Below are 105,994 nucleotides of genomic sequence, written 5' to 3' on the forward strand. Positions count from 1 at the left end.
CGTCTGCTGTTATTTCAACAGGATAATCCAATAATGTTTTATCTCTTTCATTATACTGAAGCCGTATAATTTTCTTGAGTTATAATCTATCTTCTTTTAAGATTCCCTCGAGACAGGGAAGAGCAGTTCTGTCTTTGCTTGATGGGAGGCTCCCATGAAGCTGACACTAGCACGCTGAAGCGAGCGCTGCCAAATTAAATTCTGAATCTCAATCACAGCCACTGTTTCTAATGGGAAATTTGAGTTGATTATGGAGATGACAGCCCAGGTTCACATTTATTGCATTTAGCAGAAATTGTTTATCCTATTAAATACGGTCTTGAAGGAGCGACAATTGAATTTTGGAGCACGAGTGAATACCCGGGTGACGCCCAGGCATTGCTAAACTGCGTAATAATTATATTCTTATTTGTGGGCTGAACTTCCCCACGTGGCTCTTTCTGCAAACAAATGCATTTTGGAGGAGGCTGAAACATAATGCAAGAATTAAACAAAATAAATGCAAACTGTGCTTTTGGAAAATCTTGGCAACTGTGGCTTTCACTAGTGTACCGGTGAAGGAGCTGCAGCATTCAAGGGGCAGAGTCCAGGCAGGACAGTTTGGCTGTGGTCCTGGAAGCTTGAACACAGCACAAGATGCCTGGATGTGGGAGATTTTTGCATCCCAGAACATAAATCTTTGAAATGCTTTTAGCTCCATGTGCTTAATGTCCAAGTGGGAGGCTTTTCGTGTGACCTTGGACTAATAACATAACTTCTGTGGGAATAATAATTATTATAATTAGTTTAACAATAGTAATAATAATAATAATAGCTGCCAATTATAGAGTGCTTCCCAGTTTATGAAGTCTTTTAACCTATATTATGTTATTTAATCTTCATCTGAATTTCATAAGGTAGATATTAATATGATCATTGGATGACAGGTAGAGAAAGCTTCAAATGGAAACTCGATCCTTATGACTAATGAGTCAACTATAGAAGTCAGGATGGGATACAGAGGTCAGGAGAAAGAGCACTTGCTGGCAGAAAATCCAGATAGAAGGAAAAGTCATCTCTGTCTTAAAGAAGAGGACTGTGGCCTGCTCCCAAGTACTTATAAAAAAAAAGTCCTCAGGAGAAAGTGGGCCTGGCACAGAAAGCCCTTGAGGACATCAGCCTGGTGACCTTCACGATCTGCACCTTGGTGGAAAAACATACTGGTCATAGGATCTTGCACACAGCAGCCCCACCACTCGCCCTTCTGTTGAGGCCAATTCCTCACTCATCCTCCAGGTCTCAGCTATCTCTTCTTTCCTACAGCTGTCCTTGCTTCCATTAGGTTAAGAGAGAGATGTCTACTCTCTCTGTTTTCATTTCACTCTGTACTTCCGCCATCATAATAGAAGTAAGTCTGAAAGTCTGAAAATAGAGATGATATTTCGTTTTATAGATTGAAGATGTCCTTAATGACATCATGTCTACTCACCAATGTTTCTAGACTTTGCAGACATTGTATAATTTACTTGCTGCTTATTCTTTCTCAAATATGGCATCCATGAAGTCAGGGACAGTATCTACTGTGCTAATATATCCCAACTTCTAAGTTTAGTGACTGGCATAAGTAGACCATCAATAAATAATTGTGTAACTAACGAATTAATGAAAGGAATAAGTAGGGCCTAGGGAAGAACTTTCTCATGCTGGTGAGAACCTTTAGTGAATTTGTGGTACATGATAGTGGTATCATGAGAGTAGGGGCAAAGCAACCCCGTGATAGGGGCAACCCATATAGTAGTGAAGGATAGGCACTTTCAACTGGCTTTGTGGGCAGCAGTGCAAGAGCAAAGTGAAATAAAAGGGAAGAAAAAACAGCTGATGTCATGAAGGGACTGATAATACCTGTTTGGAGGTGGTATTGTTGACACCTCCTGGGGACAGCCAGGAATCCCCAAGGAAGCTTTGCCAAGGAAGGGAACAAAATCTCCGCAATTCTTGGTGGAGTAAACCTGAGAAGCACATTGACAGGTTGATGAGAAAACCAAGGCTCAAGAGATTTTAAAAGGCCTGCCTACTATGTGGCAGAGGTAGGAAAGAGGAACTGAAAAAAATCATCTTGCAGCATTCTGCTTCACCCTCAGTGTTCTCATCTCAACATTAGTTTTAAACCTAGAATGGCCACAAAAAACCTAATGGCAACACATTAGCATAGTGCATATTAGGTCTTTGAGATTCCCTATTTATTGAATGTTGGCACAAATCAGATTTTTCTATGTTGTATTTTCTTCTTTGAGTTATCATTCTTAAATGTTAGGCCAGATTCCAATAATGAGGTATTCAGAAACTCAGGGATCTGTTTATGGAGATACTGGGGGTGTTGTCACAACCTCTTAGGCAAAACTGGAAGGACAGCATAGAGAGAGACCAAACAGCATAGTGCTTGGAAGCCAGACTGCTGATGTTTGAAATCTGGCTCTGTGACTTAATACCTTGTGGCCTTATACAAGTTATGTACCTGTCTGTGTCTCCATCTCCTCATTTGTAAGATGGGGATGGTGGCAGTGTCAGCCTCCTAGGGTGTTGTGAACATTATGTGAATTACTGCATTTAGAAGAGCACCCTGAACCTAGTAAGCATTCCATAATTAGCTATATCATTACTATCATCATTTCCAGGGATTTTCAAAACATCAACAAGAACCACAGGTTGGTTATTTTTTAAGTCATTTAAAACTGCTTTACAGACATTTCAGTGTAAAACCCACTATATCATACAAGAACAAAAAGACATAAAATAGCTTAGCTCCTAGGGAATGTCTTAATAAAGGACATGGATGATTTTTATATCCCAAGCTCTGGGTTATTAAGAAAAAATGTATCAGCATAACAACTAATATTTGCAGAGGGCATTACCAGTTACAAAGAACTTTCACATACCTAATCCAGCTTAATCCTCTCAATGCCTGCAACAGGAAGGATTTATTATCTGCCTTTGACAGGTGATGAGACAGAGCCTTGGAGAACCTGAGTGATTTGCCCAAGACCACACAGCTTGAAAGCAGCAGAGCTCAGTCCAAGAGCTGCAGCCTCTGTCCTCATGTCTCCCACAACAGCAGAGGTAGATCCAGCTTCATCCGTAAGGCAAATGCCCACCTGCCTGTTTACGTAGCGGGGGTAGAGAAAGGCCCTTCATCTGACATCCCTGCAGCAGAGAAACTGAGCAGGTTTGGAAGGTTTTGCAATAGACAGGTGTAACACCCAACGCCATTACTTCCTAGCTGTGTGGTTTGAATCAAGTCACTTTTCCTTTCTTGGCCTCAGTGTCCTCATCAGAAAATGAGACTGTCAATCTTCAGGGCACAAGTATGAGGATTAATATTCTTGGGTGCTGAACAAAACAGTCCTGCCTAACTTCTGCCTCTTTTTACCCTGCCTAGCATCTGTCTCTTTGGGCAGGTGGATGCATTTCACCAAAAGAAGAACGAAAAGAAATAGTGATTGCATTTGCAGTGAGGAATTCTCGGAGGATTGTCAAAGGGAGTCAAGTGGCTAGTCTGACATTCACCTCTGTGTAGGAGGCCATGCCGGAGCCTGGGTACTTCCATTATCCCTACTGGCTGCATCCACCAGTTATCTCGAGTCTACACCTTGCAACCCCAGGTGTCCCTTCATCCATCATTGGCCATTGTTTATATTCACTCCTCCTTCCCTCACCACCTCCTGCCAGATGACTCCTTGTTAATAAGCCAGTTTGCTCACATCCTGAAAACTATCTGATTCTGGCCCCTTTTATCCCAAACACCGTCCATCCATCAAATGCTTGCTCCACATGCTTGGTTAGGAAAATGGGAACTGGGGAGGGAGACAAATCATAGATAAAACTTTTTAGCTGCTATCTCTAAAGAAATAGAATGGATAAATAGATCTGTCAGACATGTATCATGCCACTGGTCAGCAGAGTTCATTTGTTATAAACAGGTTAGGATGGGAAGATTTATCTCACATTTTAAGCTGTTAATATAGAAGGGAAACATATTTTCCTTTATCTCTCCCAGGGGAAATCCTAAGACCGTGAACGAGAAATTTTTTAACTCAATTTGATGGACTTCCCTTCACTAAGGTGAAAAAGGTGGGCTCTGTCTTGATTTTGTGCAGCCTTCAGGAACGGTGTGGGCTCGGCTGTCCTCTGACATACCAAGAAGGTTGCAGGACTCAGGAGTCCTGTGAAAGTGTCTTTCATTAGGTTTCCTCTCACAAGTTTCTGCAGGCTAGACACTAAAACCGTTCTAGAGTCTTTGCCTCCAGCACAGAGAAACCAGAGACAACAGCAGCCAACAAACTTTCCCTGGAAAATTCCTATGTACAAAGTATGATGCTAGGTGCTAGGGCTTCAACGGTAAATAGGATTCCCCACTTGCCCTGCAAGAAGTCACTGGGTGGGGTAGACACACAACTAGGCTACAGGAATGGAGCATGGAAAGTGCTGGAATACAGAGCTGTGTGAGGGAGGAGGACCTGATAAAGTGTGGGGTAATGGAAGCGGTCATGGTTGGTTTTCTGGATGAATGGACGCCTAACCTACACCCAGGAAAGTGCTGGTGAGGGGCTAGGAGAAGATGAGAGCTGAGAAGTGGGAGTGGGGTAGTTCTTCCAGGAGTAGTATGTGCAAAAGCTGGAGGCAACAGAAGGCCTGACCTATTTGGGGAACTAAATTGGAAATAGTTCTTGAATTCAATAAATGTTTACTGAATCCCTACTAAGGCTAAATACTTTTTGATACTGGGGATCTAACCATGAAAAGGCTTGCTTAATAATGGGAGGAGTCACACTGTCTTAGTCGTGTCAGACTGCTATAGAAGAAGACAATCAACTGGATGGCTTAAACAACAGACATTTATTTCTCACAGTTCTGGAGACTGGCAATTCCAAGAGCAAGGTGCCAGCCCATTCAGTGTCTGATGACTCACTCTTTCTGATTTGCAGACCACTATCTTCTTGTTGTATCCCTCACATGGCAGATTGCAGAGAGAAGCAAGCTCTCTGGTGTCTCTCCTTATAAGGGCACTAATCACATCATGAGGACTCCATCTTCATGACCTAAGCACTCCCAAAAGCCCCACCTCCCAATACCATCCTATTAGGGATTAGGATTTCCACATAGGCATTTGGGGTTACACAAACATGCAGTCCATAACATATGAGAAGAAAAAAAGAACAAATAAACAAATCTATAATGTCAGGTAATGGTAATTCTGTATGAGAAAAATAAATGAAAAGGGTGAGCCTCTTTATACAGGGTGGACAGATAATGTCTTTGCAGAGGTGACACTTGAGCAAAGACTTGAATGAAATGAGGAAGTGAGCTGTGGATGAGCTCATTTAGATGGTGAGCATCTCAGGCAGAGAGGACAGCAGGTGCAAAGGTCCTGAGGAGGGGAGGGCCTGGTGTGCATGAGGAATGGCAAAAGGGCCTGCATGACTGGAGCAGCATCATTGAGAAAAGAACTGAAGGGAAGGAAATGAGAGGGAGCCAAGGGCTAGTTACACAGAGCTTTGTTCCTCACGTCAGGTGCAATAGATTTCTAGCACAATTGGCTCATAGAGTCTGAACGGAGAAGTAAAGGTGGAGGGGTACAACAGCCTCAGAGATGTGCTTTATGAATCCAGTTTGAAATTCGTGGCCTTTGTAACAACAGCTGTGGGCTTGCTGAAAGCCCGAGAGTAGCCCAGGGTAATCAGGAAAGGGGCTGTCTTTAGGAATCTCCCTGGGACCGAGCACTGGCTGCCCTCAGGAAAGGCCCGGTGACCAAACTGGAATTCCAAACTCAGTCATCTCCAGCCTGACAAACTCCAGCACCATTACCCAAAGAGCTGAGCAAAAATTGCCCCACACTCTATCTCCTGGTTTTCCAGCTCTGTCACTTGGCACCATTCCCCTGCACAATCGGGTCCCTCCTTCTGCTTTCTTTGATGCTCCAACTGTCATTGTGTCTGAGATTCTGCTGACCATGTCCTGGCTGCCTGCCCTGCTCCCACAGCTGGTCATCCCCGACAGGTCCCTGGACTTCCTGCTGCCTGGGACCTATTGCCATTGTTCACAGTTCTCCTTTACCAGACTGCATTCTTCCAGGGATGGGACCATGTCTGATCCTTTTCTGAACCTCCAGCACCCAGCATGGGGCCTGCACAAGAGATCTCCAGAGAGTATTTTGCCCATTTCTGAAGTGAAGGAGTAGCACCATAAATTTTCTTCATGCCATTGCTCTAATCCATATCACACCCCCTTCCTCTCACGGCACTCAATGGCTTCACTTTGCCATCTCTCATTTCTGCAATGTGGCTTTTGAAGCCTACGCTTTCTCTCTGTCCATTTTCTTCACCCTAAAGGCATATAGTTCAGAAGAGATTCATTGAGTGCTGAACTCTTTAGATCTTCCTTGCTCACAAAGAAGAAAAAAAAGAAAAAAGCCTCTCCTTATTGCTTTTTATTCTGTCATTAATTTACTTTTCAAAAGACACCTTGTCAAGCTGAAGATTATATCTTTAAACCATGTATTTACACCCACTACCTATAAAACCTTAGATTATAGATCTTCTTAAAAGACCTAAGGGAAAATGCATTGGATGAGCTTTATGCTTTTTGCTTTGTGAGAGCCATTCTTGAAGAGGGAAAGCTGCTGATGTAGTAAAGGGTTGCTATGCTTGAAACTGCCACTGTATTTTAATTTTTAAAGCTCCTGGGGATGTAGCATCCTCAGAGGAGTGGGACAGGTGCTGGCTTGGCTTCTCTGGCTCAGAAGATAGGAAGATGGCATTGCTCAGCTGGTGGTTTTGGCTCACAGATGATTCAGGCAATTACTTAATCTCAAAGTTCTCATCTTTTGCCCAGATTACTACATTTACCTCCTGATGAGCCTCCCTGCCTCCGGTTTCTCTCCCTCCCCTGTGCCCCACACACTATTCTCCAAATCCCCCCACCGACAGACAAGAGGGAAGGGTGGGTGGAGGAAATGGAAGCATGTGTTTGACGCATTCAAACCCTGGCCTGCTCTGTGGCCCATGAGGCTCAACCTTGCTGAGATTCAGTTTATTGGCTGCACAATAGGACACAGAAAACAAACCTTAAGAGATCTGGCGTAGGACTAGTTAAAATAGCACAAATAACTTTGCTGTCTCTGCCTTTTTGTTTTGTCACAGACCCCGTTCCCCATGCACATATAATGATTTCTCCACTCTCAGGAGCCTCAACCTTGGCTGCACTTGGAATCACCTGGGGAACTTTTAAAACTAAGGATGTCAGGCCAGGCACAGTGGCTTACGTCTGTAATCCCAGCACTCTGGGAGGCCGAGGCGGGTGGATCACCTGAGGTCAGGAGTTCGAGACCAGCCTGACCAAGATGGCGAAACCTCATCTCTACTAAAAATACAAAAATTAGCTGGGCATCATGGTGGCGTGCACCTGCAGTCCCAGCTACTGAGGAGGCTGAGTCAAGAGAATTGGTTGAACCCCGAAGGCAGAGGTTGCAGTGAGCCAAGATTACACCATTATACTCCAGCTTGGAGACTCTGTCTCAAAACAAACAACACCAACAAAAGAAAACCCAAAAAACTACGAATGTCTGGTCCCTAACCCCAGTGATTAAAATTTAATTGGTTTGGGATGCAGCCTGTAGACATCAGGGTTTTAAAAACTCCTCAGGTGATTGTAACATACAACCAAATTTAAGAACCACTGTTTTTAGGTCATGATCAAATGCTCTCTTTAAAGTGCTCACGTGGCCTGGTCAATTTGGCCCTTGGTCACTTTCTAGCATGAAACTGCCACTACTCAGAAAATAAAGAATGTAAGTTAATTATTAATATAAGTTAAAAAGTAAAAAGCAAATTAATGACAGGATGGAAGGCAATAACAGTCTTTTTTCTTTTTTCAGACAGAAGATCTAAAGAGTTCAGCAATCAACTTCTAAATCACATTCTTTAATTAATAATAGTCTTAATAATGATGATGATAAGGGTGAGGCTAATAATGTCCTGTATGACAGGCATGGTGTCAAGTGTTTTATACGCCTTATTTTATTTACATGCATTATTTTCCCCACTCCCCATTCCTGACACATATGCACCTGCACACACCCCCAATTGTCTTTCTCACTTTCAGACTTTGTCTCATGCTGAATTTCTGTCTGAGAGATCTCCTCCCTGTTTGCCTACTTGAAAAGTCCTTCAGGGCCTGGGGCAAGCCCCATGCCATCCACAATATACACACTCATGGAAAGGTAAATCTCTCTCCCACCTGGCCTCCTTCAGCACTTATTTTGTGTGCTACATATTTTAGCATTAACTCAACAATTAATTTCCCTAAAGCCTCCTCTAGTTGTTTCGTATACATAATTCTTATTCTTACTTCAACAAGATTGAGGACTCTGGAATGACTTGAAGCATCAATATATATGTTAGTCATCAGACATTTCTTGAGTACCTACTATGCACTAGGATTGCAGATTTGGCCTTCAAGGAGCTCACAATCTAATACAGGAAACTGACGGATAAACAGAAAATTCAGTGCTACCTAAAATGTTCTCTATTTGAGGCATGACTGGAGTGCTGTGGGATTCTGAGGCTGGCTGGTGTGATTGGCCTCCCCTAGAGATGGGTCAGAGAAGGTGAATTGATAGTCACTAGTTGGCCTCTTCAAATCCACTCTCCACTCTGGGAGGCTGACCAATGTGCTCCTCATCTATGAATTGACTCTTCAATTCATTCACTTATTTAATCACAGCTACTTACTAAGTCTCTGCTACATTTAAGGCAAAGCCTGACCTCAGGGGCTACAGTGCTAAACAAAACAAACTTGACTTCTGACCTCAAGATTATTATCTCTTAGGAAGAGATAGATCTTAAATAGTCACAGGAGATGTGGGGTTAAATATATATGTTATGATCTGAACATGGTCCCTTCAAAATTCAAATGATGAAATCCTAACCCCAAAGTGATGGCATGAGGAGGTGGGAAATTCAGAAAGTGATTAGGTCATGAGAATGGAGCCCTCATGAATGGGATTAGTGACCTTAAAGAAGGGACCTAAGAGACTGCCTAGCCTCTTCTACCATGTAAGGACACAGCAGTAAGACAGTCCTGTAAAAACTAAGAAGTGGGCCCTCACCAGACACTGAATCTGCCTTGATCTTGGACTTCCCAGCCTCCAGAACTGTGAGAAATAAATTTCTGTTGTTTATAAGCCACCTAGTTTAAGGCTTTTTGTTAGAGCAGCCCAAAGAGACTAAGATAATATAATTACTAGTTATGAAAATTGCAATGAAGGAAAAGAAGTGTTCCATGAGAAAATAATTAGAAGAAATGTCACATTTGTGGTAAGAACTTAAGGGAACTAGAGAGATTAATTGAATTAATAAATGAGTTCAAATGAAGGAAAATTGAAATAACTCAAGTCAATTTTTAATATTTTTCTCATTATTTCAGAGTGTCTGCTTACCCTACCAATTAATAATGTTTCCATGAAAGAACAAATATTGTTATCAGAGAACTAAGAGAATTCTCATCCTACTTTGTTTAATTGGGCGTTGATTGTTTGAGGTGTCTGCTTGCTTTGTCTCTAACATCCTGTAAGTTCTCTCTGGTCATGGATTGAGTTTTCTCAGTTTTCTATTTTACTTTATTTTTTTGATGATCCAAGGTGCTGTGAGCAGGACAGAGCTTTTAGTTAACAGTCAACCTCCAGTTGCTGAATAAAATGATTGAGTTTCGTAAGTAATAGAATAGTTGGCTGTAGAGAGCAAAACCTAGTCTTAGGCCTGGAAGCTGGCAGAACAAAGAAAAAAGTGTGCTGATTTGCATTGTCTCTCAGTTGAAAGAAGTCTTTATCCAATAGTCAGTGCAGGGGCGATCCACAGCATCTGGTCCAGCCTGTGCTCAGAGGCCCTCAGCAAGCCTGCGTTTGTACTTTCCGCCCTGGACACGAGGCCCCTCCATTCTGAGGCGCAGGATTGTCACACTCTCTTCTCCTTTCCTGGGTGCCTGTTCTGCACACAGACCAGGAGCTCCAGCAACTCCAGCTCCCATCTGCTTTGGCTCCTGCGGAGGAAGTTTCCCAGGGAGGAGGAGGTTAGCATATGGTTAGGAAGGAAGTGCCTGTCTGGTGACGAACAGGGAGGGGTGGGTGGGACCCTTGGGAGACGGACTGGCCTCCCCTCCTTTGGTTGACTGCAGCTTGTTGGAGGTACCTACGGATAAGACACATAGGGTCTTTGCTTCTTTGCTAGCCCGAATGTAGCAAGGGCAGTTTCACTGTGGAGACCATGGCAGACAGGCTTTGAATTGTCCCTGGGGGCAATGTCAAGGGGGTTGCAGAGCTGCTACTGAGGAGGGAGGGCCATCCTGTTACCTGAAAGTTGTCTGCAATCCCTCCTTGGGGAAATGCCTTCAGGTAGCAAACCAAGACCTCTGTGCTCACTGCCGTGCACTTAATTTGAAACTCTGGATGGAGTGAGAAGAGGCCACTGGGAGCCCATCTCATGAAATTGGAATCCGCCGTTCCATGGAAGATGGATAGCGGAGGGAGGCAGAAGGTGTGCTCCGTTGGAAGAATGACACAGAGTCACTGGAGGGTGTGGAGAACGGGGAGCACCGCCCCACTGGGGAGTCAGAGAAAAGGTTTGGCCGGGCACCTCCCTGGAGAGGATTGCTAAGCTTTTGTATGAGGATCTGCAAATCAAACCCCCTCAGACTCTGGCAACAGAGGCACAGAGGGCGACTGGCTCTCTGCACAGAGCATCTGAACACATGCGCTGACCATGGACTATCTGGAAATCTAGCTCAGAGAATTGCCTAGCCTGGGGCTCGGCCTGAGTTTTGGACGCTATCATATGAGAAGGATGGACTAATCCAATGGGTATTTTTCAATCATTATTTTTTTCATCACAATTTCATTTTTCCTAAATGAAATCTTACGTGGACCCCAACCTCGAAGTCAGATGAAAGTGGAGCTGCTCTATTTGAAGCTGGATGTCTGTCAGGCTCGCCCTCCTCCACTGGGGCAGCTCTGAGACCCCAAGGCTCCTCAGATCACAGTGTGAATATCATTGGATTGGATTATCTCCAAGTTCCTTCCAGCTCTGTAATTATACTCCCTGATGGGGCAGCCACAGCAAGGTTCTCTGTCTCTTTCTCCCACCTCTGTGCCTTGGTCCCCATAGGCAAAGGTTTGCTGGGAAAATTCCCAGAGACTGTAATGGGCCTCCATGGAATTTGACTGCCCTGCCTCCGACTTCCTTGCCAGCCCAGTCTCCATCAGGCTGAAAGTTCAGTATGATAGCCCCAAGGCCACCTGATGTCCACACCTTGCTTGGAACCAGGTTGATGGAGTGCCTGCAATGAACTAAGTGCACTGCCTGCAACTGAATGCAGGAGGAATGGGACCTTGGGAGCAGCCCTCTGTCTCATCCCTTCCTGCAGATCATTACATAATGCCCACACCTTCTCTGATGCCCACCATGTGTGCAGGTGTCTCAGCCTGCCTGCCACTGAGCCTGACACTGGACCATGGAGAGGCACGTCTGGGTAGCCCACACTCCCTCTTCTCCTTGTCTCTATGCTGTGTGGACAGGGATCCTAGCAAGTCACTGGTTCTGAGGGCCCTTGAAGTGCTATAATTAAATTACTCTGGCAAGGCTCACATCTGTTCCTTTAAGCCAGGCCAGGTTGATAACCATGAACTGGTATATACCCCACTTTCCACTCCCCAAGATGATACTTACTGAAGTTGTCTCAGATCCTCTACTCTCATTCCCCCAAATTTCCTCACTCTTAGGATGTGACTCAGTAGGGTGTAATGGTTAAGAGATTGGGTCCCGGGTCCAAATCCTGGCTCTTTCATTCCCCAGCTAGGTGACCTTGAGCAAATTATCCAACCTTCTTTCTGCCCTGGTTTCCTCATCTGTAAATTGGGACTCATAATAGCATTTATGTCATAAGGTTGTTGGGAAAATAAATGAGTTCATATACATGCTGCTATAATGGCTGTTACTAATAAGGCTTAGTTATTTTTTCTGTTTATTGATCTTTGGTCCCCTTGGGAATGCTGCCTGGCCAATGGGAAAATGGCGGCTGCAACCCAGTCCTTACCCTGCTTGGGAAGTCAGGAAAGCCCTGGACCCTTGAGCTGTGCTGTATCAATCCAGAGTGGTCATCTTTTTCTCTCCCAATTCACCCACATACCAGGCAGTGCCTTTTTTCCAGTTCTCACAAGGAAACTGGAATCTGCAGTTCCATGGAAGATGGAACTGGCCCTGGGAGTTGGTCTCCTTGGTTTGTATTCTCTGCAGGCTCCTTCTTAAGGTCTTTGGCTTTCACTCACTCTCTTGGCTTATCTCCCATAGGACACAGGCAGCTCAGATTCTATTCCCTTTTGCCACCAAAGGAGGAATTTGAAGAAGTAACAACTCAGAACAATCCTCTACCAATGAAACATCCCACATGAAGCTGTCTCATCTTTTTCTTATTATAATAGAGCCTACCACGAGTGTTAACTAGTTTAATCCTCAACACAATCTTTGAGAAGGTTCCAGTATAATCTCATTTTAGAGGGTATGCCCAGATGGAAATTGGCAGCTTAGCAATTAAAGATCTGGGCTGAATGTGGTGGCTCACGCCTATAATCCCAGCACCTTGGGAGGCCGAGGCGGGCAGATCACTTGAGGCCAGGAGTTCGAGACCAGCCTGGCCACCATGGCAAAACTCCATCTCTAGTAAAAATACAAAAATTAGCCAGGCATGGTGGCGCATGCCTGTAGTCCCAGCTACTCAGGGTGGGGGTGGGGGAGTGCGGGCTGACGTGGGAGAATTGCTTGAACCTGGGGGGTGGAGGTTGCAGTGAGCCGTGATCACGCCATTGCACTCCAGCCTGGGTGACAGAGTGAGACTCCATCTCAAAACAAAAACAAAAACAAAAAACGAAAGATCGGTTTGATACCTGAGCTATGCTATCCTGCCTCCTACTTAGAACTACTCTCCCAAAGAGGAAATAATAAATCACCATCATCTCATTTTAAAACCAGGTCTACTGCATAAAGATCCCCTTGTATCCTAAAGAAATTGGTATTTGTGGTTTGAAGCTTAAAATATTTAAATTCAATTTTGCATTTAAAGATTTTAAGCTTCAAACTACTGACTGCTCACCATGTTGCTATCCCTTGTTTGGGTCAGAGACTCAGAGATTCTGGGGGTAGGAAGGACCTTGAGGCTGTCTTGCCCAATCATCCCTTGGAAGAATAAATCTCTTTCATTGCAATTCCCTGAAAAGTGGTCATCTATCCCCTTCCCTCACTCCTGCCACAGTACATGCAGAAGAAAGTCCTCCCTCATTAAGCCCTAATCCCTTTGCTATAGCTTCTCTCCTTTAGTCCTACAACCTAATCTCAGTGGCCATAGAAAACATGTCCTCCCATATGGTGGTTTATATGAGACTTGTCCTTCCTGAGTCTTTCTTCTTCATGCCAAAAGTTCCCAATCTTTCCAGATCTTCTTAGTACATAGGTTTGAGCCTTCCCACTTCCCTGGGTTGCCTGCTTTGCTTTGCCACTATCTGGTGAAATGTGACACCAAGAACAAAGATCTTGGTATGCCAGAGAAGAATCTTATCCTGGACTCCTGACTTCTGTTAACCCATCTTTCACTATTGGGCCATCTGTATCAGGCTCCCACTAACTGAACTGGGACTAATGGTTGGCCTGTTTCTTTCACATGGCCGTTGGGCCACATGGCTTCAGCTCCCTCCACCCTGTGCTTCAACTGTTTGTTTTCTGGAGTCAATTGTAATACCTTGGGTTTGCCCATCCAGACTTCTTTGTTTTTCCCTTTGTGTTTTCTTCATTGCAATAGCCAATTTAGGTTAATGTATACATTGATTAGGTAGCTGATACATTTTGCCATCATTTTCATATAAACAGTTTCATATGCCTGAAAAATTGGGAGCTTAGGAACTGGAACATGCATAGAGACTCTTGGGGCTAAAAGGGAACATAGATGAGAAAGCTAAGCCCCAGAAAGACGTGAATAATCAGTGTCTCAAAGTGACTTAGTAAAGTGTCTGGGGTGCACATCCACGTCCTCAGACTTCTTTATTTTGAAGTGATGGACTTTTAATGCTTGTTTGATGACTTTCTTCCCTGGTACAAGTTGGTTCATATCGCAGCTATCTGCGTTTAAACTTTCCTTGCCCAAATCTTGTTTTTAGTCATAACTCCTTACACTGAAATGACAACTACCTATCTCTTTCAGTGAGTTGAATTGTGCTTCCCCAAAAGATATGTTGAAGGCAAACCCTTGTTACCTGTGAACATGATATTATTTGGAAATAGGATCTTTGCAGATGAAATCACATTAAAATGAGGTCATGCTGGATTAGGGTGGGCTCCAACCCAATGACTGGTGGTTCTTATAAGAAGAGAAACAGAGTTATAGAGGGAAGAATGCCACATGAAGACAGAGGCAGAGACTGGAGTGATGCATCTACAAGCCAAGAAATGCCAAGGATTGCTGACAACCACCAAAAGGTAGGAGAGGGGCATGGACCACACACTCCCTCAGTCTCTGGCAGGAACCAACCTAGCCAACACACCTGACTTTGGACTGCTAGCTTCCAGAAGTCTGAAACAATATACTTCTGTTGTTGTAAGCCACCTAATTTGTGATGAATAAACTAGGAAACTAGTTTATTCCTCCATAAATGAATCCTGGTGTCCATAAACAACTTGGTGAAAAACAGTTCTCATCTGAGAAAAGGTCTTGATGGCAAGGACAAAGCACAAGAACTATTAAGTGTGATGGATGATTAACAGAACTCTCAAGGGTGGCTCCTGGGTAGTGGCTAGGAGGGCTCAGAAAGGAGGGCCTGGGAACCCCAAAAGTCCTTTCTGCACTGGCCCCTTTGAGCTGGGCCAGGCTGGAACTGGGTGGGGATGCACAGACCTTACCTTCTGTCTGTATTTGCTCACAGGCAGGGCCCAGGCGACCCAGGCGGCACTGGCACCTGCAGCTGGTGCCCTCGAGGATGGGCACCCCATTGTTGAAGCAGGGCCCACATCGGCAGGTGTTGAATTCCATCAGATACTGGTCCAAGGCTTGGCGCAGGTTCTGGGACTTGGCCTCCAGAGGCCCCAGGCTTGTGTGCCGCAGCACCTCGTGAATAGGCTGCATCTGTGGGCACAGAAAGAACACAGCGCCCCTCCCTGGGCTCTGTCTACTTTCCCAGAGCCCAAGAACCAAACATCAAGCTTCTGGAAGGCCTGATACATGCCAGGCACAGACACAGACACAGACACTCAACTTATCCCACCACCTTGGATCCTCACAGCCACTCTGTGACATAGGCACTAAACAAACTCCTCAGCTCCCAGCAGAAGAAAGGAAGACTCAGAGTGTTTAAGTGACCGGCTCAGAAACACACAATTATTAAGAAATAATAATGAAGATCAGGTTTAGAGAGGGGCAGTTAAAAGTCCAAGGTCACACAGCTAGGACGTGAGACACATTTACTTAGCTTTTACCATGTGACAGGCCTTTCCCCTATATCATCTCCCTTAATGCTCACAATAATTCTGGAGCAATGTGTACATTCCTCACGAGAATCACCTACTTAACTCTGAAACCTGTGCACTCCCAATCCCAAGTGAGTTTAGAAGTTATTTGTGCCAACTCATCTGCCCTATCTACAATGTTTAGGAAGCAGGAAAAGTATGTTTTGATTGTCAGCCTTCAATGAAGGAATTAATAAAATCCTTGACAGGTAGTGTTGTTGTCATTGCTGAGCAATTCCCCTAATGGTGTAACTGTGGCAGCTACATGTGGCTGGGTAGGGGTTATTTACAACTGATGCAACCCATTCCAGGCATGACCATAGTTCAGGGTTTCTCAACCTTGGCACTATTGCGTATCAAGTTGGATAATTCTTTATTGGCAGGAGTGGGCTGTCCTATGCATTGTAGGCTGTTTAGCAGAGTCCCTGTTCTCTACCCCCTACCTGCCAGCAGCCCCCTTCCAGTTGTGAAAACCAAAACTGCCTCCTGACTTGCCAAATATTCCTTGGGGAAAACAATTGCCTCAACTGAGAAGCAGAAGATGAAGCACAAGGAGCAATGAATCTGGAGCCAGAAAGCCTGACTTCAAACCCCAACTACCCTGCTTCCAATTGTGTGATCTTTGGCACATGACATACAGAGCCTCCTTCATCATCTGTAAAGGGAGAACAGTCATCGCACCTTCCAGGATTATTGTGAGGATTAAGGGAGATGATATAGGGGAAAGGCCTGTCACATGGTAAAAGCTAAGTAAATGTGGCTCACTTTTCAGTTATGTGGCCTAACTGTCCCTGTCTAAGTCTAAGCTTCATTATCTAGAAAATGGGAATAACAATTTCCAGATTTCTTATGAGGATCTAAAGAAGTACTGAATGTGAGATACTACTGTACAAGGGACGAATGACAAAAAAATAAAGCACCATTTTTGTTAGTTGAATGTGATAATAGTAAACAAACAAACAAACAAGCAAAAAAAAACCCAAACTCTGTGTTTTTCAAATTGCATGTACATATGGTTATCTGCAGCATGCTTATAATGTTACACATTTTAATACACTCATAAAAGGAAGGAACTTCTCTAGATCTCTCATTTTAAGGAGAGGAACCTGAGGCCCCCCAAGGGGAAGTGATTTGCCAAGGTCACAGAGCAAGTCAGCAGTAGGACTGAGCCACACTATGGTAGTCTCACTTCCCTGGAAACAGAAATCAACTAAGGGCACTGGCAATCACTTTGACTGAGTTCCTGGAAGTGTGTACAGAAAGACCTGTGGCAAACAGACTTTGGCCTGTGGTCAAGGGCTGAGGTTGAGGTCAGCAGGCAGGTAATATCAGGACTGGTAGGGCCCCCAGCCAAGCGGAGAAAACCCTTTACTGGAAGTTCAGGGAATTCGGTCCCATTGTTAGGAAGTCAGCGTAGAATAGGCTGCCCTTTTGGCCTGGTCAAAGATGACTCTTAGTTCCAGGGAAGGCCAGGACCATTAAGCACGCGGAGGTCTCTTTGACTTTCCAGTGGGGCTCAGCACCCAGTTCCCTACCTCAGATCTCTCCCTCCCAGGAACCACAGGAAGAGAGAAACTACTCCATAGGGTGGACTGGTGGAGTTAAAGGAGGGGAGAGAGTTGGAGAAAAGGGGTCTTAGGATGTTAGAGCTTGAAAATGTATTGGCAATGATCTTGTTCCCGTTTTGCAGATGAGAAAAAAGAGATGGGCGGATCACAAGGTCAGGAGATCGAGACCATCCTGGCTAACACGGTGAAACCCCGTCTCTACTAAAAAATACAAAAATCTAGGCGGGCGAGGTGGCGGGCGCCTGTAGTCCCAGCTACTCCGGAGGCTGAGGCAGGAGAATGGCAGGAACCCGGGAGGCGGAGCTTGCAGTGAGCTGAGATCCGGCCACTGCACTCCAGCCTGGGCAACAGAGCAAGACTCCGTCTCAAAAAAAAAAAAAAAAAAGAAAAAGAAAAGGAAAAAGACTCAGGGGTCAAATGATACAATATAGCAACATAAAATAACACATAGTAATATATCACACAACACAACATAGCAAAATAACATAACACAAACGTAACATAACAGGACTCCTACATTCAAGATCTTTAAGTACTGTGCTATAAATAAGCACTGCTGAACTCTGGAGGATATGCAAGTGAATAAGATGCTGTTTCCACTCTGAACATCAGGCTCCAAATAACACTTACCTGGTCCACTTGTCTGTAATCTCTCTCTTCTTCAAATCATCCTTTATTTCCCTGTGAGCATTCTCTTTTTAAAGCACAGTGCTGGCTGTGTTACTTCCCTGCTGTAAAGCCTGCCCGAGGCTTAATGCATGGAGTCCGAACTTCTCGGGGGCAACATGAGTTGTGAAGAGACTGAGGATGTTAGTGTCAGTCAAACATGACTCGAGTTGGACTCTATCATTTGCCAACTTTGAGATATTGTGCTGAACCTGTTTCTTCAACTGACATTTACTAAGTAACTTCCGATCTCCTGAGTCTTGTGACATATCTCTATGTGATAGAGCAGGAAACTGAGGCTCACTGAGGGAAGTAACTTGTCAAAGGTCACACGTTGAAAAAGCAGCTGAGCTCCGACCTAAATTATGTCTTTCCCCTCCCTCCTACCCAACCCTGCCAAAGTCTGGGCTCTTTTTTCCAAAAGACTGTAGTGGTCTTCTCCAAATGATGACCCTCAGTCTTCCCAGGGAAGTTTTTCTCAAGGCAAACACCAAGTTCCCCTCTTGCTTGTGAAAGTTTATATATTACTCCTGATATCAATTTTACAGTTTTTGCTCAAATCACTAATAGCTTGATGATATCAATTTTCAAACTCTATGTGAATTACAGTTGCGTGAAAATGGTCTCTTACTTATTGAAGAAGAAATGAAATTGAGGTTAATCCATCTGACCTCTTTCTTCACAGAAACCAGGGTATTAGACTAGACTTCTAGGTTTAACTATAGGTAACTACAGGTATATGTTTTAAGAGGAGGACTATATCCATATCTGGGATTTTAAGTATATGTAGAAAAATAGAAAAGGGTAGGGAGATAATGGATGAGAAAATGATGATCTTTTGCTTCAAAGTCTAAAATGCAGTCTTATTTTGAATGGACTACACTGCGTATTGACAGAAGTAGTTTGGCAACTGCTAGAACAATTACTTCCTTTGTGGTTAGAATAGAGTTTTCCATACTTTGTGAAGTTAAGCATTTAAGGCAAAGTTTCTCAACTTTGGCATTATTGACACTTGAGGCCAGATATTTCTTTGCTGTGGGGTCTGTTCTGTGCATGGAAGGACGTTTAGCAGCATCCCAGGCCTCTGCCTCCTGGATGCCAGTAACACCTGCTTTGCCCCACTGTGGGTGGTGACAAAAATATCAAAAACATCTCCAGACATTGCTAAATTTCCTCTGTGGAGCAAAACTGCCCCTAGTAGTTGAGGGACACTTCTTTAAGGGAGGTGCTAGGACAGAGAGAAGTGAGAATTGGGTATGAAATCTAAAGATCTGAAATCCAAGCATTGCCACCTCTGAGCTCTATGACCTCAAACATTTTCACTTGATTTTTCAGAGCCTGTTTCCTAAACTTTTTAATGGGAGGGAATAGTATCTATGCCAGAGGTTCCTGCAATGGGGAGATGAGATAACTTTGGAGCATGGTAGCAAATTGCTGCCTGGGTCCAAGTCTAACCCACAGCTTATTTTTGTATGGCCTTTGAACTAAGAATGACCTTTATCTTTTTAAAGAGATTTGATGAAGAAGAGAAAGAAGAAGAACTACTACTACTAATTTGTGTATCATAGATTGCATGTGTCCCACAAAGCCTAAAATATTTACTCTCTGACATTTTACAGAAAGGTTTGCCACCCCCTAATGTAACCCATGTGATTTTTAAAGTCTTTTATGTATAAATAAAAATCACAATTTGCCTAATGTGAACTCATGCTGAGGAACTTCTGGGATAAGCAGTGTAAAACTGGTCACTGACCACATCGTCAGTTTCTGATCCTTGCTCTCCCGTGGCCCGGGTCTGAAGTCATGCACTCCCTGGAGTCAGGCACAAGCAAGGCCACTAGTTCAGTGTGCCGTTACATTTAATCTTGTTCTTTGATGGGCTCATAATAAGAAATATGAAATGATCTGGTCTGCTTCACTTTCATTCCTCATGGACGTAGAGTTTCTTCAGCTGCGAAAAGACTTACCTCAAAATCGATAACAACAGGATTATACTTTAATGACCTCCCCCAGGAACGGTATGTAATGGTGCTCCTGTTCTGTGCCAAGCCACCACTCCAGCCAGAACTGCCACCTCGTACCCGAGAAATGATGTCTTCCACAGCCATGGCCTTCCTGGCCCTTTCTGCCATCAAGAGGATAAACTGCATTAGCTCATTTCCCAAAAAGCCCAAGGACTGGTTGACAAATCCCACTAATGAGATTTGGAAGAAAGGTTACATGTTTTCTTTAGATGTTTACCATTCTTCTACTCTTCTTGGTTAGCTAGCAGGACAAGGCAGAAGAGAAGGACCAAGACTCAAGAAATAGTCCCATCCTCTGGAGTGGAGAAACACTATGAGGACAGCCTGACCCACATGGAGGATAAGGGGGACAGGAAATGGGTGGTCATTCATTTTTTCATTCATTCGCTAATTCATTCATATGTCAAATATTTACTCAGTACCTGCTATATGCGAAATAGGTTCAATCAAATATTATAGGTGCTATAGATGTTACTATAGGACTCAATGGGGGCACAACGAAAGAAACTAGTCAGCTATACAGTAGGAGGTGTGGGAGGCAGTCAGGAAGAAAGGTGAGTTGTCTACAAAGGTAAGTGAGTATTTGCCAAGTAAATGAAGAGAGGATAGAAAGAGAGAGGAAACAATTTGACTTAAGGCCTGGAGTTACAGGTAACCTAACACAATGGGAATAGCTTGAATCTGTTTAATATCTATTCCACCCACTACATTATAAACTTCTTCATCATCCCTGTATCCTCTGTGTCTCCCACTTGGGGAAGAAAATCTCAATACCTGTTTGATAAATGGATGAGTAAATGAATACATGAACACCAAAACTGACTTGTTCAGGAAATGCCATAAAATATTCCTGTACAATCACTCTCTAATAATTATTCTTTGTGCTTGGACTCGATAACCATATTCTCTCTCAACAGCCGTATTTCCTTCCTCTGAACTGTAATATGATGGGCCTTCATTTAAACAGCCCATTTTCCAGATGCCTTTCATTCTAGTTCTTACTTGGATCTTTGTCTAACACTTGAAATCTAGGAGCGTGCCCCATATAAAAGTAAGTACTTCAAAGGTTATTTTAAACCCATGGTAGATTCAAAATAGAGCCACTGCGGGTCATTGGTTTGGGGTATTTGGCACCTATGCAGTCTGATCTTTGAATAAAATGAAATCAACTGGGAAAAAAACATAGCTTCCAAGTCCCAGTGTGTGTCCAAAGGAAAGCCTGGCTTCTCTTTTTGGGAGATCTATTGCTAAACACTTGCCAGTTTTGCCATCTCCAAATTTTTTACAATGGTCTCCTGATAAACCTCCATCAACATTTATTCCACCTTCATATTGAATGCCCAAGGAGCCTCCAAAACATGTCATGATATCTCTGCTGGTAATACCTGCAACAGGGACACAGAGAAACACAAAATGCTGAGTTATTAAAAGACACTTGACACGGTACAACTATGTCACAGTAGTAAAAGCTAGCTTCATGTTTGGAGTCCAAAAGGCCTGGGTTGAAAGCCTGGTTCTTTAATCCAGTTTCAGTTTTCTCTTCTGCATGGTTCCAACCAAAATAATTCTTGAAATGAGAAGAGATATGTGTTGCACATACTAGTTGGTAAAAAATGCTAGCACTCTTTCTTTTGACCATTCTTTATTGAGCCACCTTGAGGCAACAATTCTATCTCATCCATCTGCATTTGCCCCCATGCCTACCTCGGCACCCGGGCCATGATGGACACCATTACTCTGAACTTTTGAACATATTTGCCCCTACTATAAATGCCTCTCCTCCTCTCTTTCCATCATCTTTCCAAAGACTACTCTTCCACCCATCATCTCTCCAAAAGCTTCCATTCAAATGTCATTTACTCCATGAACCATTTTTAGATCTGAATAATTCCCTCTTCTTTCAGAGCTACCAATGTCCTCTGTGCCTGAGTGATCGTCTTCATCACAATTCTTTTTGTCCAGGTCCTCTTTGCACCGCAGAGAGGCCAAAGTCTTGCTAGAAGATGAATGGATCACCATGGAAAGTTTACCTGCCCTTCAGACCCCATAAAGACTGTCAGGCCCACATTAGCCATATCTGTATTTGTCTACATCTGAGGACCCACTGAGGAACTGACTTTTGCAGATGAGGAAAATAATTCTTAAAGCAGTAAAGCCACATTGCTATGTAAATAGATAGAGCCGGGTTTCCAATCCTAGGTCTGCCTGGCAAGATAAAACTAGATAAATAGACTGGAGGGAAATTGACCATGCTACAGAGTACAACCTTTTCGGTAGCTAAAGGAGTTTGTATTTTGAGACATCACTCCCTTAAACTACAACTATACAAAGTAATTATTTCCAGTCATACTGTTATTCTGTCAATCATAAAAGAAAAATAATTTAGACCTATCATTCAATTGAGCTAAAGATTAGATTCACTATTTTCAAGGGAGTATTGAGCATCAAAGTTTATGTGCCTGTGTCCCCATTAAACAGCAAACTCTATGAGGTCAAGGACTTGCATCTAATTCACCATTGTCTTGCTAGCATAGCAATGTGGTGTGTGCCGTGTTCAGTAAGTACTTTCAGAATAAATGATTGATGAATTTTTAAAAAATGAGTAAATAAATGAATGCCCTGAGTCCTTTGGTAAGGGTTTCTGATGGAAGGAAACTTAGAAGTCATAAGTCCTAAATTCAAATTCCAGTCACTAACACCCTGTATGATCCTAGGAAAGGCCCATGATCCCAGTGGGCCTCCGTTTCCCATTTATGGAAAGAAGAGGTTGTCATCTCCAAGACCCCTTTCAGCTGCAGCCCTTTGTGACTCTTTGGATATCAGTTTCTGAGTCACTCCTGAGCTGAAAGTGCTTGTTGAAAGTGATGCTCTGAGCACTGGCACTCAACACTGAGCAAAGGGCTTCTTCTGCCATTTCCATTCAAACACTTTTAATTTTTAATGCATTATTAATTGGGGGAAGATTTAGCATATTTAATTGTTTTGATTAAAAAATGCTTCAACGGTGATAAACAAAAGTGGATGAAAAGAATTCACGGGTAGAAGCCAGAGTGATTATTTTGGTGGATGGTGGAGTGCTGCTGAATTAAAGCGACAGGACGGGCTGATTAATGGGGGCTGGAGGATGCCTGTGGTGTGATTATGCCCATAAAAGGTCTGGCGACAGCCTGCCACGTGCTTCTGGGAGAAGAAAAATTCCAGCCTGACTTGAAAAGCACGACTTGACTGCAGAGATTTGCCATCTAAGGACCCCAAAGTGGGTCCCAGCCAGCAAGGGGAGTCTGTGACTTACAAAGAATCATAGAACCTGAGAGCCCAAGCACTCTGAGACACTTAGCTCATACTTTTCATTTATAGTTGAGATGCCTGAGGTTCATGAAGGTTAATTATATTGCCTAAGGCCATACAGTTAAGAAACGGTGAAGCCGAGATTCACGCTCAAGTCTGTCACGTTTAGAAGCCTGTGGTATTTTCACTAATCTCAGTTATTGCCTCAGACAAAAGAATTCTGCCATCTGAGAGGAAAATGTAGTAAGCACCTACTGTGTACCATCTCCAGCATATCGCATATTGGGCAATGTAGACACCTTGAGAATATAACTAATGTGAATATGATGTAAATCTGCAAAGCTAAGGTCCTGCCCTTGAGAAGTCAGCAGGTTAGGGGCCATGTCTTAAATGAAGACCAATCTATATCCCGAGAGTTTTTTGTTTCAATATGCCAGGGCTAGAAAGGAGTCTCTCAGAGGCTGTAAGAGATGCCAAAATCAGAGCTGTCTACAGAGACCCTGTGGGAAAATGACACTAACAAGTTGGGGTCGGGGCAGAGGAAGTCAAACCTGGTACCAAAATCCAGGAGTTGAAACTGGCGTTGGAAGCCAGGACTCAGAACCAGAGAGACAAACAGAAAGAGTTGGGGGTGGGGGTCTGAGGTGAAAGGAACAGAGACAGGTCTGGAGCCATTGTAGAGAACTTGCCCAGATAGGTGTGTAGTATGGATAGACTGACTATATTCATGGAACCAGGCAATCCTCTGCCATTGCTCCATCCCATCCCATCAGGCTGCACTACTTAGGCTTAATTTTGGACCAGATCAAACTGCAGTTTGTTTGGGGCTTTTGAACTCAGTGAGCTCTGGAGTTGATCAGTCCCAACCCAGGCTATACACTGAGATCATCTGGAGTGCTTTTGAAAAATATAGGTAACTAGGCCCAACCTCTATCAATTCTAATTGCATATTTCTATGAAATCAGGAATGTGTTTTTTGGACAAGTATCCCAGATGTTTCCTCTTCACTGGATCTTGGATCAGATGTTGAGTACGGTGGTCCTACAGAGTATCTCGGGTAGCCACAGGACTCTGGCATCCCATCTCAGTTGATCCCTTTGTCAATGCCTTGGATATGGACTTAGTAGCCAGTTCCGTCATATCTACTTAGAATAAGAACTACAAGAAGCCAAGGATAATTCAGTTAAAGAAACAGGATCCAAAAAGCCCTCAAAAGGCTGGGTGGATACACTGACCAAGTGTATTAGTCTGTTCTCATGCTGCTAATAAAGACATACCCAAGACTGGGTGATTTTATAAAAGAAAGAAGTTTAATTGACTCACAGTGCAGCATGACTCGGGAAGCCTCAGGAAACTCACAATCATAGCAGAAGGGGAAGCAAACACGTCCTTCTTCACATGGCACCAAGAAGAGTGCCAAGAAAAGGGGAAAAACCCCTTATAAAAACACCAGAACTCATGAGAACCCATCCATTATCATGAGAACCACAAGAGGGTAACCACCCCCATGATTAAATTATCTCCTGCCAGGTTCCTCCCATGACACGTGGGGATTATGGGAACTGCAATACAAGATGAGATTTGGATGGGGACACAGTCAAACCATATCACCAAGCATAGCAAAATGAAACTGAATTGGGAAAACTTTAACATCCTACCCTACAGACAAAACACCAAATGAATAAGCACAGTAGCAAATAGACACAGCTTAGCAGGAGAACAAAAGAAAAGGCCTTAGAGTTTTAGATTACTCCCTGCTCAGTAGGGTAATGAAACCAGGGTACAAATTATAATTAGTAAAACGAAGGAGAAAATAATCTCACTCTCCTCTCCATAGGTTAGAGAAACTCAGAGCTGTGTGCAAAAACACTTTAAAAAAATGAAATAAGAAAATATGATTTTCTTCATTGAACATTATCCAGCCTTTAAAAAGAAGGAAACCCTGCCATATGTGACTATACGACCGAACCTTGAGGACATACTGCTATGTGAAATAAGCCAGTCACAGAAGGATAAAGACTGCCTGATTCCACTTATATTAGATATACCAGTAGTCAGATACATAGAATCAAAGGGTATCATGGTGGTTTCCAGAGGCTGAGGGCAAGAGGAAAGGTAGAATTATTAATACAACTATCTTGTATAATCTCAATTATACAAGATAAGATATGAGAGCGACATGTCCCTATAGTTAACAACACTGTATTGTACTGTTAAAATTGGCTAAGAGGGCATATGTCATGATAAGTATTTTTACCATAATAAAATTTAAAAATAGGGAATTATCAGAGAAGAATAAGCATGAGGGTGAAGATGTTCAGAGTCACATCCTTTTGAAAATATTAGAGGTGACTAAGGATGTTTACCTGAAGAAAGGAAAAAAGATTTCTCTTTAAGAGAGACCAGTAGAACTGGATTAAACTCTCCAGAGAGTTGTCTTGAGGAAGAAGAATTAGGTTTATTTGTGTGGTTGCAAGGGCAAGAACTAGGACCCAAAGGCCAAAAGCTACAGGAAGGCAAGTTTAGGCTTAGCATAAGGTCGATCATTATCACAGTCAGAAGTCAAGCAGAGATGAGGTGTTCCAGCAGGCAGTGAGCTCTCACCATTGTAGGAGACAAAGCTGAGGCTGGCTGTTTGCCTGTGAGGGTACAGTAGGGTTTGAAGGGTAGAAAGGACCAGTGATCTTTTAAGGTGACCTCTAATGTCATGATCCTGAGACTTTAAGAACACAGCGGAACACTTTAAGAACATTTGAGACAACTTTGATAAGTACCTAATGATGTTTTACTGTGTTAGAGCTAGCTGAGAAATAAGGAGGACTCAGGAGAGTGCTTGACCTCTGTGAGTTGAGAGTCAAGTGTGGGGAAATGGACAAGGAAACACACAATTATTGTAGTGTTGGGGGAGGACTCTGATACAGGGCAGCAGGGTCAGGGAAGGTGTCTGTGGGGGTCAGAAGAAGGAGCGAGAGACCAGTAGAACAAGTAAGGATTAGCCAGACAAAGCTAGGAGTACAATGGGAGATGAGGGAGACCCTGCAGAGGGCTTGTTTCCTCAGCAGCAAGATTCTACTCAGAAAAGCCAATGTGACTTGAACTCCAGAGTGGGAAAGAGAGAGATGCAAATCAGGTGAGATCCCTAAGGAAGTACAGACGTAGTGGGAGGCTGGGTTGCTTCGCAGTCTAGTCTGGTCTCAAGGTGAGCTGTTTCTGTGGCTACTTGCCAGGCTAGGAGCCAAAAGGATATGTGTCTGGCCACCATGTCTTCTACTTGTTTCCCACATGGTCTTGGCTGTGGTGCAGGTGGGAGAGCTGCCCTCACACCTCCATGGAGCTGCTGCATGTCTACAGCTCTCAGGCAGAACCAGGCAGCTTGATTTCCAAGGTGCCAGAACACGGCAAGTCTGTCATTCCTCAGATTAAAAGCATTAGGTGGAAAACAGCAGGTGTAGTGCATTATTTATCTCTTCACAAAAAACAAATACCATTCATGTTGCTATGATTTATCTGCTACATTGCTTTGCTATATCGGTTGCCCCCAAAGACAGCCTCAGAAGGGGAAAGAGAATCTAATAGTCTATTTTCTATCATCACATTGGAAAGATGATTGGAGTCTGTAGCTGGGCTAGTTGGGAGGTGTCAGCTAACTTACCTGTCCCCTTTGTGTTTCTGTTTATTCATTAAAACTCACACTTCTTCCCAAACACCTGAGAATAAAATGAGTACCTCGGTGCCTTTGCAGGTGCTAGAAAATCCCTTTATCTCTTTCACTGAGCTTCTCCCACTCAGCTCCAGACAGCCTTTTCTTAATCCCCAAGGGCCCTATATCTAAGCCCTCAGTGTATCCCTGTGCTTCTCTCCAGCATAGTATTTATCTCACTCTAGTAATTGTCAATTTCTTGGTCTGTTCTTCCTATAAGACTATAAGCTTCTAAGTCATCTCTTAGGTTTGCAAATCTCTGCACAGAGCCTGGCATGTGCCAACCCCCCAGGAGTGCTTGGGGATTGGCTGACTTTAGCCTACATAGACAATGCCTCTAAAACGTTTTATGAGTCACAGATCTTTCTTTAACTGAAGATGCAAATCACAGCTTTGTAATATCTCATGCTAGATTAATATCTCATGCTATATTTTATAAAGCATGCTCAGCTGCATTATCTCACTGGAAACTCTCAACAGTATTCTGGGACAAGGGGGATTTACCCATCTTACAGGCTCACTAGGATTGGAAAAAGCAGGATTTGTGGTGGTTAAGAGTGTAACCTCTGGGGTCAGAGTTCTACCATTCACTTTCTCTGTTAGTGACTTGAGTAACTCATTTATTGACTTTCTGCCTCATACTCCCAATCTTTAAAATGGGAATGATAATAGTTTCTCTAAGTGAATTCCTAAAAAGTGTCTGGCACAATTAGGTGTTCAATAAATACTAACTTTTATTGTTAGGTAACTTGCCAAAGTCACTCAAGACTAACAGGCCCAAGAATCAGGTCTTGAAGCAAGATATGCCATACTCAAACACAATGGATGCTTCATTTCATCATGCTACTGTTACTCTGCAGAGGAACATTCATCATGCATGGTGAGTAGCCAATGGTAGTCCTGAAAGGAGCCTTCCAAACCCCTCATTCCCTGACTACCTCATTCTGCAAAGAAGCTCAGAGAAAGGAAGCTAGGCAGAAGAAGGAGGCAATGTTGAGACTGCAGTCCCATGTCTTTGTCCTACTTGATAAGGGCTCTTCAGAGGCTCTGATTCTTCTACATGATTTCAGCCATCACAAGAGACAGCATAGCTGAAGGCCAGATTCTGAAACAGAGACTGCCTGAGCTGGAATTCCATCGCTGCCCAATGACCATGTGGGCAAATTGTTTAACCTCTCTTGCCTCAGTTTTCCCATCTGTAAGATGGGGATTTTAATACTGTCTACCTCCTAGGGTTGTTGTGAGTGTTGAATGAGTTAATCCATGCCATGTAATGTGCTCAGGACAGTGCCTGGTTCAGAGCTAGCAATCGCAGTTAAGTGTTGCCATTAGTACTGTTGCCAGAAATGCTGCAGCCTACACTGAGGCTTTTGGCTCCTGATTTGGAATCTGCAAAGTTAGAATAAGAGGGAGGCTGAGGAGTTTGTAAAATGAGGTTTTCTTAATGGGCATTTCTGCAGTATAAGTGGTTAGGCCAGGAGCAAGTGGGGAGGACAAGGGCACCCGGTGACTTCATAAGCACTATTATGTGCTGGGTGGAGATATTTCATGGGTTAGCTCACTCAGTGTTCACACATCATGCCACAATAGGATAATCAGTCCCATTTTAGAAAGGAGTAAGTTGAAATAGTTTAAACTTAACTTAGATAGTTTGTCACTTGCTCAGGTTATACACTAAGTAAATAACAGAATTGGGATTGAACCAAGGCCTGTGTCTAAAGCCCTGTTCTGTATGCCATATTATACTGCCTATGGGAAAGAGAGCTAAGGATGGCTCTGGGAAGAAGGTTGACACCATCTCAGCTTTTCTCCTTTAAGTAAGAAGCTGTTTTCAGTGATATTAGAGGTGGAAATTCAAAATCAAGAAACAATCAGAAAGATGGTGCTGAGAGTCTCAGTTCTATGTGTGTGCAGATGACTTAAGGGGGGTAGGGACAGAGCCAAGAAACTAGGAGTCTGTCAGTCAATCAATACCATCCATCACCATGAAGCCTGGTTGTCATGGTAACTAGGGATAAAGCCTGGAGCTTGTTAGAATCCAGTGACTGTCTGTTCGGGTGACTGATTAGTTAGCAGGCACAAAAATTAATTAATTAATTAATTAATTAAAAGACCTGCTGGGCTGTCCCAGAGTCCTTAGCCACAAACATAAGACCTTTCACAATAAGGTTCCTGCCCACCTCACCCTCCTCACTGTCCAATTCAGCTCAGAACTTTTAGGACACCACCCCCAACTCTGCAGAGTGTTAGGAAAGCTCTGGAGGCATACATGGGCTTGGATTTGGAACCACCCCAGCTAGAAAGATGCTGAGTCTCTGCTGTGGGCCAGGCTCAGTCAATGGGCAAGACTCTGGGATGCAACATTAACAGGATGCACGCTGGACACAAGCAGCTGCAATAGTGTGACACTCAGAGCTAAGTCCTGAGTACACTGAAGCACCTAAAACAGTCTCTCAACCCAGACCTGGGGAGACAGAAAGGCTGCCTGGAAGAGTCCTATTTGAGCTAAGCAGAGAACTGAGGACGAATAAGCATAAACGAAGTGAATAAGGGAGGGCAGAGGGAGAGGTGCAAAATTCCAGCTAGAAGAAACAGCATATGCAAATCAAGGAGAAACAGTATGGTAAGTCCAGGGACCAGTACATTGCTCAGTATAGTGCACTCCAATGGTGAACAATGAGCTGGAGGTCTGCACCTGCTCATTGAAATGCTGGCCTTCTTTTCCAAATGCAGAGACCCTCTTGCTTTCAGTGTTCACCTTGTATGATTCCTGCAGCTTGCCATCCTCTCTGTGGTTTCTGAGAGGCCAACACTGACTCTGGCCACTGATATCATCACTATTCCTGGCACAATTCAGCCAAGATTGTTCTCATTTATGCCCTGGCCTCAGTAGCAAGCCCTTCAAAAACTGAGTCCAGCCTTTGGGTGAATCTGGACATTCATCTCCTTTTACTCATCCTTACCTACTTGCTGCCCCAGTCATTCCCATGCAACTCCCTTCTCTTCCAGGCAAACTTCTACTCCTAGTAATTTTGGAAGACGAGGTTTGAATATCTTTAAGGTCTAGGGTCTAGCAAGTGGGAGGGGCAGAAAAGGTTGTTCCCTCCTTTGTACTTCTACTGTATTTGTTTCTATTTAAACATTTATCATATTACGTTCTTCTTGGCCCCCAACTGACTGCACATTTCTCCAGGGAAGGGATCTGTGTGTTTCACCCCTGTGTTCCCAGAAATCATGGGTGCTCAGTGAGCATTTACTGAATGAGTGGATGAATGGATGAATGGAGATTAGGTTATGAGTATGGTTTTCCACTAAGATTGTTTCCTGTTTCCAACTTTGTGCAACAAGGGTAAATGCTCTACTCAGAATCGTCCTGAAAGGGAGTTATAATCAAACAATCAGCCATGATACATAAATGTGATGGTAATTTAAGGGAGTTTGATTAAATGTCTATCCCACCCCAATCACTCTCCGCACGTGGCTTAAACATCTGGGCTGCCTTTGTCTTATTTTAATAACTGTATAGTAAATACACAGCCTAAGAGCCCTGTTGCCCTCAGTTCCCAGCCTCTGGCAGACATCACTAATTGATCATAGCACTTTCTGGCTGAGCCCATATCTTGTGTTTCAATCTTCAACTCAGCAGTCTAGGTAGCATTTGCTGTTAAGACCACTTGACATCCCTGGCTTAGACACTTCTTCTGACCTGCAAGTCTCTGAGGTTCACCTCTTTGGGTGTCACCAGCCAGCACACTGCTTGTTCCTGGCTCTGAGTCTGTACTTAAGTTTCAGAACAATCACGTGCTTGTCAGTTTAAACATTAACAATTCTCCCAGTTACAATTCCCCATCAATGGATCAAACTGACCCAACATTACATTTAGAAATGGATATAGAAAATAATATTCCCTTAATTATTTTTAAAACCCAATTGACTCACTTTCAAAGCTATCACAACAGTTTGATGCTCTTAGAAAGGAAAATAAATGAAAGAAAATACCTAGGTTTACTGCAAGAAACATTGCACTTGGAATTAGAAACCTGGTTTCAAACCTCATCCTGTCTCTGACCAGCTGCGTCACCTTGGACATGTCATCTTGCCTTTCAGTGCCTGGTGGTCCTCATCTGTAAAATGAGGACAGCCATAAAATAGAGCTCAAAGAGTTGCCACAAGGCTTGGATGAGATGATGTGCATCAGAGGGCTCAGCGTGCCACCTGCCACAGAATTAGAACCCAATGATGCTTATTCCTCTATTTCCAATGAGATACACTCTTGGAACCATTTGATTCCATGAGACTTTCCAGACCTAGCTCCACAGTTGTTATTGACATCTGCTTCCAGCTTTCCCACCTGTCTATCTTCCTGTGATGGTTAATTTCCTGCGTCAAGTTGACTGGGCTATGGAATGCCCAGGTATTTGATCAAACATTGTTCTTGGTGTTTCTGGGTGAGATTAACATTTAAAGTGCTAGACTTAATAAAGTAAACTGCCCTTTCTAATGCGCATGGGCCTCATGCAATCAATTGAAGGCCTGAATAGAACAAAAAGACTGACCCTCCTCTGAATAAGAGAAGATTCTTCCTTTCTTTAACCTGGAACATTGGCTTTTATTTCCTGCCCTTGGACTTGAATGGAAATGTCAGCTCTTCCAGGGTCTCAAGCCTGCTGGCCTTCAGGCTGAAAATACATCACTGGCTGTCCAGGTTCTCGGGCCTTCAGACTTGGACTGAAATGAAACCAGTAGCCCTCCTGGGTGTCCAGCTTGCCGACTACAGATCTTGGGACTTGTCGGACTCCATATCACATGAACCAATTCATTGTAATCAATCTCTTTATATTATATATACATGTTACATAAAAATTAATAATAGAGAGAGATACAGGTATTCTAGTAGTTCTGTTTGTCTGGAGAACCTGATTAATACACGTTCCAATGCCTCCCTTAGGGCTATTGATGATTTTTCCTTTATTTAAAGTAATTAAATATGCTTTTATAGTTAGTGGAGCACACTGAGTTAAGACTGTGTTTTTAACACTTTCTTGACCACTCTCAACATAAGAAATACATTTCACATCATGATCCAGTCTACACACAGTCATTTACAAGAAGTATCTTTTCTTTTCTTTCTGAGACAGGGCCCCTCTCTGTCATCCAGGCTGGAGTGCGGTGGTGTGATCTTGGCTCACTGCAACCTTGACCTCCCAGGCTCAAGTGATCCTCCCACCTCAGCCTCCTAAGTAGCTAGGACTACAGGTGCATGTACCATGCCTGACTAGTTTTTTGTTTGTTTGTTAAATTTTTATAGAGATGTGGTCTTCCTATACTGCCCAGGCTGGTCTCAAACTCTTGGGTTCAAAGGATCCTCCAGCCTTGGCCTCCAAAAATGCTAGGATTACAAGAAGTAGCCACTGTGCTTGGCTTAAAAGAAGTTTCAATGCTTAACTACACTTTGTGTGATATACTCTGATATTTTGCATTCTATTATATTTTATTTTTTAAATGCTGATCATGATCCACTAAATTTCTTTTACAATCTACTAATAATGGGTTATGGTCTGCAGTTTGAAAAATCCTAAGTTAAGACCTCCTTGAGACATAATAGCACGTTGCTTAACATTACAGTTTCTTGAGTTTGACTTCACCAATTAATAGCTATGTGGCCTTGGGCAAGCTATTTAACAGAGAATAACTGAGTCTCAATTCTTCTTTTGTGAATTGGAGATTATACAATAGTGTCCTCTCCACAGGTCTCTCCTGAGAATTAAATGAGATGGTGCATTTAAAGTGTTTACCCCAGTGTCTACCACACAGTAAATACTCAGTAAATCTTGGCTGTCTTACCACCACTGCTAGAGCCTAAGCCTCTCGCATATAGTATCAGAATGAATGACAGAATGTATGGAAAAAGGGATGAGTACTTGGAAGACATACAGAATCTAAATCAGAAGACCTAGGTTCAATACTAAGTGAGTCACACTGAACCATTTACTTAAGCTCTTTGGATTTCAACTTTCTTTCTATAAAACTGGGGAAAATGATAATATAATTCCTCATAAAGTTATTATGAGGATGAATTTGAATGCCAGATGTAAATGTGTTATGTTCTACAAGTAGTAGATATTATATGTAAATACATTTTATTAAAACCAAATAGTGAATAAGAAAATAAATTGCTTGTTCACTTTGGGTGGTAACCAATTTGGCTGTCCACAGAGTAAATTATCCCTGATCATAATCAGATGATTATGACGACGAGAAACCCCCTTACTTTCTATGAGACCCCTGATGAGAGGGACCATGTATTAAGCATCTTGGTATCTAGACAGTGTTTCCCATGTTATGTGTACTTTATAAATGTTTGCCACAGGAATGGCTAAATGAATAAATGAAATACAGGAAGGCAGGGAGGGAGGAGGAAGAGGATATAGAGCTATAATTGGCATTAATTTTAGTGAGGTTTTAAATTCTGTCCCTGTAGCTATTTAGACGTTGTGTGTTAGGTGGTAGACTGGCTGGTCCACAAGCCCTGACTGGAAGAAGATGATCAATAATGGGTTGGATGTACTGCACTCTTGCTGGAAGGGTCTTTCCCAGGGTCACTCTTATCTGGCATCAATCAGGGTCAGGGATGATGGAAAGCAGGCACTGATTTGAGCAGAGTTGTTAACACTTTGAAAGATAGTGATGAGAATTCAAAGTGACCTTGATAAATGGGAAGAGTGGTCCCTCCAACACTGGATGAAGCTTTGGAGACAGAAATGAATGACCTTGATCAAAGAAATGGGCAGGTGGAGGAGGAGGCATGATTGCTGAGGCTCCAAGTCCACAGCAAATGTACCAGCCACTGCACGCTGGACATCATGATAATGATTTCCCTCCCGGTTGAGCAATGCTTCAGAGCTGAGTGATTGCAGAACCCTGGAAGACAGATCTTCCTCTTATCCCCACTTTACAGATGAGAGAACAGTTAACATTCCAGAGTTGATAACTGTAAATCTGGGAATAATAAAAATGTGGTAATAATAACACCAACATCATACAGCAATAATAGGTAACATTTTTGAATTCTTACTCTGTGTCGGGCACTAAGCCACATGCTCACATAGATTGTTTCACCTCAAGTTTACAACAACCGTATGAAGTATGTACTGTCATTGACTCATTTAGAAGAAGAAACTGAGGCACAGCGAGGTTAACTACTTTGTGGGTCACATGACTGATAAAGGCAGAGATAGGACTTGAATCAGGCAATCTGACTCAGAACCTACTTCAGCAATTGAAATTTATTGAGTGCTTACTGGAATGTGGGTACAAAATAAGTTCACTTATTCCTCACAACCAACCACTCTATGAGGTAGATGACAGTATTTCTAGCTTGCAGGTGAGGAAATTGAAACTTCAGATGATTAAATTATCTGCCCATGACTACATAATAAGTGGCAGAGTCCATGTTTCCAACCACTGTGATATATTCATATCCTTCATTAAAGGGAATAAATATCTATTAAACACTTATCATGCAACATGTACATAGAATTATTCTCAACCAAACAAACCTTGTTATCATTCTTATTTGGATCTTGAAGAAGCTGAGTCTCAGAGAAATTAAGTGTTGTTCCTCAATCAAAATCATACAGCTACTAAATGATAGAACCAAGTTCCCCACCCAGATGTATCTGACTTCAAAGAGTGGACTCCTTGCTACCATGTCACTGGCATGTTTCTTAATTTCACAGAGCTTGATCAAAATGGCTTTAGTACTTACTGACTCTACCTGAAATTATAATCCATAATAGTAAGTGCTGCTTGGACAGTATTTAAGGTATCACAGTGCTTTTCATGACTATCTTGGTTAATTCTCACAATAGACTTTTAAAGTAGTTATGACAATCTCTACCTTAGTGATGGAAAAACTGAGACTCAGAAATGTGATGTAACAGCTTCTGAATGGTAGAGCCTAGATTAAAAAAAAAAAAAGATATCTCAGGGAAAATAATTTTTTCCACTAGGACACTGCCTGCCATCTTTGATGGGGCCTGCTGTCTTTGATAGGGTGGCAGAATGGCTACTTCTGTTTTTGTGAGCAAATCATCAACATAAGTCATTTTCTGTGAGGTCTTTGCAAAGCCCTTTCAATAAGGCCAAGAATCATGGCAGTTTAACCTTCTATTCTATGCAGGATTTCTATTACAGCATCCCTGATAGAGGTGTCCGATCAGACTCCCTGAGATTCTTTAACTGGTAGGAAACATTCTACTTCATGTTGCATTTTGAGGGACCCAGGGCACACAAGCTGAAACAAATGTGTCACGTCCTATCTACCTGAGCCACCGAAGGGGTCTGGAGCAGACCACCACCAACTTTGTTCCAAAGGCATTTATGAAATACCCATTTAACCTCTGATACATTTCTCATTCTGCATGTCTGCTTAGCTGGAGGGAACCTGCAGAAAAAAAATGGCATAGCATGGTCATCAGTGGTATCGGGAATGGAGAGAAAGGGACGGATTGTGGATACAGAGGAGGTGACTAATGAGTTATGTAGGGGGAGAGAAGAGAGGGACAGAATTTTTCCCAGGTTGTGAGTCCCAATAAAGGCAACTGAGATGAAAAAGAAAGAACCCTGGATTTTAACTCACTTTGTATATTTTTCACTTATTAGTGATATGACTTTTTTGCCTTGTTTCCTCCATCTGTAAAAATGAGAAAACCATGCCTCCCTCACAGGATCATTGTCAATCTTAGGTGAGGAGACTTGGTATGGAGCTTAGCACGCAATAAATAGTCAATTATTTTTCCACCTCTCTATGTCAAGTAAACTGGGAGGATGGTGGTGTCTCTATAGAGAAATAATTCGGGAAGAAATGCTTGAAGGGTTTGGGGTGAGAAGGAAATGAATGTTATTGCGTGGAGGTGCCAGCTTCCTAGTGGAGATACTCACAGGCATACGAAAATATGGGTAGGGATTCTGGAGAAGAAAGAGGATTCTAGATGGAAATGTGGAGGTCATTCACATGATGGTAAGAGTTGGAGGAGTAGAAGCAGCAAGGGGAATGCAGCTCAATGAGTATTCATGGTGCACTACTGTGGTCTCAGGCTTGTGCTAGATTCAAAAAGTACCCCAAGGATAACAGGCCTAGGACTCGTACGTCAAAGTTCATAGTCTGTAGAAGAGACAAATATATAATTGCAATTATTATAATATGCGTTTAAATATGTATGTATATTTAGAGTCCTTTCTTTGCCCCCAGAATGCCTACCATATTTCCAAATGCCTGCGGGCTGTCTTTACCACGAAGATGGCACCTTCAGGTAAGCACATCCTGTCCTTCTCACCTCAATGTGTGTATGTGTGCATGCACACACACTCGTGTGTCTATGATAAAAATTCAATTTAGAGAAAGGAGTAATTGATACCTCACAATCCACACCCAGTCTATCTATAAATTCCTTAAATTCTACTTTAAAATCTATCATATTCTTTCACATCCATTCTTTATTCCTTGCCTGGACATCAGCAATGCCCCTAACTGTTCTTCCTGAGTCCACTCCTGCTCCTCTAATCTGTGTTCTACATGGCAGTAGAATGATCTGCTACCCATTGAGTAGACCAAGCACTGCCCTGTTGATGACCCTGCAGTAGTTTCTCTGCCACTGCAAATGTAGTCCATACTTCTTACTATGGCCAGAAAGACTCTCTGATGCCTCTTGGCTTCTTCCAACCTCAGTTTCTGCTATCATTCCCCTATTCCAAGGTTTCTGTCACACATGCCTTCTTTCCCTTCACAAACACGCCATGCTCTTTCCTCAGGTAGGGCCTTTGTACAAGCTGTCCACTCACCCTGAACGCCTTCACCCTTGTCTTTCGCATTTCTTTATCCTTTGGATCTCATCTCAGTTTGGATTTCACTTCCTCAAAGAGATTTTCCCAGATCATCCCAAACTAAGTGAATATCCTCCCTCACACCCTGAAGTTAGTCTCTATTTTTACAACCTATTCATTTTCTACATGTTTTTTATCACAATTTGCAATTACATATTGATCAATTAATTTACAAGTTAAGTCCCTACTATAGTCTAGGAAATGAATATGCAGCAATAAGCAAAAATGATTGGAATGAACATTCTAGAAAGAGGAGATTGACAATAAACAAATAAGTCTATGAGCATGGGGGCTACTGATTTGATGATAATTAAAATAGGGTGATATAACAAAGAAACTTAACTACATGGTCAGGAAAGGTCTCTCTGAAAAGGTGACACTTAAGGAGATCCAACTGGTAGGAATACTGCTATACAAACATCAGAGGAAAAGGTGGTTCCGGCAAAGAAGACAGCTAATACAAAGACTCTAGACTGAAGTAAGCCTGGAGTGCCAGAGAGTTACAGGAACAACAATTACGACAACACCTGCAACAACAACAACAACAAAGAAAGAGAATAAGAGACCACCATACTCTTGCAGTATCCAGGTGAGGGACAACAGTGGCTTGTACAAGTGAGACAGTAATACAGGGAGAACAGGTGATGTATATACTTTAGAAGTAAAGTCAACATATGTTGCTGATGGGGCCAGGAAGTAAAAGAGGACCAACAATGATATTTGGACTTTGGCTGTTTATTTTGTTTCCTCCACTGGATCGTAAGCTTTGCAAGAACAGGGACCATACTGATTTTGTTCTTTTCACACATGATACAAACTCAATGGACATGGCTGAATGAATGAATGTATAAACAAATGAAACTATGGGAGAAGGGGTGGAGCAATATCAGAGCATGTTTCACAGAGGTAGGGATGCCCCTACAAGGTTCAGAAGGATGAGCTGAAGTTTATCAGGTTGGCAAGACAGGCAAGAGAGCATTGGGGGATGAGAGAACAGCATGTGCAAAGGAGGCCGGGAACATCCAACTGAACAGAACAATGGCATTGAAGTACTTGACCTGTCCAACATATATTGGCAGCTCTGTAACCAGAGAAGTCAGAATGCGGAATACACTATTTCTCTTCTATATACCTTGATACAAAGACAAATAATGAGAGCTCCAAAGAAGGAATGAAGGAGGGAAACAAAATCTAAATCCAGAAATTTAAGCCCCAAACTGTACTGATACCTGCAGAAGGTACAAAGCTGTCAGTCACAGCCCTTGAGGAAATGTTAGGATCTCATTGAAGTCTAACATCACCTCCCTAACATCCAAGACTTCCCTTGATTTTTGAGGCATGGTTTCATGCTGTCTTTGGGGGAGAAGCATTTGATCTAAAGGGCACATTAGAAGAAAACAGCCTCGTGCATCCTCTGGGATGAACCCAGAGAGGATCTGAGCAAACCCAAGGACAAAAGATTCCCCCAGAGCAAACCAGTGAGGATGTTCACTTAAATCATTCCATGCCAAGCTCAGGCCTTTACAGACATGAATGTTCACCACACAGGATGTCTCTTAGAAACAACCACTTAATAGAATATACATTAACAGCATGTAGATCAAATATACATAGAGAGAGAAAAAGACAGTGACAAAGAGGAAAGAGAAAAGGGAGAGAGAAAAGTACCTAGAAAGAAAGGGAATGAGACAGAGGGGAAAGAGAATAAGACAGAGAGAAAGCTATTAGACTGAGGCAAAAGTTGCAGTTTCTAATGGCAAAAACTTCAATTACTTTTGCACCAACCCAATATAGCAAACATCAAAATGGAGAAAGGGTGTGTGTGATTCTGTTTGTCAAAGGGAAAGAAGGTAGATATTTTTGTTCTTTGTAAGTTAATATGTAAATGACATTCTGATTTATTAGCGGTCTCCAGCAGACGAGGTGATGATTAGCACATTTCCATATTTATAGAAAAGCAACACTAACTTTCCGGATTTATAGAAAATCAGCTCTTCACAAATAGCAAATTGTGCTATTATCGACATATGGTTTTCTATAAACAGAGCTGAGGTAATTATCCCTGGGACAATTTGTCGGTGGGCTCCTTTTGAATATTAACCACATTGGAAGCCCATTTCAGCCTCACAGATTTTAAAGAGGAGGGGCCACCAGATACCCCAGGCAATTAATTAGCAATCCAGCCCCAAAGACGGGAGCCCAAATGAAAAGCTATACCACAACCACATGGTGGAAGACCAGAGGCCCAGGGCTCTGACCCCAGATTCTGGCAGGCCTGGACTAAGTAATTAGCCTCTCTGATGAGCCACAGCCTTTATGTAGCTAAAACTTGGATAACACCAATCTCTAAGTGATGTCAAGAAAATTAAATGAGAATATGTAAAATAGCTCCTGAAGCCTAGTAGGTGCTCAACAAATGTTAACTCTTTTTTCCTTCCTCATGTTTTTGAATGATTCTTAAGACCCACTTGAGTAAAGTTTTTAAATGCTTATTTTACATTTTACATATTTTACATCCATTGTAGGCTACTTATTTTGCATCATGATACGATACAAATATGCATGCTTTTATTTAACTGGAAAAGATTTCTTGAAGTAATAATTTATCTTTAGCGCCTATAATCCATTATGATATTTTCTATTCTGTCCTTTGTTGTAGTTCGCAACTTTTCTTGTGATCCATATACATTGATTTTGAGAACTACAATTGGCTTGCAACATGTAGTTTGAAAAATACTGTAATGCAAGAGGGTAGGAACCATATTTAGATTTGTTCATCATCATATCCCTAGCACAAACACATAATGGATACTCAACAGAGCAGTTGCATTATTTTTTTAAATGAACATGTAGATGGATGAATTAATGAATGACTCTAGCCAGGAATCTAAATTAATACTTCATCTCAAACTTCCTGTCTTTTTTTGAACACTAACTATGTATTAAACCCTATGTTGAATGTTAAAGAGGTGGAAAAGTGGCAGGCATGATACTTGGTTTCAAATATCTTGCTATCTGGATAAGGAAGATAATACTAACATTTGGAAATTTTTTTTTATACTTTAAGTTCTGGGATACATGTGCAGAATGTGCAGGTTTGTTACATAGACATGCACGTGCCATGGGGGTTTGCTGCACCTATCAACCTGTCATCTACATTAGGTATTTCTCCTAATGCTATCGCTCCCCTAGGCCCCCACCCCCGACAGGCCCTGGTGTGTGATGTTCCCCTCCCTGTATTCACGTGTTCTCATTGTTCAACTCCCACTTATGAGTGAGAACATGTGGTGCTTGGTTTTCTGTTCCTGTGTTAGTTTGCTGAGAATGATGGTTTCCAGTTTCATCCATGTCCCTGCAAAGGACATGAACTCATCCTTTTTTATGGTGGCATAGTATTCCATGGGGTATATGTGCCACATTTTCTTTATCCAGTCTATTATTGATGGGCATTTGGTTTGGTTACAAGTCTTTGTTATTGTGAATAATGTTGCAGTAAACATACTTGTGCATCTGTCTTTATAGTAGAATGATTTATAATCCTTTGGATGGGAGAAAAATTTTGCAATCTATCCATCTGACAAAGGGCTAATATCCAGAATCTGCAAGGAACTTAAACAAATTTACAAGAAAAAGACAATCCCATCAGAAAGTGAGCGAACGAAATGAGCAGACACTTCTCAAAAGAAGACATTTATGTGGCCAACAATCATATGAAAAAAAGCTCATCATCACTGGTCATTAGAGAAATGCAAATCAAAACCACAATGAGATACCATCTCATGCCAGTTAGAATGGTAATCATTAAAAACTCAAGAAACAACCAATGCCGGAGAGGATGTGGAGAAACAAGAATGCTTTTACACTGTTGGTGGGAGTATAAATTAGTTCAACCATTGTGGAAAATAGTGTGGCAATTCCTCAAGGATCTAGAACCAGAAATACCATTTGACCTAGCAATCCCATCACTGGAAAATTATTTTTTAAAGACTACCCAGTGTGGAATTTTATGTATGTGTTGAAGAAGAGGAGTAGCCAGCCTGGGCTGGTGCAGTCAAGGAAACTTCTTAAAGCTGGGAATTTGAACTTGGCTTTGCAATATGGATAGATCTCTCATCCTTCCTGTCACTCATTGAATAGGTCAGTGGTTCTCAAACTGTAGTAGCATCAGAAGAATCGCCTGGCGAACTTGTTAAAACACAGACAGCTGGACCCATTCCCAGTTTTTGATTTAGTTAGATTTGGGATGGCGACCTGAGAATTTACATTTCTAACAAGTTCCCAGGTGATGCTGTTCTGATGGTTGGGGCCCACACTTTGAGAACCACTGTTCTCCTAGGTTGGAGTAATATCATTAACGTGGTCGATGCTAATAGTCTTTATTCTTAGCCATTCAAGATGTTAAGCAAGGAAGTGATATAATCAGATCTGTGAAGTAGAAAGATTCATCTGGTGGCAATTATCAAGAATAGGTTGGAAGGGGTGAGCCCGCCGCCAGAGACCATTTAGGAGCTGATGCAGTAACAAGTGAAAGATGAGACCCCAGCTTACCTCATCAGGAGTGGAGATGGAGGACAGCGGAAGAATGAGAGAGAACTGAAGCACCTTAGAGATCTACCAGAGTGAAGGAGAAGGAGGAGTCTGAGATGAATCTAAGTTTCTAGCTTCACTGACTGACTGTGTGGTAGTTCCATTAACCAATAATACTGCATTTAAAACAAGTTTTCACATTTTAATTAACAAAATGCCCTCATTTTTTTAAAATAAAAGTAACTATGATACAATAGGAAGCATAAAGTTTTAGGGGGCTAGACAAGTCTGAGCTCAAATCCTGTTTGTGGTGCTTATTAGCAAGTCTCACTCTTCTGGATCTCAGTTCCCTGGGAATAATAATACTTATTCTATCCTATAGAGTTGTCCTAAAAACTAAATGAGATCACCCATGGCTCATAGTCAGTGCTTAGAAAACTTCAAACCATGACTTGGTGTCTGTGTTGACTACCGTGTACATAGAGCTGCTTTACTTACCAAGAGATTCCATTTTTGCTTTGTCAATCACCAGGATATATTCATAAGTGCCACCCATGGATCCAGATGTGATGTAATGGGTGCCATAGTCATTGATGAACTTGGCATACATGCCATAATTGTACTGATCTGGAAGCTCCATTAATGACTGCAGCATTCCTTCATCCAGCATAATGTTGTCCCTCCTCATCTTAAAATGGGCAGTCTGCACCTTTGTGAAGATTCTCATGAAAATGAATTTCTGCCAACAACCGCCATTGAATAAAGCAAAGGAAAAAAGAGAGCATATATGTTACCATTAGAAATAATGCAAAAGGTTGCTGGGTGCGATGGCTCATGCCTATAATCCCAGCACTTCAGGAGGCCGAAGCTGGCGGATCACGAGGTCAGGAGATTGAGACCATTCTGGCCAACATGGTGAAACCCCATCTCCACTAAAAATACAAAAATTAGCTGGGCATGGTGGTGCATGCCTGTAATCCCAGCTACTTGGGAGGCTGAGGCAGGAGAATCACTTGAACCAGGGAGTCAGCGGTTGCAGTGAGCCGAGATTGCTCCAGCCTGGGGACAGACCAAAACTCCATCTCAAAAAAATAAAATAAAATAAAATAAATAGATAAATAGAAATAATGCAAAAAGTCAGCTTTTAGTAGCTGTAAGAAATACATATATATAAACACACATATGAACACAAATACATGTAACGGAGTACTACCATATTTCACAAGCACATATTTGGTACCAATGTATGCCAGACTTCCCCCACACCTCCATCTCTGTTCCCACTGCCCCTGCCTAGGTCAAGTTCTCATCAACTCTCACCTGGGTGAGCTACTACAATGGTTTCTTCATTGTGCTTCACCCTTCTGTTCTTTGCCCAATCCATTCCCACCCCCACACTTCTCCCAGTGCTAATCAAAGCATTGCATTGTGAAACTTCCTATGCTAATATTAAGTATCCATTAAAAATTGTGTTTAAGAGCCGGGCGCGGTGGCTCAAGCCTGTAATCCCAGCACTTTGGGAGGCCGAGACGGGTGAATCACAAGGTCAGGAGATCGAGACCATCCTGGCTAACCTAGTGAAACCCCGTCTCTACTAAAAAATACAAAAAACTAGCTGGGCGAGGTGGCGGGTGCCTGTAGTCCCAGCTACTCGGGAGGCTGAGGCAGGAGAATGGCGTGAACCCAAAAGGCGGAGCTTGCAGTGAGTGAGCCGAGATCTGGCCACTGCACTCCAGTTTGGGCGACAGAGCAAGACTCCGTCTCAAAAAAAAAAAAAAAAAAAAAAAAAAAATTGTGTTTAAGGTATCTTTAATGACATGCTGAAATGTCATTCAATTGAAGTTATTGAGCAAAGATCTACAATGCCTATAGCCGCATGCATTACACTAGGTGCAGAGGACATAATCTTGAATGAGATAGGCTCCTGCCCCCCTGGAGTTCATATTCCAATAGTAATCTTGAACTAAGTAATAAAGAAAAGCAGGGTTCTTATATAAAAAAATAAGAGACAGCACTGGAAGAATTTTGGATTGGTTTTATAGGAAGATGGCCATCTATGGGCTTTACTTTCAGGCAATAGAAACCTTGATTCAAAGTGATGATGGAAGTTTGAGGAGTCCACATGCTTTTAGAAAAGTCCATATTAACATGCTACAGATAACCCTTAGAACAATATAGGACTTTATCTTCAGTTCAATAGCTCATTCTTTGGCAAAGCTCTAGGACTCAATTTATGTGTGCTGAGTAAGTTAATTTTTATAACTGTATTTTCATCATTCAAGATAATTTTTGAACCCCAACTGGATCCATAGTCTTGGTATTAATGCTATTGAGAATTTTAGTAAGCTTCTAATTAATTCAATAAATATTCCCCTGGCCACCTGATTACCTCTCCAACCTCACCACTCCGTTTTCCTTTCCCACTCTGTGTTTCAGCTGGCTGAAGTACTTTCAATCCCAAGTTTTTGTGTGGCTTCCTCATCTCCAGTCCCTCGCACATGCTGATTTCCATGTCTACAGCATCCTTCTGCCAACTTCTGTCTCCCTTTTTCTGGACAATTTGTACTAATCTTTAGATCTAAGCTTAGATGAATGTTCTTTCCTCAAGGAAGCGTTTCTTGACCCCTCAGGATGATAGGCACTTAAAGGTGAAGGTTTGCTGGAAAAATGAAATTTTTTTTTTCTGGCATACCAGCCCTTCTATCTTTTTGGAAAAGCAAGGCTTGCTTTACAATTCTTCCAAGCGAAATTTGGAGGGTCCAGCTGTTTCTCTTAAAACATTACCATTCTACACATTTCCCTATATGCTCCAGGTAACCACGAAAAAGGAAAGGGGGGGGGGGCAAAGTGATAAGAATCCTAGTCTTATCATTGAATTTTATTCCCTTTGTGATTATTCTGTGTGCAAAAGCGTAATAAGAAAAACAAACCTGATTACCACTGATCAGACATTTCCAATTACACAAGCAAATTAAGGTTCAATTACTACTGTACTTTTTAATGCAATTAGGGTAATACGTGTTCAGTGTACATTATGGAATACTGTGAGACACAGACATTATGTTTGAATACCTTCTCATTATACTTGTTTAATTCTTTCAAGAATGAAGCATCTTCTGACTCGGATACACCTACACCCACCATTAAAGGGCTGCCGGCCGGGCCTACACCGATGGTCACTCCAAATGAGTCAGACTTGTCTTTTCTAACTTTAGAAAGAAGGTCATTTGCATTATCATACAACTCTGAGGAGATTCCAGTATCTGCCAGGGCCTGAAAAAAAAAAAATGAATAGATGTTAGCTTTGTGCACATACAGCCATTTCTCAATTCATATTTAATACTTAAATCTTTGCTTGGTAAAATACCTACAATTTTAGATTACGGTAGGCAATTCTTTTATAAGGCAATCCAGTCATTAGACTGATACTTATTAAAATATAGAAAACACAGCATTGTTAGTGTTTAGTGGTACTGATAAAACATTTATACACCACATGTGCTTGCACACACACACACACACACGCACACACACAGATGATTCTGATCAAATGCTATATTGCTCTGAGCATGGATTTCTTTCTGGCTGGCTTATCCTTCCAGGAGAGAAGGCTGGCTTCTTGTCTTTGCAATAGTGAGATACAGAAAGCCACATATGGGAGGAGCCTGGAAAGAAAGAAGCAAAGGAAACCTGCAGATTATGATTGTCTTAGGCAGTGGTATACAGGATTTCATTTCTCTGCTGACTTGAACTGAGGCCTGGGCTTGGCCTTGTTTGAGTCAATGAAGTAAGCCTTAGGAGCCTGTGAGTAGTTTGCTCTGCAATCATGAGAGCATGTGTTGAAATGGAGCCTCCATTACCTTGAGTCCCTGAGTGTCTGTGATGGTCAGTTTCCTTTCTACCTTAGGGTGGACAAGTAGCATAAGCAAGGCGTTGTTGCTTCAGCTGCTGAGATTTGAGAATTCTTTGTTCCCAAAGCACTTAGTCCATCTTGCTGATACATAGGCCCAAGACCTTCCTCGAGATTAGGAACATGGTGTGGTTTATGTCCTCCACATTGGTTTACCACTGGTCTGATAAAGAGTAGAGGTTGGAGTGGGGTTGGGGAAGCAAACTTCTTAAAAACAGACCCTATAAGCTTGGCCTTATTTTCTGTCAGTATTTTGTTCAGAATCCTAGGATCCTACTGTCTCTCTCTAGAAAGTGAATAATCTATCTCCTCCTCTAAATGTTGTGCAGCCTGGACTCAGTTCAGACAGATCTAGGTTTGGGTCTTTTCTCTGCTACCAACTGCAGTGGAGTTTGATACTGACACTTTCTCCCTTTGTGTTTCTTTTTCTCAACATCTAAAATGAGGCAATGATAATATCTATCCCATTGTGTTGTGAGGGTTAAATAGTACAGTTTGTGTGAAAGTAGAAGATCTGACACATGTTAAGCATTCAATGATGTTTGCTGTGTGGATGTTTCACCCAAAGGATGAGGGGTAAGAAAATTAACGGCCACGAGTAGGCTCTTGACTGATCATGAGCTCCAAGTGACCAAGAGACCACCAAATTGTGGGGATGGAGAGAGTCTTAGTGATTGTCAGCAATTTGCAAGCATTTTTATACAGAAGAACATTTGCTTCACACAAAATCACATACAAAGAGCCAAGACATGAAAATGATCAGTGTGAGATGCCCTTGGTGAAACAAAAGTATAGGTCTCAGATCCTGCTCATCTACGCCTTGTCCTGCCCCTTACTCTACAGATTAGAAAACTGGGCCCAAGGAGGGCAGTGGGTTAGCTGCTAACAGTCTTGTATATAGTCTAACAGAGCCACAACTTGGAAATAGGTCTTCTGATTGGCAGCCCAGAGAATAGGGCCTCAGATCTATTTTACTGATTTTGGAATGGAGCCAAGATTTAACAGGTGGGTAGCCACATTTATGATCTGCCTCTCAGCACCCTTCAACACTAAGTATGTGTGGGGATGGGTATGAAGAAGACTCCAGCCACCAGCAAACTATAGAAAACAAAAGCTTCCAGAGCAAGCAATCTCCACCAATAGGCCTCTGCCTCTCTGCCACCTACACCACAGTGGCCTGAAAGCCTCCCTGTTCAGACTTACTTCAAAGTGGTACTTCAGGAAGTTGTAGGGTTTCCGAAAGTATTTCTCATCATCTCCATAGTAAATACGTTCACACGTGGGGTCATATCGAAGCTCCCTCCATTCCCCATTGTATACCGTCTCACACTGGCCCCCATAGTAAGTGGCATCGTACACACTCTGAGCATCTTCCTGGGTCAGGATATTGTACCTACATTGAACAAAGCAGTTTCTAAATAGCTAGTGGATGCTGGGTTTTATACCTGGGTGATGGGATGATCGGTGTATTAAACCACCATGGCACATGTTTTCCTGTGTAACAAACCTGCACATCCTGCATATGTATCCCTGAACTTAAAATAAAAGTTGGAAATTAAAAAGCAAAAGCAGCTTTTAGGAGAGAGAATTAGAAAGGCAAGGTGGCATATAATGTCATCTTCTGAAAGATGCTGTAGCTGGTTCAAGTAATGGTTTCTCAACCTATGTTCTGTGGAGCCCTGGGGTTCCTCCAAGTAGCTTATGGGCCACTTTAGGTAACACTTGGAGACTAAATGGGCTGGCCTGAGCCTTCAGTTTTCCTTTATGTAGATCATCTAGACAGTCCTATTTAGCATCTAGAATCATATTGCCACATAAGCAGCCCTAAATATTTGCTGAATAAGTTAGAGAAGAATATGTGCAATTATCAGGAATCCAAGGGCAGCAGCCAGACAGTCTGGGCTCATTTCCCATCTCTGCCACATTTAGCTGTGTGACCTCAGTCATATCATTTAGCCTCTCTGTGCCTCAGTTTAGTCATTTGTAAAAAGCAGTTCTTAAATACTACTGCCCTCATAGAGTTAAATGAGTTGAAACATGTAGAGAAATCATAATTGTGCTCAGCATATACATCAAGGACTGAATAAAGGTTGCTGTTGTGGTAATTGTTAGTATTAAGTATAATTGTTAGTATAAGAGCTCTGCTGATAAAAAAATAACTTTGAAATATTGGATGCAATTCATAGTGCTAAGGTCGAGAATCTAATCCTCAGAAAGGCCATTATCTTTGAGGCAGCATGGGATATTGGAAGCTGCACAGTTTAAAAGTCAGGGAGACTCCTGTTTAATTTCCAGCTTTGCCACTTACTAACTGTGTGACTTTGAACACAGTCTAGAAGCTCTCTGCATTTCATTTTCCTCATTTAAAGAACAGACATAATAATACCTACCTCTCATGGTTTTTGTGAAGCTGAAAGTATGAAACTAAAACAGCAGTAAAGTACATATTAGGCATTCAACAAATTATACTTACTTTTCCCTAGCCCCATACTCTTCCAGAAATATTTCTCCATACTTCCCTTTCTACAGTATTTAAAAATCATCAGCCCAGGTTCCATGTTTTAGGATATGGATGGTTTTACCATATTCAGGTAAAATAATGTCAAGCAGATGAAATACAACTTAAATTTTCTAGAAAGGGAAAGTTAACAGAACAAAAACAGTAGAGTTGGCTAAGAGTTCTAAGACCTGACAATCAAAGCCTCTTATGTTACAGACAATATAGTTATTGCTTGTTTTTTGTCTCTCAAATTTCTATTTAACCTGAAGGAGCTAACTCAAATGTTGTCTTCTGTCAACAGCCTTCTTTGAATGCTCTGGAGGGACTGCTGTTTCCTCCTCTGTGTTCCCAAGGCATGCAGTGACTACCTGTAGCATAGCGATCATCATGGTTGTTGACGGCCTCTGTGAAAAGGCACAAGGCAGGAAAGGAGCAGGGGATAAATTGCGAATAAAATCCACCTCAAAGGAATAAGTGGATAATTATAGAGCACCTGGCAGATTGTAGAAATTCAATGTATGTTAACTTCCTTTTTCTCTTTCTTTCTCCTTCTCTTTCTTCATATTAGTATAAGTGATGTAATAGCTACAATAAATTGAATACATACTGTAGTAGATATTTAGCATATATTAGCTTTCAACCTCATGACAACTTTGCAAATGCAGAAATTGAAGATCAGAAAAATTAAATAACTTGCCTCTAGTCATAGCTGGATTTGTTTCCTAGATTTTGTTGATAGTAAAATCTGGGTTCCTTTCCCTCTACTTGCCCTGAAGTTTCTATCTTCCTAACCATTGAACATGTTTCTGCCTGTGGCTTATAAATATAGCCTCTTAACAGACCGAAAAAAACTCAAAGAAACAGTATTCCCTAAGAGTATACTATAATCTCTAAGCATGAAGCCTATATATATTTGGAAAAGCTGGTTGTGAAAGCCCCAGTTAAAAGGGAAAGGTGTAGTCAAAGAAGTTCTACCTTTTGGAAATCTACTATGCAGAAATAATCACACATGTGTACAAAACTACGTGTACAAGAATGTCCACAACGCATTGTTTGTACTAGAAAAACATGGGAAATAATCTAATTATCTTTCAATAGGAAGTAGTCAAATAGATTATTACATAATTATACTATAGATGAGGAGTTGGAAATTATTTTTTTAATAAAGGACCAGATAGTAAATGTTTTAAGCTTTGCAGGTCACAAGGCTGTGTTGCAACTACTCAACTCTGTTATCGCAGGGTGAAATCTGTGTTCCAATAAAACTTTATTTGTAAGAACAGCAGGCTGAATTTGGCCTTCAGGCCATAGTTTGCTGACTATGTTATAGAAGAATATGATGCTTATTAAAAAGAGATAGAAATTTTGAGGGAAATCTTAAAACTATACTATTAAGTAAAAACATGCAAGTTACAGACAATATGTATAGCACAATCATACTTATGTAAAATATACCTGTGTCTAGAATGCCCAGTACACATAGGTATATTTACTATGTAATGCATATTGTCAATGCATTTTTTACGTAATCTGGAAGTATCTTCACCAAGCTGTTAACATGGGTCAGCTCTAGGGAGAGAACGGAGAGAGGGCTGTTGGATGGAGTGCAGGCAAGAGAGGATGGAAGAAAACTCTCAGTTTTTATTTCAAACAGGTATTACTTCTCTAACAATAAGTAAACATTTTAATCTGGGAAATGAATTAGAAAAAAATAAGAGCATGAAGGGCCTCTGAGATCTGAGATAAATAGAAGAACCATCAAACATCAGTGGTTGGAGTGGAGCAGGACCATTTTACTAGTTTCAGTATTCAGTGTGGGTGAAGCACACTGTTCAGAAAGTGTATTTGAAACGTTTCTAGTTAAATCACGTGGGAGATCCATGGTCTGCCAATAAGGAAGGGATTATTTTTCATTTCAGCATGTCAATATTTCACACTTCTATTGTTTATTCTACAGTCACTTTTGAAATCAACAAGAATCCCCTTTTATTGATGTTACGGGATTGGATTACGTCTCCCCAACATTCATGTGTTGAAGTTTTAACTCCCAAAGCCTCAGAGTGTGAGTATATTTGGAGGCAGAGTCCTTAAAGGGGTAATTAAGTTACAATGAGGTCATTATGGTGGGCTGTTATCCAATGTGAGTGGTACTCTTATAGGAAGGGGAAATGAGGACACAGATATGTACAGAGGGAAGAACATGTGCAGACACAGGAAGAGGGCAGCCATCAGCAAGCCAAGGAGAGAGGCCTCAGAAGAAACCACTCTGCTGACACTCTGACTTCAGACTTCTAGTCTCCAGAATTGTGAGAAAGTAAATTTCTGCTGTTTAAGCCACTCAAGATGTGGTGTTTTGTTACGGCAATCCCAGCAAACTAACACTGCTGGTATGAAAGAACACAGAATTTTCTCATCTTTTTATGTGTGTATATCTACATGCACTTACAGAGGTCAATTCCATCAAGTAGGTGGGCTGTGATCTCAGAGCAATTAACCATAATGAATGAGGGCTGCATTCCATGGAACCCCCACTTGTCCTTGAGTGGGCTGCAACAGGGCTGAGTCACTCTGTGACAGTTACTACATGTCCTCATTTCCTTATCTGTAAAGATCCAGCTGATCATATTGATTTGTTTCAATTCAACCAATATTCAGTGAGAGGCTATAGGACAAGCTCTGACACGGGGACCAAGGAGATGAAAAAGCTGAGTCAGAAACAACCTCTGCCCTCAAAGAGTTTATTTTCAAGTTAGGAGATAAGACCCTAGGCAAAAACAGAGTGGCAGTACTAGAATGTCACTCTGAGCTAAGCCCTATTCTGGTACTGGAGAAGCAGAGATGACAAGGAGCCCCTAGCCTGGGCAGATAGACACCCCAACAGACGTCCCCAGCCCTGTTGGGTAAGAGCTGTGAGAATAAGACTTGCAGGAGGCTCTGGGAGCCATGGGAGGGGACTAAGTCAATCTAGGCAAAGTCAAGAGCAGGGGAGGGGGCTGTTACAAAGACTACCTAGGGGAGATGGTACCTCAGTGTACTAGTCTGCAGGGGCTGCCACAACAAAATACCATAGACTAGGTGCCCTACACAACAGAAATTAATTTTCTTGTGGTTCTGGAGGCTAAGAGTCCAAGATCAAGGTGCTGTCAGGGTTGCTTTCTGCTGGAGGTTCTCTTCCTGTCTCAAAGACAGCCGCCTTTTTGCTGTGTCCTTACATGTCTCATTCGCTATGCATGTGTGGAAAGAGAGAGATCGCTGGTATATCTTTCTCTTCTTATAAAGCCACCAGTCCTCTTGAATTAGGGTCCTACCCTATGACCTCATTTAATCTTAATTACCTCTTTAAAATCCCTGTTTCCTAATTCAGTCACATTAGGAGTTAGAGCTTCAATATATAAATGTGGGTGAAAGAGGAGACACAATTCAGTGCAGAACATTAGATAAGGAGTTACCCAGGTAGGAATTTGGGAAAGAATATTCCAGGAAGAAGGAACCAAATTGCTTAAGGCTCAGAAGGAAAGAGTGTGATGCATTCAAGGAACTGAACCTGAACATAAGGTGAATGAAGAGAAGTCAGAATTGAGGCTGATTTCATCTCAACAGATAAAGACACTGTGCCCTGAGAGGTTTAAGTAAGCAATGGGAAAGTGGGGGTTAAAGCCCCTCTCTGTCTCACCCTGAGCCCATTTTCTTTATACTGTGTCACACCATTAGCCCTGGTTATTGCAAGCCTCTACAGTGCAAAGCAGATTGTGAACAGGGCTATTGGAAAGGAAAGGGCTGAGATCAGAGAAGAGCTATCTTTCTGAAACATCAGGAAGGCTTCATGGAAGCTGTGGCTTCTTAAATGGGCCTTAGAAACAACACTGGGGTGAAGGGAGATGAGCAGTAGGGTAGGTGTACTAAAAGAGAGGAGGACTCTCAGGCAGAGACATGGGGAGATAGTATGGGCAGTGTCACATAGGCAGGACTGGGCAAGTCATCTCTGGGGACAATGAGAGTAGCTCACAGCATGCACTCCAGAGGAACCCTCCAAAATGGCCCCCTTCTGTCCTCAAAACTAATGCTCACAATTAAAGACAAATCATTCCCTGCTCCTAAATAGCTAGTAGGCAGGCCCTCACCCCAAGGCTGCCTTCTGTGATCCTGGAATTGGTTCGTACTGGCTGCAGTCTTCGTCAATGGCTCTGACATCTTCACAGTCGTCCTCATCAGAGCCATCAAGGCAGTCCTGTTCTCCATTGCACACGAGGTGGCGTTTCAGGCAGCGACCTGGAGAGGAGAGACTGTGGCTACTCCTGGGGTTCCCCTATCCCTCCAGACCCACACCCACAATCAGTAAGTCCTTTCTGCCTCAGAAATAAACCTCCCATCTGTACCATCCTCTTTCTGTTCTCACTGCCTCTGCCTTCCTTCCAGCCTCATGAGCTCCCGCCTGCAGTCCCCCAGCTTGGGCATTGCCTGAGTTTCTGTCTCTCTCTAATTCTCCATATTGCAGCCCTAGTAATCTTTCTAAGATGCCAGTCTGCCTATGTAATCCCTTGCTCAGTATCCTCCAGTGGCTCTCCATTCCTCTTCTTCCAAATGTCACAGTCTGGACCCTACCTGCCCATCACCTACCTGCCCATCACCTACCTCTCTTCCCAAAGCCCTGATGCTGCAAACATTCTGGGCTGATTGGGAGTCTCTGACCCCCATGCTTTTGTACATTCTTTCTCCTAGAAAGTTCCATTTTGTTTCACAAGTCTCTACTCAACTACCATTTTAAAGCCCACCCAGACTGCCCAAAGCAGATTTGGGAACCTCCTGCTAGAAAGTCCCACTAGACCGTGCACATGTATGTACCCATGGCTATCACACAGTATTGTAATTAACTCCTTCTACGTCTCCAGACTAGGAGTACATCGAGGTAAGGTGCATGATTTTTTTCATGTTTGTATTAACAGCAGGTAGCTTACTCCCTGGCACATAATATGTGGCCAACAATATTTGTTCAATGAGTGGATGAATGAATGAATTGTATCTTTTTCTAAATGAATCAACAGATGTTCCTACAAAGTTGAATCAAAATTACTTGGGCTGCTGGCTTGGCTTAAAATGCAGATTCCTGGGACCCATCCCAAACCTACAGAATGGCAACCTCGAGAGGAAGGGCTCAGGAGTATGCATTTTAATAAGCTCCCTGGGGAAGTGTTTCACATGTCACTTTTGAGAGGCACAGCTGTTATCCTGCTGGAATGCTACTCACCTGTCTCCTTACACTGGAAATCCTGTCCACACCGTGCTTGCCTTATACAAGGTATAGAACTGGAGCAGCTGGCTTGATCCCAGACATCACCACTGCAGATGGTTCCCCCAAACTTGTTTGGCTGCAAGAGGCTCCGGTATCGGTACTAAATCGGATTTTGAACCAGAAACATTCTTGTCAATTAATCAATCAATCAATCAACCAAGATTTGTGCAGCCAGGTCTCAGCTCAACATAAGAAATAATTATCTAATGATTGAGAGCCTTCTGCAAAGCTGTCTCTTGAGGGATGAGTGTGCGTAAACAGGGGTGTGTCACCAGAAGTGGCACAATCACCCACTGGAATGTTGAATAGGGCCTCCAAGCGTCAAATGAAAGGCTTGGACAAGATATTTCTAGGGTCTTCCTACTTACTAGGAAGAACCTCTGTTCCCTCTTCTTGAAGAATTTAAATTCCTATTCATCTTTCAGTAACATTCTGCAGGTTGCTCACTCCCTCTCTACTAGCACTTGGTATATGAAGTTGCAATTGAGTATCCATGTAGTTCTCCATCTCTCCCACCAGACTGTGAGCAATTTGCATATTAGGGGTGGGGAAGAGAGGACCATGTCTTATTTGGCTTTGTACGCTTGGCATTTGATCTAGGGTCAGGTACTCAAGAGGCATGTTTAGAAGACATCTGTTGCTTTTTACTTGCAACATTTCTTCTGGTCCTGGAATTCACCTCTTTCTTTGGGATACATCTCCTATGGTTCAGGTGGGAATGACCTCACCTCCTCAGTCACAGGGATGTGTGGGTATGAACCAGGCCTGGTCCATCAAATCATCACATCTGCCTAGTTGTAATCATTGCTTCAGGGATTGGCACATAACTCAACCCCATCCAATCAAGTTCTCTCTGGGCATTTTCTTTTACAAAGAGACAGCTTCTTTTTCCTGGAATTGTTGGAAACAATTGTAGATGCCTTGCCTATTATGCAGAAAGCACCCATCCAAGAGATAGAGAGACAAAGAGAGACAAAGAGAGCTCTTAAGGCATCATCTGAGTCCCTGGGTCCACCTTTGACTGCAGATAAATAGACACTTGACAGAAGGAAGAATTAAAATGCATGCCAATCTTGGGACTTTAGAGTTTCATAATCATGTTTTCTGTATAGTGTAGTGTCAGGCACTAGTGTAGAAGGAGGAAGCTGAATTCAGAGAGACATGAGGTTCTATTCCTGCCTTCAAGAAGCTTAGAGTCTAGCTGAGGACATAAAATGTGTAATAACACAAAATATGCAGCACGGATAGCAACCACACAGTGGCCGATAAGGAAATGTGCAACCCTGTATTTCCTGGTGCCTCTCTCCCTGGCTCAACCCACAGGCCCCTTCCTTTAAGAATGTTAGTATGTAGGTAAGAAAGCAGTGATTTGAGCAGCAAAAGAAGTGGGTTTCCTACCTCAATCAATTTCTTACTTGCCGTGTGAAGTGTCAGTGTCTGGTACTTCGTTGCTCAGTTTCTAAATCTGTGCAATGAGGTGGGTGAGCTAAATGACTTACCTAATTATAATGACTAATATCCTTTCACCTGTGTCCTGAAGTTGACAGAGCATGGACATGAAGATTAGATGGAGTTGGGTTCAGGTCCCAGATATTCTTACCAACTGCCCATGGGCAAGCCACTTCCCTTTTCTGAGCTTCTGTCTTCCAGTGTGTGAAATGGGTGTAATGGCACTTTCCCTTGAAAGGACTGTGTGAGCTCTGAGAAAGAGAATGTGTGAAGAAGCCCCCAGCCCTGTGTCTGGTATATTATCGGTGCTCAATAAGCAGAGGTGGTTTTCACATTGTTATTGTAATCCATACAGTCTTTCCAGGTGATTCCACGGGTGATTTGTGGAGCAGTGCAGCTTGCTCTCTTCTTGCCCACCTTTGTCTCCTTAGCTGCTCATTAGCAAAGTGGTAAAAGTAGCAAGGAGAGGTGAAGATCAAACCTGTCCATAGGCCTGTCCTGCCTTTCAGTTAATAACAGCAGTAACAGATTTGTAAACTCTGTGGGAAGAGACTGTAATTAATGACCAGTTGGAGAATATCAGTATATTTTAATTCTTCACCCACACTCTTGCCCCTCAGCACAGCAAATAAAGGAGTGATCAGCATGGAAACGTAGAGCCAATTTTCTTGCTTTCTTTTTTCTTCTTCCCCTCTCTTTATGTCAGTTTATTTCTAGACGTGCCTTCCAAGAACACGGGTTTATCTGTTACTTCCTCTGTTTCGAACTGTTTAGTCATTCGCATTCTTTGAAGTGTAACTGCTATCCACGTTAAATACATTTCTGTAATTTCCTGACATGACACTATGACTTCAGCCAAATATATCTTGTTCATTGTTCCTAAACATACTATGTTTATTTCTGGCTATAGACTCTTGTTCATGGTTTTTCTTCTTAGGATGACTTCTCATCTCACTTTCAAATCTTTCCTTCCTTTAAAATACAGCTTAAAGCCTGTTTTCCACCATGAGGTCTTTTAGAACTGTTCAGCCTCTTTCCCGCAATTCATACCCCAAAGGTTTGACTTTCTTGTGAACTCGTATAGATCTTATTGTCTCCATTTTCTGCTTGAAACTGAAGATATATTATCTTAAATATATTTTCTGTAATTTTCTTTTATCATCAACTAATGTTACACGTTATTTGAAGGAAAACGTCTCAGACTTTTTAACATGGCCAGCACTGAGTAGATATCCAGTCAATGTCATAAGGAGAATGGAATATCTAACAAGGACATTATGCATGGAATACTGCTCTCCAACTCAGATGACTGTTTGCCATTAGGTGACATCTATTTTGATTACAGCTTTTTATTATGAATATGTTGTGCTTATAATTCCACTTCATTGAGAATGAGGTTGGGAATGAATTGTAAAGGTATTTATCCAAGGTCCAAAGAAAGAAAACATTGCTGCTTGGAACATTGCAGTTAGGTCATTCTAAACTCCATTTTTGCTTCTTTGACTAAAGAGCAAATTTGAGCCTGAAAACTGGTGCAAGGATACCTTAGCATATCTGTTGTACATGTTATAGGGTGAGGAGTTCACAGTTAAATGAGCAACAGGGATCTGGCACATGTCACTGTTCTGCAGTGCTTTCATGGTGACTTATAGGAACAGATTTAATATGGTTTAGTAAGGGCTTGAGCTTCTCCAAATAAATAACACACAATGTTATCTGAAATCAGACACAGTAGGTACTTGCCTTTGAGTACTCTTTCTTTGAATTAGCAGCCAATTTTCTCTATTACTCTAAAAATTATATTAGATTTTTAAAACCTATAGCTACCAATTTGATAATGGTGATGGTGGCTACCAAGTATTGAGCGCCTACTATTGGCCAAACACTTTACATTCCTATGTTATTTAATCTTCACAAGTTTATGAAGTTAAGTATACTATGGGAATCCCATTTTGAGCTGAGTTAGAATTCCAGCTCTGCCACCTACTGTATATGCATCACTGGGCCAACTACTTAACACCTCTGATCCTGTTTTCTCATTTTTAAATGAAATATATCTGAGAACATTGCAAAGATTCATAATAATACATGCAAAGAAATCATCACTTTGCCTGGTTTCTGATATACACTCAGTAAAAGTAGTTATCAGTGTCATCATCATTCTTGTATCCAGCTGTTGGGCTACTTCAAAAGGAATTGAAGCGACCACTATGTCACTCATTACGCTCCAGGATGGTTCAGCGGGAGGCAGTACTCTGGAGGGGTCAGCCGCAGAAGCTTTTTGGAGTCAGACTGACCAAGTTTTAAATCAAGGCTCTGTCATGTTCTTAATGGGTGACCTAAACAAAGTGGATGATGATGTCTGTCATTTACAGTTGGCTGTGAAAGTCAAACAAGATAATTTATTTAAGGCATTTGCACAATTGTCTGGGACATAGAAATTATTTAATAAATGGTGACTATTGCCATTGTCATCCTTCCTATAGTATCTATACTGGGAATGATGGTGTAAGCCATAAGGTTCATTCCCATTGATTCCCTATTTTCTAGGTTGCTATCAAACAATGAAGATATTTACGTGGCAGGAAGATTGGTGCCAATATTCCCTTAGGGACTTGTCCATGCTATTGCCTGTGGTTGGGATCATTAAGACACAATTTTCTTTTCTAACTGGTAGATAATGTTTCCTTCCAGAAATGTACATCTTTGTTTGGATGATTTTGAGAAGAAGAAACACACTAATAAAAAAAAACTAGGGTGGTCTTTCACTTAATTAACAGAATTAATTATTTTAAGGATTACTTTAAAAACACATGTATTTTTGAGTCACTAAGTAAATAATTCTATTCAGATTTAACTGCAAGTCATTGTCTTGTGCTACTTGCTGTCTAAACTGAAATAAATAAGAAAAATTTAATTTAGGATGTATAACAGGTTGTTTAATGGCCACACAAAGATATCGAGTCCTAATTTATGGAACCTGTAAATTTTACCTTATTCAGAAAGCTGGCCATTGCAGACATCATTAAAGTTTTTGAGATGAGGATATTACCTTGGATTGTCTGGATAGCACTAAGTGTCATCACAGTGTCTTTGTAAGAAGAAGGCAGAGAGAGATTACAGGCAGATACACAGAGCAGAAGACTCACAGATGAGGCAACAACGTGACCAGGGAGGCAGAGATCGCAGTGATTCAGCCACAAGGTAAGGATTGTCAATGCCACCAGAAGCTGGAAGAGGCAAATATTAGGTTGCTACAAAAGTAATTGTGTGCATGTGTCTTTGTAGTAGAATCAATAGCAAAGACTTGGAATCAACCCAAATGTCCATCTGTGACAGACTGGATTAAGAAAATGTGGCACATAGACACCATGGAATACTATGCAGCCATAAAAAAGGATGAGTTTGCGTCCTTTGTAGGGACATGGATGCAGCTGGAAACCATCATTCTTAGCAAACTGTCACAAGAACAGAAAACCAAACACCGCATGTTCTCACTCATAGATGGGAACTGAACAATGAGATCACTTGGACTCGGGAAGGGGAACATCACACACTGGGGCCTATCATGGGGAGGGGGGAGGGGGGAGGGATTGCATTGGGGAGTTATACATGATATAAATGATGAATTGATGGGTGCTGACGAGTTGATGGGTGCAGCACACCAACATGGCACAAATATACATATGTAACAAACCTGCACATTATGCACATGTACCCTAGAACTTAAAGTATAATAAAAAAAAATAAAAATAAATAAAAATAAAACTGTTATAAACTAAAAAAAAAAAAAAAGTAATTGTGGTTTTTGCTGTTACTTACTGCCAAAACTGCAATTACTTTTGCACCAACCTAATAACAGAGTCCTTTCTAGCGCCTTTAAGAGGGAGCATGGTTCTGCTGATACCCTGATTTCAGACTTCTGGCTTTCAGAACTGTAAGAGAATACATTTCTGTTGTTTTAAGCCACCAAGTTTGTGGGAATTTGTTCCGGCGGACTCAAGAAACTAATGCAGGATGTCAGAGCAAAATGAGCATGTAGGGATCAAACACGTTTAAACAGGAACAATCTAAAATTCTTCAGCACTTCTCAGAGATGAGTGAGGTAGAATAACAAATTTCAGACTTTCATGTTGAATGAATTAGGTCAAACTTGTGTGTGTTCCACCACTTACTGCTATGCAATTTTGAATAACTCATCAGAAACATTCACAGAGCACCTCTCTGTCTGAATGGTGGGTCTGGAGGCAGGATGACCATTTGCAAACTTTGCAAGATCTCAGGTGAGGAAAAAGCAGGGATTAATTTAGGGCAATGGGACTGGGGATGAAGAGGAAGGCAGAGATAATTATTAGAAAAACAGCTGGCACTCCACAAATTAAAACTCTAATGAGATACTATCCTACTCCTGAAAGAATGGCCATAATTTAAAAATCAAAAATAATAGTTGTTGACATGGATGTGGTGAAAAGTGAACTCTTTTACACTGCTGGTGGCAGTGTCAACTAGTACAACCATTATGGAAAACATTGTGGAGATTTCCTAAAGAACTAAAAGTAGAACTACCATTCAATCTAGCAATCTCACTACTGGGTATCTACCTAAAGGGAGAAAAAAAAAGTCATTATATACAAAAAAGACTGCGATGCATGTTTATAGTAGCAAAATTCACAATTGGAAACTATGGAAACAACCTAAATGCCCATTAACCAACGAGTGGATAAAGAAAATGTGGTACATATACACCATGGAATACTACTCAACCATAAAATGGAATGAAATGAATGGCCTTTGCAGCAACTTGGATGGACTTGGAGGCCATTATTGTAAGTGAAGTAACTCAGGAATTGAAAACCAAATATCATATCTTCTCACTTATAAGTGGGAGCTAAGCTACGAGGATGCAAAGGCACAGGAATAATATAATGGACTTTGGGGACTTGGGGGGAAGGGTGGGGAGGGTGAGGGATAAAAGACTACACACTGGGTACAGTGTATACTGCTCGGGTGATGGGTGCACCAAAATCTCAGAAATCACCGTGAAAGAACTTAACCATGTAACCAAAACCCACGTTTCCCAAAAGCTACTGAAATAAAAATGAAAAAATAAAAGAAGGAAAACATCTGGAATTCCTTAAACATGTATTCTGAGCCAGATGCATGAGAAGGGTTCTGTGTGCATTACTCGTGTATTTCTCATAACAATTCTAGAAAGTAGGTACTCCTACTACTCCAATTTATGCGTAAGGAAACTGAGCACAGAGATGATTAAAAATATTCCCAAAGTAACAACGCAGATAAGAGGCAAAGCCAGATCTAAACTGCGGAACTGAATCTTAACACTGAAACTTGGCAGTAGTGTGCTAATAGACAAGGTTCAGGCAGTGAGTGGTATGCCAAGTGGGGAAGGGAGTATCTAATAGAGGCATGTATGTCTGAAGGGAATTTTAAAACAATAATAAAACAGACTAGAAGTTACACTGTGTTTTATTATGTATTTATTTATTTACGAGACAGATTCTGGCTCTGTCACCTAAGCTGGAGTGCAGTGGCACAATCCAAGCTCATGACAGCCTCCAACGCCTGGGCTCAAGTGATCCTCCTGTCTCAGCCTCCTGAGTAGCTGGGACTCTGGGTGTGCACCGCTATGCCCAGCTAATTTTGTGTGTGTGCATATTTTTTGTAGAGAGCAAGTCTTGTTATGTTGCCAAGGCTGGTCTTGAACTCCTGGGCTCAAGTAATCCTCCTGCCTCAGCCTCCCAAAGTGCTAGGATTACAGATGTGAGCCACCACACACGGCTGACTACGTTTTATTATCACTGTGAGCCAGGGATTCTGAACAAAGTCAGAATTTTAATGCTCCCTTCTGCCTGAGTGGAGGGCTCCCAACATCCCTCCTTTTCATATGTCAATGGTATTAGGGATCATTTTGAACTATTCAAAACCATTTAGATGGGCAAAGTAGACACACCTCTGTTCATTGGGTGTGTTGGTCTTTTCCATAGATGAAAATGGAATTCTCAAGAACACAACTGGGACATCCCCTGGATTATCTCATCTCCTCATGGGCAGTTTGCTATTTTATTTCTAAGCGATTAGTTCCTCCAGAAGACTCTCATTAGTGGGCAATAGATTTGCCACGACTCAGACAGAAATAAACGTGCCTATGTACAGATAGCGACTTTTCTGCCTATGAGCCATAACACACATCTTTTGCAGCCTCACTCAACACTACCCTACAAACAAAATCGAGAGACGCAGAAACAAATTTCACCGTCCGTGTACAATGGCTTTCAAACAACAATTTCTAGACCCAGTTTCTCCCCAGGCCCCTAGACATAGTGATCTGCTTAATCTCCATTTGAATGCCCAATACACACATCAAATATGAAATGCCCCAAAACCGGTTGTGTCTTACCTTTTTGTCCTGGCATGGAAAGCAATCTGTCCACTCTGACCAGTTGCTCAGCTGGCAGGTAACTGCTGCGGGTGTGGCTGCCCGTCTTACTCTCCTAAAGAAAGAAAAAATTCCTGCATCAATTTTGAGATGCAAAATTTAAGCAAATGATAAAGCTGTGCACATTTTCCTTCCAGTAAAACATGGTTTGAAAGAAATGAGGAATGAACATCTATTGTACTCCTACTTTATGTAGAAATGCCAACAGAAATGAGAGAGTGTATGGTGCTAGAGGGTTTATATAAATTATCCCTTTAATACCATATCAGTCCCCCATGCATCAAATTATTATAATTTTAGAGAGAAGAATATTAAAGAGGGTTAACAATTTTTGAAGAGCCAAAGTAGCAGAAAGCTCAGTGGTTAAGAATGTGGAGTCTGGGGTAAGAGGATTGGGTTTGAATCTTAACCACCACTTGCTGACTTTGAAAACTTGAGTAAATTACTTAATATCTCTGAACTACAGCTTTCTCCTCTGTAAAACTACGCTAAAAATAACATTACCTAAAAGGGTTATTGAAAGTGTATTGAAATGCTTATGAAAGGTTTACTACAAGATGACTTTCATTATTACATGCTGGGAGATTATGTGGATTATCTCATTTAATCCCTATAACAATCCTTGGAGATAAATATTATTAGATCTATTTTATGTACAGTGTAAGAAAGCTGGGATTCCTAAAAGCTAAATAGCCCTGAAGTCATAGCCCAGGAACGACAGAAGCAAAATTGGAACTGGTTGGTTTGATGGCAAAGCCCGTTACCTGCTCCTCAACATGCTACTGCCTCATTTTATGAATCAGCCAACAGACGTGAGAGAGTGTATCTCCAAGCCCACGATCCTTCTCTTGCCCCATGCTTCCCCCTCACCAATTAAAAAGCCTACTCAGGGAAAAGGGGACAAGCCACAAGCTTGCCTGGCTTCCACATTAGCCTCTTCCCATAGCACCACTGCTACAACTTCAAAGCCAGGTTGGCCCACAGGGAAAGTGGGAACATCGTCTGTTAACACTAGAATTACCACAGCCTCTGAGAGCCAGGCAGCCACCGCTGTGAAGAATGGCATGATTATAACCCTTGTGTAGGAACAGAAAGTGTTTCAAATCTCATGCTAATTATGTAATGAATTTGATGAATAATGACACCTAAGTTGAAACTCCGCACAAGGAGCCATGGAATAGTTCAGAAAATTTTGTCTATCTTTAACTCTGGTTCTCCAACTTTTGGTCTCAGGATACCTTTACATTTCTGCAAATTACTAAAGACCTCAAAGAGCTGGTAAGTGGGCTAGATCTACCAATATTCACATAATTCAAAATTAAAACTGAGAAATTTAAAAAATACTTGTTTATTAACTTATTTAAAATTACAACAACAAACCTATTACATGTTACCACAAATATACATTTTTTCAAATCCCTTTAATGTCTGGTTTAGAAGAAAGTAGCTAGAATCTTATTTCTGCTTCTTCATCCAATCTGTTGCTATATATTGATTTGCTTAAAATCTATGAAGAAAACTCAGCCTCACATGGTTATGTAGTTGAAAAGGGGAGGAGTGTTTTAACAGCCTTTTCCAATAACTGTGGATGCTCTCTTTTGGTATTAAATGAAAACTTGACAAGAGGCAATTTCTTACATGTTAGTGGCATGTGGAACCTGAAAGCATATCAGTGAATTTTTTGTTCTCTGTCACATTAAAATCCATTGGTCTCTACACTTTGAATGGATCTTGTGCCCATATACAATTTTTATAACATCAGGCATTCAAAATTTGGAAAATAATGGTTCACTGAGTATGTGCCTTACAAATATTAATACATTTCACTGTATAATATCTAAACATCAAACTTGTTAATATCACCAGTGATCTCATCAAGTTCATAGTAGTGGATATGTTTCCAAAATTTTAATTTTCTCATAGAAGCTCCAATCTTGTTATTAGGAACAAGTAATGTTATTTGTTTTCCTTGAAACGATAGGGTCTCTGCATTTTTTTATACAATGCATGGCAAATATCTAAGCCCAAATAACCATAGTTTGGCAGTTTTTTCATCAAGAAAAAATGGTGTTCCAGGAAAAAAACGTGGTCTTATTGACTGATGTTTATGTCCCCCCAAAATTTATATGTTGAAACCTAATCCCCAATCCGATGGTATTAGGAGGTGGGGCTTTTGGGAGGTGACTAGGTCATGAGGGTGAAGCCCTCATGAATGGAATTAGTGCCCTCATTAAAGCAATCACAGGGACCTCCCACATCTCTTCCACCACGTGAGGACACAGCTAGAAGATGATCACCCGTTAACCAAAGACGTAGGCCCTCACCAGACACTGAATCTGCCAGAGCCTTGATCTTGGACTTCCCAGTCTCCAGAACTGTGAAGAATAAATGCTTGCTGCTTAAACATCCAGTCTGTGGTAATTTGTTACAGTAGTCCAAGTAGTAAGACAAGTGGCTACCTTAACTTACAGCTCAAATAATTGCTTTTCCTCAAGACAATCATCATACTCAGTGCATACTCAGTGATTTCTCTATGCATTCTTCCCATTTTGTTACATAGAATACTTAAGTCACATCTATTCAAGGATTGAGATTTAATTACATTAACAATTCTTACTGCTTCTAGAAGGACTTTCTTAAGTAAAACTTAAAACTTAGGAGTTTTGTTTGTTTGTTTGTGTGTTCTTTCCTGTGAGTTTAGTGCCACTGCCTTGATTTTGACCAAGGCCCTAGCAGTTTTATCCATTGGTGCCTCTGTACCATCGGTGTAACTGTAAACACAGTAAAAGGGTAAAATAATGTCTTACCATTATTATGAGAACTGTTTCGAACTTACAGGTCCCCGAGAAGATATTGGGGACTTCCTGCGGTCTGCAGAACACACTTTGAGAAACTCTAATCTGTAACACAGTGCCAGCAGGCAGAAGCCCTCCCATCCCTCCAAAGAAAACGTCATTGCCCAGCTCACAATCTTCCCCCTACATCAATTCCTGTCCTCATGCTGGGAGACTCATCATCCCTAAAAACGAGTCATCCAACTCTCTGGTTGCTCCTCTTCTTTATCTGTAATAATCTTCTCTTCTGAACCTTCTCACTCTCTAAAATAACTTCTGCTCCAAGTCATTCATTCATGAATCACCTGTGAATAGTTACTTGGGGGCTCCACAGCCTCTTGTCTTTCTCTCTTATATGCTTAAGGGAATTCCCACTGCGCTTCTTCTTGAACCTCATTGAGATCTCCATTATCTCGACATCTAAGCTTCCTCCCTTTCAATAAGAACCCCTCTTATCTTTATTTACCTTTATAACCAGTTTTGATTCCATGATTCATCACTTTAAAATCTTACCTATATTCTAAACACCTAGATCCCACTGTTCCCTCGATCACACCTAACTGTAAATCCCAACCCTGAATGAATCCAATTATCTACCTCTTTACTTTGGTTAATTCCTATGTATCTTTCATTCTCATCATAAACATCAATTCCTTAGGGAAATACTTCCTGATATCCAGACTGGTTGAAAACCTCCTTCATATGATTTGGTCAATCTCTGCACATTTTCTCAATATTTAATTATCAAACTTGTAATATTTGTAAAATTTATTTTTTCTCTACCAGATTCTAGGCTCTATGAATGCAGAAACTGTCTATATTTGCTACAGAGTTCCCAGCACCTATCATGGGCCAGGCCCATGGAAAGTGCTCAGTAAATATTTACAAAAGGAAAAAAAGAAGGAAGGGAAAGAGGGAGGGAAAAAGGAAGGAAGGAAGGAAAGAAGGAAGGAAGGAAGGGAAGAGAAAGAATAAAAACAATTTCTGGGCTATAGACAGTGACATTGTTGAGATATTTATTTGAACCTGATTCTTATAATCTAAATTAAATTAGATCCTGGTATCTCGACATTCAGATGGCTCAGGGTTTGTTACACACGTCATTTTTCTAATAGACTGTTCTAATAATAAAAGTTTGAAGTGTGGGAACATGGATAATCGGAAGGAGAGAGAGAAGGTATAGGGAGAAGGTTTGGGAACAGGAAAGGACTCCAGCATTATTTCTGCATCTCACCACAGAATTGTCAAGATAATGTCACTGTAAGCCCATAGAGACTGCGTATGTGTCACACCGGAGGGAAACAGTACTAATGGATGGAAGCGAAAGCCTAGACAGAGCAGTGGTGTATTTCTGTAGTTTCAAAAGCCTTGTGACATGATGTCTAGATGGAGGCATACATGCTAATGCTATCACGGAGGCCAGAGCACAGAAAGTACAACAGGACCATTCATTAAAGTTGTTACAGGGCTCCAACCTTTTAGCCAATACCAATGTGACCAACATTTTATTATTCCAATAAATTTTTAAATGTAGTTCATTTTTTGATCATTATAAAAGTAATACATTCTTATTACAGAGAACATGGGAAAGATTATAAATGAAAAGAATTGGCCCAGATTTTACTATCATGAATATTTAGTTATATTTTCTTCTGTTTATTTTCATAACACATTGAGGTCATACTGAGTATTACATTTTATATCCTGATTCTTCCACTTAATAATAGAGCAGAAATCTAAACTATTTTTGGTAATACACATTGTTCCACTCCCCTTACATTAAACAATTAGATTATTGAGTCCTCAGTTTTTCCGCATTCAAGTTATTTGTTGAAGATCTATCCTGTAGAGTGGGATGACTGCATTGAAGGGATTTTAGAGCTTATGGCACATATTGCCAAATGGCTTTCCAAAAGAACTGTATAAATTGTTTAATTACTTAAGGAGCCATTCATAATTCCATGGCCTAATAAATCTTGGAAAATATTTTTAAGGCATCTCTCAACTGGCAAAAATCTACTCAATCAGTAAGACATTTAATACAGAGCACAGGGACTTAGGAGTCTTTGCTTCTCATCTTCAGTTTGCCTCTCACCTGCTGGGCTACTATAAGCAAGCTGCTTTAATTGACTTTAAGTTTTTTTATCTGTGGAATGAGCACAAGTCTATACGGTGCTATTACAGCGTTTCTCAAAGAGTACCCTGCAGAGTACCAGTTCCTGAGATATGCACCGGGGTCAGGGAGGAAGAGGAGAAAAGTTCCATGGTCAAATACATTTGGATGAACTGCATACACCATATCATTCTTGGAGATTTAAAATGCCCAATAACATATTAAAGGCTCAGAGAGTTTCTGCATTTTAATTTGCTTACCCTGGCATTTCCCAAATTTTGTGAGGAAACAGGCCATTTCTTCTCTTATGCATCATCTGTAAGACTATGTAACAGAGTTGAAACACTGATGTAGAAGAAAGAGGTTTAGAGTTCAGCAAATATGCATTTGAATCTGATTTCTACTACTTACTGAATTTCAATTTTCTTATAGCTATAAAACAGGGAAAATTGTTTGCAAGACTATTTTGAATATGGGGTGAGATCATGTATGTAAAATCTCAAGCACAAGCCTGGCATACATGTTAGCGTCACTCTAACCTTGTCAACCTCACTCATGCTAATCAAACCTCTCCATCTTCATCAAAAATGTATTGAAGGTACTCGAATAGGGCTGTGGACAAGTGGCATGCTTCCCATCTGCCTTTTAAAGTAGAGCAGCTTGGGGGCGGAGCAAGATGGCCGAATAGGAGCAGCTCCAGTCTCCAACTCCCAGCGCGAGCGACACAGAAGACCGGTGATTTCTGCATTTTCAACTGAGGTACTGGGGTCATCTCACTAGGGAGTGCCGGACAATCGGTGCTGGTCAGCTGCTGCAGCCTGACCAGCGAGAGCTGAAGCAGGGCGAGGCATCGCCTCACCTGGAAGCGCAAGGAGGAAGGGGATCCGTTTTCCTAGCCAGGGGAACTGAGACACACAACACCTGGAAAATCGGGTAACTCCCACCCCAATACTGCGCTGTAAGCATACAGGCACACCAGGAGAATATATCCCAATCCTGGCCGGGAGGGTCCCACGCCCACGAAGCCTCCCTCACTGCTAACACAGCAGTCTGCCGCGATCTATCCGCAAGGCAGCAGCGAGGCTGGGGGAGGGGCGCCCGCCATTGCTGAGGCTTAAGTAGGTAAACAAAGCCGCTGGGAAGCTCGAACTGGGTGGAGCTCACAGCAGCTCAAGGAAGCCTGCCTGTCTCTGTAGTCTCCACCTCTGGGGACAGCGCATAGCTGAAGACCAACAGGGGAAGTAGCAGGAGCCAGTGCAGACGCGAACGACTCTGTCTGACAGCTTTGGGGAGAGCCGTGGATCTCCCAACGCGGAGGTTGAGATCTGAGAACGGACAGACTGCCTGCTCAGGTGTGTCCCTGACCCCTGAGTAGCCTAGCTGGGAGAAATCCCCTACTAGGGGCAGTCTGACACCCCACACCTCACAGGGTGGAGTACACCCCTGAGAGGAAACTTCCAAAGGAAGAATCAGACAGGTACACTCGCTGTTCAGCAATATTCTATCTTCGGCAACCTCTGCCGCTGATACCCAGGCAAACAGGGTCTGAAGTGGACCTCAAGCAATCTCCAACAGACAAACAGACAGTCCTTCTGACTGTCAGAAGGAAAACTATCAAACAGGAAGGACACCTATACCAAAACCCCATCAGTACGTCACCACCATCAAAGACCGGAGACAGATAAAACCACAAAGATGGGGAAGAAGCAGGGCAGAAAAGCTGGAAATTCAAAAAATAAGAGCGCATCTCCCCCTGCGAAGGAGCGCAGCCCATCGCCAGCAACGGATCAAAGCTGGTCAGAGAATGACTTGGACGAGAGGAGAGAAGAAGACTTCAGTCCATCAAACTTATCAGAGCTAAAGGAGGAATTACGTACCCAGCGCAAAGAAACTAAAAATCTTGAAAAAAGAGTGGAAGAATTGACAGCTAGACTAATTAATGCAGAGAAGATCATAAACGAAATGACAGAGATGAAAACCATGACACGAGAAATACGTGACAAATGCACAAGCTTCAGTAACCGACTCGATCAACTGGAAGAAAGAGTATCAGCGATTGAAGATCAAATGAATGAAATGAAGCGAGAAGAGAAACCAAAAGAAAAAAGAAGAAAAAGAAATGAGCAAAGCCTGCAAGAAGTATGGGATTACGTAAAAAGACCAAATCTACGTCTGATTGGGGTGCCTGAAAGTGAGGGCGAAAATGGAACCAAGTTGGAAAACACTCTTCAGGATATCATCCAGGAGAACTTCCCCAACCTAGTAGGGCAGGCCAACATTCAAATTCAGGAAATACAGAGAACGCCACAAAGATACTCCTCCAGAAGAGCAACTCCAAGACACATCATTGCCAGATTCACCAAAGTTGAAATGAAGGAAAAAATCTTAAGGGCAGCCAGAGAGAAAGGTCGGGTAACCCACAAAGGGAAGCCCATCAGACTAACAGCAGATCTCTCGGCAGAAACTCTACAAGCCAGAAGAGAGTGGGGGCCAATATTCAACGTTCTTAAAGAAAAGAATTTTAAACCCAGAATTTCATATCCAGCCAAACTAAGTTTCATAAGTGAAGGAGAAATAAAATCCTTTACAGATAAGCAAATGCTTAGAGATTTTGTCACCACCAGGCCTGCCTTACAAGAGACCCTGAAGGAAGCCCTGAACATGGAAAGGAACAACCGGTACCAGCCATCACAAAAACATGCCAAAATGTAAAGACCATCGAGGCTAGGAAGAAACTGCATCGACTAACGAGCAAAATAACCAGTTAATATCATAATGGCAGGATCAAGTTCACACATAACAATATTAACCTTAAATGTTAATGGACTAAATGCTCCAATTAAAAGACACAGACTGGCAAACTGGATAAAGAGTCAAGACCCATCAGTCTGCTGTATTCAGGAGACCCATCTCACATGCAGAGACATACATAGGCTCAAAATAAAGGGATGGAGGAAGATCTACCAAGCAAATGGAGAACAAAAAAAAGCAGGGGTTGCAATCCTTGTCTCTGATAAAACAGACTTCAAACCATCAAAGATCAAAAGAGACAAAGAAGGCCATTACATAATGGTAAAGGGATCAATTCAACAGGAAGAGCTAACTCTCCTAAATATATATGCACCCAATACAGGAGCACCCAGATTCATAAAGCAAGTCCTTAGAGACTTACAAAGAGACTTAGACTCCCATACAATAATAATGGGAGACTTCAACACTCCGCTGTCAACATTAGACAGATCAACGAGACAGAAAGTTAACAAGGATATCCAGGAATTGAACTCATCTCTGCACCAAGCGGACCTAATAGACATCTATAGAACTCTCCACCCCAAATCAACAGAATATACATTCTTCTCAGCACCACATCGCACTTATTCCAAAATTGACCACATAATTGGAAGTAAAGCACTCCTCAGCAAATGTAAAAGAACAGAAATTATAACAAACTGTCTCTCAGACCACAGTGCAATCAAACTAGAACTCAGGACTAAGAAACTCAATCAAAACCGCTCAACTACATGGAAACTGAACAACCTGCTCCTGAATGACTACTGGGTACATAACGAAATGAAAGCGGAAATAAAGATGTTCTTTGAAACCAATGAGAACAAAGATACAACATACCAGAATCTCTGGGACACATTTAAAGCAGTGTGTAGAGGGAAATTTATAGCACTAAATGCCCACAAGAGGAAGCAGGAAAGATCTAAAATTGACACTCTAACATCACAATTAAAAGAACTAGAGAGGCAAGAGCAAACACATTCAAAAGCTAGCAGAAGGCAAGAAATAACTAAGATCAGAGCCGAACTGAAGGAGATAGAGACACAAAAAACCCTCCAAAAAATCAATGAATCCAGGAGTTGGTTTTTTGAAAAGATCAACAAAATTGACAGACCGCTAGCAAGGCTAATAAAGAAGAAAAGAGAGAGGAATCAAATAGATGCAATAAAAAATGATAAAGGGGATATCACCACTGACCCCACAGAAATACAAACTACCATCAGAGAATACTATAAACGCCTCTATGCAAATCAACTAGAAAATCTAGAAGAAATGGATAAATTCCTGGACACTTACACTCTCCCAAGGCTAAACCAGGAAGAAGTTGAATCCCTGAATAGACCAATAGCAGGCTCTGAAATTGAGGCAATAATTAATAGCCTACCCACCAAAAAAAGTCCAGGACCAGATGGATTCACAGCTGAATTCTACCAGAGGTACAAGGAGGAGCTGGTACCATTCCTTCTGAAACTATTCCAATCAATAGAAAAAGAGGGAATCCTCCCTAACTCATTTTATGAGGCCAACATCATCCTGATACCAAAGCCTGGCAGAGACACATCAAAAAAAGAGAATTTTAGACCAATATCCCTGATGAACATTGATGCAAAAATTCTCAATAAAATACTGGCAAACCGGATTCAGCAGCACATCAAAAAGCTTATCCACCATGATCAAGTGGGCTTCATCCCTGGGATGCAAGGCTGGTTCAACATTCGCAAATCAATAAATGTAATCCAGCATATAAACAGAACCAAAGACAAGAACCACATGATTGTCTCAATAGATGCAGAAAAGGCTTTTGACAAAATTCAACAGCCCTTCATGCTAAAAACGCTCAAGAAATTCGGTATTGATGGAACGTACCTCAAAATAATAAGAGCTATTTATGACAAACCCACAGCTAATATCATACTGAATGGGCAAAAACTGGAAAAATTCCCTTTGAAAACTGGCACAAGACAGGGATGCCCTCTCTCACCACTCCTATTCAACATAGTGTTGGAAGTTCTGGCTAGGGCAATCAGGCAAGAGAAAGAAATCAAGGGTATTCAGTTAGGAAAGGAAGAAGTCAAATTGTCCCTGTTTGCAGATGACATGATTGTATATTTAGAAAACCCCATGGTCTCAGCCCAAAATCTCCTTAAGCTGATAAGCAACTTCAGCAAAGTCTCAGGATACAAAATTAATGTGCAAAAATCACAAGCATTCTTATACACCAGTAACAGACAAGCAGAGAGCCAAATCAGGAATGAACTTCCATTCACAATTGCTTCAAAGAGAATCAAATACCTAGGAATCCAGCTTACAAGGGATGTAAAGGACCTCTTCAAGGAGAACTACAAACCACTGCTCAGTGAAATAAAAGAGGACACAAACAAATGGAAGAACATACCATGCTCATGGATAGGAAGAATCAATATCGTGAAAATGGCCATACTCCCCAAGGTTATTTATAGATTCAATGCCATCCCCATCAAGCTACCAATGAGTTTCTTCACAGAATTGGAAAAAACTGCTTTAAAGTTCATATGGAACCAAAAAAGGGCCCGCATTGCCAAGACAATCCTAAGTCAAAAGGACAAAGCTGGAGGCGTCACGCTACCTGACTTCAAACTATACTACAAGGCTACAGTCACCAAAACAGCATGGTACTGGTACCAAAACAGAGATATAGATCAATGGAACAGAACAGAGTCCTCAGAAATAATACCACACATCTGCAGCCATCTGATCTTTGACAAACCTGAGAGAAACAAGAAATGGGGAAAGGATTCCCTATTTAATAAATGGTGCTGGGAAAATTGGCTAGCCATAAGTAGAAAGCTGAAACTGGATCCTTTCCTTACCCCTTATACGAAGATTAATTCAAGATGGATTAGAGACTTAAATGTTAGACCTAATACCATAAAAACCCTAGAAGAAAATCTAGGTAGTACCATTCAGGACATAGGCATGGGCAAGGACTTCATGTCTAAAACACCAAAAGCAACGGCAGCAAAAGCAAACATTGACAAATGGGATCTCATTAAACTAAAGAGCTTTTGCACAGCAAAAGAAACTACCATCAGAGTGAACAGGCAACCTACAGAATGGGAGAAAATTTTTGCAACCTACTCATCTGACAAAGGGCTAATATCCAGAATCTACAAAGAACTCAAACAAATATACGAGAAAAAAACAAACAACCCCATCAAAAAGTGGGGAAAGGATATGAACAGACATTTCTCAAAAGAAGATATTCATACAGCCAACAGACACATGAAAAAATGCTCATCATCACTCGCCATCAGAGAAATGCAAATCAAAACCACAATGAGATACCATCTCACACCAGTTAGAATGGCAATCATTAAGAAGTCAGGAAACAACAGGTGTTGGAGAGGATGTGGAGAAATAGGAACACTTTTACACTGTTGGTGGGATTGTAAACTAGTTCAACCATTATGGAAAACAGTATGGCAATTCCTCAAGGATCTAGAACTAGATGTACCTTATGACCCAGCCATCCCACTACTGGGTATATACCCAAAGGATTATAAATTATTCTACTACAAAGACACATGTACACGTATGTTTATTGCGGCACTATTCACAATAGCAAAGACTTGGAATCAACCCAAATGTCCATCTGTGACAAACTGGATTAAGAAAATGTGGCACATATACACCATGGAATACTATGCAGCCATAAAAAAGGATGAGTTTGCGTCCTTTGTAGGGACATGGATGCAGCTGGAAACCATCATTCTTAGCAAACTATCACAAGAAGAGAAAACCAAACACCGCATGTTCTCACTCACAGGTGGGAACTGAACAATGAGATCACTTGGACTCGGGAAGGGGAACATCACGCACTGGGGCCTATTATGGGGAGGGGGGAGGAGGGAGGGTTTGCATTGGGGAGTTATACAAGATATAAATGATGAATTGATGGGTGCTGACGAGTTGATGGGTGCAGCACACCAACATGGCATAAGTATACATATGTAACAAACCTGCACGTTATGCACATGTACCCTAGAACTTAAAGTATAATAAAAAAAAAAAAAAAAAAAAAAAAAAAAAAAAAAAATAAAGTAGAGCAGCTTATTGGGCAAAGGGTCTAAAACCCAGAGTTGAATAAGCAACGTGCAAGTTAAATACTTGACCCAGAATGTGGCCACTTCAGCAATTTAGAAAAGAAAATAATTAATTAGCTACCAATCCTAGGCTAGAAGGTCAGAAAGCCCAACCCTGATGATTACCAGGGGGTTGTCCTAATAAATTGGCTCAGCTTGTATTAAAACCTGATTATCACTAATCATATAATCTTGAGCCAGTCCCATCCAGTTACATGGAGATTCCATCATACAATAGAGGTATTTTAGATTTAACTTTGAAAGCGCTCAGTCTTCAGCAACCTCCATGTTGCTAAATCCAGTAGAAAGTTGTCTGGTTTTGTTTTACTTGCCCTCTGCTGTGGTTTATTTGTCTCCACTCATGCTGATTGCATGAGTGTCATAAGTAGGGGAAAAAACAAAACTCATATTGAAACTTGATTCCCGATGTGGCAGTGTTGGGCCTTGTGGGAGGTGTTCGGGTCATGAGACAGATCCCTCAGGAAAGGCTTAATGCTGCTCTTGTCCTGGCTAGACAGACTCATTCTCGCTGGTTCCCATGGAAATTAGTGGTTATAAAGCAAGGTTCCTCCTCCTGTTTTGAAGGATCCCCTTCAAATGTGCCCACTTCCTTTTTTACCTTCTCTGCCATGTTTTGACGCAGCACAAAAGTCCTCACCAGGATGTTCCTATTTTCTTTATAGAACTTAAAGTATATAAAATATTTTGCATACACTTTTCTAGAACAGAAGCTTCATGAGAGCTGAGAGCAAGGACTTTGTCTTTCTCATTTATATCCCCAGGGCCCAGAACAGTGCCTGGCATATAATGGGTGCTCAATAAAACACAATAAGCATGCATATGTCAATTAAAAAAGGAAAAGCTCTCACCAGAAGCCAAGCAGATGCTGGCACCATGCTTCCTATACAGCTTGCACAACCATGAGCCAAATAGACCTCTTTCCTTTATAAACTACACAGCTTCAGGTATTCCTTTATAACAACACAAAACTGACTAACACACAGTCTGTTAACCACTTTTTTCTTCATGAGAACTTTCATCTCTTGAACTTCTTCAGCATAATTCCTCCTCACTCTCTTCCTACCTCTGGCCAGTTCTCCTCCAAAAACTGGAATTCCTCAAGGTGCAGTCTGGTCTTTCTTCTTTTTCTCTTTCTGCTTTTCTCACCCTTAAGAAGGTAAGATCCATGTCCTTGGCTTCATACACGATCTGTGCAAATGTTTCTACATTTAGGCCTTCAACCTAGACTAGTCCTCTGTAATCCTGTTTTGTTTATCCAACTTCTCCACTTGCTATGTCTATCAAATGCCTCTTAGACATGGCAAACTTAATGGCTCCACATCTAAACTATTCATTTTCTCTTTTAAGCAGTTCCTTGTTATGCCTTCCTGTGGGCCAAGACCTTCTTCTACTTTACCTTTCTCTAATCCATTCTCTGCACAGCAATCAAGATAATTTTTTCAAATGAGAAATCAGATAATATCCTTCCTTTATAAGACTCTCGGTGATTTTTGTTTTGTGTGTGTGTTTTACTACACATAGACTCAAATCCAAATTTCTCATTGTTGTGGCTAAGGTCCTCTGGGATCTGGCCTCTGCCCAATTTTTTGACTTCTTAAGGCATTTCTCTGCTTTCATGCTGCTCTCATTCTTCAGTCCTCAAACATGACAAGCCACTTCCAATCACAGAGTCTTAGCACAGGTGATCCCTCTGCTTTACCCTGCTCTTTACCCAGCTTCTCCCTACCGCCCTTCACATCTCAGTTTAAATGCCACCTCCGCAGAAAATTCCCTCAATCAGCCTGTCTTTAGATTGCTCTGATATCCTCTAACAAAGGGCCCCATTTATTTCCTTCGCAGTATTTATCACAATGTAAAAGAAAAAAACATTTTTTTTTCTTTTGAGACAGAGTCTTGCTCTGTTGCTCACATCAGAGTGCAGTGGCACAATCTTGGCTCACTGCAGCCTCCAGCTCCCAGTTTCAGGCGATTCTCATGCCTCAGTCTCTCAAGTAGCTGAGACTACAGGCATGTATCACCATGCCCAGCTAATTTTTTGTATTTTTAGTAGAGACCGGGTTTCACCGTGTTGGTCAGGATGACCAACCCTGAGCTCAAGTGATCCACCTGCCTCATCCTCCCAAAGTGCTAGGATTACAGGTATGAGCCACCACGCCCACAATTTCTAAGATAATATTTTTGGTTACATACTTATTGAGTCCATCGCTACACTATAAATTCCATGAGTGTTGAAACACTATCTGTTCAGTTTATTACCTAACACCTAGCACACCTGTAATATTTATTTATTGAATGAATGAATAAATAAATCCAAAAAAGTATCCACTGTGTGCTAGATGCACATAGAATTCCATACAGAACTTTAAGTTCCAAGCATGTACTGGGCTCTCCTGCAGTATTTGCAGAACGTTATTTCCTCCACAGAATGCTAATCATATCTCATTCATCTGGCCGAACCTTTCCACTTCAGTTCATTCTCTCCAGATAGCTTTCCTTAGCCTGACTGTCCTATGCTAACATAGCGCCATATACATAGAGCTTCTGACACTTTATTCCTACTCCTAGACTGCAAGCTCTGGAAGACTGAGATCGTGACTGTATTGCTCACCATTGTACCCTAGTGCTGAGCACAGTACCTCGAATATATTATCTCATATAATCTTAAGTTATTTCATTAAAATTTCACAAGAACCCTGTGGGGGTAGGAAGTATATTTCCATTTTATAGATGAGTAAAACAGATTCATAAGAAGTTGAAATAACTGGCTTAAGGTTATGTAGGTAGAAAGTGGCAAGGCCAGAATTCAAACCAAAAAAGACTCCAAAGCCTATGCATTTTTTAAGCATTCCAAGATGTATTCTGAAGGATTTCTGACAAAAGAGAAACAGGGTAATAAAAATAATTTTCTAAAGACTTACCATGTACCAGGTTCTGCTATAAGTACTTTATATAAACTTACTCAAGTCCTGACAAAAACTCTATGAAATATGTATTATCTCCATTTCATAGATGAAAAAAAAAAAAAATGAAGCCTAGGAAGTTGAAGCAACTGGCCCAAGTTCCATAGCCACTACGTGGTGATGCCAGGACTTAATCCCAGATTGATTGTACTTCATAGACCAGACCCAATGCCACCTGAAGTGTTACTAAAGATTAGTTACCCTGAATAAAAGTCTCCGTATTACATGATTCTCTTTTGAGTCACATCCACTACTCTAATTGTTTTTATTAATTAAAAATTCATGTTTCCTGAATATACATCAATTTTCAGTCGTCTGGACTACTATTAAAAATATTCACATGGCCTTGGCCCAAGATGCTTTGGTAAATATACTCTGATGTCCACAAAAGCAATAAAATAAAAAGGGACATCATGATTGAAACTTCTTTAGGGTCAACTGCCTACAGGCCCACTTAACAAAAATGAACAGCTTTAGATGCTTAGATAGTTGTCCTCTGTGTTTGGGGTCCCCATCCACGTTTTTTAAATTCCCCTAAGGAATTCTGCTTTTCATTAATGGAAAAGTTGGGTTGAAAATGTTGGCCTTCAACTGATGGATAATAAAAACAACACTCTTAGAAGAATGTAATAAGGGTCAAATTGGCCAGTATTCGTAAATGCCTATCAGAGTTATCTTGTTATTGAATACTCCTCTTCTCTCTCTAGGATTCAGTTTCTTTCTCTGTAATATGAGTGGATTAAGCTAGATACTAAATCATTCCTAATTCTAAAGACCAACAAAATAGAAATAATGGAATTAGCATACAAGAACTTTGAAAGAGTTATTGTAAATATGCTCTATTATTTGAGGAGAATTAAGAAGCTAATGAGAAGGGTAGTAGAAGATATTAAAAGATACCAAATGAGACATTTAAAACTGAAAATTATATTAACTGAAATTTAAAATTCACTGGATAGGCTTAACAGCAGATTAAACATTACAGAACAAAAAAATTAATAAATATATAGTTATAGAAACCAAAATGAAATAGAAAATAAACCGCCAACAACAAAAAAAAGAAAGAGCATCAGTGACCTGAGGGACTTTATCCAGCAGGCTAGCATCTCTGTAATTAGACTATCAGAAAGAGAGATGAGAATATATGGGGCAGAAAACATATATGAATGAATCATTGCAAAAATTTTCAAATTTGATGAAATCTATAAACCCACAAAACCGTATCACCTTGGAATTAGAAAAATATAAATCTAAAAGATGGCCCAAAAAAAGAAGAAAATAGAAACAAAGAAGACATGGGACAAATAGAAAACAAATAGTAAAATGGCGAACTCAAGCCAAAGTTTATCAATAATTATATTTGATGTAAATGGTCTAATTACTATAATTAAACTACAGAGATTGTGAGACTAGCTAAAGCAAGCCTCATCTATGTGCGTTCACATGAATTATATTTTTAAATATAGTCATATAAGTTAAAATAAAATAATAGAAAAAGATTTGCCATGCACATACAGATCATAAGAAAGCAAGGATAACTATATGTATTAATGATAAATGATATAGGTTGTAGAACAAGGACCGTTGTCAGGGATAATGGAAGCCTTTCATGATAATAAGGGGGTAAATTATCAAGCAGTCAGAATAATTCTAGATGTGTGTGTGTGTGAATGTGTGTGTGTATTTAATAACAGAGCTTTAAAATACATGGGGCTAAAACTGATAGAACTGTAAGTAGGCAAATCCACAAATACAGTTGGAGATTGCAACATTCTTTTCTCAGTAATCAATAGAACAAGATGAAAACTTGAGTGACATTAACAACCAGCTTGACTTAATTGACTTGGAACTACACTGAACAACAGAATAATGAACTTTTTTGAGCATATGGAATATTCACTAAGGTTGGCCACACTCTTAGTAAAAACCAAATCCCAATACATTAAAAGAATTGCAATTAAAACTTCTAGGCAAATTAGAAACTTGAAATTAAAAACTTCTAAGCAACATACATACTGAAAGGTGTTATTTGTACAAAATATATAATAGAGATCCACTGATTTTGAGGCTGAAGATTATAACTTCCTTCCATCACCATTGTTTTAAAATGTTTTTTTCAAATAACATACTTTTAATTAAGATTTTATAATGAGCAAACGTTAAACATGGACTTATAAAATAAGTGTGCCATTAAAATGTAAATCTATATATTATCTGTTTTCAATGTTAGAGTTCATGTGAAATTTTATTTTGCAGGGGAAAAGAGTGCTATTACTTAAAAACAAAGTTTAAAATCTCTGACTGATCAGAAAGATTCATGCCAATTGGCATATTATAAATTTGTTCTATCTGATTATTGTCAACCATCAAGGGAATGAAAATACCAAAAAATAACAATAACAATCACACAAAGCACTGGTGACAGGTTTCACTGAACACTTACTAGGTAATAGGTAATAGGTATTGATCTAAGTACTTTCATGCATTTAATTTTTGTTCTTACTTTCCTCCCATTTTACAGGTAAGGAAAATGAAGCTTGGAAAAATTAAATAACTTACCTGAGATCAGACAGCTAGTAAATGCCAGTGCCAGAATTTGAACCTAATAAAATCTTTTCACCATGTAGCTTTTCACTTTCAAAGTCAGTGTCAGACACACTGGCATTAGATACAAAGACCTCATGATTTCCTTCTTCAGCACTTTGTAAAGTATTTAATTGGTTCTATTTTGCCTTGACTTGAAATTTGCCTCTTCACTGGTCTGTCTTGTTTGATAAGCTCATCAAACATCAAGACTCTTTGTTCATTTTCAAAAAGGATTACAATGATAAGCTTTTATAATTAAGAATATCTCGGCGGAGATTTCCTTTACCACAGTTCTCTTGCTTTATCTTCTAATTATTAGAGATGAATTTTCTGATTTCAAAATTGTATTTCCTTTAAATACAAGTTACAGATTAACTGCTTTTAAAAATGCTTTCCTCCCTTCTGAACTGTTACTTAAAGGAACTCTCACTTGCTCTAGCATTTAAAAGCACTGATGATTCAAAATTGCATCATCTATCAAGAATTATAATTAAATAAATCTATTTAACATCTTTAATGTTTGGGAGAAAGGGATTGCTTTAAAGCTATCCCAAAGGTGAAATAAAGGACTGCTTAGGCTCCACAAAATACTTAATATTAAGATACAAAAAAAAAAAAAAATATTATGAAGCTAGGTTGGAAATCTCAAGAAAATAGAATGGGTAAAATGCAATGTACATATGAAACTATATCACCTACCTCTATTATCCCATAGCAAAAGATAAAGTCAGTTTTAGAATCAAATGACCCAGCATCTCTATAGTCCTTTGCTTCCCCCAAACTGATTTTGAACACATTATCTAATTTTATCCTCCCCCAAAACTATGAGACAGGTACTCTTATGATGCTCTTTTACAGATAAGAAAGTAGGGGTTAAGTTAACTGTTCAGCACCACTCAGGAGAACTATCATTTATTAAGTGTCTACTATAAGTTGAGTACATTTTATATTCAGGATCTTATTTTATCTACATTAACTCTTATAGAAGAGGTATTATTATTCTCATTTTACAGCTAAGGAAACTAAGGATCAAACAGATTAAATGATTTACCCTGAATTACTCAGCTTCTAAGCATTAGAGCTGTGATTTACACGTAGGGCAATTTAGCACGGTCTTTTCACTGTCCCATCCTCCTCCACGGGAGTAGCAATAACATGAAAAGAGGTTATTTTCCGTTCTAACACAGCCTCTGCTGCAAACATAAAAGTGTCTTAGTTCCCCAGCAGGTGATTCCTATGTGCAAGTTTTGCAGAGACATATGGCCCACTTACTGGTTCACTTTCTCCTGTGCTGTTACCCCAGGCTGACAAGTCATCAAAGACAAGATGAAGAAAACAACAGCAAACATCTCAGCCAGAAGCCGCCGCGCTATATTACCTTGAAGGAATAAAACTATCTATTCAGGAAATTGGAGTAAAAGATGTCTACAGGCTGGGACCTGTAAGATCTATCTGATGTTAGAAACTCACCCAGATACACACAAATTCGCACAGAACTCAATTGATTCTCTTTCAAATGTGGTTAAATAGTAACCAGAGTATTGATTACCTAAATACTCTAAAAATGTTCCAGACACCAAAGGCCACTGCCCTTTAGACCTTTTGAAAAACAATATCCGTGTGGTTAAGGAAAAGAAGATATTTAACCAACAACAGCTTAGCAAGGAGGTCTTATTTTCAAACAGAGACAAAAACCAAACCACGATGCAGTTCTAGAATTCCTGGTCTTTTCTGGTATCTCTTGGAACTTCTGAGGTCAGATCAATCTATTTCACAAGACTGAAACAAGGCTAATATTGTCATATCAACTCAGACATAAAGCACTCAGAAAAATGTAGGAAATGCCAACAGTTACATGAAAGTTCTACTGTATATTGCCAAACATCTAAATCCTGAAATATATGTGTAATTCAATGGACTTTCCACTTTTCATACAGACACTGGCTATCATCAAGGTCCAGCATATCTGTTTCTTGAGGGGGCCAGATGTCTTAAATAGACATCTCCAGAAGCACTCTCTAGAATTATGATGTCAAATGTCATTAGAACCACACATCTGGGCTAACGGTACCATACCTGCATATAATCTCTTACTCTCCAAGACATAAATTAAATTAAATTAAGAGATGGGCTGTCCTTTGTAGGGACACGGATGCAGCTGGAAACCGTCATTCTCAGCAAACTATCGCAAGAACAGAAAATCAAACACCACATGTTCTCACTCATAGGTGGGAATTGAACAATGAGATCACTTGGACACAGGAAGGGGAACATCACACACCGGGTCCTATTGTGGGGAGGGCAGGGAGGGATAGCATTAGGAGATACACCTAATGTAAATGACAAGTTAATGGGTGCAGCACAGCAACAGGGCACATGTATACATATGTAACAAACCTGCACGTTGTGCACATGTACCCTAGAACTTAAAATACAATAATAATAAAAATAAAAATAAAAAAATAAAACTGCCAAGTCTGACATTTTGAAAACAAAAAAACAAACAAACAAACAAAAATTAATAGAGATGGATGGATAGATAGGTAGGTAAATAGATGATGGATAGATACGCAGACAATAGTTGAATGCCTACTATGTGGCAGGCATTTCATATGCCTTATTTAATTTTCATAGCAGGGATATGAGATAGAAATTATTAATTCCATATAGATGGAATTAATGAAGACGAAGAAATGGAGGCCCAGAGAAAGTAACTAACTTGTCGAAAGTTGTATAGCTGTCTCAATATCCTTGGGAATATTTAGATTCTCTCATTAGCAGGACTGTCCAGTAGTATCATTACTGATCTCAAAGTTAGGGGAAATTTTAATGAATGACTAGTATGCCTAAGAAAATGTGTTTCCGATTTAAATGCAGAGATTTTTTTAAAGGCACCAAATTGTTATCATCTCCCTTTTATCAGAGATTTTGGTAAACTTGACAGAAGTAAATGTGGATTCTGGGTCCTGGTGAGTCCCTGGAGCCTGTGATTTCTGCGTCTCTCTTTCTCCTACCTCCTTTCATTTGGACTCCTGGGTCCTCTTGGCCTCAGTTCTACCCTACTTTGAAAAGCACACTTTCTTTTTGCTCCACAATATTCCAGCGTGACTAGCATTTCATTATGCTTTCACTGAAGATATGAAAGAAAATGGGGGGTGTTCTATCTGGGCACCCTGGGGCCAGCTCATGATGGCACATCTGGCAGCCACCTCTTTCTACCAACTTCCCGTCCTTTCCCATCCATAGTCAAAATTCCTGACGCAGATCCACAGAGTCCCCTGGGAAGTGTAGCTCAGGTTCCCCAACTCCTCCTACAGCTTTTCTCATGAGAAGAAGACTTCCCCTACAACAGTGCTCTCCACTGGGGGTGATTTTGCCCTCAGGGGATATTTGATAATGTTCAGAGATATTTATGTTATCACAACCTGGGGGGTTGTGCTACTGGCACCTAGTGGATAAAGGCCAGGGATGCTGCCACACATCCTACAATGCCCAGGAGAGCCCCCACAACAAAATTTGTCTGACCCAATATATCAATACTACCTAGGCTGGGCAACACTGCCCCATGGAAAAGCTTGTCTGCCTTTCTCTGATTCCTGAAATACAAGCAATCGGGTCTTCCTTCCTAAAGCAGCTCCTTCTCGAAATGTCTCTAATGCCTTTTCTCCTTACCTAAGCCCTCAATGGCTTTGGGACTCCTCCTTAACCTTTATCACCTCTCCCACCCCATCCCCAGCATGGTCCCTTACATCCCACCATATTCCTCTGTAATATTTTTCCACCAACCTTCTCTCCTTCATCCTCACTGTCTTTGATCCATATCAGGGCCTCATCTCTCTATAATTCTCATAACCCACTCCTAGTGGGCCTCCAGTTCTCTCTCACTTCAACCCTCCCTCTCTAGCACTGCTAGATTCATCAACAAGAAAACAGTCCCTGACAACATCACTGACCTGCTCAGAAAGCTGCAGTGGCTCTGCCATTGTCTATAAGAGTAAAAGTCCAAATTCCTTCATAAATGAGTCCCAGCCCATTTATGCAGCCTTATCAACCACAACTTTGCAATGGTCCCCCACAGCACAGTCTAGGTTCCCCTCACCTTTCTCATGCTTTGCTGCTGCTGTGGCTTTGCTCACACTGGGCCTTCCACCTGAACTACCTTCTTCCATCATCTCCTCCCTTTCTGCCAAGCATCTTCTCAAATGTCAGATCCATCATGGATCTTTTGCTGGTGGCTCCATTTAAAAGGTATCTCCTTGGAAGCTCAACCTCATAAATGTGCTAGCAGCACTTCTAATTTTTGTTTCATATTCTTCTAGGGGAGCAGGGTGTAACTGGAGAACGTACATTTCTTTAGTGTAAGTTTTGTGTCTGATTCTTCTTTATAATCATCCATATCACTTAACAATAAAATCTTTAATCGGAAATAGTTGTTGAGTGAATAAGCAAATAAGCAATTAAAAATAGATTACTATTTTAGAATATTTTCGGGTATATTTTCTCATTTAATTCTCAAAATAATCTTGTGAGATAAAAATCATTATCCTATCCTGGGCAACATGGTGAAACCCCATCTCCACAAAAAATACAAAAGTTAACCAGGCATGGTGACATGCACTTGTAGTCCCAGATACTTGGGAGGCAGAGGTGGGAGGATCATCAGATCTTCTGAGCCAAGATCACGCCACTGCACTCCCGCCTGCGTGACAGAGCCAGACCCCATCTCAAAAATAAATAAATAAATAAATAAATAAACAAACAAACAAATAAATATCATTATCCTGAAGAGAATCTTGAGAGTCAGAGAGATAGTGATTGAGGGGGAAAATGAAACTAAGATATTTGAAATCCCAGGCCCAGTGCCTACCACCTTACATGTCTATTTAATCTTCACAGCAATCGTGCAAGGCCAGTAATACTAATGCAGTTTTGAAAATGAGGATATTGAAATTCAGGGTGGTTAAGCAATTTGCCTGCAATCACACAGCAGGTGAGTCTTAGAGTCATGGATTTATAACCCGTCCAACTGCAAAACTTCAGCTCTTTTTGGTCTGGTGCAACAACTAAGTGGTATATCAGGACTAAGGCCTGGGTCTTCTAGCTCCAAGTCTAATGATCTATTATGCTTTAGCAGAGAATGAATATAATTTCTAGAGGACAAAGAAAGCAAAATCATCACAGGGTGAAATCAAAGGAGAAAAGCTAATAAGAAATGGGAGTATTCAGTGTCTCTGTGAGTGAGTGTGTGTGTGTGTGTGTGTGCATGTGTGGACGCATGCACTGGGACGGGGGGCATCTATCTGCTTTCAACCCAAATGTTCTAAGATGAATAGGAAATGCCAAAAAATTGTTAGGTTTGCATATGTGGATTCTACCTTAATTGCAGCATTTTGTTATCAAAGATAGATAGTTATAAAATACCAAGCAGAACAGACATGGAGATGGCAATTCATTTTGAAAACACATTGCCTGTCTTAGGGAAACACTTTTCACCATCTAAGTCAGCCTGTGAGTTATGACCTCAGAAAGGAACATGTCCTGTGTTGGCTCAGACTGCTCCTACAGGGTGACATCCAGATCTGTGCTCTCTGCAAAGCTTTTAGAAGCTCTGTGCCACATTCCCCCATGCTGGCCCTGCGTTTGCCCAATCCAAATAGGAGATCTAAATTCTGCAAATCTAGTGCAAATGGAGGCAATGTGCTGGAGTGGAAAAAACACAGCCTTAGATTAGAAAGTGCCACTAAGCAGTTATTGCCTCCTAGCCTTAGTTTCTTCATCTGTAAAATGGATAAAATAATACCTATCTAACAGGATAGGATCAAGCACCAAATTAGGATATTTAATCTAAAGATATTTAAATATCTAAAATGAAGGTATTTAAACACTAAATGAAGAAATCTATTCACAACTGGGCATTTTGAGCAGCTCTTGCTGCTTTATTCAAACAATGCTCCCCCTTCTCACAATCTATTTTTCCCCATTCATATGCGTGAGAGCTTTCATTTAAGTACCAAGAAAGGAGAAAGTGGAAGAAAGGAGGGATCTGGCAAAGCGACTATTGGAGGGAGGATGTGAGAAATCTGTGTGCTGGTTCCTTGGACTGATTGTGAGTCCCTCTGGCAGGACAATGCAACCAGCAGAAGCTGATAGAATGACTCCAGCTGTAGATCCAGGTGGCAACATGGTAGAAATGCCCCTTCTACCCAAGTTCCAGTACCATTATGGCATCTAAAGCATTGAAAACTTTGAGAGCAACTCAAAGTAGCAACTTCAACATGGACGTGGCCAATCTCACCATGGTCATAGAAGACATAAAGTTTCGCTGTGCAGCTAACTGATTGGTCAACATGAATGGCTGAACATACAGTTTTGTGGGTTTGCCTAAGGTATCTCTCTGGGGGCTGTGTATGCATGTGTATATGTGTGGGTGGGTGTGTGGGTATACTGGGGGATGATATCCTGCGCCCTCACTGGAGAAGCCTGCAAAATATTCAGCAGAGTATCTGGTACAAAATCTGCAATTAGCAAATGAGCATCTCCTGTCCACTGCCTTCCCCATCCTCCCTTCTTCATTACATGTCTTTTATATCTGTTTTTCCTCCTGATTACCTCATCAGTCCCTGGTAGCAGCCAACAGACATTAGCAGTGGGTTTTCGACTGGAAATGAGGTAGGGCTGGTTTAGTAATTGGTCTCAATCAGAGGCTTAACAACAAATGGGCTAATGCATGCCTGCTGCTCCCTACTTCATACTGAAGCTTTGTATTTGCATTTGGATGAGAGGGAGTCACTGTCTGGCTCATTAAAGTAGAAATTAAGGACCTTTTCTCAAAGAGCTGCATTGTAAGCAGCTCTGGCCAAAATCTGGGTGGTCCTTCGAAAAATCTGTGTTGGAATTTGGCTGCAATAAAAACAGAGTTAATTTTGAACCTGAGCAAATTTTGAACCTGAGCAAATTCTCCAGGCCTCATCCACTGGTCAGTTGTCTCCTTCTCTGCAATGCCTTCACTCACAGCTTGGTGCAGCATAGCCCTCTCTGTTCCCACAGTGCCAGTTCATACCACTCGTTTTAAAAGACTACTGACTTGATGGATCGTCCTTCATCCTGCTTGTGATTTCTGTGGACTTCTGGAAGGCAAGACTATGCCTGGCCCAGAGTCTTTGTGAATCAGATACGTGAGAGTCAGTGAGTGAAACTAGCCCTCCATAGCCAGGCTGGCTTCATCCGCCCCTAGTGCAAGCAATAAGGGAGCACGCGGCGTGCAGAGATGTTAAAAACAATCCTAAAGCCTTCTAGAAGTCAGTTGGCTTTGTGCGGTCACCATGAGCAGGCTATTCTAAACAATGTCCCTGGTCACATTGCCTTCTCCCACAGTTTTCAACCTTCCATTCCCTCCCAGCACCACACTGAGATGCCTGTTACTTTCTGTTCTCCAGATACCCTGTGAGCTTTTTGAGAGCAAAGACCATGATTTAAATCATCTTTGTATTTCCACTGCTGACAGATAGTAGGTGCATGTTTTATGCAGTTACAGAAGATTTCAGCTTTTAGGTCCAAACATAACTGGATTGAAATCCCAGCACAGCCATGAACCAGTCTTGCAACTTTGGGCAAATTGTTTCACCACTATGCCTTCATCACCCCTCCTATATAGTGGGTCTGATGATTATTTGGTTTATAAATATATAAGTGTGTATATGCATACAGATATATATCATACATACACACAGTACCTAATTAATGTTTACTGAATTGACCTGAATGAGCAAGCATTTCCAGGCAAAATCATAACGAATGCTGTTTTTCTTTGTAATCTTTTCACTTCTCTCCTGATATGGTTTGACTCCCTGTCCCCACCCAAATCTCATGTTGAATTGTACTCCCATAATTCCCACATGTGGCGGGAGGGATGTGGTGGAAGATAATTTGAATCATAGAGGCGGTCTCTCCCATACTGTTCTCGTGGTAGTGAACAAGTCTCGTGAGATCTGATGGTTTTATCAGGAATTGTCCCTTTTGCATCTTCCTCATTTTCTCTTGCTGCCTCCATGTAAGAAATGCCTTTCACCTACCGCCATGATTTGGAGGCCTCCCCAGCCATGTAGAACTGCAAATCCAATTAAACCTCTTTTTCTTCCCAGTCTCAGGTATGTCTTTATTAGCAGAGTGAAAACAGACTAATGCAGTAAATTGGTATCAGCAGAGTCGGATGTTGCTGAAAAGATACCCAAAAATGTGGAAATGACTTTGGAACTGGGTAACAGGCAGAGGCTGGAACAGTTTGGAGGACTCAGAAGAAAACAGGAAAATGTGAGAAAGTTTGGAACTTCCTCGATATTTGTTGAATGGCTTTGACAAAAAGCCTGACAGCGATGTGGACAGTAAGGTGGAGATGAAGAACTTGTTGAGAATTGGAGTAAAGGTGACTCTTGTCATATTTTAGCAAAGAGACTGGCAGCATTGGCCCCTGCCCTAGGGATTTGTGGAATTTTGAACTTGAGAAAGATGATTTAGGGTATCTGGTGGAAGAAATGTCTAAGCAGCAAAGCATTGAAGATGTGACTTGGGAGCAGTTAAAGACGTTCACCTTTATAAAGGAAGCAGAGCATAAAAGTTCAGAAAATTTGCCGCCTGATGATGTGATAGAAAAGAAAAACCCATTTTCTAGGGAGAAATTCAAGATGGCTGCAGAAATTTGCATAAGTAACGAGGACCTGAATGTTAATCCCTAAGACAACTGGGAAAATGTCTCCGGGGCATGTCGGAGGTCTTCATGGCAGCCCCTCCCACCACACACCTGAAGACCTAGGAGAAAATGGTTTTGTGAGCTGGGCCCAGGGTCTCCATGCTGTGTACAGCCTAGGAACTTGGTGCCCTGCATGCCAGCCTCTCCAGCCGTGGCTGAAAGGGGCCAATGTACAGCTCGGGCCATGGCTTCAGAGAGTGTAAGCCCCAAACCTTGGCAGCTTCCACATGGTATTGAGGCTCAGAGTTCACAGAAGTCAAGGACTGGGGTTTGGGAACCTCCATCTAGATTTCAGAAGATGTATGGAAACACCTGGATGCCCAGGCAGAAGTTTGCTACAGGGGTGGGGTGTTCATGGAAAACCTCTGCTAGGGCAGTGCAGAAGGGAAATGTGGGGTCAGAGCCCCAACACAGAGTTCCTACTGGGGCACCACCTAGTGAAGCTGTGAGAAGAGGGCCACCATCTTCCAGACCCTAGAATGGTAGATACACTGACAGCTTGCACCATTGACTGGGAAAGCCACAGACACTCAATACCAGCCTGTGAAAGCAGCTGGGAGGGAGGCTGTACCCTGCAAAGTCACAGGGGCAGACCTGCCCAAGACCATGGGAACCCACCTCTTGCATCACCGTGACCTGGATGTGAGACCTGGAGTCAAAGGAGATCATTTTGGAGCTTTAAGATTTGACTGACCTGCTGGATTTTGGACTTGCATGGGCCCTATAACCACTTAGTTTTGGCCACTTTCTCCCATTTGGAATGGCTGTATTTACCCAATACCTGTACCCCCACTGTATCTAGGAAGTAACTAGCTTGCTTTTGATTTTACAGGCTTATAGGCGGAAGGGACTTGACTTGTCTCAGATGAGACCTTGGACTGTAGACATTTGGGTTAATGTTGAAATGAGTTAAGACTTTGGGGGACTGTTGGGAAGGCATGATTGATATTGAAATGTGAGAATATGAGATTTTGAGGGGCCAGGGGTGGAATGATTTGGTTTGGCTCCATGTCCCCACTCAAATCTCATCTTGAATTGTACTCCCTTAATTCCCATGTGTTGTGAGAAGCACATGGTGGGAAATAATTTGAATCATGAGAGCACTCTCTCCCATACTGTTCTCGTGGTAATGAATAAGTCTCACGAGATCTAATGGTTTTGTCAGGGGTTTCTGCTTTGCATCTTCCTCATTTTCTCTTGCCACTGCCATGTAAGAAGTTCCTTTTGCCTCCTGCCATGATTCTGAGGCCTCCTCAGCCATGTGGAACTGTAAGTCCAATTAAACCTCTTTTTCTTCCCAGTCATGGGTATGTTTGTCAACAGCATGCAATGAACTAATACACCATCCCATCTGTCATGATTCTCTGTTCCAGAAATACCAACCTGTGGCTATTCGGGTTGGGCTTACTCTCAGCGACGCCCATGATGCCATCTGAAGAATCAGTAATGCTACAAGGGTCACTGAGAAACTGATAGAGACAACTGTGTGTGCGCGCCATTTTTCTATGTATTTTAGACATCTTTATATTGTCAGCCCATGAGTATTTACATTTTAAATGAGACCCTTAAAGAAATTGTAGCCTTTAAGTCTCAGAGCAATAGTGACCCAATGGACTGATTAGTCAGAACCTGAGCTGTGGGAGTGCTGACAAGCTTTTCACTATTATGTTATAGCCAGTGATATAATGCACATGGCAATCAGTTATTGCATTCGTTCCATTGATATAGCCAGTGATATAATGCACATGGCAATCAGTTATTGCATTCGTTCCATTGAGGCTTAGGGTTAGACACTGTGGTGGGCATTGAACACTCAGAGATGAAGAGAACACAGCCCCTGTCCATCACCATGCCATGCATATGGGTGAGTGTGTCATGGAGAGCTGCAGAGGGCTAAGCTGGGAGCAACCACCAACAGCTGCTGATGTGAGTTGTAGGCTTTGAAGGAAACAGGAGGAAGGGGATAGGAGCTTGGTTGATGCAGAAGTTTACTTTGAAAAGAGAGAGGAAGAAAGAGCAAGCATCCCAGACATTGAGAATAGAATAAGCAAATCCAGGTAGGCACCAAAGAGCATGGCCATCTTGGGGCTCAACCAGCTAGCTGGAGGGCTAGAACCAAGTATACCTTGAGAAGGATTGGCAGGACAGGTAAAGCCACATCCAACAACTTTGGGTTTTCTGGTTTCGGTTTTTTGTTGCTGGTTTTTGGTAAGGCTCCGGTATGTATTTCATCCCTAAGGACAGGGAGGTACAATTGAATGAATTGAAGCTGTGGAGCCTCCTGATCAGATTTGTACTTTGTACTCTGGGATCCTCTTGGAGGATGCAGTGAGGGGCGGGGATCAGGGAGTTAGGATTGGAAGCAGAGAAACCAGGTTAGAGACCAACTCCCAGGATCTGGAACACCATACACCTGCCACACAAAGGGAAGCCCTTGGGGGCTCCCCAGAGGGAATTCAGAATCTCCAGAGTCAGGCACCTGGATTCTTATGCCAACCTGTATCAAGACCACATTGCATGAACTTGGGACAGCCATTTGATTTCTCCGGACTTCAGTGTCCACACCCAACGGCTAGCTTATCTCCATTGCCTCCTCCAGTATTCAAACCTAGGCTTATATAATTCTTATCTCAGAAATCCCTGTTAGAACTGCAGGACCAGGAGGCACACACACACACACACACACACACACACACACACACACACACACACACACACCATTCAAGTCTGTTTTCATACTTTTATTCAAGATTTGTCTTCCCATGAGACACTCCGGGCTGTCAGGCTGTAATTAGACTTTCTTCCAGACTGTGTGGAGTGAGAGACAGAGCCGGATTAGCCCCCTGTAAACAAATTTGGTCAGTTCTCTCCTCACCAGCCTCGTTCTGGTTGAGTGGATTTCAGCAGCTCCTGGGTGAATGTTAATGCCCCCCACGTACACAGTTGCAAGAAAAACAATAACTGTGCATTTGTGCCTCCACTTCTTGAGAACGCTCTGGGTTTCACTTTTCAAAGGTCTTTGTGATGTAGCACTAGGCAGTGGGGGATGGCGTGGCAGGGAGGCAGTGCAAAGAGACTAGAAAGACCTTAAGGCAGGAGGTAGGGCACCTAGGTTTCAAGGCAAGCTCAGCCACTAATTGTCTTTGTAACCTTGCAAAAGTCACTTTAGCTCTCTGAGCCTTGGGCATCTCAACTATAAAATGAGGCTAAGCACACCTGCCTCGCGGGCCTGCTGGAAAGAGTAATTGAGATAATGTACATGAGAGTCTTTGGTAATGCTCTGTCGACGAGGGGCCCTGCATCCAGGATCACAGGCTCAGCCGCCCACTGCAGAGGATCAGGGACTCAGGGCAAGTAGAGAGTATTAGGAGAGCTTGGTGCAAAATTCTTGTCAGCATCAGCATCCTAGAAAACAGGAGAAGTCCAGACCAGATGCCCATGAACTGTCTTCTGATGAAAACTGCCCTGAAATTGAATGTAGTTATTCACTCCATGAAAGAGAGAAAAGAATGAACATTTATTGAGCACTTGTGCTTTTCCTGCCTTCCTTACAGTAGCTTTAAGTGGGAATTCTTATACTCGGTCCAAAAAGGAGGAAACTGAGGCCAAAAGGAGGCAGGAGGGAGAGAGGATTTGAGGCAAAGTTAACCTGATCTCAAAGTCTGACTACTCCCCTGTCTTTGACATAACAAGCAGATTAATGCCAGATTTAGATGAGTGACAGATGCATAATCGGTTATTAAGAAAACAAATGATATATTTGAGGAGGCCGCTACTCATCTTTTCAGAGTGGCATCAGGGAGGAGGGATTTGTGTCATAAATTATATGCGTCGCAAAGGCAGGGGCTGTTTACTCACAGCGGTACCCCAGCACCAAGCACACTGCCTGGCACAGAGCAGGCATGCAATCAATATGTGTTGAATAAATGAATAAATGAGCCCTGTGAGGCTCATAATCATCCCCTTAGCTTTTTCTGGCTGATCATAAATAGTAAGAAAGGAAAAGAAAGTCATTCACATAAATTGTCCAAGGAATTTGCACACATTCGTTGTACCAATTATTTAAATTTCTACTGTGGTATAACAAACCACCTAAAAACTTAGTGGCTGGAAACAACATTGGCTTATTATTTCTCAGGATTCTGTGGAAGGTTGTTCAGCTGAGAGCTAAACTGGGGCTGGGACATGAAAGACAGCCTATCATTGCATAGGGCTTCTCTGCACATGTGCTCTCATCATTCAGGAGTCTAGCTTAAGCTTCATTACAGCATAGCAGCTGACTCCCAAAAGAGAATTATTATGCTTATATTACACTTGTCAGTGTCCCACTGGTGAAAGAAAATTGCAGGTCAACCCTAGGATCAGTGTGGGAGGGGACCATCCAAGGGTGTGAATATCAGAAAGCGTGGTTCATTGAGGCCAATTGGCCACTGCAGTCTTCATGAGCAGTACATAATAATGAACTCATATTTATGAAGCTCTTAAGAAGTGCCTGCACTTAACTGATACTACCTAAGTATTAAAAACAGCTAATTATTATTAATAGCTAATTATAACACATTGTTATTAGTTATTATTAACTTCTTTACCGCCACTGCTTTTATTTTATTGAATGTGAAATAAGGACCCCCAGGCTTGGGAAGCTCTGTCATAGCCCTCAAACTCTGAGCATATTATCACTCTGTGTTACTGAAACTACAATTGTGTTTCAGTAGATGAGTTGGCAACAAACATAAAGTTGGGTCCTTCTTCCTACTCTTCCCTCCTCATTTCCTTTTACTTAGTTACCCTAACCTGGTCATGTGTTTTGCTTGTTCTCAGAAATGACACTTGGTTTAGCAACCTAAACGAAGATTGCTTGTTTCCATAAAAATCAATTCATTCAACAAGCATTTTTCTGAGCCCACCATGGTCAGCACTTTCCCTTTTCTGGAGACTCATTTGAAGATAGACATGAGACTCCTTCCTAGTGGATGAGATACAGAGGAAAATCTGTTGGATAACTTCTAAGGAAAGCTACCAGCCTCACGGAAACTAAGAGAAGTGCAGGGAGAATCCTCATTTCCCTTCATGTTTTTGAATATAGTAATGTGAGGTCATGATACTTGGAGGAGACCTTTTATGTCTCAGTTATCATCATAAAAAGAACATGCCTCAGGTATCCCTCTCTCCTGGAGGAAAAGAGGTACATGGAACAGAAGGGCCCAGCAAACCTGCATACCTTCAGCTTGAATTAGTTGCTCATTCAAATCCAGACTCAATCAGCTGACCTCCACCTGCCATAGCCTGAAGCCAGGCTGCTCAGCCAGCCACAGATCTGAGAAAGAGTGTGGTCTAAACTGCTAGGTGTTGGATTAAGTGTTAGACAGCCTTATTGTATCAATGGCTCACCCATGCAGCATTATATTCCCCAGTCTGCTGTCCACTGAGCTGCAGAATGTGCGGTTTCAGCCCAGGACCACCTTGACGTGGAGGGGAAGATTGTAAGAAAGTTCTTAAAAGTGGTCTCTTGGAGTTTGGGAACTTATAGAAACATAGAAACTGGTGCCTACTTCTCTTCTGGTTTCTGAAGGCAGGAGACTTGATGGAGTAGCCCACACAAGGAGGGTTAGGTAGGGACCACGGAGTACCATGGTTAGGACAAGGAGGCTAAAATACTAGAGTGATTTTATCCATGTTGCTGAAAGTGACAAAAAAGCTATGGATTTACCAATAAGATAGGGGAAAGTGGATTTAGACAGAGCTTAGCTGAAGGCAGTGACTGGAAAATAAATAAAACCATATCTGGTTTGTGGCCCCAGTTTGAACTGTTCAGTAAGCTTGTTCCACTTAGTATTTCTCTCTGTCTAAAAAATTGAGCAACGTCTTCAAAATGGAGATTTTATTGTGCACTTTCTCACGTGAAACATCAACAAAATTGTGGGTGCTGGTCTCAGTATGGCTCCTTTTCTGTTAATATTTTTTATTTCCTTGTTTTGTGCAAGTAAATTGTTTATACACCAGTCTCTTGCAGAAGAAATCTTTCACATGGCATTTGTATACATAATTCAAACCTACTTGTCTCCAAGCTTATAGAAACTTCGAAAGACTGTTAGTTGAGTGTGATTAACACTGTGGTTGCTAAAATTAAAATTATTAATGGCAGCAGCTACTATTTCCTGAGCACTTTCTACATGTCTAGTTCTGGGGAAATACTCTGAATGCAATTTATCCAATCCTTATACCAGCCCATGAGGTGAATACTATTATCCCATGCTCTCCCAATAATAATAAAGTAGTATCTGCTTGGCACTGCCTCTGCATCAGGCAATGAAGCGAGTTCTTCACATGCATTGCCTCGGTGCTTTCTACAACAACTGCATCAGCTGGGATGATTATTTTCCTGTGTATCAGGTGAGAAAGCTGAGGATCCTGTGGGTGAGAGGACTTTCCCACACCACATAGTCAAGAAGAGGCAGTATCTGGATTTGAACCCTGATCTGCCTACTTTTTTTTTTTTTTTGACAGAGTTTCAGTCTGTCATGCCAGGCTGAAGTGCAGTGGCATGATATCGGTTCACTACAACCTCTGCCTCCCGGGTTGCAGCAATTCTCCTGCCTCAGCCTCCTGAGTAGCTGGGACTACAGGCGCATGCCCCCACGCTCAGCTAATTTTTACATTTTTAGTAGAGACAGGGTTTCACTATGTTGGCCCGGATGGTCTCAATCTCTCAAACTTATGATCCACCCGCCTCAGCCTCCCAAAGTTCTGGGATTACAGGCATGAGCCACCACGCCTGGCCTGGTTTGCCTACTTCTAAGCCCATATTACTTCTACTTCATCTTTGACTCTTAGAAACAGAAACCATATGGCCACCCACCCACTCACTGCTGCTCTGACTTTTTGGCTACAATGTAGATTCATCTAATTATCCCCTCCAGAAATTTTATCTAGCACCAAAGGCTGGGTTGATACATTTTGGTGTAATCCCATGTGGGTGAAATCTGGTGGCTTCAGAGCAGAAGCAAGTACAAAAGGAAAGGGAAAGTCTCATGACTTTTGTTTTATGTGCAGCTAGCAGCTCCCTTTCCCAACTTTTGCCTCAGAGACCAAGCTGTCACTGAGCCCAGGGCAGAGGGTACTCCTCACTGCTGATGCTGGGGCCTCAACTGGGAAGCAGCCAATGGATGTTAACAAAAGAAACAAACACACATTATTCTTTCATAAAACTTGTACAGTTTACAAATCTCTTTCATTTACTTTGAGTCTTGCATTCATGCTGTGAAATAAATATCATTATGCCCAATTTATTCTCATATTGATGACCTAGTATAGACCATGCATTTTGCCAGGCAATTTCAAGTACAACACATTATTTAAATCCCACGAAGACCTGTGAAGTGGAGATTATTATTCCCATTTTAAGGAAAAAGGAATTAAGGTTCTGAGTAGTGGAAAAACATACTCACTGCCACCCACAAAATCAGTGGCAGAGTCTACATTGGAAGCCAGAACATCTAGTGGCAAAGCCTGTGCTCAGTCCATGGCACAAGGCTGCTACCAGACACGCCCCAGCCCACCAGACTAACTCAGTAGCTCAGCTTCTAAACACCGCTGCTCTGATGGTTTGAGTTTGTCTGTCCCACCATTGTAAGTGGAAGCAGAAGACTTGTCTCTTTAGTGCACAGGACTTCTGACAAAAACGAGCTTTATCTGAGGAACTGCACCCCAGGAGCCTCTTTGGCATCTCAACCTGATGAAATGACAGGATTCTGGACCTTGATCCTGAATCTAACACCATAATGGGATGAGGCTTTTGTGGGGGTATTGGGAAGCAGTGGATATAGTTGGCGTGTAGAATAATTGTAATTAATTTGAGGCCAGAGGGCAGACTGTGGCATGGTTGTTTTAAAACATGATCCCAAAACTAATTGATATTCCTCCCATTAATGTCCCCTGCCCTTAATTCTGGGTTCTGGGACTTCTTGGCCAAAAAAATGTGGCAGAAGTAGTGCTGTGCCAGTTTCCAGGTTCAGGCTTTAATAAATGGACAGCTTCCACTTCTGAACCTCTTGTGACACTTACTCTTCTAACCCAGCAACCATACTGTGAGGAAGCACGAGTTGCTCTGTGAACAGACCAGTGTGGAAAGGATTTTGGCCAGGAGGCAGAGAAATACTGGGTAGAAGAGGGTGGGTCCCTGGCCGGGGTTCCACCCTCAAGCCTGGACCCATGGCCCCAGATGAGAACTTCACATGCTTATTTTCCTGCCTGAATGTTGCCTTTTCCAAAATCACCCTGGTCCCCCCAGCCTCCCACCCTGTACCCACAAAAATCCCAAGCTCCGCTGGCAGAAGAGCAGAGTGGAGCAGCAGAGAAGGAGAGAAGAGAAGAAGCAGCCAGATGTAGAAGAAAAGCAGCTTGATTTCAGAGGGACAGCTTGACAGGGGGACTTCAGAAAAGAGTTTGGCTGGGGACAACTGAACTCCAGGAGAAGATTATATTCCCACTCTGTCCCACTTCCAGCTCCCTTTCCCGCTGAGAGCCACTTCCCCCACTCAATAAAATCCTCCGCATTCACCACGCTTCAATTTGTTCGTGTGACCTGATATTCCTGAATGCCAGACAAGAACTCAGGTACCAAGAGGGCAGGGTGTAAAAGGCTGGCACCTTGACTCTCCACTGAGCTGGTAAACACTTAGCTATCCATGGACAGCAAATGTTAAAAGAGCATTGATTATAACACACTCCCTCTGGGGCTCCAGGGGATGCAGACACCCCTTCCTAGATAGCAGAGCTAAAAGAACATTGTAATGTGCTTGAACCCTGCTGCAGGGCTGCACAGAGTCTGCTCCCACCAGAGAGGAGCAACTGGCCTGTTCCAGCATTCATTTGCTTAGGCTCACCTGTGTGCTCCCGCTCTGTGAGGGGTTCAGAGCTGCAGGCTGAGTAAATGAGTCACCCCTTCACAAGTCCTACAAAGGGGTCAAGGGAACTATCCCATCTCAAAAGGAACTGACAAGCAACTTTGCTAGCCATGCAAATGAGCCATCTTGAAAGAGGGTTCCCAGATGAGCCACCCCAGACAATGTTGCATAGAGAAGGGAAAAGATGTCCCTACCGAGCCTTAACCTTAAATGAGCAAAATGAGGGATTGTTTTATTTTAAGTCACTATGTTTTGAAATGGTTAGTTATACCACAATAGATAACCACAAGAGAGGAATATTTGTGGAGCCTATACCATACAGCAAGGCCATAACATTGACAACCACTCTGAGTTCCTTTAGCAATCCATGTAAACAGATGAAGAAACTGAGACTCAGAAAGAATAAGTGACTCTCTTAAAATCTGATACCCGGTAAGTGGATCAGCATGGATCTGAATTCTGCCTGGTGAAGGACTCCAATCTCCAGCTTTATCCACTAAACCACAGGGCAATGATACAGACACTACTTCTCCCCAACTTCCAGCTACCTGTTAACCTGTTTTTACGGGGATCGCACAGAGCCTTCAAGTGCAAAGCAAGCATACTGGCTCATTTTGTTCTTAGATTGCATGATACGTATTTGGAAATAAACACGTTCAGGTGTGAATTTCAGCCACAACTCCAGGGAGTGTTCCCCTGGGGTAGGGCAGTACTGAGTCAGCTGAGCAACTTTCTGGCTGCATCACGATGAGCTCATTACTTAATTTCTCTCAGCCTCAGTTTTGTCATCTGTAAGACAAGGACAAAAATAGCTACTTCACAGAGCTTTTGTAAGAATCTAATGAGAAAATGTTATGTAAATGACTTAACTTAGCACCTAACCCATAATAAATATTCAGCAATTGAGTGTCCCTTTTATTGTGGATTTAGACTTAGAAAAGTTTTCTTGGTTCATCCCCCAGCCCCAATAAAGAGAGTCTCACAAGGTCCCAATGGAGTAGATACATCCCATCCCTGAGCATCGTTTATTTTTACTTGTCCCAAAAATTTTAGTCCTTTTTTGCCACTGCTCCTCCAGCCCCTCCAGACAAGGACAAGAATGAATCTCAAACACAGCCAGTAAGCTTTGCTCACAAATTCCTCCTTCACGACTGACTGAGCCCTGACACTGGAAAGAAACATTCCGTTGAATCATGTAAATCCCCACTCATCTCCAAATTGGGTGCTGGAGTGCCTCAGGGAAGTGATTTTACAACCTCACTGACTTCAGCCAAGGTAGGCTCCAGTCGCTCTTGCAAGATAATTCAGCCTGCACCTGGCAGCAAGACTGAGCAGGGCTCCTTCCCTTCTGACTGCAGAAATGGTCTCTTTGACTGAAGGGGAACAGTTTTTCCCCCAGGAGGCAGAAAAAAGAAGTCCTCAGCCATTGGCCTCCTGCAGCCCTCCCCAGAGGGTGTAGGTAGGTAGAGTTCAGTGATTCAGAGCTCACACCCTTACTGGAACTAAGGATTTCAGATATTGGTGGAGAGGGCTGTTGTGAGAGATGGCAACTCCAATATGAGGTCAAGCTTGCCTGCGCTTTCCCTCACCACCTCCAGGATTTTGGGGGCAGGGTTGTGTCATAATGGACTGAGCCATCCTTGTGTCTCCATGCAAGAAAATGCTTTCTAGCCTGATAAGCCACTTGAGAGACCTGTTATCTTTTCTTGTACTGCTGCCTTTTTAAAAAATTTAACTCAAAATCTGGATCTTGCAATAGACTATTCAACCCACAGCTGACTGAGCTGTATGAAGTACGTAGCCCCAGCCTCTGCTTAAAACCACGGCCCTGTCTATCCAAAATGCTATGACTGCCTCATCATAAGTGGCACAATTCCTCATTTGGTTTGAAAAGTTCCTTTATTCTCAAGTTATTGGGAACCCAAGTCCTATTACATATATTAGAAAACAGGTCAGCAGCTTCAGCAAGAATCATAATCATAAAACTTACTAACAGTTTTTGAATATGTAGTCTCCAAGTGCTTCATAACCACTCTATCATGTATTTCTTGCTTCAGCTCCTCAAAGTAGATATTACTGCCTGCATTTTATATATGCAGACACAGGTTTAAGAATCAAGTAATCTGTCCAAGGTCACACAGCCGATATGTGGCAGGGTTAGAACTCCAGCTCCACCAGCACTCACTCACCAATGCTAAATTCCCTGGGGAAAGTTCTCCTCTGGTGGCTGTCCACACTACAGAAGGATACACTCTCCAGACTGGCTATGTGACATTGCTTGCCTTTCCCGGCCACGCTCAGCTGGAGGCCTTCAGAGACATCATCCACAGCTTGTCTTTTTCATGTCCCAAGTCAGTTCATTGCAAGCTAGAGTCCTTCTCTGTCCTCACCAGCAGACAGTGGTTAGCATTTGTCTTTTAGCCCCTAACTCACACTGGTGTGCTCAGGAAACAATGACCTCACCAAAATCAAATATCTACTGTTTTTGCCTAGGTCATATTCCCCCTGCTGTCTGGGTTCTGCTTTCAGGGATGGAGTAGATCAGTAGAATTTTTTTTTTTTTTTTTTACAGAGGACTGAGCCATGATGGAGATTCCTAGGGAAGTCCAGGAGACCAGAATCAGCAGATGTTCACAAACCATCTACAGTCTCTTCATGAAGAGTGAAAAATGACTGACAGGGTTTTCCTTGTCAACTGGTGGAGCCCAGATGATGCAGTCTATATGGGTTGATCTTCCTCTTCCAAAGGAAACTGCCCTGCCCACACCACAACCCCGAGCTGTCATGTTTAGCATGTGACCCTACCTACCTTGTCAGCCCCTGGAATGTCCTAGGCTGGACACCTGACCAAACACCAGTTATGATGTGACCGAATATGGAAAGTTCTGCCCAAGGAGAAATATGGCCAATCGTATTCACTCTGGAAGATCTGAATTGAAAGATATAAGGAGAATCAGTAGCAGAAAGTGAGACTGGTTGAATGCCCAGAGAGAGGCTATGAGGTAGAATAGAGACCCTGAATAAACGGATGTTATGTGCAAACAAAATGATGGCGGTGTGGAAATCTGAGTAACCAGAAGTCTGATAATAGACCAACGACATTTAAAGGAGCAAACTGTTGGCAGAAAGAGAAGCAGAGTGAAGCCAATGGTTAGAAAAAGCTCAGCGGTGCTAATGGCAGACCACGGGGTCGCAGAGTCAGCAAGCCCCGCTGCTGAGATTTCTGCAGGTGTCCTGGACCACGTGCCGTGACTGGAAGGTCTGGCCACACTGTGGTACCTGTTCTCAGATGCCTGGGACATGCCCTTTTCCTTCATGGCCAAGGGCATCTTTATGGCAACACCTTCACCTAGTCCTCCCCTTTCTGGTGCTGTTCCGTATAAAAGTCTTTTCATTACAACTAAGAGAATGCTGCTAAAACTATAGTCCCACACAGTTGTATTTGTGTGACATACATGGTTTATTGGTATTTTATAGACTGTGCACTCAACAGAGGCTGTACTTTATCTCTGGGCATCTAGAAAACAAGGGGCTACATCTGTGGCCTGCCAATAAGCAAATGGGGGAGTGATGGTGCTGTGCAGTTTTCTTAGTTTTGTCTTTGGTTCCAATTTATACCTTTGTCGCCATGTTTTTAAATTTTACTTTAACTTTTGTGATTTTACATTTTATGTATTGTTTTTGGCTCCTTTCTAAAACAAGATAATATGTAAATAAATATTACAAAGAGGCGATATGTCTGAATCAGGGCCCTCGTGGAAAACAGAATTTACCCCAGGTGGTTGAAAAGCAGAGATTTTAATGACGAGACATCTCAGGGATTTGTGAATAGAGTTGAGGGGATTGACAAGGAAGAGTGGAGCACGCAGCACGGAGCAAGAGCAGGAAGCCATTACCACACAGATGGTAGAAGGAACAAGGTGGGTGGAAAGATTATCACTAGAGCCCCACGGGGATGGGGGCCATGAGGAGGGTTGGTGGGAGCTGCAGTGGCTGGCAGGGTACCAGGAGTGGCAGAGTTTCACACCCAAGTAGGAAGACGGGCAGGGAAGAAATACCTCAACTTCCTTCTTATCTCACTTCGGCACCTCCTGCTGGAGTTTTCTAACCTGAACAGGCAGCAAAGAAGTCCAGGTGGTGCAATCTCCCAGGGCACAGACAATGGCTGAGAAAGGTGGAGGACAGGGGTGGAGGGGTATTAAGAATAGACAGCAGAGATAAGCATGAGGTCTTAGGCTAATGCTCACAAACAGGGATCAGGCCTGGAGGAATGAGGAGGTAGAACTGAGTGGTTTAAGACCAGTTCTGTGAATGGGGAGCAGGTGCTGGGCTCACTGTGCCGCCTGATGGCAAACCTTGTGGCACGTGGGCTTTTTCTCTAGGGATGTCAGCTTTCTCTTGTTTCTGGAGCGCTGAGCTGACCCCCAGAGTCCTGGTAATCTTCAGAATGCTTGCAACTCACTTTCTTCCAAGCTCTACACATTCCCCAGACACCTGCAAGTTCCCCAGACAGTAGCTATCTTAGTCCATTCAGGCTATGATAACCCCAGAATACTCATAGACTTGGTGGCTTAAACAACAAGCATTTTATTTCTCACATTGCTAGAGGCTGGGAAGTCCAAGATCAAGGCCCCAGCAGATTCAGTGTCTAGTGAAAACCCACTTCCTTGTTCACAGACACCAGCTTCTCATTGTAACCTCCCATGGCAGAAGCCGTGAGATAGCTCTCCACGGCCCCTTTTATAAGAGCACTAATCCTATTTGTAAGGGCTCCACTCTCATAACCTTAGCACCACCCAAAGGCCCCGCCTTCAGTTATCACATCAGGGGTTAACATTCAACTTATGAATTTTGGGGGCACACAAACATTCAGTCATTTGTCCCAGCAGAGGCTCTGAGCTTTATCAACTCCTATTGTTCTGCTTGTCACACAGTCAGGAAAAGGTCTCCAAGTAGTCACAGCCGCTGATGAGAGCCTTGGTTTACATGTTCACATTCCCACTGCCTGCTGCTTTGTTCCCTGAGCTTGAGAAAAAGGCCTTCTCAGCTCAGTGAAGGGCCTCAGTTCTCTGGAGAACACATAGCCCCAGAAACATGCTTCCTCTTTAGAGCTCAGGGATTCAGTAAGCCTGCCTCCACACCCGAGTGGGTCCACCCTCACCTACTCCTCATCCCTGCCATGGCTTCAACACAAAACCTCATTCATCCAGGCCCACAGACTCAGAATATGTGACAACGTAGAATCCAGCCGCTCAGTTCAAATGTATTTGTTGCCATCTGTAGGGAAACAAAAGACCTTATCAGAGTAGAAAGCTAATATTTATTGAGCTAGGTACTCCTGTACACTGCCTCATTCCAGCTATATGTTCATTCTGGGAGATAGATATTGTATTAGAGAAACTGAAGATGGAAGAAGTTCAATTATTTGCCCAAAGTCTCAGTTTTACTGACTCACAGGGGCAAGGTTTGGGCTCTGTTTTTCTGGAGTCAAGGAACCAGGCTTGTCCCATCACATGACACTGCTGCTTGGCAAGAAAGTGATGCTCACACAACTGATTGGAAAGAACAGGAGGGCTCTTTGAAAACAACACTTTTGTTTATTAAAAGAGGATCTCTTTTGGCCGGAAGTAGTGGTTCACGCCTGTAATCCCAGCACTTTGGGAGGTTAAGACAGGAGGACACATTTGCTTGAGCCCAGGAGTTTGAGGCCAGCCTGGGCAACATAGCAACACACACACACACACAAACAAACACGCTCTCTCTCTGTGTGTGTGTATATATACATGTGTCTGTGTGTGTATGTATATATATACACACAACATATATGAGAATATCTTCTGAGCTTCATTATTATATTGCATGCCTACAGAGTTAGAAATAATAAAACACTATCCAGTTGTTTGGACAAGAGTACTCTGACTCACTTCCCTTGTGCTGTGGGAAGAATGACAGTTTTACACAGTGTCACTGGACACACATACCTTCCAGTCGCCTTCCCCAGCCCATCAAATTCCAATGCCTTCAGGGCAAATATCTCATGCCCACTAGGGCAAGAATTCCCATCCTCTGATTTGGGTTTTAAAGACAAAGATTTACACAGGGTAACAATCTTTTTTTTTTTTTTTTTTTTTGGTTGTGGTTGTCTCCAATTTCCCATTGTCTGAATCATAGCCATGGAATAAATTGAATCTTTTTCTAACATAGAATATATTACTCTTGAAATAGTAGGAAATGTTGATAATTGCCTTTTATTGGACTTACAAATAATTTATAAGTTGGTCCGGTTAAAAAAAAAAAAAAAAAAGTATCGTAGTCCTTTATTTCTTTGGTTTCTTCCTCCAGGCTAGAAGCAGCCTCTAAAAATAGCTACCTGTGCAGGGATGGGCCTAGCGCTCCCCCTGGTGGTCATAGTGCAGGATTGTGGCTTCCGTAAATGGACCTGAAGGGGCAGACCCTGCATTTGAATTAATTCTTTCTCCCCTAAGTACACAGAGAAATTTGATTTATTCTTCCCAGTCATGCCTGCATTACAGAGCACTTCTGCTTATAAAGTCCATCTGCTTTGAGGGTAAGTAAATGATCAATTCCTCGTATACATTATTATGTGGTGAACATTTTTCTCAAGTAACAACAGCTTCTGTGGTTCTATCAAATGTCAGGGGAGCTGGGGGTTTCTTCTTCCCTTAAGAAGATACTGAGGGAGGAAATATCAGCTGGCCTTTGCATAAGCAGTGTAACTACGTATGGAGGGGATTAGCTAAATACGACTGTATGGGGGATGGAGGCGGAGGAGAAAAAGAAGCAGGAGCAAGAGAAACAGACGGGGAAGGAGTCCGTAGAATGAGAAGCTTAGCTTAGAATCCTGGTCCTATTTGCCAACTGCACCGGGCGGGATCCTGGGATGGCCCTCCACAGGGATGACAGAGAGATGCTCGCCCTCTTCCTCTAGGCACGAGGAAGACTATTTCCCAGCCTTCTTTGCTGTTGGCCATGCGACTAGATTCTGGACAGTACGACGTGGGCAAAAGGGATGCCACACTTCCAGGCCTTACCTCTGAAGCTTCCCTGGAGATTTTTCACACACTCTGTCTCTAAATCCACACCAATGGAAACAAAATATTCCAAAACGTCAGGATCACACAAGGGAGGTGAACCAAATCCATGAGTCATCACCTAAAGGACACCCACCCAGGAAAGCCACCTAATTCTCATTAGATTGTGATGTGAGCAGGAAATACTCATATATATAGTAAAGTGCTGAGATATGAAGACTGTTTGTTACAGCAGCCAGGATTAACAACCCTGACTATTAAAGGAAGTCATTTAATACCCTGGGCTACCATTTCCTCATTTAAAGATAGGGTAAATATATAAAGAATCAACAAAACAATGTATGTGAAAACATTTGGCATCTATCAGGGCTGAATAAATCCTGGTTTAAAAGCTATTGTGCTTCACATAAGCAATATTTTCATACTGGGAGAGTGTTTTTGTGGTTATCACCCAGGTTTTTATTTGTAAGAAAAAGAAGATCCAACTCCAATGGGCTAACTGAAATAGGATTTTATTGGCTTCCAGAGCTGGAAACTTCAAGCCTAGATTAAGTCTTAGACCTGGTTTAATCCATCCAGCAACTCAAGAACCACTCTTTATTCTGCTTGGTAAAGCTTCATTCTTAACCTGACTCTCCTGATGGTCAAAGACGGCTGTCAGCAGCTCCTGCTACTACATGTTCCTAGTGAGCTTTAAGGGCAAGAGGAAACCCTATCCCAATATTTCGAGAAAAAAAATCCCTTGATTGGACTGGCTTAGATCACGTGATTACAACTGAACCCAACCCTTCGTTGAGATGGAGACCATGTGCTGATGAACTGCCAATCGGGTCCCACATCTGGAGCTGGTGGGATCTGATTGGTGGAGGCGAGGGGTGGGGTGGAGGGGGAGGAACCAGCTTTTCCTTAACTCACAGAGGGATTTAAGTGGGAGTAGGGGAAGTAGGAGAGCACACATTTTTTTTTTTTTAATAATGTTTTAAAGCTGAGGGAAAGGGGAGCAGGGATAAGTGTATGCTAGCGAGTCTACCAAAAATGTGTGCTACAATTGGTATGTTTTTTCATTTGATGTAAGAAAGAAGTTGTAGGGGTAGATGGTGAATATTATTTTGTGATCACTCAAAATGGTCATTTAACCTTTCAGAAATCTGTGAGTGAACTGGACATTGTGGGTTTCAACTTCTTAACCTCTGACCATGAGTTTCCTAAAATATCCTCAGATATTGACTTCTTGAAATATGCTCACATATTGACTTCCCATCTCTCTTGACAGTGCAGTGTTGTTTTTTTCTTAAAAAGTCTTGTAAGAATAATTTACTTCCTTGCCCTTCTGCTTTTCCCCCCTCTTTATTTCTTTGTACTTTCCTTTGATTTTGTGCAAGTGTTTTAGAAAGCATAAGGTGCTGTACAAATGGGAGGGATTGTTCTTCTCCTCTGCTCTTCATGCCTAAGGTAAATCATATGATACTTAATCATAAAATCATGAGACTGATTTTTAAACAGACTACTTAGATATTCGAATGAATCTCTTCTGAGCAGTCACCTGGAGAGGTGAACTTCATATTCCAATGAATATTTGAGCCACAGCTCAATTCATATTAATTATACCTCAATTTTAACAAAAAGCATAATGGCTTGATCAACTGCATTATGCATCTGATTTAATTCCCAATCCCCGTAACGTTTCAAAAAAATTAAAAAGAAGAAAAGAAAACCACAACTGAATCTATGTTTGCAAATCCAAAGCAAAGATTTGTCTTCTTAAATAACATATCTTAGGATCTGAAGGCAACTGTCCATGGAGAATTACAAAAATATTTTGGATCCTGGCATTAGAATAAATGTTGAAGAGCAAACACTCAGGAGGGTGCATGAGTTTTCCATTTGCTTAATAGAACAGGAGAAGGAAGAGCGGGGAGGAAAAGGAGACACAGGAAGGTGGCAGGGTGTCGCACTCTTCCTCTACATCCAAGATGATCTGCACCACCCTCTTTCAGCCACCCTGCATCAGAATTCTCCCAGCCTACAGGCTAAATCTGAAGTCCTCAGTACACAATTCAAAGCCCACACTGCCGCTACACAACCTGGTCTTTCCCCCCTGGGATGGCTTTCCTGACACACCCTGTACTTCTGCCAGAGTTCTCTCTGCTCCCTGAGGATGCCAGACCCATTCTAGAAACTGTGCCCCGATCATACTGTTGACCCTTCTGAAACAGCCTCTCCCTGCTTTCATGTCAAAATCTCATGCTTCATCAAGATCCAGCTTATGCTTTCTCCTTCAAAAAGTTTTCTGAACCCTTTCCTTTCACAAAAGAAGGACATCATTGCTCTTTCTATTTTGATCTAGTGGCTTTAAAAAAGTCAATTACGGTACTTACTGTTTTCTCTTGTATTATTTGTATCCCTTGCGCCTGCCATGAGAGAGGTTGCCCACAGATGCGTTCTTTAGCCCTGTCCTGTTCTCCTCCAAATGGCAGGACCTCTGACCCCTACAGGCTGCAGGTCTCAGGCTCCTGCATCAGCTGGCTTCTGCCTGGGCTTGGTCAATGCAAGGCACTCACAGGAGACTACTGAAGGACGGGAGGAAGGAAGAAGCCAGGGTACTTCTTCTCTTCTCTAGAAGCTTCAGAATGTAGAGGTGACCATTACTTTCCCATACTGATTCTCACGCTTCCTCTGAGTGATTCTAGCTCCTAGACCCTGATGACACCACCTCCAATTTGTCCCTGTAGCTTAGGGGCTCCCAGCTGTTGCTAATTTCTGGGTATCCTCACAGCTCTCCTGGTGTAACAAATTGTCCATATTAAATTTTCTGCTTCCAATAGGTAGAACAATTTCTGTTTTCCTAATTGGACCCTGGCAGGTACATCAGCTCATCTCCCCATCCAGCAGTTCCTGAGAATGGTCAGTTTAATAATAAAATCAGTGAATGGGTGAATGGAGAAATATGTTTACTTATCATAAATCATGTTTATATTTATACTTTCCAAGACACTTTCATGGCTCTGGGAAAGCTTATCCACTTTTTCTAA

General features: G+C 41.9%; 1 protein-coding gene across 1 annotated transcript; it reads right to left on the minus strand.

The window, feature by feature from the left end:
• Positions 1–9,413: 9,413 nt before the first annotated feature.
• C8A (complement C8 alpha chain) lies at positions 9,414–79,740 on the minus strand. The gene is made up of 11 exons (XM_010365732.2): positions 79,531–79,740; positions 60,798–60,891; positions 52,886–53,030; positions 51,762–51,909; positions 46,344–46,533; positions 44,303–44,503; positions 41,729–41,969; positions 21,090–21,215; positions 19,774–19,931; positions 14,970–15,192; positions 9,414–10,071 (listed from the first exon to the last, which is right to left on the minus strand). The coding sequence occupies exons 1-11, from the start codon at positions 79,605–79,607 to the stop codon at positions 9,920–9,922; spliced, it is 1,755 nt and encodes a 584-aa protein (XP_010364034.2). The 5' UTR covers positions 79,608–79,740; the 3' UTR covers positions 9,414–9,919.
• Between the last annotated feature and the right edge of the window lie 26,254 nt (positions 79,741–105,994).

This window comes from Rhinopithecus roxellana, chromosome 12 (genome assembly GCF_007565055.1).
Source record: "Rhinopithecus roxellana isolate Shanxi Qingling chromosome 12, ASM756505v1, whole genome shotgun sequence".
Classification (NCBI taxonomy): Eukaryota; Metazoa; Chordata; class Mammalia; order Primates; family Cercopithecidae; genus Rhinopithecus; species Rhinopithecus roxellana.

Bases quoted from the DNA above. Each gene is read 5' to 3' on its own strand.
- C8A (XM_010365732.2), bottom strand. From the start codon at position 79,607: ATGTTTGCTGTTGTTTTCTTCATCTTGTCTTTGATGACTTGTCAGCCT. The intron at 46,534-51,761 runs GTGAGGGCCTGC...TGTTCAATGTAG, and splicing joins TCACAGAAGGCAGCCTTGGG to GTACAATATCCTGACCCAGG. The intron at 15,193-19,773 runs GTAAGTCTTTTC...CTGTGCCCACAG, and splicing joins CTGTTGTTATCGATTTTGAG to ATGCAGCCTATTCACGAGGT.